This window comes from Beta vulgaris, chromosome 4 (genome assembly GCF_026745355.1).
Source record: "Beta vulgaris subsp. vulgaris cultivar EL10 chromosome 4, EL10.2, whole genome shotgun sequence".
Taxonomy (NCBI): domain Eukaryota; kingdom Viridiplantae; phylum Streptophyta; class Magnoliopsida; order Caryophyllales; family Amaranthaceae; genus Beta; species Beta vulgaris.
The window spans coordinates 61,226,516-61,367,113 of NC_079205.1; the positions used below are offsets into that span (position 1 = coordinate 61,226,516).

The 140,598-nt window shown below is 34.9% G+C and overlaps 13 protein-coding genes and 1 long non-coding RNA gene across 26 annotated transcripts; 6 read left to right on the top strand and 8 right to left on the bottom strand.

Annotated features, from left to right (window-relative positions):
* The first annotated feature begins 4,988 nt into the window (after positions 1-4,988).
* On the top strand, positions 4,989-15,446 carry LOC104890178 (chromatin assembly factor 1 subunit FAS1). 2 transcript variants are annotated; one of them, XR_002039647.3, is made up of 13 exons: positions 4,989-5,922; positions 6,588-6,687; positions 7,605-7,752; positions 7,824-7,947; positions 8,651-9,009; positions 9,117-9,437; positions 10,185-10,266; positions 10,348-10,488; positions 12,193-12,603; positions 12,689-12,826; positions 13,451-13,496; positions 14,296-14,424; positions 15,046-15,183. XR_002039647.3 is itself a non-coding variant. In XM_010675568.4 (12 exons), the coding sequence occupies exons 1-12, from the start codon at positions 5,482-5,484 to the stop codon at positions 15,204-15,206; spliced, it is 2,472 nt and encodes an 823-aa protein (XP_010673870.1). In that variant the 5' UTR covers positions 4,994-5,481; the 3' UTR covers positions 15,207-15,446. The 2 variants fall into 2 exon arrangements, 1 of the variants encoding a protein (XP_010673870.1); XM_010675568.4 differs by lacking the exon at positions 14,296-14,424 and having other exon boundaries at positions 4,994-5,922; positions 15,046-15,446.
* LOC130591309 (uncharacterized) lies at positions 13,174-13,453 on the bottom strand. Its single transcript, XR_008969179.1, has 2 exons — positions 13,379-13,453; positions 13,174-13,224 (listed from the first exon to the last, which is right to left on the bottom strand). It is a non-coding gene; the product is annotated as an uncharacterized LOC130591309 (long non-coding RNA).
* A 17,548-nt stretch (positions 15,447-32,994) lies between the features above and the next one.
* LOC104890177 (stearoyl-[acyl-carrier-protein] 9-desaturase, chloroplastic) lies at positions 32,995-37,747 on the top strand. The gene is made up of 3 exons (XM_010675567.3): positions 32,995-33,378; positions 35,848-36,352; positions 36,861-37,747. Exons 1-3 carry the CDS (start codon positions 33,245-33,247, stop codon positions 37,419-37,421), a joined length of 1,200 nt encoding a protein of 399 aa, XP_010673869.1. The 5' UTR covers positions 32,995-33,244; the 3' UTR covers positions 37,422-37,747.
* Positions 37,748-39,215: 1,468 nt separating this feature from the next.
* Positions 39,216-40,159, bottom strand: LOC104890176 (hypothetical protein). The gene has a single exon (XM_010675566.4). It carries the CDS (start codon positions 39,993-39,995, stop codon positions 39,420-39,422), a length of 576 nt encoding a protein of 191 aa, XP_010673868.1. The 5' UTR covers positions 39,996-40,159; the 3' UTR covers positions 39,216-39,419.
* Positions 40,160-41,766: 1,607 nt separating this feature from the next.
* LOC104890175 (splicing factor U2AF-associated protein 2) lies at positions 41,767-52,274 on the top strand. 3 transcript variants are annotated; one of them, XM_010675563.3, is made up of 14 exons: positions 41,774-42,086; positions 42,513-42,623; positions 44,922-45,029; positions 45,123-45,334; positions 45,939-46,133; positions 46,605-46,697; positions 46,870-46,908; positions 48,153-48,242; positions 48,348-48,450; positions 48,598-48,678; positions 50,080-50,156; positions 50,597-50,677; positions 51,197-51,288; positions 51,816-52,274. In XM_010675563.3, the coding sequence occupies exons 1-14, from the start codon at positions 42,035-42,037 to the stop codon at positions 51,937-51,939; spliced, it is 1,458 nt and encodes a 485-aa protein (XP_010673865.1). In that variant the 5' UTR covers positions 41,774-42,034; the 3' UTR covers positions 51,940-52,274. The 3 variants fall into 3 exon arrangements, with proteins under 3 accessions (XP_048499580.1, XP_048499581.1, XP_010673865.1); XM_048643623.2 differs by having other exon boundaries at positions 41,767-42,086; positions 44,922-45,334; XM_048643624.1 differs by lacking the exon at positions 51,197-51,288 and having other exon boundaries at positions 41,769-42,086.
* Positions 52,275-52,698: 424 nt separating this feature from the next.
* LOC104890174 (V-type proton ATPase subunit H) lies at positions 52,699-59,348 on the bottom strand. The gene is made up of 12 exons (XM_010675562.4): positions 59,214-59,348; positions 59,033-59,107; positions 57,345-57,470; positions 56,589-56,691; positions 56,441-56,513; positions 55,346-55,411; positions 55,146-55,263; positions 54,642-54,836; positions 54,391-54,516; positions 53,976-54,101; positions 53,644-53,823; positions 52,699-53,209 (listed from the first exon to the last, which is right to left on the bottom strand). The coding sequence occupies exons 2-12, from the start codon at positions 59,066-59,068 to the stop codon at positions 52,961-52,963; spliced, it is 1,398 nt and encodes a 465-aa protein (XP_010673864.1). The 5' UTR covers positions 59,069-59,107; positions 59,214-59,348; the 3' UTR covers positions 52,699-52,960.
* A 4,303-nt stretch (positions 59,349-63,651) lies between these two features.
* Positions 63,652-67,478, top strand: LOC104890173 (pentatricopeptide repeat-containing protein At3g02650, mitochondrial). 4 transcript variants are annotated; one of them, XR_789647.4, is made up of 3 exons: positions 63,652-65,601; positions 66,579-66,701; positions 67,053-67,478. XR_789647.4 is itself a non-coding variant. In XM_010675560.4 (2 exons), exon 1 carries the CDS (start codon positions 63,791-63,793, stop codon positions 65,564-65,566), a length of 1,776 nt encoding a protein of 591 aa, XP_010673862.1. In that variant the 5' UTR covers positions 63,652-63,790; the 3' UTR covers positions 65,567-65,601; positions 67,053-67,478. The 4 variants fall into 4 exon arrangements, 2 of the variants coding, with proteins under 2 accessions (XP_010673862.1, XP_048499583.1); XR_789648.4 differs by having other exon boundaries at positions 67,059-67,478; XM_010675560.4 differs by lacking the exon at positions 66,579-66,701.
* A 1,815-nt stretch (positions 67,479-69,293) lies between these two features.
* On the top strand, positions 69,294-76,230 carry LOC104890172 (beta-glucosidase 42). 2 transcript variants are annotated; one of them, XM_010675558.4, is made up of 14 exons: positions 69,294-69,551; positions 71,120-71,244; positions 71,460-71,526; positions 71,880-71,938; positions 72,106-72,181; positions 72,989-73,063; positions 73,136-73,223; positions 73,444-73,666; positions 73,840-73,955; positions 74,101-74,315; positions 74,389-74,423; positions 74,531-74,633; positions 74,757-74,865; positions 75,422-76,230. In XM_010675558.4, the coding sequence occupies exons 1-14, from the start codon at positions 69,338-69,340 to the stop codon at positions 75,615-75,617; spliced, it is 1,701 nt and encodes a 566-aa protein (XP_010673860.1). In that variant the 5' UTR covers positions 69,294-69,337; the 3' UTR covers positions 75,618-76,230. The 2 variants fall into 2 exon arrangements, with proteins under 2 accessions (XP_010673860.1, XP_010673861.1); XM_010675559.4 differs by having other exon boundaries at positions 71,126-71,244.
* A 56-nt stretch (positions 76,231-76,286) lies between these two features.
* On the bottom strand, positions 76,287-89,915 carry LOC104890170 (sister chromatid cohesion 1 protein 4). The gene is made up of 15 exons (XM_010675557.3): positions 89,150-89,915; positions 86,625-86,886; positions 86,331-86,428; positions 86,156-86,205; positions 84,867-84,925; positions 84,185-84,302; positions 83,075-83,951; positions 82,562-82,975; positions 82,227-82,368; positions 81,149-81,285; positions 78,363-79,522; positions 77,675-77,708; positions 77,145-77,253; positions 76,836-76,965; positions 76,287-76,707 (listed from the first exon to the last, which is right to left on the bottom strand). The coding sequence occupies exons 1-15, from the start codon at positions 89,271-89,273 to the stop codon at positions 76,609-76,611; spliced, it is 3,813 nt and encodes a 1,270-aa protein (XP_010673859.1). The 5' UTR covers positions 89,274-89,915; the 3' UTR covers positions 76,287-76,608.
* An 8,217-nt stretch (positions 89,916-98,132) lies between these two features.
* Positions 98,133-108,763, bottom strand: LOC104890169 (uncharacterized). Its single transcript, XM_010675556.4, has 15 exons — positions 108,546-108,763; positions 106,884-107,610; positions 106,494-106,806; positions 104,189-104,335; positions 104,022-104,110; positions 103,816-103,908; positions 101,807-101,933; positions 101,463-101,527; positions 101,168-101,342; positions 100,686-100,886; positions 100,540-100,587; positions 100,287-100,424; positions 100,059-100,141; positions 99,115-99,230; positions 98,133-98,472 (listed from the first exon to the last, which is right to left on the bottom strand). Exons 2-15 carry the CDS (start codon positions 107,480-107,482, stop codon positions 98,396-98,398), a joined length of 2,271 nt encoding a protein of 756 aa, XP_010673858.1. The 5' UTR covers positions 107,483-107,610; positions 108,546-108,763; the 3' UTR covers positions 98,133-98,395.
* A 1,356-nt stretch (positions 108,764-110,119) lies between these two features.
* LOC109134759 (50S ribosomal protein L16, chloroplastic) lies at positions 110,120-113,854 on the bottom strand. 5 transcript variants are annotated; one of them, XM_048643630.2, is made up of 3 exons: positions 113,539-113,830; positions 111,604-112,354; positions 110,120-110,622 (listed from the first exon to the last, which is right to left on the bottom strand). In XM_048643630.2, exon 2 carries the CDS (start codon positions 112,333-112,335, stop codon positions 111,610-111,612), a length of 726 nt encoding a protein of 241 aa, XP_048499587.1. In that variant the 5' UTR covers positions 112,336-112,354; positions 113,539-113,830; the 3' UTR covers positions 110,120-110,622; positions 111,604-111,609. The 5 variants fall into 5 exon arrangements, with proteins under 5 accessions (XP_048499587.1, XP_019104416.1, XP_019104415.1 ...); XM_019248871.3 differs by having other exon boundaries at positions 110,120-110,640; XM_019248870.3 differs by lacking the exon at positions 110,120-110,622 and adding an exon at positions 110,711-111,028.
* Positions 113,855-114,827: 973 nt separating this feature from the next.
* On the bottom strand, positions 114,828-119,471 carry LOC104890168 (COMPASS-like H3K4 histone methylase component WDR5A). Its single transcript, XM_010675554.4, has 2 exons — positions 118,675-119,471; positions 114,828-115,446 (listed from the first exon to the last, which is right to left on the bottom strand). Exons 1-2 carry the CDS (start codon positions 119,350-119,352, stop codon positions 115,102-115,104), a joined length of 1,023 nt encoding a protein of 340 aa, XP_010673856.1. The 5' UTR covers positions 119,353-119,471; the 3' UTR covers positions 114,828-115,101.
* Positions 119,472-125,465: 5,994 nt separating this feature from the next.
* Positions 125,466-134,309, top strand: LOC104890167 (acetolactate synthase small subunit 2, chloroplastic). 2 transcript variants are annotated; one of them, XM_010675553.4, is made up of 12 exons: positions 125,466-125,854; positions 127,217-127,430; positions 127,748-127,831; positions 129,404-129,472; positions 129,686-129,769; positions 129,968-130,117; positions 130,266-130,352; positions 130,612-130,716; positions 130,800-130,922; positions 131,873-132,025; positions 132,777-132,842; positions 133,861-134,309. In XM_010675553.4, the coding sequence occupies exons 1-12, from the start codon at positions 125,646-125,648 to the stop codon at positions 133,948-133,950; spliced, it is 1,434 nt and encodes a 477-aa protein (XP_010673855.1). In that variant the 5' UTR covers positions 125,466-125,645; the 3' UTR covers positions 133,951-134,309. The 2 variants fall into 2 exon arrangements, with proteins under 2 accessions (XP_010673855.1, XP_048499589.1); XM_048643632.1 differs by having other exon boundaries at positions 125,719-125,860.
* A 1,815-nt stretch (positions 134,310-136,124) lies between these two features.
* On the bottom strand, positions 136,125-139,231 carry LOC104890166 (probably inactive leucine-rich repeat receptor-like protein kinase At5g48380). Its single transcript, XM_010675552.4, has 2 exons — positions 137,833-139,231; positions 136,125-137,452 (listed from the first exon to the last, which is right to left on the bottom strand). Exons 1-2 carry the CDS (start codon positions 138,673-138,675, stop codon positions 136,448-136,450), a joined length of 1,848 nt encoding a protein of 615 aa, XP_010673854.1. The 5' UTR covers positions 138,676-139,231; the 3' UTR covers positions 136,125-136,447.
* Between the last annotated feature and the right edge of the window lie 1,367 nt (positions 139,232-140,598).

A 140,598-nucleotide genomic window follows, 5' to 3' on the forward strand; every position in this document is an offset into this window, starting at 1 on the left:
AGTGTCAGTTCGTATGTTCCTTGCAATTCGTATGTTCCTTTCAAGGAACATACGGCCATTCTCTTAACAAAAAGCCACAATTCCTTACCAATTCTTACTCGTTCCTTTACATTCGAACTAGAAATATAAATCCTTGCTTTGGTCTTCTTGTTGCAACACATCTTTAGTAATAGTTCCTTGAGCATCTTTAATTACTTAGTCTTCAAAATTGAAACTTGATTTCTTCTTCTGACTTAGTATTCTCTTGCTCTTGTCAATGATACCTTGCAAATATTCATTCACTTAATAACTTGTTAGTTCATTACTTAGTTTGTATCTTTAATCCTCTATCATCATACAAACTAGGGTTTAACATGTCTTATCAAATGTTGGTTTGGAGAACCGTTGTCTAACTTTAAATTAAAATTAGGCAGTTTCTTACAAAATCAATTGTTCATATTTTTACCTATATGCTATCTCCTCACGTCACATATTTAGAGATGCACCTTCATATTTTTTGGGAAAATAAAATTTACAGTACAGGAAAGAATCAATAGTCAAATCATCTAATACTACAAAACTCCTATATCTTCTTTACTATCGGATGTTCTTTCTTTGAGTTTGGGCTTTGATGAATTTTATTGTAGTCATGTGAAAAGAGCAGGAAACACCGTCGCTCATTTAGTAGCTAGGTGGGATGTTAATTTAATGCTGAATTGATTTGTACGCACTCTTTTCTCCAAAGTATTATAACTTTGGCGGACCTTGATTTATATCTTAATACAAACGGTTTTGCGTTTCCCCTCAAAAAAAATCTAATACTACAAAGCTATATCAAAAAGTTTTTATTTTTTAAAAAAAATAAGAAAAGTGAAGTAAAAGTAAAAAAAAAAAAAAAAAGGATTATTGTGCTTATTTCGTACACAATTTGTGTACAGGATAATGCTTGTTATTGGAAAGACATTTGAACAAACCACATTTTTGTGAAAACAAAAGGGCCAAGGCCCAAAGGTAATATTTAATCTAACATTCTAACCACAAAGGAACATGAAGATGTAACTCATTTATAATATTGCAATGTCATACCACCCAGCAATACAGCCCAACTAATGTTACATCTATATGCAACAAATATATGCTCTTATTTCTTAGAAACTTGAAACATAGAAGTATAAATTATAAATTTATCATCACCTACTACAAAAACTTGGGACAAAAGAAGTTGCAAACGCATGAAGCATAACGTCCTTGCAATTCTTAATTCTCTCCTTTCTTCATCAAGAATCTCATTCCATAGACATACACCATATGAATGTCCACAATTTGCATGCACAATGGTCGTCAATGTTGCTACGTCAACCTTAGATGAGCATTACACTTTTCTATATGCTACTTACGTAACAACCACATACGCTATGCTAGATAAACAAGCATTTGATTCCGATATGACAACATCAAAATCTTGAAAGTACATAGGTTGAAGAAGCAAAAGAGTAAAAGACAGACTTATAGTACATTCTACTTACTAAAACTAGACTATATGAAGTCAAGCTATACGTTTAACCACTTGATGGAGAATAAAGGGGTGAACGGAAAAAAAGACCTTCCTTATAGATATAGTAGTCTGGTTAAATTTGTTCTTTGTGAAATCGGAACGTGTATAAGTACATTTGGAAATTAGTTAGTCTAGATCCATGTGTATCATTTGTGTACATGTGAAAAACCTAATATTACGAGCATCCATAAATTAATTAACATACATTTTACATGGTTAAGCCTATCATGTATATCCATACTCATATAGAATGTAATGCCACCTCTACGATATGAAATATCAGGTCATATCCAACACCATCACAACCCGTCGACACACACAAACACACACACACATGCATACGACATGCGCGCGCACCAATCGAAAATGGTTCACCTAAAAACTAAGGTGCATTAGTATTGTATCTTCGGAGACAGAGATAGAGAGATGGAAAAAAAAAGGAGGGAAGAATGAACTTCCATCTTCCATGCAATTTTTTCTAACAATAAAAGGATGATAAGAACATAACTCAAGAGCGAAAATGAATTCTTTCAATATTGTTCCCTTCCGGCTTCCTTCTCCCATGTTCTAATCAAACTAAGAAAAATAGGTCTCTCTCTTTCCCTCCATTATTCTCTTGAACATTCTCGACCCTCATGCACCCAAAACGCATTCTTAGTGTTTAAGATAAATGTTATCGAGTACTCCCTCCATTTCACAATATAAGGCACGCACGATTTTCCAGGTCGAACTTTGACCGTTAATTACTCTTAATTTATGTTGATAGAAATTTTTTAAAAATAATATTATTATAGTATTTTTCAAGACGAATCCAACGGTATAATTTTTATAATTTTTATTTATCGTATTTGAGAGATATTTGTGGTCAAAGTAAATTTTCGTAAAGCGTGAATGCCTTATATTTTGAAACAAAGGGAGTAAAATGTTGTGAGATTAGTGCCCGTGTTCATTTTCAAATCATTGAATTTTCATAATTTTATGTAGTTATATATTAAATTATTAATAGTGAAAGTTAATTAAGTACTACTTCCGTTTCTTTTTAATTGTTACACTTACACTTTTCACGCATGCTGATGCACTACTTTGAGCCTTTATATCTCTAATTTTGTATTTGTAAAAATATAAAAACTACATATTAATAAAATACATACTAATACGAATCTAACAAGATCCCACATGACTATGTTTTTATTTACGTATAAATCACAAACGAGGGTCAAAGTGCAATTTGTGAATAGTGTAAAATGTCAAAGTGTAACAATTAAAAAGAAACGGAGGTAGTACTAATTTTAAAAAAAAATTAATATACGCCGTGTGAAATATTAAAATATATACATGTTTAAGGTGCTTCATATATACCATGTCATCTATCTTTTATAATTATATATTAAAAATTTACTGAAAGTTATAGTTTAATTTGTAATTTACACTTACCAGTAGTTTGTAAACTTGTGTTCATTATTGTTTTAAAAAGAAACATAAATGAATTCTCATTCTTTGCATTGACGTTACTGTCAATTTTTCTAACCTCCTTTTACAACTTCTCACTTTCTCCATCATATGTCATTCCACGTTTTTTTTTTTTATGTTTTATTGTTTATTGCATCATTAATGTTTGTGGTTTGTATTAAATAAAAGCAGATTTTTCCCAGTGTTGATTAATAACGAATGAATTTGAATTGTATTTAGGACTTTTAAGCCCTGTAAGCTCATGGGCAAGGTCGGACACGTTTATTAGGACATGTATTAATAAGTGTTAAACTCGCATAAAAGGGCATAATTTTTCATATTAGTCATGTTTGAAATATATCGCTAATTAATTTTGGGGTATTATGCGAGCATTTGAAATGAAATTGTGAATGCACAAGTGATCAACATAAGTGCAACTAATTGTTATGAATATCTAAGTGCAAATAATATTTTTAAAGGTTTTTTTAGTATAAAACTCAATGTCAAAAATTATATATAGAACTCACTTATCAATGTCCATACATGTCAATTTACATTAAAGTTAAAATTGAAATTTATACAAGCTTTAAGTTACGTAACACAATTGTAAGACTTTTAGTTGATTCAATCTATTGTTAGGTATTGCTATACATGTATATTTCACCTTGGACGAGTATCAACAAAATTTATACCTCGTTACTTTACTTTGTGTCTTTTCTATGTATACTTTTATATGTGTATAGACATTGTCACCATCTTTCATTATTGCCTAAACAACAAGCTACCATTGTCGATAAAATATAGGATATTGAATCCCTTTTCTTCTCAATATTCACACCCTAATCTATATATTTGTTTATAATAACCCCGACAACAAATACAAAACTTGCGTATGAGAGGAAAAGAAACAAAGATAAATAGACACCTTGTTGGAAGCCACAACTTTGGAGACAAACCACGTGTCAGCTGATGACCATTAACGAATTTGAAGAAAGATACCAACATATCTCATTGGCAAATCCACAAGCACTAAAGTACGTAGACACCCCAAAAAAAATTATAATTCTTTAGTAAAAACTCATTTCACCTCGTCATATGAGTTTTTCATGTCTAATTTAAGCGTCATGTATCACTTTACGCCTGAGGTGATCAACAACGGGCCGACCAAAAAATGGATGGGGGTTGGGCATGATTTTCGACCCGCGTTTGGGGCCCTGTTAGTCCAGCCACGTGCGACTTAATATGAAAAAGCAAGCTTTTTTAAAAAACGGCTCGAGAAGTGCGACTCGAATGAATGGGCTTTGGTGGGGGAATTCCGGTCCGAGGCTTTGTCCCAAAACATACCATTTTTTTTGTCCAAAACTCAGCCAAGTCCAGCCCTATGATCACCTCTACTTTATACCAAAACTATTTTAAGTTGTCTTCTCCAACAACAAACTCGTTCATATTTGCATACACAACAAAAACATTCATTTTAGGTTTCATCAATTACTCCATGGAGGACAAATTATAATACGACAAAGTGGCAAATCGCCCCCAAATATCATATCGATTGTGCAATTTACCCCTTTCTTCTTTTAGATAAAGCAAATTTTAACTTGCACAAATCATATAATTAAACCCAACACTTTATTTTACGATTAAATAATTCTGCAATTATTTTTGGTTTTTACACTTTTCCCCCTTCAATGTAAAATTCATGTTCTCTAGCTAGCTCTTACAGATGCACATGTTTAACATTTTCTCAAATAAAAAAGAAACTACAATACCGCATGTAACTGAGCAAAAAAAATTATATGTAACATTAACGACTTAACCTAGAAATACTTAAATACTGTTCAACTACATCTCCACTAAAATAATAATACTCAACTCATTTCTATAATAAATTAGTAAATATTACTACTTATTATCATTATTTCAATAACACATACCTGCAAATCCATTAAAAAAATCAAAAAATATTACATACATGAAGTTCCATAAAAAAAAAATACATACTTCTAAGTTCTACATGAAATGAAATTTATAATAAGAAAGTAATGTAAAAAAGAGAGGGAAATTTTGGAGAAAGAAGTGTAGGGGGAAGAAAATACATTGGAGCGAAATTTGAGAAATGCGCCAAATGTCTTTGGAGCAAAAGAAAAATGGCGGGAAGTTAGTGGAGGCAATTTATATTTATAATTTTTCTCTCTCAAAAAACCCCCCAAAAACCTTTTTTCTACAGAGAATGAAGACAGAGAAACACATAAAGTAGAGAGAGATTGTTGTTCGAGGGTTTCTCATTTTCATCTTAACTTTCTCTCTCCTCTAATTCACTCATTTCTAGAATTTTTCTGCTTAAATCATTTTCAATTTCACAGTTTTTACATCCAAATCTGCATTTCTTCGGTGGAAATTTCTCCATTTTTGTGCAGAATTTGTGTTTTTTTTGGTAAACCCTAGATTTGGAGCTTTTTCGGATTCCGATTTCGATTTTCTAGGGTTTCTGAGTAGAAATGGCGGATGCGATGGTAATCGATGAGGTTCCGAAGCAGCGGACATTGAAGCGGAAGAGAGAGAAAGTGAAGTTTCAAGTTTTGAGTCCCGAGGAGAGAGAATCGAGGTTGAAAACCCTAAATGAAGAGCTTGAGAGCTTGTATAGGTATTTCAATGAAGTTATGAGCATTGATGTAGGTTTAGAGTTGCATTTTGACAGTGTTTCGTCGAGTAATAGCTTGAATGCGATGATTGCGCTGTTATTGGAGGAGAAGAAGTGTTCTTACTCTAAATTGGTGGGAGATATTTACGAGAAATTGAAGGAGAGAGAAAATGAGGTTACGATTGCGAATGTTAAGAGTAGTGTGCTGAATGTTGGACAGAGAGTTGCGTATGGAGTTCCTAGTGCTGATGCTGATGTTTTAGAAGATGAGATTGGATCTTGTCTTTGGTGTTGGGAGGTGATGGTTTCTACATTTGCATCTTTATGTTTACTTGATCATTGATTATTGTGTTTAATTGTATATATGATCTGACTTTTGTTTGCTATGATGATGAAATGTATAATAAGAATTCATAGTTTATAAGATAAGGTATACTCGATCGAAGTTGTTATCGATTTGTGCTTTAGAGATTTGGATCTTGGAGTTAGGTGTATAAGTAAATTTTTGTTGACGCATGCATAATTCATTTGAAATCTGTATTTGCTGGATTTATGTGAAGGATTAGATTGGAAACAATTATTAATTTTTGGAGGAATTTTATATGTTGTACCAATGTTTCCAACTTTGTGGGCTTTTGAATGAATACTGTTTATGTATTGATACCATTGGTGCACATTAGGCTTGTGCATATAGCAACTTATTACTGATCATTAGTAGTATTAGCGCTAGTGTGCTACCCTTGAATATGTAAATCTGTTGTTTTATTTGAAAATTCATCTTGAGCTTTGAGGCAATAGTTGTGTGCCCGGCTTCTGTTATGAAAAATTGCTACAGTTTTACACAATGTCATATTTTTTCCTTTGGAAGTTTATTTGACGTGGTTGACATCCTTTGGTGTTGGACTGATTTACTTGAAGTAACTTGTTTTTTTTTTTTTTTTTTTTTACAACTTTATGATGCAGACAAGGGACATGAAATACTTGCCAAGTACTCTGCGTGGGGCATTGAAAGTTCGTCGTACTTGTCGTAAAAAGATCAATGAGAGGATCACTGCCATCTTAGGTGATAATTCTGCTTTTTTATGTGTCCTATGTTTATTGACTGTGATGTATGGATCTTTTGTTGATTAATTATGTTAAAGAAAGAGCGTTTTAGTCTTTATGCAACATCACAATTTCATTATGTGTTTCTCTAAAGAGGAGATGTATTTGTTTGCTACACATGGCTTTGCTGTCTTGTTAAATCTTAAATAGTTGCACATGCTTTTCTAGTGTGTGTAAAAACACATATAGCATTTGGGACTTTGCCTTTGCCAAATGATAATCATGTGCCTGGATCTTGCATGATTCTGCATGTTAAGATTGTTAAAGATGAAGAATGGAAAATGATTAATTAGCTGCTGCATTACTGGGTTGTTTCTAGTACTCAATTGGTTGTAAACTGTGGATTATGGTTGTACCTTGAGAAACATAAACACTAGTCATGGTGCCATATATTTTATGGGAGTGCAACAATATGATTTTTTTTTTCTTCTTATTATGTTCCTTGCTGTATACTTGTAAGTTTGATTATGTGGGAAAAGAGTAATCCCCCCTTGAAAGGCAGTTTGACCTTCTGGAATAAAGCAAAAGGCAATCATCCCTATCTGTCCATTACTGATTTTCTTTTATGCAGCATTAATCTTGTATTTCAAGCATAAATGAAGGAAGAAAAAAAAATCATAGGAGTATGTTTCTATGTCTAGAAAGAATTGGGATCGAGGTTTTAGGGTCCGTACGGGAAACTCACGCACAGGAAGTAAACCAAGGAAATTACAATAATCTGATATGGATTGGATGTTTCTCAAGCTTCTGGAGAGCTATTTCTAGTTATAGTTTTTGCTTGTATTATTATGACATGACTAATCATTGTATTTAGTCATCGTGAGTGATGAGTGCTTCTTTTGGTATTTACTTTTGTTTATTTGTTACTGATTTCAGATGTAATATCTTCTCTGCAAAAACCTGAGGATCATCCAACCTACAAAACTGATATGACAAAAGCAGCAGAAAAGCTCACTAAAGTTTTAGCAGAAGCAGATATTCAGTTGCTCATGCAGACCTTGAATCAGAAAAACGATTCTGAACTGTAAGTGAATTCATTGCTGGTTTTCTGGACACTGGAAATTTCCACTGCTAAACACTTGTATTCTGTTTCAGGGCTGAGAAAGAGTTGAAAAAGAAAGGAACAACTCTTATTAAGGAGTTTGAGAAAAATAAACGTGAAGTAGAGAAGGAGAAGAAAAAGATAGATCGTGAGCTTCAGAAAGAAAAGCTGCATAGTGTATGTGACACTTTTCACTTATTGCTTTAATAGTTGCTGTCTAAACCCCTTTCCCTTACAGAGAGAGAATATGTAGGTAAATCAACTTTTTTTGTTTTCATTTTTTGAACAGCCAAACAGCATAGCTTCTTCAGATAAATAATAGGGCAATTTAGTTATTGATTAACCTTTAATTGATCTATGATTACTTGTTCACCAAAAAAAAAAATTAGTTATTGATTCACAGATCTGAGCTGTTGCTTGAATGCTGATTTTGTTTCCTGGGAAGATGTGGACCAATGGCTCCTGAAGAATGAAAGTTTAAGATAGAGAGCTCCAGTTAAAGACGGAATGTATAATTTTTCCAGGCTTACACTTAGAGAGAAACTGCCTGCCGTGTCCATGGGCATCAAATTAAGTGTTTGTTTTTTTTGGGGGTGAAAAATTAAGTGCTTGTTTATGAGAAGTTAATATATTCAACTATCTTGTAGCCATGAGGGATGTTGAGTAGATTACTAATAATTTGTTTTAATTGCAATGCTTTTTATATCTGTTATTTTTTCCCCTTTTGTGCAAAGGCAGATTTCATTGGCTCTTTTCACTGTGCAATTTGATCTTATGTACTCTTTGTCCCTTATAGCTAACATTTTATTTTTTATTTTCTTGACTAGTTATGGCTCTCTACACTCGTAATTAATTTTTAGCATTACTTACCCTAATGCAGGAGAAGGAGAAGAAGCGCTTGCAACAAGAGGCTGAGAGAGATGAAAAGCGTCGCGAAAAAGAAGAATCTGAAATGAGGAAACAGCTTAAGAGGAAGCAAGAGGAAGCTGAGAGGGAGCAACGTCGAAAAGAGAAGGAAGAAGCTGAACTTAAGAAGCAACTCGCCATTCAAAAGCAAGCTTCAATTATGGAACGCTTCCTAAAAAAAAGCAGGACTGCTGTAACATCTCAGAGTGAAGAATCTCCAAAAGCTGCTACTTTCAAATCATTACCAAGTGGAAGTACTCTTGAACCAGTCTCTCTTCAGATGGATACCGCTCTGCAACATCAGGAAGAGATTGATGTGGACGAGATTCGCAAGTATGCTCTATATTGTTGAACTCTGGTCTTTCTCTTTTCTGGTGTATCACTATTCATGTGATTGAATTTTGTACATGTTGATTACTTACGTCCTTCATCCTTCACAGGTCTCATATGAGTTCTTGGTGCCGCTTAGGCCACTCTATTCGGTCAAACTCTAAGCAACGTTGGGGTTTACGTCATAAACCAAAGGCCGAGCTAATCAAGGAGCTAAAGCTCACTTCTAATAAGGGACCAGCTCGTGATGATGACTTGTGGATAGAAGATAGCGTTGTAGATGGATGGGGACCATCGAGTACTGATGACAAATCGTGCCATGCCAATACAAGTACTTCATCTGGTAGCAGCAACAACTTGCGAAGAAAGCAACTCCTACAGTTTGCTAAAAGCTGTAGGCCTGCATTCTATGGCATTTGGCCAAAGAAAAGGTAAGTGGTTAAACTTGATGATTGTACTTGTTTGTTTTTGTTACATACTGTGTTTCATGCTCGAATTCTAGATGCCTCTTTGCAGCATAGCATGTCTACATCCGGTCCTAGAGACAGCTTTTATGTAGTTAGTTATCTAAGACATGTACTTATCGACTCTTAAGTCTAAACTTGATATGCTCTGTGAGAAAGAGCTTGGGGGGGGGGGTTTGGAGGAGAACAGACGGTACAACCCCTGTTATGCAGCCTATTGGAAAAATATTACCATGGGATATCTTCACTAACATTATTGTTTACTGCTATCAAAATGCTGGAATAATATTTGAGCAAAGTAAATGTTTGAATTGGTGATTTGTTGGTCCTCTCTCTCTTGTTGGAACATATTTACGCACTTGTGTATAGGTTGTTTTGCTGCTGTTATAACTAAGTCCAAGTTTCAGAAAAAAATCTCCACTCTATAATCTTTGTCGGCATATCCCACCCCATGATAAATTTCCCTATACATGCGGCATAAGTATATTGTGAGTTGAGCTCTTACATTATCCTTCCAAGTCCCATGGATATTACTATAGCATTTCTGATTAGGCTGAAAGTTAACTTAAGCTAAGCATCTGAATATTTTCTAAACAATAATATTTAGATGTTCTTCGTCAATACAATATACATGTTTTGTATGCCTATCTTTCTTAAGTTTCTTTATTTTGAATTTAAGGTTCCTGTTATTGATTATTGATATTTGCATTGCAGTCGTGTCATTGGACCACGTCATCCATATAACAAGGATCCCGATTTGGATTATGATATTGATAGTGATGAAGAGTGGGAGGAGGTAAATATATGTGTTTTTGGAATGTTGTCAATTTGCAGAACCACCATCTGTAACATTGTGACATTAATTTTGATGTGGTAGGAGGATCCTGGTGAAAGCATTTCAGATTCTGAGAAGGAAGAGGAAGAAACTTTGGATGATGGTTTTTTGAAAGTCGATGATGATGATGAAGAGAGTGAGGATGACTTTTTTGTACCAGATGGCTATTTCTCAGAAAATGAGGTACGCAGCTCAGTAGCTCACCATGTTTTTTTGGTATATCTTCTCAGAAATCCCCCCCCCCAATGGTAAATTTTGTTGACCAACTTTTCTTTCCTTCTATTCACTGGTTTTGCTTACACTTAGTTGCCTCTTCTGACTTTTCTTTTTGATCCTTGGGCGTGTAGTGTAGACAACAGGTTTAAATTGCTTTCTTTGATGTTTTGCCTTTAGCCCTTTAGAAACATTGGAAAATGGGTGGAGTTGAGGGAGGAACAGGGGATTTTTCATGATAACTCCATTTTATTGGCTTGCATCTTTGTGAGATTAGAAAGTCACACCACATAATATATGAATGACTGAAGACCTTTTCCTTAGCTTTTGACTAGAATAAAATGGGGCAGAAAGTTGTATAGATGCATGGCAGAAAGATCTTCACTTATGATCGTTTTGCAACTAGTCAATTTACAAAGAGTAAGAATGCCTCTGCTCTGCTGTTATTGGAAATATGAAATTGAAAAAAGTTGGGGGATCTTTAAGCTGAAGCCTAAGAGATGTTACTAATAATCAAATAAATTGGTTTTTGACATTTGGAGAAAGTTATGTTGACAAAGTGACATCTTTATATAAGATTATCTGTTATTTGAATCATTGGCAACATTAGAAGATTAATCTATCAGTGATGGATGATTCCATGTTCACCTCGTCTTTACTATTACTTTGTAAGTAGGGTAAGTGCTACTCAATCTTTTCCAACCTGTCAAAGTTTGGCTGGTGTTAAGGGTAGGGGAAAATGGGCCAAAAGCCCACTGAACTCAAGTTTGTTAAGTCCAATGTCTTGGATGTGGGTAAGCCTGGTTATTTGGTGAGCCCAGGCTACTAAAGTTTGCTTAACAGGCTGTGCTATGGGTAGGGACAGGTCTTGGCTAGGGCCAGCGAAATGGGTTGTTAATGAGTGATATTTTGAATTCTACAGGAGGCATGTAAGACCTTGGTAGTCTCGCTCTCCTTCAAGTAGCTACAAGTGATCTTTAGTTGTGTATGGTTGTTGCTCCAACTCCATTTCAATCTATAGGTGTTTTGTTTCCTAGGGATGGATTTCAATGGATATCATCAGGAAGCAATGTTTCTTAAGTCTGATTTTAATGATAACAACACTAGTATCCAAGGTTTACAACCTGTTCGAACTTCGAACTATCAACAATATATCTCTTAAAAGTTTAAGCATAAAAGCTTGACAGAAGTATTTAATACATAAATGTCTACCTAAAGCTACAACCATAGATTTGTATTTCTAAAGAAAGTTACTTCCCTGCTTGGCTGCTCCAACTCGGAAAAGCAAACAAAACCTGATTAGCATACTAAATATAATAAATCTGACCTTACTACTTAATGAACTAAAGTATCCTAGTAGTTAGTTATTATTACTTTCGAAGCCTAAACACAGAGCTAATAAATCTAACATTAACTAGACAAATCCTAACATGTAAAATCCACACTTTAAGAGCATGGCACTATAGTGTGCTCCATTATGCTGAACAAATTTACCATTTGGACTTCCGCACACAACATTAGCCATTGTGGAATGTAGTTTGGTGTCGATCCAAGTTAAAGTACAAAAGAACTGAGTAGGAGATTTTTTTTTTGAAATGTTTATGCATTTACATTTTGCATCTTCATTTTTATGGACTTTGATCGAATCTCGCTGAGGGAATGCCACTGATGCAGGGAGTGGAAATTGATAGAAGTCAAAGTAAGGAGGATGATACCCATATTCCACTTGATTGCAAGTCAGAAGCTCTAGATGAAGAAAATTCTGCCTGGATGCGACAACAGAAGTATTTGCACAATATGACTGAGCATGCTCTGAGAAAGAATCAGCCTCTTATCATTGTAAATATGATGCATGATAAAGCTCACTTGTTATCAGCTGCAGATCTTTCTGGCAGTCTGAAGGTTGAGCAAATGTGCTTGCAAGCTCTTAGTATGCGTGTTTTTCCTGGTGGGTTGTGTATAGAGGTACCATCTGATAAAAATTTGCAAGAAGAGAATCAAGAAGCTTGCACCTCAAATAGCAAGGGCACCTCAGTAGCAACAGGGGTGGCTACAACAATACCAGATTCTGACCTTCCTAAAATCGTAAGGGACAATGTGAACACTTATACTTTGGCTGGAAGATACCAATGTCTCTTTGAGTTCTAGTAATTTGTTGTTGATTTTTCAGGTATCGGTCATTCAATCCTGCCCACAGGGTATCAACAGGGTGTTGGATTCCTTGCAGCAGAGTTTTCCTGATACTCCTAAGACTCACCTGAGAAATAAAATCCGTGAGATATCAGAATTTGTTGATAATCGTTGGAAGGTTGGTGAAATGTCTTAATTTTTTTGGTGAAATGTCTTAATTTTTTTTTTTTCAATTTCCCAATTGGCTGCCATATTCTCTTAAAGGTTTTTTTGCATATTTGGATACATCTGAAGTCTTAGACATTATTTTGGCTGCTTTAATGAAGCCAAAATCATCAATATAACGGTTAACGTCACATTATGCCAACATTGAGTATCATGAACTGATGAACTATGTTTTCTGTAGTACTTAAAGTCTATTGTAATGGTTGTGGTTTCATTGGTTTCAAGTTGGGCAAATTTACTAGTGTGACACTTTTGGCTTTTGTTGTGGCTACCATGACCAGAAACTTTTTCTGAACTTGGGCTTTACTTTACCTTTTCATTCTTCAGTTCATGATTACAATAACACTCCGCCTGTAGTGCCCGTTCTTCAAATGAATAAAATCCGATTGTATGATAAATGTGAAATTTAATTTAAAAGTCTTGTGATAATAAAGGTGTCAACACATAGTGTTACTATTTTATCTGCCTGGTTAACCTTCAAAAAGGTTGGTTGCAAAAATGCCACTGTAAGATGCCATATTCGTTAGCCTATCCTGTTTTTCATATTTGCTCAATGTCATTCGGGTACACGATGCAGGTCAAAAAAGAGATCTTGGTTAAGCTGGGAATGTCAAGTTCACCAGGTATATAAGCTTATTCTGTTATTTCAACTTGCACATTCTTGTTTTATTTGGCTAAGTTTAAAAGATTGAAGAAAATAATGGTTTACATAATTACAAGGGGGTGTCAAACTCCCTCCTCATCTCAGCTGAGCAGAACACCGAGTAAAAAGATTGTTCACATGTTCATTATACTTCCATCCTTCAATTATACTCCCTCTGGTTACAAATTCACATCTTGTTTGACTCTTTGGGTCAAACTTATAAATCTTGACTGCAAATTCTCACCAATATTATGTCAACTATTATGAATTATCTCTTACTAGATTCATCTCAATGCATGATTACAAGTATTTTTACAAATATGTTACTAGAAATATTAGGGCGCGTTTGATAGGTTCCAATAATTTTTAACATATGCTATGATGATTTCCATTAAGTTCATGAAATAATGTGAAGAGAACACGCCCTTAATGGTCAAAATAGTGAAAACTATGGAAGTCAAACAAAGTGTTTATTGGTGGATAGAGAGCGATAGACTGTCTGACTGAGAGAACAAAACCGCATTGGATGAGTTCTCGTCACACCGGATCTTCTTTCTATGCAATTGGACGATCTGGCTTTGTCAAAGCGAGGGATGGGGGAATACACAAGATCTTGATTTGTCTCAGCCGCTCTCCCCAGGGCAGAATCCGTTTGATATCCACCTGCTGCCACTAGATTAGATACGTTAGTTAGCTTTCGTTTAGTAGCTTCATGCCACTCAAGCACACTCAAGTCTTTTGAATCAAAAGATTAATCCAGTTGGAAATTTCCACAACAGGATCTTTATATCACTAACAAAACCTGAGGCTGATACCTGAGAGGTTGAGTTCATGCCTAGAAGGCCCTATCTATGCTACTAAAGCTGGTAAAGGAAATGAATGAAATCAGCTTCTTCAATTCGCATGTGGTAAGCCAAACCCTTTGTATGCTGTGTTTGAGTTTGTGTGAATATTTGAGATTATAACCCAATAGTCCAGAAACTAATGAGTTTCTGCACGGATAGCATGGCCAACAGATTTTGCATTTGAGAGAACTGCTATCTTACTCCAGCGAGTCCACCTTAATGATATTGTCATCATGGTGAAGACTTGAGGGCCTGCTGTTGGACTCCTTTTACAAAGAAAGCCTATTGGAATCCCTACTCTTTTTTTTCTGGAAGGAATTGGATCACAGCATGTACCTCTACTTTTGTAGATTTGATTCTCGAAACATAACATAAAGATTGAAAACGGGTGGAGGTGGTGAATTTTTTATGTAGTTGAGGCCTTGAGGAAGGAGGAAGGGATGGGGGGAATCGTACCCTTCTAACGAGGGTACTAGTTGACCATCAGTCCATCACCCCCCAGTAGACTGATGGTAATGATTTCCCCATTTTTTTCCTCTAACCATTACTACCTCATCCCATTCATCACCATGCAAAAAGAGGAATGCATTATTAGCACCGAGTAGACAGTTTCTGAATTTCTAACAATTTGCGCTCAAACTTGCCTATTTTAACTCTATAGTGATTTTCTACTGAATTTTACAGAGAATGGAAAGAGAACTAAAAGCATCGCCACATTTTTCTCGAAAAGGTGCTTGCCTCCTGCTGATCACGTTGTTAATCCCTGTGAGTCCTCTCCTGAGTCCATGAAGCCTGGTTCATCTAGCCAACAGCAGCCGCAGCTGGAATGCCCAGAAAACCGGTAGTCTCTTTGCCTGGAGCCTGGTGGATTTTCTTCTATGCTTCAGGTTCAATTTTTGCCTCTGAAATATTGAGGCTTTGTATCTACAATTCTATGTCGATGTAGATTAGAATGGTTCATTTTGTTGCTTATAAGAAATTTCCTTTTTTTTTTTTGAGAACTTAAGATCCTTGTATCCTTTTCCCAATCCCAGTAGCACAACTACTATGAAATTATGCAAATATCAGAAAGTAGTTGTAAACAATCTTGTACTTTATGGTTTTCGGTTTTCCACACCCCAGATCTCATATCTTAATACGTAGGCATTAATGCATTACCATCAACATAGATCTTGACACGAAGATGACGAATTTGGTAGTTTACAAACTTTACATGGCGTTAGCATTCGAATTTGGGCTGCCTTGTTCATAATATATAGAATATTTTTTTCACCAAGTATCTTGAGTCTTTTAGCAAATTCACAAAATACCTTCGTACTTTTTGAAAATAAATTTAGTATCTCTTAGTTTTATGATAATACACCCAAATGTACTTAATGATTAATGGCGGTTAATTTTGTTAGTTTTAATCCTAATAAAACTCTAATTTGACTAACCCTGAATCCTAACCACCAAGTCTTAACCCTAACCTCCACGGCCACTCAGCCCCCACCACCTCCCCCACCCCATCCCCACAGCCCCATAACCCACAACCCACCCTACCCCATCCCCACAACAACCCTCCCAGCCCCCACAGACCCACAACAGCCCCCCATCCTCAAGGATGTCTTTATCTTTCCTACCAGAAGTTTTCCAACCTATGGATTTGGATTTTGGAAACACAATGTAAAATCAACAAATTCTGATGCTTGGATCCCGCAGTTTATAATCAAGAAATCGGGTACTTGTTTTTTTTTTTTTTTTTTTTTTTTTTTTTGACATCGGGAAAACGTACATTAATTGAAAAAGAAAGTACAGGCTAAAGCTAATACAAACAAACAGAAAACAAATTCTAAAGGAGCCACATATGCTCTTACATACGCTACCAAACTCAAACTAACTATTACATATCTGATCCAATTAAAATTTGTCGTGAGCGATGATAGGTGAGGTTGGGTTGAATGTCTTGCTGAAGAAGACATGATAGGAAAGGAAACATGTTGAGAGATGAAATTCAGACGATCTTCGAAAATAGACTGCTGCGTCGCAACTAGCAGACACCAATATCTGCTAGATGGGAAATCCCAAGGTCCTTGAACGAAATTAACTTCCTGGGATTCTACATATAGAAGTAACAAAGAAATCACGTTCTTTGTTGACTTCTGACCCTCTTGCGAGGGTAACCAGAGTTTAGTCTTATAAGACTGAAACTCGAAACACGTGGAGGTCGAAACTTGCCCCAAATTAAATTGGAGGGCCTCCCACAAGATGCATTTTTGCGGTGTGATGACTCTGAAAGTCAGCACTATAACAATAACTGAGGGTGAATTATGATACAGTAATTCACCTAAACTATGGATCCAACTATGGATCCGACGATCCATCCTTGCAATCTCTAACCCGAAAGATCGAACCACAACAGATATAAAATGAGACCATCCTTTCTGCAGAACCCAAGAACCTCTTATTACCAACCTAACCATACTAACAAGTACCCAAACACAGCCATAATCAGAACGGAACGGGTAATTGGATCTAGAAAAATCTAAACTAAGACTAAAACATAAAACATAATAGAAACAAGCTAAGTAAACCACCACCCGAATCATGAAGACACGCTTACAAACAACACCGCACAACCTGCAAACTGTATGTAACCTACACTCTCTTAACAAGTGCTTCCTTGGCGAACACCAACCTAATAGCAGCTAACACAAAGGGGAACGGGGAAGGGAACTACTCTAAAACTAAACTCGAACAGAGAACAGGGGACGGGGAAGGGGCACTAAGACTACTTACGTCGAAACCAAACAGGGGAACGGGGAAGGGGAACTTAACCTAACACCTCAAGAGAACCGGGGAAGGGGAGGGGGGACCTAAACCTAATCACTGCGAACGACAAACCAGGGGAACGGGGAGGGGAAATAACTGGGCGACTTGGAATTGGGAACGGGGAGAGTGAGGTAGACGGCGACCAACCAGGGGAGGCGGCGACCGGCGACTAATGAACGAAAGCGATAACGGGAAAGCAGGAACGAGCGGCGGCGGGCCTCGACGGGAAGGCGGCAGACTAACAACGCAAACGAGAACGAGAGGGCTCGACTGCTGAGGAGCCCGAGGAGGCTCGCACGGCAGTCGAGCCCTCTAGGGTGGTAGGTGTGCGGCGGGGGTTTTTAGGGTTACTGGTAGGGAGTCGAGAAATCGGGTACTTGTTTATGCCAACTAGTTGTTGAGAAATTTTTTCGTCAAATTGTGAGAAAACATCAATTTATCATAATCATAATGAATGATTATTCGAAGATTATTGCTGAGCTTTCTAAGGAAGAAGTTCCTTTGCTGGGTACTGCCATCATATATTCTCCATGCTTTGCCTCATTGAAGCGTCTAAATCCAGCAAATCCAGATCGTTGTGATCAATGTACCAGGAGAAAGGCTTGGTAACCAACGGCTTGAGTCCAAAAAAGACTCAAATATCCAAAATAAAACACAATGGTACCATTATAACCTGACATTGGTATCAAATTGTTATCAGGACTGGTACCAAGGTATCAATATTTTCGGAGAATGGTACCATTCTAACCTAGCATTGGTACCAAGCAAATGTCAGCCACACACGCGTGAAATCTTCCAACGCATAAAATGACCAAATTACCCCCGTTTGAGTCCCCTAAGAAACTCAAACGATTGGATGCCAAGACAAGCTCAATGTACCAGATATGTATTCTCTTATGGTTTGCACATTGTTTGCTCTGGTAGAATTATATCTTGTGTTAATGATGGCTTTATATGTTTTCTTACGTGTAGGGATGACAATCCAGTTCGAATCCGACCCTAGTTCGCTCCGATTCGAAGAAAAAAATTTGAGTTGACTCCGACAAAAAAGTAATCCGACTCCGACTCCGTTTAAAAAGTCCGACTCCGAGTCGGAGTCGGATCTCATAAAATAATCCGACTCCGACTTTGAGTCAATCAATCTTTTTTTCTTATTTATGTTAATGTATAATTTATGTATAACCTGACTTCGACTTTCAGCCAATTGTATTATATAGGATTTTTCCATTGAAAAAATGATTGTTTTAAATAATGGTAATATTTGAATTATTTGTACTATATAAGATTTCCATATGATTATAAGAATAAATTATAATGATTAGATTATTATATTATAGAAGACTATTTTATTATAAAAAATGGACAGAAAAATAAGTCTGATTGGATTCGGAGTTGGATGTTCGGATTTTAAGTCGGGTGTTCGGATTTTAAGTCGGCTCGGAGTCGGATGTTCAGAATTTAAGTCGGGTCAAACTCGCATTATCGGAGTCGGACCCATATTTAAAATCCGACTTCTTGTAGGGTCGGAGTCGGATTATGCATAATCCGGTCCAAGTCCAATCCATTGTCATTCCTACTTACGTGGGATCCTTGCCTTTGTGTATGCAGCTAGTTGACGGAGTATCTTGTCCAGGCCCGTCTCAAACTATATAGAGGCCCTGTGCGATCTCGTATTTGAAGAATTCAATAATGTAAGAGCTCATCCATATTTCACATAATCATATTATGAAAAAAAAGTAGTCCAAATAAGTAGATGAACTTTTTCTTTTTACTACTTGAACTTTCTCTATTTTGAGGCCCTCACAAATAAGGGGCCCTGTTCCATGGAACATGGTGAACATGCTAAAAGCTGCCCCTGATCTTGTCTAAGTACTTCTCAAGAGGACAACAAATGCAACTAGAGAAGACTAATGCACGTAACTAGTATTCATGATATAGCATTCTAGACTTGCATGGTCCAAACAATTTTGAAGGCGCAACTTCATCCTTATGAAGACATTACTTGTTTGAACTTTTTTATACTATGCATTTTTATATGTAAAAAGTCGATAGCTTGAGAAGCTTTTCTATTTTTGAAAATGATATCTTAATGTAGAATCAAATAACCAATCAATGTCTACTGATAGTTGTCTTTTTTTTTTACAACGAGAAATCGTACATTAATTATAAGAGGAGGTACAACCTAATGCTAATACAATCCAAACTAAAACAAATAAACAAACCTAACATAGCTTTAGGAACTCGTACATTTCACCTAAAACAAAAATAAATAAAATCGATACAAAGTTGTTTAAGAAGGGGAGGGGGTGTCGCTGGTCAGTGCATATGATGGTTGCAAACCTCGGATGGCTGATGGAAGTGGTAAAAGAAGCAAATGACGATCACGATCCGGACAACGAACAACCATCAGTGAGTGTCGCGTCTCGCTGCATGAGCAATCCCAATGATCTACTATCGCTTGGGATTTTGAGCTCATGACCATGTGAGTCACGTTCCATTGTGACTCATTACTCTCTATCGAGAATATCTCAGGTTTCTCCATGAAGTATGAGAAACGCCGATGAGTTGGCGTGCTGAAAACTCTATTGGGGTGCCGCCTTCGGATTTGAAGTTGTCAAGGCAAAGATAATTAAGATCAATGCCAAGCGAAAAAGGGAGTCGAACAAGTCAAGCTCTCATACACACCTCCGATTTGCAAATACGGAAAACAAATGTCCCAACCATGAAAATCTATCATCGCCTCGTCCATGCTTACGCATCTCGTCCCTTAGCACATAGTCCCAAAAAACGACATATTCTACCGTTATAACCTTGAACCACCAATCCTGACCCAACTGATTACTATTTGTCGATGGCCACAACCAACAACTGACAACATCTTTAACAATGACAGAAAAACAATAATGCACTCCTATTATTTGGAGATTGAACACACCTTTTAAGAAACAACCAGACTTACTGATAACAACCATAACTAGTTGGATAACGCAACAACCAGGGGGAAGGGGGATGGGAAGCCCGACAATAATAGGGGAGTAGTGGAAAGGGAAGCTCGACACTAACAGGGGGGATGGGAAGGGAAATTCCGAAACAAAAACAGGGTAGAGGGAGCCCATAATAGCCACACCACTAAACAAGGACACAAAGATGGGGATAGGGACCATGGACAACGACGTGGAGGGGGATGACTAACGTGGAGATCCAAAGAAACTCAACATAACCAACGCGAGGATGGGGACGAGAATCATGGACAACGACAGGGAGAGGGACTGACCACCGCGAACCTGAGGGACTGATCGCAACGGGGAAGGGGGAGGGGAGACTAACTACAAGTGGCGGGGAACAGGGCAGTGGAAGGGAAAACAACGAAGAGGAGGGAGAAACAAAACGAAACGCCGGCGAGGGAGGGGGAGGGAATACGCGGCGATGGGGGGAAGAAAAAGAGGGGACACGACAGCACGGTAGGGGGAAGAGAAAGGGGAGGGGGAGGGAGCGGGGAAGAAGGGGACGCGACAGAAAGTTAAAGGGAGGGGGACCAGACGCAGGCTCGCCAACGATCCTACGGCCACCAGCGAGCCTGCGGGGGGCGCTGAAGGCTTCTTAGGGTTTTATAATATAAAATCACCAAAGACAATCAAAGTGTAACATCTGAATAGTAAATACTATGCAAACGGTGCAACTATTTTCTAAACGGAGAAAGTATATAGAAAAATCCTCTAGAATCTTGTTAGATTAGTCTCTATATGTAGTTCAAGAATATCAACTTCTTTATAATTTTTATTAATACTCCTTTAGAGATATTAAAGGTTGAATAGACAAACATATACATTGAAACTGTGCAAAAGTAATTAAAGCCCTGCTATTTTGGATTGAATTGAATCGAAATAAAATTGCGAGAAAAAAAAAAGTTGAACTGAACTAAAATATACTGAAGTGAGTTGAACTGAACTGAAATCGTGTCAAAAAAAATAGGACCTTCATAGGAAATAAAAAAATAAAAAAAACAAAGGAGATATTGTACTATTGTTGTGTTTGTGTCATTGTGTGTCAATTGTTCCTCAAGATCCAAAAGTTTGGTCAACCTAAATTTTGATGGAATATCTTACCAATATAGTTAGGAAAATGCAGGGATTTTGTGAAATAAAAGTGTCTTAATGATTTCAGCTACTAGTACCTGTGGTCTGTGGGTGGTAGATGGACGTAAATCTATGGATGGTATTTTTCTCAATTTTTGATAGTATCTTTCTTTAACTTAATTTCTAAACTGTGGACTCCTAGAACATTGGTAATCAGAGTGTATTTTTTTTAAAAAAATGGTACTTTGTTACTGAAAACTGTGGGTGGTTTTGTCCATTGCTTTTCAAATATGGTGTACTAGTACTACGTCTACCTGTCTACAAAGTATCAAAGTAGGCGTGATCTTTTGTCTACTCTTGGAGTTTTACTAAACAAAATAAAATTACTAAACATACAATGCTCAAACAAAATCTAAAGTTGAGCAATTTTATTTTATAGATCAGAAAAATACAGTTTTTATGCTGAAATTCTTGTGAAACAAACACGTAAACATGAATATGATATAAGCAAAATTGGCTCAAAACTACAAACTATGACGTGGGTGTATTCAGTACTATCAACTTTAATTAGTAGCCAAAACACACCTCAAACTATTGATCTCGGTGCAGCGAGTGTCATAAATGATACCGGAGCTAACTTTTTCTCCACAAATTTTCACGTGACTTAGGCTTCTAATCAATGAAAAAATAGGATGATGAAAGAATAATAGGAAATTGGGAACAAAAAATAGCACGGATTTCCTAGCTATTGGCAAGAAAAGTTAGCCTCGGCATCATTTTTGACACTCGCTGCATCCAAGCTAATAATTTGGAGTATTTTGGCTACTAGACAAAGTTGGTGTTATTGGATGCACCCGCGCCATATGTTATCGTGTTGAGGCCAATTTTACCTATGATATACGATAGGAGTAATTTTGCCCTCAAAAAAAGAAAAGAAAAAAGATAGGAGTAATTTTGCAATTTTGCAGCACCAAAAAAGAAAAAGGGTGTAAATCTAATTGTCATATTTGTATTTATTGTTTCATAATTGAAAAGTTTAAGTTAGGATTTAAATAAAGTGATTTTGATTTATGTGGAATATAAAGATCCTCATAATATGTGAAGCAAATTTTTCACTATATATCTCCCGACAAATTTTTTATCACCATATATCCTCGATGTTTTCAAAATTCGTCATATATCCCTCAATTTATTGATAATTGGAAAAAGCTAAATGCAGCCCTAATGGCTGCATATAAGAAGCTAAAAATAGAAAAAACAAGCATTAACTTATCATTTATTACATAGATTAATGCAAACTTTTGTCATAAATTTACAACTAAACTCCATTTTAAGCAATGTATTTATGTCTTATATGCAGCCCTAAGGGCTGCATATAGCATAACCCTTGATAATTCTCCATGTGCCCTTAATGATTAAGGACTATCAACTTTTTTGATCATTCACCCTTAATTTTATTAGTAAACCTTAATTATTCTCTATTTCAATCATTTACCTTAGCATAACATATTAACATTGAAACAACACCGAAAGCCAAAGAAAAAGGAAGAGTGTTATGGATGAAGAGTGATAAAAGGAGTCATTTGTGGTGTTTTTATGGTGGTCAGTTAAAGTTAATGACGGTCAATTAAGATTAACGACTTAAAGAGGGGTTAATTAGAGTTTGGTAACGGAATATGGGGTTAATAACTAAAAAAAAATTTGACGACCATTAGTCTTTAAGGACTTATTATGAATTTTGAAGAAATTGAAGAATATATGGTAAATTTTGAAAAGTACGAGAATATATGACGAATAAAAAAATTTGTCGATGGTATATGATGAAGAATTCGTATGTGTAATTATTTGAGATGGATAGAACTATCTCAATTCGTGTACTAAGGGTGCGTTCTGTTCAACTTAAAAAATTAAGTTTCAGGTCCAATAAGTTCAGATAAGTTCAGATAAGTTCAGATAAGTTGCAATAAGGTCTAATAAGTGCAATAAGTTCCAATAAGGTCTAATAAGGTCCAATAAGTTCCAATAAGGTGCAATAAGTTCCAATCAGGTGCAATAAGTTCCAATCAGGTCTAATAAGGTTCAATAAGTTCCAATCAGGTCTAATAAGGTCCAATAAGGTCCAAATAGTCAATGTTTAATAAACATTTGTATTATTGTCCACTATTTTGTTATTCATAATTTCATATCACTATTAGCGGATTATGTTATTATTAGAATTATAATTAAAGTACCACAATGATATATAGTATTATACTTGTATTAGTGTCTATTATTTATTATTTATTTGTATTATGTCTATTTTTTATTATTTATTTGTATTATGTCTATTATTTTATTATTCATATTACTATTAGCTGATTATGTTATTATTAGAATTTTTTATTAAAGTACCACAATGTATAGTATTATACTTGTATTATTGTCTATTATTTTATTATTCATATTGCTATTGAATAATATTATAATCATGGTCAAATAATTAAGGTTAACAATAATAATAATAATAATAATATAATAATTACAATATAATAATAATAATAATATAATAATAATTACATAATAATAATTAAGGTTAACAATAATTATAATCATGGTCAAATAATTAAGGTTAACAATAATAATAATAATAATAATAATAATTACATAATAATAATTAAGGTTAACAATAATAATAATGATTATTAATTTTTTGATTTTCTACTAGTGTTTTATAAAATTAAAACAACACTATTAGATATATTAGTGATGAAAGTTATGTATAGGCAAATATATAAATAGTAATTTTTTTGTTAAATTAATTATCATAAGAGATAATTAATAATCATTATTTTTAAAGGACGAATTATAATAATTATTATTCCATAAAAAATTTTGAGGGGTAGTATTTACGTTGGTGGTAATATTTATGTTATTCATGGTCAATGTGTTTGTCTAATAAGGTCAAATAAGTTTCAATCAGGTTCAATAAGGTCTAATAAGTTTCAATCAGGTCCAATAAGGTCTAATAAGTTTCAATCAGGGTCAATAAGTTCCAATAAGGTCCAATAAGGTCAATCAGGTTCAATCAGGTCCAATAAGTTCCAATCAGGTTCAATCAGGTCCAATAAGTTGAATCAGGTGCAATCAGGTCCAATCAGGTTTAATAAGTTCCAATAAGTTCAGTTCAGGTTCAATAAGTTCAGTTCAGATAAGTTCCAATAAGTTCAGGTCCAATAAGTTGAATAGAACGCACCCTAAGGGTGCGTTCTGTTCAACTTAAAAAATTAAGTTTCAGGTCCAATAAGTTCAGATAAGTTCAGATAAGTTCAGATAAGTTGCAATAAGGTCTAATAAGTGCAATAAGTTCCAATAAGGTCTAATAAGTTCCAATCAGGTGCAATAAGTTCCAATCAGGTGCAATAAGTTCCAATCAGGTCTAATAAGGTCCAATAAGTTCCAATCAGGTCTAATAAGGTCCAATAAGGTCCAAATAGTCAATGTTTGATAAACATTTGTATTATTGTCCACTATTTTGTCATTCATAATTTCATATCACTATTAGCGGATTATGTTATTATTAGAATTTTAATTAAAGTACCACAATGATTATATAGTATTATACTTGCATTAGTGTCTATTATTTTATTATTTATTTGTATTATGTCTATTATTTTATTATTTATTTGTATTGATTTATTTTTATTATTCATATTACTATTAGCTGATTATGTTATTATTAGAATTTTTTATTAAAGTACCACAATGTATAGTATTATACTTCTATTAGTGTCTATATTTTATTATTTATTTGTATTATGTCATTATTTTATTATTCATATTACTTTAGCTGATTATGTTATTATTAGAATTTTTTATTAAAGTACCACAATGATAGTATTATACTTTTGCTCATCTTAGATTAGTTTTTACTAGTATTTTATAAAATTAATTTTTTGATTTTCTACTAGTGTTTTATAAAATTAGAACAACACTATTAGATATACTCCCTCCGTCCCTTAATAGAGTGCCCATTTCTCCAATGCACATTTGCCAATGCACGTTTTGTATCGTTAATATCTTTAATTTCATATTAGTAAAAATTATAAAAGTTTGATTTTCTTAATGTACGTAATGAGACGAATCAAACAAGACCCACATGACTATGTTTTTTCTTATATATTAGAAATATTTTTTGAGGGCTTTCTTTACCTTTGAATAGTGTCCAAAAAAGAAATGGGCACTCTATTAAGGGACGGAGGGAGTATTAGTGATGAAAGTTATGTATAGGCAAATATATAAATAGTAATTTTTTTGTTAGATTAATTATCATAAGAGATAATAATTAATACTTCCTCCGTTCCATAATAAGTTAAACACTTACTATTTTAGAACGTTTTAAAATAAGTGAAACATACCTTAAATAGAAAAAAGAAAGTTATAAAATGACAAGAATACCCATCACAAACTTGTGTGGTTTGCTTTTCTCTCTCCTCCTTGTGATAATGAAAAGGGTATTTTATGACTTTTTGGCTTTTGAAAGTGATGTTTATTAAATCTTGTGCCCAATCTCTATGTTTCACTTATTATGGAACGGAGGAAGTAATAATTATTTTTTAAAGGACGAATTATAATAATTATTATTCCGTAAAAAATTTTGAGGGGTAGTATTTACGTTAGTGGTAATATTTATGTTATTCATGGTCAATGTTTTTGTCTAATAAGTTAAATAAGTTTCAATCAGGTTCAATAAGGTCTAATAAGTTTCAATCAGGTCCAATAAGGTCTAATAAGTTTCAATCAGGGTCAATAAGTTCCAATAAGGTCCAATAAGGTCAATCAGGTTCAATCAGGTCCAATGAGTTCCAATCAGGTCCAATAAGTTGAATCAGGTCCAATCAGGTTTAATAAGTTCCAATAAGTTCAGTTCAGGTTCAATAAGTTCAGTTCAGATAAGTTCCAATAAGTTCAGGTCTAATAAGTTGAATAGAACGCACCCTAAATTTGTCATCAAACCATATCCATCTTTGCATAATGTGTTTAGCCAAGAGCTTATTATTGACATAAAAGAAATAATAAAGGCATGTTTGACAATAGTTTTTGAAGTAGTTTTTAGTATTTTAACCAAGTCAAAACTCTTAAAATGTTGAAACGTAGTGTTTGTGAAATAGTGTTTGACGAGAGATTTACTTTTGTCATAAATTGGACTTAATTTTTTTTATATGCGAAAACTAATAATAAAATTACTCCATAAACTAAATTAAAATAAAATTTAGAACGGTAAGTAGCAATTTCTTAAGCATCACTTTACAACGATTAGATATCTTTTTTTAATTTATGTTTTTCTTTTTTGAAATATGAAATACTTTTTCGTTATCAATTCTCACATACCAAAAAAAAAAGAGCTTTACTGAATTCAGTAAACTAGATTGTGGATTAATTTGAGTTGCATTAATTTGATTAAATTCATCATAAAGAAGAAATAGGTAAAGTTGGATTTGGGCATTGTTAACTATATTTATTAGATGGTGAATCAAGTCAAGTTGCAGTAATTTTTTGAATTTTGACGGTAATTTTCCTTTTAATGGGGGATTGGAGGTTGTTCTTTCATGAGCAATTTTGTATGTTTGTATATTGTATTTTTTTAGTTGCATCATCTAATCTGCTTTTTCACATTTGTTGAGACGATTTTTTTGAATGTTAATATCTCTTATTGGGTTATAAATAAAAATTATAAAAACTTGATATTTGGAATCTTCGCATTGAGACGAATCTAACAAGACTCCACTTGACTATGTTTTTTTTTATATAATAATGCGAGATAATTTAACAAAATTGGTTGATGAATAATGTTACAACATCAAATATTGCAACTAAAAAAATACTGAAATTGTATTTGTTATACATCATACATCATACATGCAAGTAAGTATTACTCCCTCCGTCCCATAATATAGTGCCTATTTCATTTTTGGTGGTCAAACTTTAAAATCTTTGACCGAATATTCTCATTTGTATATATAAAAAAACATATTCATGTAGGATCTTGTTAGATTCGTCTCAATGTGTAGTTTCATAATTCAATTTTTATATTTTTTATTAATAAGGAATTGAAGATATTAAAGGTCAAAGTTACGTTTTGGAGACCGTGAAAAAAGAAACAAGCACTATATTATGGGACGGAGGGAGTACTATAGTACTACTATGTTAACCAACTGGGGTTGTCGTGAGTGGTTAAGGGCCTCTCGCTCCTTAACCAAGGTCTCGGGTTCGAGCCTTGGGTATGGAAAAAATCCCAACTGAGAGGGATGCTGCCCTTTGAGGTACCCATGCAAACTCCCGCAGGAGATTAGTCCACTCGCCAAAGGTGATGGGAAACTCCTCGCAGTAGGACCAAAAAAAATACTCCCTCCGTCCCAAAATATAGTTCCCATTTCTATTTTGGGTGTCCCAAAATATAGTTCCCATTTCCATATTTAGTTTCACATTTTTCCGTAATTTGCCTAGAAAAATCGTGTCCCATCATTTATTTGCTTCTTAAATTTTGTTTTTTCCTTTGTTTATTCAACCAAAATGTTACAATTAATGCTCTTTCACCAATTATCTTCATTCTCTCTCCTAAAATCATCTTTTCCCATACAACATTTATTTAAATAAACAAAAAATCTTTACTATCCCAATTTGCATAAATTACCGTAAAAAAAGGGAAATAGGAACTATATTTTGGGACGGAGGAAGTAGTATTACTATGTCACAAAGATTTGTAAACTTGTGCTCAAGTTTGGAAATCAATTTTTCTGCCATGTTGTGCCACTTGGGGGCCACAGATTCTCTTGGAAAAAAAATCTCCTAAAATTCATCTACAGTATGATGTAAGAACTAAGAACTAAGAACTAACTAGTTCTATTTCAGTTTGGCGACAAAAACTATGTTGCGCTTACGTTTTAAAGCAATATTCTACGACGTATTTTGTGCACTGTGACGAAATTAGGTCTTGTAATGGACTCTATTATTAGTATTCTATTAGGGTTCTCCCAACTCGACGATCTAGACTAGAGGTATTGAGGGTGTGATTTGTGAAGGAGTAAGAATGTGAGATAGGAGCATTTATAACGGTAGGATTGTGTAAAGATCAGGATCAAATCAAAATTTGGATCAAATTTGATTGGAATTTGGATCATATTAGATTGAAGATTTCGGTCCGGTCCTCGTTTCACAAAAATCTTATTTTCGAGTTTCCGATTCGGTTTAAACACGAAAAATTCCGATCCGGACAATGGACCGGAATTTCTGATTTTTTAGTAAAAAAAAAGTTTATATGTTAAAAACCTACGATTTATTACTTTTAGTAATATTGTTATTAAAATTCTTATATTTAATGTATCTAATTTATAAATATGTTTAAATCATATAAAAAAGATGATTTTGGTCCAATAGGTCCAAATCCGCACCGGTTCGGAAAAAGTCCAAAATTTTTCCAAATTCCAATCCATCAGTCCTGCCGGTTCATGTCCGGTTCGGTCCTTGACCGGTACGCACCCCTAAATAACGGTACTCGGTAAGCCATAATCACTTGTAGTTTGTTATGTAGCATCAGATTTTCCAAACTATATAATTTCAAGTTATAACTTCTCCAATAGAAAATCACAACCACTTCTACCTTTTATAGGTCCTACTTGCCAAAATGTGCCCAAATAATACTAACATGAACAATTATTGTGATATTCTATAGCTTTTTGCCCAGCTACAAGGTTATTCCAAGCTACACGTGCTTGTAGCTCTATAATGATAAGAGGAGTGATAAAACGCTTATCATGAGCGGTTATCACCGCCTACTCAGAGGGGTAAATACGTAACTCAATAATTACAAAAGGGTAAAGTGGTAATTTAACAATTAAATAAAGTCAATATAATATTAGGAAATTTAACAATTACATAAACAGGGATTGAGTTACACATAAACATGGATTTCAAACACACAAACAGGGATTGATTTAACAATAACATGGATTTCATATACACAAACATGGGTTCGTATCAATAATCAAATGTACTTTGGGGGGAGTTGAATGAGACACACAAATCAATATAACGTTTTGCTTTATGACAGAGATCACGTGTACTTTTTCACAAACATAAGTTGAGTTAACAAACACATGGATTTCAAACACACAAACTTGGGTTGGTTTAAGAATAACACGGGTTTCAAATACACAAACATAGGTCTGTTTTTTTTCCTGACAAAAATATCACATCGACCTTTTTTAATAATATATGACTGTGAGTGGGCGTGATAACCGCTCATGATGAACGTTTTATCACTATTCACAATGATAAAGCTAGTGGCTTCATCTTATATTTTGCAAGCTAAGCTAGTCTATCCCTTCAATCATTATAGATGCTCTAAGAGAATTTCCGCCCAAAGAGTCTAAGTGAAACTTAAATTTATGACGTCAAAAGGTCAATGCAACAAGCACATGTCCTAACCATTTGAGTCAAGTTTCGTAGCATATTTCACTATATACTTTAGTGTACTTGTGGGAAAATACATATTGACATTGCATGTGATGCATGCATTTCATACGTTTCATATTGGTGTGCAAGTGCCAACAAGTGATATGTGTGGAATACCTCTTGCTGTCACAGACTCACAGTCCACGAGCCCAAGTATACAAAATACTACGAGGTAGTACTTAGTCTAGTGGTAAGGAGAACATCCTTCCAACTTCAAGGTTGGGGGTTCTATCCTCATTCGAGGCATTTTAGGGATTCCCTTTACCCTTCCCCCCTAATCTCAAGTGCTTGGTCCATTAAGATCCGAACGTGGTCCGGACCACTTCTTCTCACCAAAAAAAAAAAAAGGTATACAAAATACTATCTATTTCCTTTTAAATTCATACGTTTTGAAATTTTACGATTGTCAACCCATAACCCTGATCATTAGTATATTTAATCAGAAATGAGTAAAAATTATATAAAATTTATATCTTGTAAACATATATTGATAATCTAACAAGATCCACATGATTATTTTCTTTGTATAAAAATAACCAGTACGTGATGGACTAATGGCGAAAGGCCCAAATTAGACTTCGTAAATAAAGGCAAAGTACAAATTAGAACATGTAGATTTAAAGAGAAAGAAGGGAATATTGACCTATTATTTAGAGATTTAAGGTACGTATGATCGCAGTGACGGATGCATTGATGTAAACATGTATATAGGACTTCTTAAAATTTGTTTATGCGAACTTATTTAAACCTAAGATGAGTTGAGTTATTTTCCCAATTCTAAATAAAGGGTATTTAATAACGAATTATCGAGACTGACATACACCACAAACCTCAGGCCTTAAAACTCCCATTAGTTATTCTTCTCGAATGCTCATAAATATCTAGAATGTAAAAAATGGGCCATATAAGTACCCAATTGTTGATCGTTTAAGTACTTACTAGTCTTCATATGCACGCGATGCGTGCGTTAATTTCAAAATTTGTTATTCTATAGATATTCTATTCGTACTTTATTTATGATTAAACTTAAATGTGAAAAATTCAACAGTTAGATGGATTAGATATATTAATTCGCTAATGTAAAAAAATAAAAAGGTTGAGTGATTGTTAACATTAATTTTTGTGAATGAATATTGACAGAAAAACAAAAATAGAGTTGGTTTAACTAAAAAAGAGTATCAAAGGAGAATGTTCAGACTTTCATTGCACGTTATGTATGCTATCTTTTTTTTATAAGGTAAAAATTTTGTCCATTTAATTTTTGATTGAAGTATTTGATGCATATACCATTTTAAACTTGTTTTAAATGGCAAGTTGGAATGAGAATTTTTAAATGATTTGCTTTTGTAATTTTTTTCATTCCATTAATTAGATCATTAAGGATATTTTAGTCACTTCAAAATAGGACACCACACCTCCTCCCTTGACTTATATAATAGAGATTGATAATCATGTATCTTAATCTGCAATCATACATCTAGCACATGTGCACTTATATACATACTTTATAGGTGCTTAAGTAGTTGTATACTTGTATTCACATGAGGATCAAGGTTTGTTTAATGGTCGTAAAACCCTCTTTCTACTCTTATGATAAGAGTTCGATTCTCGCCACCTGCAAGAAGAACCCCCAATTTGTCCCCCTTCTTGTAGGAGAATTTTCCTTACCTTAAAATAAAAGTAGTTGTAATCACACACCAAACTTGACAATAATAAAAAAAAGTACTTGTACTCACATAGGATCATATATAAGGTATATTTTCGTCATTTATATTTTGCTGAACTTATTGACATTTATAAAACTGCATTTTACAAGATGTTAGAACTTATCCAAACTTCGGTAAACTAAACTAAACTTACTAAAACTTAATAAACCTAAAAAAAATTTAAGATAAAAAGATTGTACGCCTTACGACCTGTTTGGTAGTCGTTAATAAATTGCGTAATGAGTGAATTTTAAATGTAATTTTATTAGGGAACCACCCTTAAAATCTCCATGGGTAGATATTTTTTCTCCATGAGCAAGCAATTGGATGAGAATGAAAATTCAAGAATAAAATTACGCAAAAATTCATTCCCATTACCACCATATATAACCAACTACCAAACAGGCCGTAAGACCTCAAAAACCATCCTAATTAGGGGTGTTCACAAAAAACCGAAACCGAAATCCCGTACCGAAAACTCAAAAAACCGGTTAAAATGGGCGGTTACCGAACCGAGAAATTTGGGATTGAACGGTTCGGTTACCGAACCGGTAAAAATAATGGTTAAACGGTACGGTTACGGTTATGATTTTTTATAAAACGGTTAACCGAAAAACCGGATAAATTTATTTATTAAAGACATTAATTATAAAGTGTAGACATGTAGTATGTGACTTCACTTGTCATTGGTAACTTGCCTAAGGCTAATAGAATTAGAGCCTAAGAGGAGTAGAGGACTAGAGGAGAGTAAGCCAAATTCAAAAATATTGGTTAGTTACTTAGTTAGCCCAAGTCCAAAATAATGAAGACTCTTAAGCAAGTAACCAGTAAGCAGACTAAGCACTAGCAGCATCCACGCCATCCAGCATCCCTGAGAAAAAATGAAGCAAAATTACTGCTGTTTTTTTTTTTTTTAACTTCTCAATTCTCACAGTGAAGTGTGTGGCAGACTGGTAGTGTGCTTAACATGTAATAGTTTAATGTCTTTGTGTTTGTTTTTTCTTAGAACTTAGAAATATGTATTTTATTATATCGTAATATTTTATGGTGTGGAATGTTTTTAACAATATTGTCTTTATAGATAATTTTGGTTTAATGGTATATTTGGTTGAAAAAAAATTAAAATCTAATATATAAATAAGTAAACTGATTTGATAAAACTTGACTAACGTTAATGGTTAACCAGAAAACCTACCGAAAAACCGGTTAACCGTTTATGCGGTTACCGTTTGAACGGTTACAGTTACGGTTCGCAAATATGGCGAACCGATACTTCCGGTTACCGTCCCGAAATTTTATTTCGGTACGGTTAACCACCCATGAACACCCCTAATCCTAATGACAAGATCTAATTAAACCAATGTTCATTACACCAACTAATCTTGTTATTTTACAAGGTAAATTAGGCAATGGTTTACACATACCACCTTGGATGTACCATATTTTTTTTAATTATACCCCAAAGTACAATTAGCACTAATCAGTGGCATATTAGTAATTTCCCTCTCATGTCGGTCAATTAATATAAAAATGTACACTCTTTCTTTCCTCTTTTATAATCCCACATATTTGCCTCTCTTTTCTCCATTTCTCCCAACCATTTTGGTACACTCTGCTCTCTTCTTTTCCTCGTTGAAATCGTCCTTCTCCCTCTTTTTCTCTCTCCACTTTTTATTCCTGTTTCAGGAATTAAACTAAGTTCTAAATTTCACACCAAAAAAATCTAGCATTACATTATCAGTACAAAAAACAGAAAAAAAGCAACAACTACTTCTATACCCACAAAAAAAAAAAGAAATAATGGCATTGAAACTTCAAAACCCATTAACATTTAACTCATCAAAATCTAATTTTTCCTTTGGAAATCCTCGATCTCGTGTCCTCAGATCTCCTCATATAGTTTCCATGGCTTCTACTATTGGCATCACTTCCAAGTTAGCTCCTTTTTTTAATTTAACAACTTTTTAAAGTAATTTTTCATCATTTTTTTGATGTTTTATGATGTGGGTTTTGCTTTGATTGAATTTCTTTTTCTGGGTTTTGAATTTTGTTGATTGTATGTTGTTTTTGATTGATTTTATGCCAGTTTTTTTGAATTGAGTATCTTTTGAATTGATTGGTTATTTTGATTTGATGAAGTTTTTGTTTTTGTTATGATTTTAGTTCAATTTGTTAAGTTGAATTTCCCAATTTTCGGTTTTTTTTTTTTGGAAAAAAAATGTCGATTGATTTTGCATGTGTTTTGAGTAATTTGTAGAGTATTTGCTGCGGTGGTAGGTGAAGTTTTATTTCGTTATTTTCTATGTTGTAGAATTATTTTATATAATTTTACCCTGTTTTAGTCTTTTTCTTAAGCATTTTTCTTCCATTTTTATCTGATTTTTCTCTCCTTACTCTGACAAGTTATACTATACATAATTTGTGCTTCATTTTCTAATATATTATTATGAATCATTCATTTATTTATAACATGCATGAATTTTAGTACTAATTTATTTTGATGCTCTATCATTGTGTGAGAAGAGTGGAAAATTGTCTCTTTTATAATTCATTGTTTTTGCATTTGCTGCTTTATTTTCTAATATATTATTATGAATCACTCATTTATTTATTACATGCATGAATTTTAGTACTAATTTATTTTGATGTTCTATCATCGTGGGAGAAGAGTGGAAAATTGTCTCTTTTTATGATTCACTAGTGAGATCAATTATTGTCATGGGATTTTGTTTGGTGTCATCCTAATATATAATTTTATTTTTATTGAAATTTAAAGAAGTTGTTTTGTTATTGTCATTGGGAATTTGTCATGTTCCAGTTGTCAAAATTCTGTGAATTTTATCATTTGTGCATGACATTTGCCGACTATTTGCTGCATTTGATGACAAATAAGTTTTGAATTTTTTAGTTATGTTTCCCTATTTTTTAATCTTGGTAGAAATGGTCCTGGTAGTTGACTACTTTTATCTTCTTAGTGCTGAGAGATAAATTATCAGAAGTTGGACTTGTGTATTCTGTGAGCTGGTCCTTTCTGTTGCTTGAAGTGATATACTTTGTCTGTTTTATATTACTCGCTATACTTTTTCAATTCACAGATTTCTAGGCAATTTTTGGATAAGAGGGAGGTAGAGAGGAAAAAGAAAAGGGATCCATGTGAGTGGAGAGAGATAGAGAGAGTTCGTTGCCCAAAAAAAGAAGTGTAGCAAGAAATAAAAAGTGTAGCGAGTATTATGAAATGGAGGAAGTAGAACTTTCCAGACTATTGAACTTTTATGTGACTGGAAAAAAAGATGAATTCTCAATGAACATAATCACTAAAATGTACCTTACATTTCCTGTGACACCTTAGGTTTCTGTTTTTGACTTAACCATGTTGACTCATGTCAATCCGAATCCGACGTGTGTATGAAGTATGAACCCTTAGCGATTTCTTATTTTAGACACAAACATGCAATTTTTTTTTGTAAAAATAGGCGAGTCGTACACTTGGACACGTACTGTGTGCGGCTGTGTTCGACACTAGTAGAGTAGTAGTGGAGTCTAGATAATGTAGCTTTCTCAGAACATATACATTGCGGATCTTCATTTGGTTTCTAATTTTTTGATAAAAGCTGCTGATATTGGTAAAGCTCTTTAATGTGTTAGGTCAATTAATGTTCCCTCAGGTGCACTGAGTGCTATCATGGTAATTGCAGTGTCCATTCATTACAATGTCCAGTATCAGTCATTTTGCTTGATTATTAGTGTTTAATATCTCACATCCTTATAACCAACTTTTTGTGATTGCAATCAGTTGGTTCAGTTTGATGGATCAGTTTTCCTGAGTTTTGGCTGCTCAATTGATGGACCAGATCTCTGTGGGTGTCTATACGCTTGTTTGATTATTTGCAGTCTTGGCTGTTGGTTATATTATGGTGACTTAGATTACAGCAATGTCGTTGTAGGCTTCTACAGGGATCTGGAATACCATCTCTCCCGTGAACAGATTTCTTCCTCGCACATAATAAACGAAAAAGATCATGTGGAGTGCATGTGAGCTGTTTTATGTGAGAGGGGAACATTTTGTTCGTAGGAGTACCTAAAATTTTGTACTAAAATTCAACCAACCCATAAATTCATAATCTCCTCTAAACCCGCCCAAATGAGAATTGAACCTCTCCCACCTAGGTGAAAGATGGAAACTAATCGGTGCTCCATCCCCTGATTCGGAGTCTTTATCTATTGATGTTGCTTGTAGATGCTGTCTTTTCATTGCTGGCAACATTTTTCTGTTATACATGTAATGCATATATAGTTGATATACTGTGAAAGTTTCTTTGCTCCATTCAATACAACCATTCTTTGTTGCTTTACACATTCTCTCATTGCTTTAGTTGCCTGACTCAATAGTCGTCTTGATATAGGGAAATTCCAAATGGTAAGAAGCCATACATGCCTCCAAAAGAAGTGCATGTGCAGAAGACTCACTCATTGTCACCCCAAAAGATTGAGATGTTCAAGTCTCTAGAAGATTGGGCTGAGGAAAATATTCTGGTACTTCTGAAGCCTGTTGAGAAGTGTTGGCAACCACAAGATTATCTGCCAGACCCTGCATCAGAAGGATTTGAAGAGCAAGTCAAGGAGCTGAGGGAAAGAAGTAAAGAACTTTCTGATGACTATTTTGTTGTTCTGGTTGGGGATATGATTACAGAAGAAGCCCTTCCAACTTATCAAACCATGCTCAACACATTGGATGGAGTTCGGGATGAGACTGGTGCGAGTCTGTCTCCTTGGGCTATCTGGACCAGGGCATGGACCGCTGAAGAGAACAGGCATGGTGATCTATTGAACAAGTATCTTTACCTTTCTGGACGAGTGGACATGAAGCAAATCGAGAAGACAATCCAATACCTGATAGGTTCCGGAATGGTGAGATTCTTACCTCATGCTTGCTCCGTTTACTGGCAGATTTGTGAAGCACATTTTGTTTTGTTTGCTCATCAAAATAAATATGTTCTTAATATTAAGTTGTTTATTGATGATTTCGACTCCTTGAGGTTTACAAATGTGACATAACTCTGTGAAACTTTAGGTTTGAAAAAGCACTTGAAGATCTTGCATTTTGTGACTTGACTTGAAGTGATGCATTCTTTTAAGGTCCATCTATGATGGGATCCCGAGTGATTATAAGTCCATCTCATATATAAGCAAAAAAATCCAATCTCGGGGTATATATTTTTTTTATGTTGTTGACATACATAGAGGCGTTTTGGGGTTTTCGAACTACTTGAGTTATCTTGGAAGAGAACCTCCTGGTATATTGGACTCTGTGTCTTTTCTTCCATCTCAGAGATCCCCTTGGTCCACATCTTTCTTTTTGCCTATTGCTATTCTACTGTTTCTGGGTTTCATCATCTTGAGTTTTTGTCGTTTGCAGGATCCGAAAACTGAGAACAACCCCTATCTTGGCTTCATCTACACTTCCTTCCAAGAGAGAGCTACCTTCATCTCTCATGGTAATACTGCAAGGCTAGCCAAAGATCATGGTGATATTAAACTGGCACAGGTGTGCGGGATTATTGCGGCAGATGAAAAACGTCATGAAACTGCCTACACAAAAATAGTTGAGAAGCTCTTTGAGCTTGACCCAGATGGCACAATCTTGTCTCTAGCCGATATGATGAGGAAGAAGATTTCTATGCCCGCACACTTGATGTATGACGGTCTGGATGACAATCTTTTTGATAACTACTCGTCTGTTGCTCAACGCCTTGGAGTCTACACCGCCCGGGATTATGCTGACATCTTGGAATTTCTAGTCCAGAGATGGGATGTGGAAAAAATGACAGGGCTTTCAGGCGAGGGACATAAAGCGCAAGATTTCGTGTGTGGGTTAGCTCCAAGGATTAGGAAACTCGAGGAGAGAGCTCAAGCTCGGGCAAAAAAAGCATCCCTCGCGCCGTTCAGCTGGATCTTTGGTAAAAGCTTGACCGTTTAAAAGTCCTTGTGGTGGTGAATCGAAGGAAGACTATATGCATCTACCCTCTCTAATGTTCTCTCTATAGCTCAGTTTATGTAATCCCTTTGTGTTTGAAGATGATGTTGGCTGAAAAGAAGTGAAGTCTTTGTAGATACTTTTGTTTGTCCTTTAAGAAAATGAGTAATCTGTAGTTTAGTATGCTTAATTTTGTCCTCTCCGTCCTCGTATGGTTATCTCTATGTTGAATCTGTTTAGATTTAAGTTCAAAAACTTGTTGGATTCATCTTTTTTGCAATTATTATATGTAGTACTAAATGCAATATATACTTTCAACTTTTTCTTAATTTTGAATTGACCATATTAGATGTTCAAACCGGGCAAACCAATCACTGAGGAATGTTTAAATCCAAAAGAAGAAAGCAATCCAATCAATGTAGAGTAATACTCTTTAAAGGGTTTTAAAGCCTGTTTGATTTGTGCATACAAGTTGCTGGAGACAGAATAAGATGTTCAAGCAGTCCTTTACTTGTTTGGTTACAAAAATATTATCGCGCAAAGTGGATTAACCAAAATGCCGCCTCCTAAAGATGGCTATTGGTGTGGGCTACTTCGTGAGCCCTAGTGTGCCGGGTTGAGATTTCACGGCCCAGGATCGGATCGTGAAAGTCACAGTTTGGGTGGGTTGGTCCATAGGCTGAAAAATCTTGGCCAACACCGCTTTGTTACCGGTTTTTCCGGTTCGAAAAGCGGTTCTGGCGGTTCGTAGGCCTAGCGGGCCGGCATGAGAATTTTTTTCAAATTATATAATCATTTATTATTGTTACATGAAACCTTTAAAATTAATTAAAATATATACAATTATTAATATTAATGAATAATTTCATTATTTTTGAATATGATTGAATTATAATATATGCAATCTGATTAAAATATATACAATTTGATTAATATGTACATAATTTGGTTAATTACTTGGGTTGGACTGGACCGGTTTCGTGAAATAGGCTGAACGGTTTTAGAAGCGGGATTTCGTGGGCTGCGCTCAAAAAAATCTGGCACACGATCCACCCACCAATTTTATGGTTCGAGTTGGTCTGGATCGGATTTTTTTGCAGGCCCAACCAACATGGCCCAAGAGGCGGGTTGGGTTGGATTGACCCGTACTGTTGGCCATCTCTACCTCCTCCCCACATGCTTCGGCTTCTGAACTCGAGTTGAGTGAGTTGTGCTTAGGCTTCATCAATAGAACAATTCGTTATGTAGCAAGACTCTTCGAAAATCTATCGAAACACAGTAGACTATGGAATAAGAAATGTTTAAGATTGCTCATTACTACTTCTCAAGCACCATAATTCTCACTGTTCATCAGTGGCATTGAAATTTCACTGAAACCTCTTGAAATTGAACTGTGTAAGTAATTGAAGTTGTTTACTTGAGAAAGTATTACTTATACTACTTGTCAACAGACAAATATTCTGTAGAAGGCTTGAAATTACACTTCATCAGCACCATTTACTTTGAAGGCACAGACAGTCATACTAATACAAGTTCTAAATAGTAGTATAGTACTATAAACTGGAATATGATCTGCCTCTAATCTATGAAGACAAAAATCAATGATAAATTCTGGAGTAAATTTTGATGTGCAAAACTCGAGCTGATCACGACGTGTTTTGGCTCGAATTCGCACGCCTTATGATGTCTTCAATAAGAGCAAATATAGTAACTCATATGTTTAACAATGCTCTGATATAGTAGTTACAGCACAGCTGTTGATGCTGATTAATGTGAAGTAGTACAGAATTCAAGAACTGATAAAAGAATATGCAAACTCAATTTGCTCATATAGATATAGTAGTAAAGAATCTTACACAATCTATAATAGTAAGACCAAAACAACATCAAAATTACAAACATTTCAATACCAACTACATAATATAAATTCAAAGAATGAAACTAAAACAACCAATATAATGTGGCATCTAACAACAATGCCCCTTTTATCTTGTCAAAATTCTAATGAAGAGAAGCAGAAGGGTAAGGTAAATACCCCAATTCTTCATCAGTTGATCCAACTTTAGCACTACTTTTCTTCATACCACCTAAAGTAACATGATTTCCTGAACCTTCAACAACAGTATAATACTTCAAGAAGAATGCAACAGTTAAAACCACCCACTCCAATACAAACATCACTACACAAAGTCCACCAGCCAATTTCAAGATCATTACACCACTACTTTCTTCCACATATGATTTAAGACTTGCTAAGAAATCATCACTCCTTGTGAAAATCAGGACCGAGATCGAACCTTGGAAGATGGCTGTAAGGACTGTAGCGGCCATATGTGCCCCATACCATCGGGTGCCACCCGTGCTAGCGGCGTGGCACCCGGCTAAGGCCCCTAGGATGGTGAGGAGGTGGAGGATGATGAAGAAGAAGCCGCAAAGCGATGGGATAAGACGGAGGGAGAGGGTAAGGAAAATGCAGCTTGAAGCTGATGCTAAGAGCATGTAATTGCTGAAAAGAAACAGTTTTTTGGTCTTGAAATGAGGTTCTGAGCTTGATGGAGAAACAATTGTTAGACCCATTTTGAGATTTTTGATGGGATTTCTTTTTTGGGTGTGTTATGAGTGGATTTAGCTCAAATTGGTAGCAAAATCTTGATGATTTTTGCACAATTTTTGGACAATTTGTTGTGTTGTTTGTTCAAGATGTCTTGAAGCTGTAAGAATGAAGTGAAGAGAGTGGTGGGATTTGGGGGGAAGAAATAGGGGTGAGAGGGTAACGGTCATATTTGAAAGTTGGGTGAGAAGATGGAAAATGTGACCGTTGGTGGGGCATAGTATGGTGTATGGAGGAATACAGCTAGGTGGTGCAACGGCTAGTTATTTGGGTGAAGGACAAAAGTGGGATCTGGATCTAAGTTTAATTTTAACAATGATGATGATTCATGTGTATTTAATTTGCTAATGATTGGATTTTCGAACACAAATCACTGTCCTCCCCACTTTTGTTTTTAATCAAATTTAAGCTTTTGTAATGCTTATCATAATGATAATGATTTATTCACTTTCCATTTATAAGAGCATTTTCAATGGTGGACTATAATATTTTGTAGCTTTGTTGGCTAGATTAGATTTTTAAGCAATGGTGAATATAAGTATTGTTGCCAACCATTAGATATATCTCAATGGTTGGCAACAATACTTATATTTCTAAACGAACATTCATGTTAATACTTGAGTCCAATGGATGGCTTTCGATCTTAGTGTTAGCAGAACTTATAATATTGTGGGGATGGGAGGGTGGATATGGGGCTTGTTGGGCCTTTGGGTGAGTGTCGCTTTGCGAAGGCAGTTTAGAGAAAATTCTTCCTACCACGAGTTCTCGAAAGAGGACCCAAAAAATATTAATCTCTTTTTATATACTATATTATCTTCATTCTCATAGTTGTTAGAGGAAATAAATTGACTCTTTTTATGACCATTTATTGTATAATTGTTTTTCATGATTATATACTTTTAAAGAATTTCAAATTTACCATGATCTTAGGTGGGGTATAAGTAATGAAAATATTCAATCTTTTCAAATGTCTACTACAGTATAAAAATATTTCAAACAAACTAACAAAAGAAAAAGATAATTTTCATGATTGCCTTTTTCTCTTCCCAAGATTTCCTTGGTTTATACTACTAAATTTAACCTAAGAGTTGTATATAAGAAGCTAAAAATGAAAATAAGTTGTATTAATTAATCATTATTACATCGGTTGATGCAAAATTTTTCCATAAATTTACAACTTATTTCCATTTTAAGTAGTGTATTCATGTCTTATATGCAACTCTAAAGGCTTCATATAACATAACCCATATTAATATAATTCTAAATTTCTTGAAAGGCATTAATATAAACTTTACAAAATTAAGAATGGTCTAGTTTTTTTTTGAAATATGAAGTATATAAATAAGGTGGGACGATAAACTTTTTTTCCTCTCCCAATCAAACAAGATTTTCTTTTCCTTTAACGTACAAAATAAAAAGGTTTAGGTGATCCTTCCTACAAGTAAACAAACAACAATAAAAGTGATTATTTCTCAAAGTCGTAGTCGAAATATACATACATAATAAAGTGATATAGAAAAATTAAGACTAATTGTCTCAAATGTCAGAGTCCAATTCCAATTATGCCCTCTTAATGTAGTTAGGCTAATGCTAATTATGCCGAATTATTGCAATGAACTTCTACTATCGGATTATAATAGATATTTGGTCATAACTCTTTAACTTAATACTACTCCTATTTTCACCAAAAAAAGAGAGTCGGATTCCATATAAAATTCATCCGACTCTGACCTCTCAGACTCAAACTTTTAATCGGAGTCGAATCAGATTATTATTTTTCTTCTTTTCTATCAAACCGGACCACAATCGGATCCGGATTGGATTACCATCCCGGGCCTTCGGAAAGGAACTTCAGCTTGTGCTCAATCCCATGTTCTTCATTCTTCCACAGTCGAGGTTTTGAGAAACAAATAGTTGCAAAATCAACGAACAAAATAAGAACACAGCAAAAGCAGCCAAACACCCAGTTCGTCACTTCGAACCCTTTTTCTCTCTCATCTTCACCATGTCGTCTGCCGACGATTCGAGCTTACACCAATCTTCAGTAGATCAACAAGGTAACTGCTTTATCTCCCCCTTCCCTATTTTCTGTAATTGAAGCTAAAATTTCAATGTTCTTTGTTTTAAACCTTTTAATTTGTCAAAAAAAAATTGATTATTGATTATTGTGGAGCTATCCCGGTGATTTTTGTTGCCATTTTGCCCCTTTTGCCCCTTTTGCTTCAATTTGGGAAATGGGTTTTGTTTTCGGATTATGTAGAACCCTAAAAGAGAATCAAATTAGGCTAAATTTGCGCTATATGAGAAGTACTGGAGATGATTAAAGTAATTTCGTTTGCATATGTTTAAATTTGATATGCACTTTTGTATGTAATTGGAAAAGACGTGGTTTTGCTTGATTGAAACTTGTGGGTTTTCTTCAAGGAAGGTCAGATTTCAGGTTTATGTGAATAGGGTTATGGATTGGATTTTCTTGTGAGCAGGGGCGGAGGGAATAATAAATCAGCATTTGCCAGAAAATGCCGAATTGGGATGGTATATTGTTGATGCAAGCCAGCAACAAATTGGCCCTTACACAATATCGGAGTTGCGAGGTGAGTTTTACCTCACAAAGTATATGTAGTTCCTTGTGCATAGGCGTTAGCTTTATGTCGTGTTTTGCTGGAGCCTAGACCTTGGGGGGCACATTCAAGTGCTAGGTGCAAAGAGGTGTTTGCACTTCTTTGCTTCATAATTGTGTACAAAATGTGATTGTTGAATAAAAGGTACTGCTTGGGGAGTTGGAATTTCTGTGTGTGATACTGTATGAGTTGAGTATCCAAATTCTTGTGATTGGAGTTAGTATGAATCTTGTGCTAGATAATGCCTAATATTGGCTATATAAGTTTGAACTGTTGGGTGGTGTTACCAGCAATAACCCAAATTAGATTAAGATAGAGAATTAACCTGATTGCAGCATAGCGCAATTTAGTTAGTTTTTCTCGGTTTCTGAAAATTCCAGCAAAGAAGGGACATTTGGTGATTATGAGTGATAAGATGGCTTTGGGAATTAAAAAAAGAAGTCTGAGCAAGAAAGATAAGGGAGCTATTTCTGTCCTCATGCACGATTTGCTTTCACAAGCACTCAACTTATAACCTCACTGTCCAGCTCTTTTTATATAATATATGAAAAATTAATGATATAATCATGACATCATATCTACCTGAAAATATTTATGAGAGACTAGAGTTCCTTCTAATTTTCAGAGTCCTTGCAAATGAAATTTCCAATAGCTAATTAGGACTACTCAGGAGGATGTTTCCAGAAAGCAACTTGTAAAGTTTCTAGTGAAGGGTTTGAAGATGTAGTTTGTAAGGCTTTGATAGGTAGATGGTATGTTGGCGAGTCCAGAGAATATCACCTAAATCTCAAATTGGCTTTGATGTGTTTCAAAGGTATATCTGTAGATTTCAGGTTCCCAAACCCTTATTAGATGATATCTAATCTTTGAGATATATTTTGAGAACTAGCTGGACCCATGAAGCTCTTTAAAAGTTTCTTCTTGTTTTGTTACTTTATGGATGCCCTCTAGCAATTTGTTGAGCTACTTGGCTTTTGCAAATTCCTTTAGTAACATAGAAAGTAAGAGTAAACCAATCTTAGCTTATACTTCCTCCGTTCCATATTACTTACAACACTTTGACCAAAAAACTCTCACATTTTTGGTCAAAGTGTTGCAAGTAATTGAGAATGGAGGAAGTAGTTTATAGCAAGGTAACCCCCTTCATGTCAATCAAATTATTCTAAACCATAAGTATCGAATTACTTGTATGATCAAGATTTTAAATACTCATAGTTAAGTCTTTACACTTTTTTTTAGAAATAAATTCCTTTAGAGGTTTTTACTGCTTCCTTTGATCATAGTTCCAATATAGAGGATCCATAGTTATTTGTGAGACTTAAATGATAAGGGAATTATAGAGACAAATGGAAAAGATGCTCCTATTATGAGGAGGAAGAAAGAGATTAGAAAAACCATTTGCCGAAATAGGTATGTGCTTTTTTTTCGAAGCATCCAAAATAGAAGATGTTGTAACAAAAAAAGGGGGTAAATAGTATTCACACAGAGTTCTTGCCTATTTGCTCCTTAACTATTGTATATTTTTATTTTATATAAATATATACAAGTAACATTACTGTCAAAATCTGAAACAATTAGATTGATTTGGCCTCTGTTAGGATGAAGTTTTGGCTCCTTGTTCTCAGGTACATCCTTTCTTGGGGAAGGGTAATATATGATATGTTCTTAAGTTAATTGTGCTGTTACCTTCCTTCAAGGATATTGGCGATTAACATGTGGAGTACAATGTGGTATATATATGGCCATATGGGATTGGGAAGATTCAATTGGTGAGAGGAAATGATTTAGGAAACAATTTTTTTTTGGCAATGGTGATGGTCTGAGGTTTCAAGGTTTAGATGAGTCCAGTGAAATGAATGTAAGAGTTGTAATATGCTGTGATCAGGTGATGCAAAATAGTCTCAAGTTTATTTTCTTGGGGGGGGGGGGGGGGGGGAGAAGCTTAGCAGTCTTGGTGAAGTGTATATGCAATTGATTTACATTCACTAGCTATTATCTATTGGGTTGTGCTTCTTTATCAGATTTCCCCTTCAGCATCCATCTCTGCCACTAATGGCATAAGTCATTTCCTGCTCTCAAATTTACTAGCTTCTACTTTGCTTCTTTTTGGTGTGTTCTTTTGCCTGGATAGGCTAGTGAGCACTTGCTTTCTGAAATTTACTAGATTCTTTTGTCTCCTTCAACTACAGTTCTACCAGTTAACAATAGCACGGTTACGTGATCTGTATCATGTTGAACCAACTACTTAGCTTGTTTGCTTCGCCTGAGCAGAGCATTTCCTAAACGGATACCTGACAGAGAGTACCTTTGTGTGGGCTCAAGGAAGACCTGACTGGCAGCCACTTTCATCAGTTCCCGAGTTAATGACTGGAGTACATTGTAATACAACTGAACTTTCAGCTTTAGATCCGGAATTTTCTTATCATTGTTATCCAGGAGAGATGAATCTGATACATAGTGATTTCTTTGCAGTTTCTGCCAGCAATGATGATGAATTTGAGAAATGGCAAAAGGAAGTGAAAGAGGCAGAGGCTGAAGCTGAGATGCTGAAATATGATTCTGGTAATGTAGATGGAGTTGATCCAGAGCGACCCTCAACTCCGCCTGAAGGAGAGGAAGAATTTACTGATGATGATGGGACTACTTACAAGTGGAATCGCGGTCTTAGGGCATGGGTGCCTCAGGTTGGTACTTTGGTATTATGATGTTTGGATTATGATATGCCTAGTTATCTAGTTTGCTACAATTTTGTTTTAAGATCACATCAACCTAGAAATGTTTGGCCTTTTCCCTTCCTGTCATTGCTATTTCAGTTTGCATTTCAGTATGCCTACATCTTTGAAGTGATGTGTGCTTTGCTTTGTAGCAACTGCCAAATATGATTAATTTTGCTGCTAAAAGCATTTTGCAAGTCACTTGGCTTAGTGATTTGTAAGTCACAATGTTCTATGGGGTTTGGAACTGATATACTAATGCAGTAGCTTAGGACAATTCGATAGGAGATTCTGACTTTGGACTTGTGCAATCAATTATGTTCTAGTGATGCAACCTATGCGTCCTTGATCATTATTAGGTTTCTATTGTGATTCTTTTTGTGGTTGTTGTGATGATATAATGCATTTGCGGTCAAGGTTGCAGCCATTAACTAAACTATTACTTCCTTTTTCTTTTTTGCTCTATCAGTCTAATATTTTGTACAGAGTACTGTATTTAGGTGCTTATGTCTAAACTATTTATGGACAACATTGAACTACGTGGAATCTTAATTAATTAAACGTTTTCCCACAGGAGAGTCAAGCAGATGAAGAAGGATATGGATTGGAGGAGATGACATTTGTCAAACAAGAGGAAGTTTTTCCAATACTAACTGTGGACGACACTCTTGAAAATAAAGAAGACAACATCGATATTGGAACAGTGGAAGAAAAGGATACAAAACAAAGTGCTAAGAGAAAAGAGCCAGAAAACAAGACTGAGAAAAAGGTTACATCTGCTTTGGTTGTTGCTATTATTCTTTCACGAAAGTAGTTTGCTAGTATCTTTGTCATTGTAGTATTGTGCATCACTTGCCATATTGGCCATTGTCAGAGTGCATCCTCCACCCTTTTTATACGGAGAGGGTAGTGGGGGAGGACGAAGAGGTAGGAAGTGGCCTGTTGGGGGTGGGGTTGGGATTGAGGGCGGTGGGGATGGCTGTACCATCTTTATACCTGCTAAATCAGATTTCAAAATCTGTTGAAGCTCACTCCTTCAATGCTCCAAACATGTATTAATAATTGAGAAATGATTTTTTTTCTTTGCTAACCTCTATTTGTAGGTATAGTGAAGACTTTGCTACCTTAGTCCTTCTGCATACATAGTGTCTCTTCTGTTGTATATCTTTGGTGCCTTCAATCTTGAATCAGTGTGCTGAATATATTCTTTTTTTTTTTTTTTGTAATTGTACCATAACAGGAAGCAAACAAACCGCCAGACAGTTGGTTTGAATTGGTAGTCAACACACATGTTTATGTGACTGGGTTGCCGGATGATGTCACAATTGAGGAAGTAAGTCCTGCTTACCTTCTAATAAGCATAGATTCGTTGTTAGCATCATATTTGCATTTCATGAATTGTCCATGATAATTTTTTTATCTTGTGTTTTGAAGCTTGGAAAGAGCTAAAGAGTGATATAATCTGTACTATGTTGTATTTTATATCATTTGGCAATCTTGTGCAGGTAGTGGAGGTTTTCTCCAAGTGTGGCATAATAAAGGAGGTATGATACAACTTCAATGTGAAAAGTCAAGTCCATATATAGGTCATTTGCGATAGAAAGATGGCTTGATTGCTGAATATAGTGTTCCTTTGTAAAAACCCATGTCTTTTATGCTACCCAACACCAGTTAAAGTGCTAAATAAATAAAAAATAACTTGCTCTAGTGCTGGTTGTTAAGGAAGTGTGCTTATGTTTTCCCTTGTTGAAGCTTTGATTCTCTTATGTACAAAACTTATTTTCTTTGATCAAGCATGTTTGTTTTATAGTACACGTTCTTTATTTCCGTAAGAATAGGTAACAACTTTCTCCAATGGACTAGATTAAAATGTCTCACTAAATTATTTGCTTCTTAGAAAGCTTTGAAATAACTGAGAATTGCCGCTTTTGGGACCAAGGCTCTAATTGGGGTAAAATTGATGAGAATTGCCTGAAAGTTAGTGAGAAAGCTTTGAAATATCTTTGATCAAGCATGTTTGTTTTATAGTACACGTGTCAATTTTGATATTGTAGGTGTATTTTTCTATATTAATAAAATTGATGAAAAAGTACACGGCAGAGCGAGGCTGTTCTTTTTTTATGTACTAGCTTTCAGGCATTTTAGCCTCTTCCATGAATCTACTATCTTATTTCTTGTGGGATTGAGAAGAACTCTATTGAGCTCTTAAGTGACTGTAGATCTCTGACAGTACTGTTTAAGGGCTTCCTTTGGTCTGTGTTATGACAATTGCTGATCTTATAAAAAAACCCATACTGTCATGATGTTATACTACTGTCAAGGCAATCTAATCCTCAGTCCTCACATGCAGCATTTGTTTAGAAGTAAACTCGGGAAAACCTTGCAAATTTTCTTGTATGACTAGCTTGCATCACTTTGTTTACTTAATGGACAGCCTATATGCTGTAACTATATTTCAGGTTTATATAATCTGTACACTTAGAGTGGTCTCAGCTTCAACTAAATTTTCATCGTGGAACTAACTGCATGTTTAACAAGTGGAGATGTTTATATGCTTCTTTCCTTCCGCGTCACTTACAAAGTAGAATACTTGGTTTGTGGCATTTGCTTCTGGTATCTTTCTCTGATATTATGTGCTTGAAATGTGGGCTGGTGGTAAGAGATAATGACATCTGGCTTTCTGATTGAGATATGAGAGATGTTGACAACTTTAATTTTGATTTTGCTATGGAATTTTCATTACTTGCTTTACATGATAACATTGTTTACGTAATTTAATACACTGCAGGATCCTGAGAGTAAAAGACCGCGTGTGAAACTATACTTTGACAAGGAGACCGGAAGAAAGAAGGGGGATGCACTCGTTACATATCTAAAGGTTTCTAAAGTTTTATCTTTGTTGATACTAAAATTAATATGCACTGATTCTATTCCAGTCTTTCATGATTTCAATTATTGCTCACATATTTTCAACATTGATTAGGAGCCATCAGTAGCCTTAGCAACGCAAATTTTAGATGGGACACCTTTTCGACTTGGAGGGAAGATACCTATGACTGTTACCCCAGCTAAGTTTGAGCAGAAAGGTATATATGAGCACAGTTATTTAGATAATGGGGTTGTTGGCTGCTTTTTCCTTGACATGTGATGTCCTTGTGGCAACACCTGCCGGGTTGCTAATTAAGATGCTCAGGGACTATATGATTTGATGTGCTTTTATACTCTTCTTTCAGGGGAGAAGTTTGTTCCCAAACAAGCAGATAAAAGGAAGAAACAGAAACTAAAGAAGGTTGAAGAGAAGATGCTTGGTTGGGGTATTTTTCTTGTTCTTTCTCGTTCTCTTTCTGATTTCACTATTGATATGGTGGCAAGCATCTTGAACTTTATGGCTGCTAATAAGATGATTAAATGATGTGTGAATGTTGTGATTCGTGGCTAAATATGCTCTTTTTTATACATGTTTTTTTAGTATTTCTTGGTTGGTTCCATAGAATTAGCCCAATGCTTTCTGGTTATAGTTTCTGTTGCAATTTTTATGACTTTTTTTTTCTCCTTCTGTCTTTTCTCGGGTTTATTATCTTGTCGCATGTGATGGCCTGAGTCAGTTAATCAGTGCTTTGCTTCAAATCGACTGTCTTTTCCTGTTGCTGTTCCTTTTGGTGATATTGCTACTGCTCTTGCTGTCCATATGTAAATCTGTCGATAAATATTGAATTTGCCAGAAAGAACATGACGACCTTTGATTTTCTTTCAGCGCTGTGCATTCAGGTTTTCTGCGTGGTTGAGAAGCCACGCCTTACAGTTGTAGCATGCTGAACTTGGGATTCTCTTGCCGTGTCGTCTATTTTGTTTCTAGATTTTTCAAACGATGCAATATGGCTGTAGTGGCACATGCTTCCCGGCATAGATTATGCAATCAAGTTGTCACCTTTCAATTTTTTTTGGTTCAGGACTTCATCATTTTGTTCCTTGGTTTAAGGATGCCATGCCACTCAGGCGTATATTTTCGCCAACTAAAGTTACAGGGCCAAAATTTTGTTGACCCCCCCTTCCCTTCTTTTCTCTTCAGTTTCCAGAATCTGTAAAATGAAATAATTGCAAGCTTGAAGAATTGAAATTACTACAATCACAAGCTAAGAAAAAAATTAGTGTGACCTTATTTCTTTAGCCATCAATGAAAAACAAGAACTGAGAAGTGCGTAAGAGGGAAGCTTTTGTTTTTCTTTCTTTTGTTTTGGGGGGCGGGGACCTCAGATCAAGCAATAGTTCCATCTCTGAATCTCATCTTGCATCCCTTCGTCTTTGCTCAACGTATCTCTATACCTTTACCTGTTTATTTTATTGTTCGATGACCCAGACACATTGACCAAGCATTGCTGGAAGGATGCAGTAGACTGGGGGTTATTTTGGTCAATGAAATGCATTATGCTTAGTGATAATTTGAAACATCATCCTTTGTGTGTAAAGGAAGTCCATATATAGGTAATACGCTTGAAGTGCGGATGAGATCCTCGACTCCCTTTGCCCCGTTCCCCAGAAAAAATGAGTTCTAGAAACCAAAAGAAAATGCTGAAAGGTGAAATCCAAAAGCATAATTAGTTTCTTTTCCACTTGGAACCTGCCACTCTGAATTCCAATGTTTGGCATCTTTTGGTAATTGCATATGGCATGTCTTCCTTTTACATAACTTCATTCTAACTCTCTTCGTGGATTAGGTGGTCGTGATGATTCAAAACTTATGATCCCGGCTACAGTTGTCCTCAGCAACATGTTTACGACAGCAGAAATGAGGGTGAGTCTGAATGAAATGACTTAATTTTGGTTCTCTCCATAGTCTTCACTCTTGCACAGGTTTTACTTGTTCGGAGCTATAGTGCCAGGTGCCAAGTACAAATTCTATAGGCATGGCTTTGTGGAAAAGACTTTAGTCAAATAGATTTCAAACATGTCTTCATTTTCTTGCTTCCTCTCCAACACCCCCCCCCCCCAAACAAAAAAAAAGGGATCAGGAAATAGCTGGCCTAACAGCCTATGTCGAAGAAAAGTCCTTGGGAGAAAGGGAGAGTGTAGTGAATGGAATGTTTGCTCTGGTGGCTATGAATATGTTTATGCTGCAAATTAGGAAATGATGTTCCCAATGCTTCTCGCATCTTCATTGGACATTTTGGACACTCTGCAAAATCATTTACGATCAGCAGCTTGAGTTTGTTAATGATGTTGTGATTTGTACAGGAGGATTCAAGTTTACGTGATGAATTAGAGGTAGATATCCAAGAGGAATGTGGAAAGCTTGGTCCAGTGGATTCCGTCAAGGTAAGTTACTTTATTGACTCATTCTGGAAAGAGGAGATGTACTTGGATGCCTTTTGAGAAGAGTAGGAGTATACTGTCAGTTAATCGAATCCTTCAACATATTTATCTTATGAATCTCATTCACATTAATAAGTTTCCCTTGAGTTTTATGGCTATACTTGATTATTTTTTAATATTGCTTTCGCATCACTATTTTATTTCTATTATACTTCTTTTGTTTCTAAAAAAGTGCAACAGTTTGACTTTCACGCTTGTCAACGCACAACTTTGACCATTAATATCTCTAATTATGCATTTGTAAAAAATATTTAAAGTTGATATTATGAGAAAATTCATTAAAACAAATCCAGTGACATTTTATATGATTATTTTTGTTTCTATAGATATTAGTAAAAAATATAGTCAAAATGAGGTGTGTGAAATGTGAATAGTGCAAAAGTCAAAAATTTTGCACTTTAAAAGAAACGGAGGAAGTATATATATATATATTTCAGTTTCTGATCTCCATTCTATGGGCAGGTCTGTGAGAGCAACCCACATGGAGTTGTGTTAGTTAGATACAAGGACAGAAAAGATGCTAAAGAGTGTATAAAGGTGATGGATGGGCGGTGGTAAGTACAAAAGTCCTTGTATTTGAATGAAATAGTATCTAGCACGATTATAGGTGCTGTGGTTTTGAAGAAAATGTTGTATCTTGCTTAATCGTAGGCATATGTACCTTTCTTGTGCCTAGCATTTGTATACCTATTTGTTTAACCCCTATTGCGTGATCCCTTTCAACATCGTATGGCATACAACGGACAATAAACGGATTATTCTAGAGAAGCCATGTGCTGAATGTTTCAATATTAAATGTCAATCAAAAAAATTCAAGACTTGAGATAATATTGCCTTTCTTTTAGCTCGAGGATAACTGGCAGTCTTTTGTGGAGTCGTCTGTAGCAGTCTTCCTTGATTGATGATAGTCTGCTCCCAGTCTCTTCGTAGTGCGTAACCCTGTAACTATTATAAGCTTTGAATTTGGTTTAACTCAAATCTGCTTGTTTTACAAGGAACTTTTGCTAGTCTTTATCTAAGGATTTGTATGTGAATTACAATAATATCTTTCATACTCCTAAAATAAATTGCTTCTGTGAAGGTTTGGTGGGAAGCAGATACATGCTGTTGAAGATGATGGTTCTGTCAATCATGCTTTGCTCCGGGACTATGACGACGAGGGAGAACGGCTAAAGAAGTTTGCTGCAGAACTTGAAGCTGAATGACCAAATTACGAATAGCTTGTCTAGAGAGGGATGATAATACTGCTTCCCGTCTCTCCTGCCAGTTATTGTAAGTAGTTTGTCATGAAAATTGAGTGTAGCTGTTGAAAAGGAAGGATATTTAGGGCTGTGGGAATGCCGCGGAGATGTACATACTGGAGTGAAATGGAAATTTTTGGTAGTTGTTGGCTATATCAAACTTTTCTTGCCATTTTTTTTGGTCACTATTATATCGAAATTTGGTAAAAAATTCGTATAGCGAAGTATCATTAGGTGTTTCTTTTGTAGACTGAGAAGTTGCTGCTTCATGAAGTATATTTTTGTGGCGTTTCAAGGGAGATCTATTGTTGGATGGGACTTTCTTTTTGAGGTTATGTGCAGGAGTACTTCGATGTATGAAGCAAATTGGCGGTTACTCTACATAAGTTGGCGTCTTTTTTTTGAGGAAAAATTGACATCTTCATCTAAGATTGAAAAGATATCATCTAAACACTTCCAAAATCACATGGGTCATCTTAAAGATAAAGCATGTTGATTTGTAAACAAACATAGGACTGTCGTATAGAAATACTCTAAACAATCCAACGTTACAGTCAGTGTCCACACTAACGCAAATAAGTACATGCCCCCAAGTGCATTTAGAGCATGGTGCACCCTTTTTTAAACTACGTTCTAAGGACATAAGAAAGTCGAGTTTTGCAAAAATGTGTAACCAGGATCATTAATCTGTATCTTATATCTAAATCAGTCATTAGGGTGATATTATATTTAAATAACAAATTTTGTATAAAAAAAGATACTTATTAAATTACATGCGCAATATCTTGCCGCAAAGAACCAAAAAAATCCATCTCTAGGTGATCACTTGTTTGTCCATGCCATATTATGAACCTCGACAAGCTCGACATGCATAGTGTTTATTACACAATTTCGAACAACAATCAATCATGGAAACATCTCATAAATATCAAATAAATTTCCATTGGGCATGCTGAAATCTGCATCATTTGTCCACAAATGCATTTCAAGCTTGCAAAAAGCTAGCATATTTTGCTCCCAAGAAGAGCCTTTGGATGCATAGTAAAGCATTTTTGGTGACCTCAGCGTTTTCGTGATTCATTAGTTTCATCACTCGCTCCTTAGCTTTGAGATCTTTAACTATGATTCTCCCGGATGGGTGATGTTGGATAAATTGTGAGAGATCAAAGCAAGCAACAGAGAGGGATCTTGGGTCATTGGAAGTGTCCAAAATGGTGAGGAGGACTCTCAAGATCTGCATTCACAAGACAATGTAACAACCAAGACATTAATCTCTCAGGTAACATCACAAGTCAATTAATAATAAACAAAGCAGCAACTGTCTGCATGACAGCCAGTAATAAATGGTGGCCATTTTAATGAATTTGTATGTAGTTTTGTGAAGAAAGTCTTGTACCAATGTGGCAACACCCATGGTAATGGAATTTTATCCTCAAACATGTATTTTCATAGATCTTAATAACCAGCGAATACCACCTCTAAAGTAGTAATAGATGGTAATGGACATGTATAAAGAAAAAAAGGTGTTTGTAGATGGACAAGCATTAGCATGGACTTTCTTCGCAAATTTACCTATATATTCATCACCAATAGAACAATTTATTGACGCGTACCAAATGGGCCCTAAATTGTAATACTGCACATTGTCAAATGAAGGGGAAAGTTCACCTCGAAATCCTTTTCCTCAAAGTTGCTGATATTTTCCCGCCAGAAGAAAGTGTCTTTGTGGACTGGAGACCAGTCAAGATGGCCAAGAAGTACTTCTTGTTTATACTTGTCAAATGAACTCATTTTTTTGACATTGTCCTTCAGCCCTTCATCTAGTTGAGACAAAGCCTCCACAAGGTCCTGGAATTCAATACCAAAGATATGACAAAATTTTATGATTGATGGAAAGGAAAAAAGTCTGCAGATGGTAAAGAGCTTAAGACTTCGCTAATTATTAGGCAAGTGTCACAAAGTAATTCCAAAAGGACAATTCAGGATTGATCATTTCCCACCTCATCACCCCAGGCCTGTGCTTTCAAGTTTTGAACAATCTGAGGCATTCCAAGGTCCACCATCTGGGCACCAAATGTTCCTTTGGGGAGCAGATTCTTGAATGTCATAATGATGACCCTAACAACCTGCCAAAAATACAAAAACACAATTCATTTGATCGATATACATAATTATAAGTGTTGCATAAATGCATCCTAACCAGTAAATATGAACAGAGCAAACAGAAGTTACAAATGGTGTCCCCTCAAAACAAAAGAAGTTACAAATGGTGAGAATCAAGACAGGCAATGCTGCTTGCCTGACCATACACAGAAAGGACCATGGGATTAAAGCCATTAGACTGGCATATACGTAGCCTATCCTCCAAAATGGACCATGGTTCACATTTGAAAATCTAGAAGTGCTATTTATTACCTTCTCCTTTGTAGAGCTTTTAACGACCTCTGTCAGCCGTGATAGGCATCTTGAAGTAGCCAAGTATTCAACAGCAGGTTCGTAGTATGACAACAGCCAGATACAGAGACAAGTTTCGTAAAGGAGCTGTTAAAAATAAAAGGAAAAACAGCTCACATAAGGACAAGTATTACCATCTGCAACAACGTTTGCAGGAGAAGGATACGATGCACAGAAAGAAAGGGTAGCTTAACAAAGCAAGCAAACTTTACCTGCATAGATTGCTGATTCGATTGTGAAGATGCTATTGGTGTAGATTGATTGGATACAGGATTAATAAATGGAATAAGTAGCTTGACGCCATCTGCTTGAACAAATGATGATCTGACCAAAGGTTCTTTCAATAAGGTAGCAAAGCAATTGACAGCAGTAGGGATACCCCGGCTTGGGTGAGAAGGATTTCTTAGCTGCATAATATTCATTACAGAAGACATATTTATTCAATAAGAAGTTTTTAAGAGTCTCCACGTCACCAGATTTCAGATATTAATAGACACAGATAGACACATAAAGCATCGTCTTAAAACAATGAACATAACTTAATGAGGCCAAACATAGACATATTAAGACCATAACAGAAGAAGAAAATTGATATTGTCTACAGATGCCACCATATTTGCCTAAGAATGCAAATACGCACCAAGATGATTTTCAGATTTCAAAATTAAAAGAAAGAGGCATGCAATGCAGAATGTAATTTGTGAAAGTGCTCGAACCTGTGCACAAAGCCAATCCACTAGTCCTTTTAACACATCGTCTATGGTCGTGAACTTGCTTTTGGAATCTGAGGCCTCGCCATTTGTAGCTCCAGCATACTGCTTTTTGGGTCTAGCACTAGAATGATCATATACAGTTACATACCAGAACGTCGGGAAAGTCATGTAGCCAACTTTTCGTAGCAGATAAATTTCAATACCTTACAATCACTGCGAGTATCTTACAACTCTTCTCTTGTATGAACCAGTTCCCTTTCCAAAGCAATCTGAAAAAATCGACAGACATAAAGTTATAGCAGAAGTTTGTGGACTAAGTATGAACTAATAATAAAATTTCCGAATTGGCAATAGTATGGACATGTTTCCCATCCCGCAATCCAGCCTAGGTGTGAATCCCATGGGAAGCATTTGGCTTGATAGTCGCTACAGCCTTACCTCTAGAGCTAGCCAGTCCATCCAGGCCAGAGACTATTAATGGATGCTACTCTTTCTATCTTTCTCATAAATCTAAAAGACAAAGAAAACATTACTCTTGGCAACTGAGATGCCTTGGGCTCCACGATGACTCAAAATTGTCACAGATGTTGAAAGGCTACAGGGAGAGCACAATACAAGCCGGACCATTTGGATGCCAATTCTAACTCAGAATTCCACCATAAACCACCAAACAAGACAACTCACTGTTTCCACTTGCCCTAGCAGCCCTAAATCTTAGTGGTATCAGAAACTCATGCACTTATGGCAGGTCCAGCATATTTCAGAATTACCTTAATAACACCACTCCTCAATCCACAACAGCAGTTCGCTACAAACTGCATCTGCCCATTGCACCTAATTGAGCTATAAGCAGGACTTCTGAGTTCTATTCCGTCCAACTTGGTCCAAGCACTTTGCATCATCTTCAACGTGCCGAACAGCCTCATCAGTCATCACCAAAATATAGCCACTTCAAGCACATATATTTCACTCATCATCATTTTGTCCCAGCATGAATCACTCAAATCTAACCACACTCCCGATTCAAACAACATATCTCTAGCCCCTCGCCATATCCTCCCCTCGCCATATCCTCCCCTCACCCCAAGCTCAGATCAATCATTACACCAGATGGTTAAATTGAGAACTCCATAATCAAATAATTAAATAGTTCAACAGTAAGATTAATAGACTCAGTTTTAATCCTCTTATAACTTTGCAATTCTGTTACCGTAAAAAGACAAGTATACAACAAAATTCCTATTTGTTTATACTGAATGGGAAAAGGAACAATCTAACAGGTTTCTTTATAGACTTGCCTTACAAAAGGTTCATAGATATCTTCATTTGCAAGCGAATTATCATGAAACAGCCTAGCCCTTTTGGGATTCGCTGCCGAAGAGAAAAAAGAAAATTAGCTTACAATAACTTGTACAAAACCAGATGGCATAAAGTCTCTGCAGTTACCAGTGAGCATTTCATCGATTAAAGAAAGAACATATTCCACTGTCTCTTCTTTAAAAATATCACGCAGGATGCTCACAAAAACTCGAACATAGGAAGGACCATCCTGTAACAGTTACAACCACCAGTTACAAAAGATGAAGGTGCCAAAGAGATTTGCATCATTAAATATGGCTAAATGATGCACAAGTGAAATGAAAACTTGAATTGTAAGAGGATTAATGGGAGCCAGTTTTAGGAAGAGAGGACATTATAAATTTATAATGGTGACAAGAAAACAAAATTCAACTTCAATAAAACTACAGAAAAAGTGCAAAGATAGAAGATAAGGATCCATAAACTGAAGCCATCAAGATATACAACAATTGTATGGTACAAGTTGTCAGCCAAGCAATAGAAGGAGGATAATAAAGGCATCAACTTAAAAGACGGGTATCGGGCTGATAAACCCATAGCCATATCAAAAAATCAAAATGTAGGGACCTTCATGTGAAACAAGATGATTTTGCAAGGTACAAAAACTGGAAGAAGCAATACGTTGAAGGTAACTACATAATGAAGTCTCCTATGCTGAACACAAGCATACAACCTTCAAAATTAGATATACAAAGTTGGAGAAATGCGTAGGTCAAAATAGAAAGAGATACTAATATATCAAAATGGTGAATTAGACAGAAAAACCTTGAGAAGAGAACACTATATAGTCAAAAGTCTTGAACAGCCTTATAAAAGTGAGAAGAGCAACAAAAAGAACATTACATCATCCAGCAAGGATGCTCTCTGGCTTTCTGGTCTTTTGTCATAACGCCGTAGAAGTTGGAGGGCTGTCCCAGTGATTAACTTAGTTGTCATGTATGTCTCCCATGGAATGTCCCTTTTGAGAACCTAAAGAAAAATAGAAGACGAATAAAGAAAAGGAAATACAAAATCACACTGATCTAAGATCAAGTATTATACTGAAACAACCCATTATACATGATGCCGTGAAGCCAAATATAAGTAACCTAAGTTCTCAAATCTCATGTTCAGCTCAAAGGACATTGACATATGTTTTCACTCTAGAGCCACGAGTAAGCATCACAAACATTAGATCAAGGCTGCCTTTTTCTTTTCTGATACGAACTCAATAAGCAATCAAAACACTGGAACACTAATATATTATGAAGAAAGAGTTCACACACCATAGCTTCATTAGTAATTGCTAAAGCATCAAAACATTGGAAGTTTTTACCATCACAAACAATTTTAGTTGAATAAATGTGAATATCAATACCAAAATAAGCAATATGCACTGTAGTGATGCTGAAGCTTCTTCAGACAAACAAAAACTTACACCATAATAACTACTCAAGACATCATTATTTTTGTTCTCAAACTTACAGCTACAGATTTTTTTTGTTCTCAAACTTGCACATAAGGCCAACCCAACAAAACTTCTAAGATGGACTCCGACGAGGGAAATTCCAATCATTAGCAAGCCTGGATACATTCTTATAATTGAGCAGAACTCAAAACCAAAATTCGACTACTGCTCCAAACTTTTTGAATTCTGAACACTGGAAACTCAAACCATAACAATATATATAAGGTTGATCCCATTAACATCTTCATGCTTGCAGCCTTTTTTCTAAAATACACGCAATTTTATTTCCCTCTATAAAACATCAACAACATATCTCTAATACGACATTATTCATAAGCTTGTCAGAATTCTCGAAACATTATTCAACTTTCAACTAACAGAAATACCTTGACTTAGGATCTGGGATACACAATAACATCTCCATTTTGATCTAATTGGTAGTATTTCTTTTAGAAAGAACCAAATTTTAGCACCATTGGGTTGTAATCACGTAATCTATTTTGTCCAGCCAACTATTATTGATCTTCGCCAATTCATCAAAAGGTAGTTTATTCACCACTACATAATCAATTTACAGGCATTGTAGTGCTCTCAACATCATGTAGCTGCAGATTATATTGTCACAACCCCGAGCAAGGACCGGGCTACATTGTCAGGCGTGTGTTCATTTAATTTGCACCCACTAATATATAATTCTAGATCCACCACTGACCCCAAAGCTTGTAATGTGGATTGAACAAAACAAAAACAACTCCATTAAACAAAGTAAAACTAGCTTGATTGCGGGTTACTTCCTAAATTCTCTAAAAAGCCAAAAAAACATATCATTAACCAATAAACCCCTAAAATTTGAGCAAAATATTTTCAGCACAAGCAGATAAATCATTTCAGATCAAGCAAACAAACAGGTAACATAAAAAAAACTAAAATTTTGATGATAACCCTAGTGTTCAATAAGCCTAAATTTTAGATCAAAGGATAATCAATCAATACTAAAAAACAGAATCAAATTTCAATAAAAACAAAGTCAACGAAACAATAATTCAAAAAAAAGAAAGAACAAGATTTAAGAAACAAAAAAAACCTGGTCAGTGGTGAGTTCGGCATGATCTATCGTCATTATTTGGCGGAAATTATGCTGAATTGAGAATTCCAAATACTAACAATGCAAATGAAAAAAGATAGATAAATGAATGAAATTAAGCAATTAATAGAAGAATTGAGAAGATTATGAATGTGAGAAGAGAGAGAGTAGATCGGTATACCAGAGGAGAGAGAAAGCAAATAGATGAGATATGGAGGATGAACGAAACCCAGTGTGTGTCCCCGTGCTTTCGTGGCGATAGTTGTATGATTGATCTGTTTTTTGTTTTCTTCTTTTTCTCCTCTCTCTTTTTTACTAGGATAATTTGCCAAAATGGACCTTAGAATTTTTTGTTTTTGCGAGAAGGGACCTTAAAAAAAAAGTTGGCATTTAAAGGCCAAACAGCAAAAAATATTGTGACAAAGGACCTTACCACTGATTTCCAACGTTGACCAATGTTTTCAGGCATTGACTTGCATCAATTGCTAAATGGCACTCCCTAACTCCATCTAAATACAAAAAAAAAGATCTAACTCTCTGTCACTTGAACTCCTTTATTTCTCCCTCTCTCTTTCTCTCTCCAAAATTTGAAAACCACCAAGATTACAGGGAATTTCAAACGTAGATTTAAGCAAACTTTCAAATAGTTTACTTTTCCATTAAGCTTAATATGGAGTAACTGTTAATTGCCCAAAAAAAAATCTGCTGTTAATTGCCCCAAAAAAAAATCTGCTGTTAATTGCCCAAAAAAAAAAAAAAATTTGTTGTTAATTGCCCCAAAAAAAATATGCTGTTAATTGCCCAAAAAAAATCTGTTGTTCACTAATGTGCAAAAGGGATGCATCATTCGTATACATCTTTATCGCTGGTCAAAGAAGAAGATGATAGCATCATAGCATAGCAGATTATGACTACTATTTGCTAGTTGCCCATAAATGGCTATATGACATCCAACCTGTACCCAGAAATCAGATCCACAACACTTTTCTGATTTGGCAGAAAATGGTTCAGGTTAATTGAGGTTGAAAATTAGGAGGGAAATTAGGAGGGAAAATTTTGACAAAGTAGGGCAAAAAAAGAGGGAAAAATTAGAATAGGAGTGCCATTTAGCAATTGATGCAAGTCAATGCCTGAAAACATTGGTCAACGTCGGAAACCGGTGATAAGGTCCTTCTTCACAATATTTTTTGCTGTTTGGCCTTTAAATGCCAACTTTTTTTTTTAAGGTCCCTTCTCGCAAAAACAAAAAATTCTAAGGTCCCTTTTGACAAATTATCCTTTTTACTATTGATTTCTGTAGGGGTGTTTCCTGTTTGGCACGTAGCTGTGTGGGGTTCGAGGATTAAAGGGTGCAATTAGGGGTGAAAGTTCGGTGTATGGTTTGGATTAGGGCCTAATCCAATCTGATCTGAATAAAATTTGGATTTCAATTTTTTAATCTGAATCAAAACCAATTAGGGTTTGAATCCGATCCAATCCGATCCAATTCGATCCGAAATTTCATACTCTAGATTGGATTCGATCCGAAAATCCGATTTTTTTTAAAAACTCTAGTTTTTTGATGAAATAAATAAGCACAACAACAGCCTAGTAGATTTTGAAAATGAGGAATTAAGTGCAGTTAGTGTTTTAGCGAAAATGTACTATGTGTATTGGGTTATGGAGTAGGTTTTTTTATAATAAAAAATCAGTTAAGCACTTAAGCCCAGACTAGATACATAATACAAGGCATAAAACTATTCGATTAAATTGGATTTTTGGATCCAATTACCCTCAATCCAATCCGATCCAAAAATCCAATTTTTTAAAAACATCTCAATCCAAATCCAATCCGAATTACTAATTCGAATTGGATTGGATTGGATTTTGAATTTAATTTGAATAATTTCCACCCTAGGTGCAATGCGGATTGAAACGTAATGGGTTAGAGTTCGTCTTGTTTTGTATCATCCGTATTTACTAGATATCGCTTAAAATTGGGATGCTGATGGGACTGGGGGTTGCACAAGTGATCTGGGGTGGGGGCGGGGGTTAGGGAGGAAGAAGAAGTAGGGGAGGGAGAAAATACAGATGATGTATGATAAATACGAACATTAAATAACGTGGAGGTTTATAATTTATGAGGATATCGACCTTTGATATGTTATCAGCTTATAATGGAAATGAATTAAAAGTACATAATATGTTTATAGTGTATGTTATACATTTACTAAGGGCGTGCTCAACAATGTGGTGGTAGCTTTTAGCTACGAGAGTAGTTGTTAGATCACTTAGATGTGATGGCAGCTGTTAGTGGTTAGTGTTTAGCTTTTAGCTGTTAGGTGTCAAAGTAGCGATATAACATGTTGATGTTCGGCAAAAACAAGTTGTCAAAGTAGTTGTTTACAAATAACTAGTCAAAAACTCAAATATAACTTTAATATAAATTTTGTAGACCACTAAACACTACTCCAAGAGCTACAAATTATAGCTTTTGACAAATAATACTATCAAAATACTACTTTTACCATTAAAAGCTACTCATACCACTACTTAACCAAACACTCTTAATTCTCTTAATTAGTGTTTTGACTAACATGCCCTAAAAGTCGACTTTATATTATAATTTACTTGTAATAACTGATTGGTAAATGACTCTTTTGATAGCCAAAAAGTTGACTTTTTAGCGAACAATAAGCTAATTTATGAGTTTTTTTTTATATTTTTTGTTGGTTATTCTTTTCATTTTGCATTGAAAAGCATCATGTAACGAAATAATATATTTTAGTATTTTACCATACACGTTTACAAGTTGCCAATTATGAACGATATGTACTTTCTATATTAAGAGGAGTTTTTAAACAAGGAACGGGGTTACGTGGTACTCTTCCTAAAGCATTTAATCCATGCAATCCACATACAATTAAAAAACTAGAAATTACATAGTATAAGGTTTGCTCCCGTGACCTCAAGGTTCTATATTAAAGTTTTGACCACTAGACCAAATGATATTTAGTGATTATTTTAAAGTATAATATTAATCAAATGAAAATTTATAAAACATTCAATCTATACAAATATATTAAAAGACATGCAAAAGAAAACACATATGCCACGTGGCACTCTCCTCAAATTTCCAATGTGTACTCATTACTTATAAAAAAATGTGTAAGTGAAAAGTATCGAATACGTGATTTGAAATGAAAAGTGAGAGTTTAACCATCAATATGCTATGACTTTGTTGTTTAATGTTTCAAATAAAATATGATGAAGTCTTGTAATAATTATAATTAACTAAAAAGACTTAACTTATAAATTAATATTGATGTCATATTCTTTAACCACAATTTCTTTTAAGGTATTGTTTTCAAACTCAAGCCTTTCAATTTTTTTTACATATCAGGTCGTGACGTGAATTTTTCAATGGACAAAAATAAAAAAAGTAGCAAAATAAATTATGAAATTTAAAAATAATCACATATTTGTTTATTGTAACTAACCCGAGGCATCACCCGGACACAAAAAAAAAAAAACTAGTTATTGTTGTCAAAAGTTAAATAATCCTAGAAATTAATAAAATCCAATCGGCTACAACTTGAAGTTCATTGTAGTTGTCATTTATTTATTTGTAAACTTGAAAGTACTCAAGTTTATTGACTTTAAGTTAGCAAAACAACGCTTTACAATATTTGAGTTACTTGAAAGATTATTTTATCGTCTTATACCATATAATTATTATTATTTTATTGATCCGATCCAACCGATGCGAGGTAGGACCTCATGACAAATTGCCTAACAACAATAAACATATTTTTTTGAATTTTTTCCTTGGATAATGCAAAAGTGGGTTTTAATTCTCGAAATATGCCCAAAAAAATAAAAATTCCCTGCGTACCGTCCACGTAGGACGGCACGTGAGAATTTTTTTTTTTCTTAATATAAACGTATTGAAGTAGCGGTTTACAAGTGCTGAGAATTTTTTTTTTCAACTTAAGTAAAACCGGTACTTGAAGTAGCGGTTTACAAAAAAAAAAAAAAATTTTTTTTTTTTTTTGTAAACCGCTACTTCAAGTACCGGTTTATTAATCAAGTTGAGTTTGATATGTGCTTGGAACATTTTGCCCAAGTAAACCGCTACTCTGAGTAGCGATTTATATTTATAAACCGCTACTTTATACACATAAACCGCTACTCAGAGTAGCGGTTTACCTGGGATAAAACAAAAAAAAAACATTTTCTCGCGTGTCGTCCTACGTGGACGGTACGCAGAGAATTTTTATCTTTTTGGGCATATTTTAGGAATTAAAACCCACTTTTATACTTCATCCGTTTAGAAATAGTTGCACTAATTCTATTTTGTGCACTATTCACATCTTACACTTAGATTGTCTTTAGTGATTTATATTTTAGGAAAAACATAGTCATGTGGGATCTTGTTAGATTCGTCTCGATGTAAAATTTTTTAATATAAACTTTTTATAATTTTTACTTATTAATAATTAAAGATATTAATGGTTGAAATCATCACAATGCGTAAAAGAAATGGTGCAACTATTTTTAAACAGAGGAAGTATTATTCAAGGAAAAAATTCATATTTTTTTTACTAAAATCAATAGAAATTTGAAAAGAATTAAAAATAGATCCCTATCCAGGGATTCTCAAAACTACAGCAACAGCCAAAGTAAGCCCTAGGTGTGACTTTCGATTACCATTACCCAGAACACCCAAGAAAAAAACCCTACTACAGAATACAGATACAGAGCTATTGAACAAGAGAGATGTGGAGATCCATTGCATCAAAATCTTCACTCACTAGAAATTTTGGACGAAAGTTGTTTTCTTTGCAAAACCCACGATCTCAGGTAATACATAAACCCCTGAATTCATCACCATTTTCTTCACATATATCATCCACGCAACATTTCCATCATCAAAATCACAGGTTTTTATCTCATTCTTCTTCTATAAGTGAATTTGAAACTGAGAATCATGATGCCACTTCTTCTGAAGAGTTAGAATTGGAAAATGGTGAGGGTTTTGATGACACCCATGTTGCTAGTTCTTCAAAAAATTATGAATTGACTCATGAATTTGATGAGAATGCTGAAAATAATGATGCCCAGATAGTTGGTTTTAGCTCAAATGATCAGGAATTAAAAGGGGTTGTTAATGAAGGAATTTCTGTGATTGATGTTGAAAAATTGGAAAATGTGTTGTCTTTGCTTCAAAGTAGTGTAGATGGGTCTTTAGAGTCTAATCTTGATAACATAGATTTGAGATTGAGTGAGGAGTTTGTGGTGAGAGTGCTTAAAACCCCACTTATTCCTGGGGATCATTTGATTTGGTTTTGCAAATGGGTTTCGAGTAGAAACGATTTTGAAGTTACTACCTTGGTTTTGAATGAGCTTGCCCGTGCTATTTGCAATGATCCTGCACTTAAAAGGAAAGATGTTTATGCTTTGTGGGATATGACAAAGGAAATAGGTGAGAAAGAGAGTGGGTTGCTTAACGCCGAAATACTGAATCAGTTGTTATCGGCATTCTCGAAATTGGGCAAGGGAAAGGCTGCATTTGAGGTATTTGGGAAGTTTGAGGAACTTGGTTGTGTTCCGAATGTAGACACTTATTATTTTACTATTGAAGCACTTTGCAAGAGGTCGTTCTATGACTGGGCTACATTAGTTTGCCAGAAAATGCTTGATGCTAAAATGCTACCCGAAAGTGAGAAGGTTGGTGAGATCATATCTTTGTACTGCAAAGGCCATAGGTCCAAAGAGGCCCATGTTGTCTATCTTGCAGCAAAGGAGAACAATAGATATCCTCCTCAGAAGGCGGTTAATTTTTTGGTAAGTTGTCTATCGAAGGTGGATGAAACTGTGAACTTAGCACAGGAGATGCTGGTTGATTTTTCTGGTGAAGTTCGTAAACATGCTATCAATCCATTCTCGTGGGTGATTCGTGGTTTGTGTAGAAAAAAAGACATTGAGGGGGCAAAGAAATTATTCAATGAGATGATAGTGGAAGGCCCACCTCCTGGAAATGGAGTCTTTAATGTTATCATCAATTCTCTCTCTAAAGCTGGAGATTTGGAAGAGGCCAAAGACATGCTGAAACTGATGGAGAGTAGGGGACTTAAGCCCGATGTTTACAGTTATAGTGTCATAATTAGTGGTTATTCAAAGGGTGGTTTGATGGAAGAAGCGTGCAAAGTCTTGTCAATGGCCAAAAAAGAACATCCCAAGCTCTGCCCTGCTACCTTTCACACGCTCATTCGAGGGTATTGCAATCTCCGAGATTTTGATAATGCTTTGAAGTTGCTGAGTGAGATGAAGGACTATGGGGTTGAAGCTAATGTAGATGAGTACAATAAGTTGATTCAATCACTTTGTTTGAAGGCCTTGGATTGGAAAAAGGCGGAGAAGCTGCTGGAAGAAATGAAGGAGAAAAATTTGCATCTTCCTGGTATTACTAGAGGTCTCATAAATGCAGTGAAAGAGTTGGAGCAAGAGGCAATTGGGTCTGAAGAAGCGCAATCCAAAACTGTAGTAGATTAGTGGCTGAAGCTGCCTCTGTTCCCTTTTTTTTTGTGGTAATCTTTCTATCTGTTTCATTCTTTTCCTTCCCACATGATTATCAAATTTTGGAGTTTTAGGCATCAATCTGAGTGTCATCAGAACTGTTGGTCACATAGAACAAAATTTTCTTTTGTTTAGCTGCTTATGCCACCTCTTTCGTGGCAGCTAGACCTGTTGAGATGGAAAGCATCAACACGAAGCTTTGCTCTTGTTTTTGAATGAGCTAGATAATTACTTCTTTATGTATGATTCCCTTGATTAATGCAGCTAAGGTTGCAGCCTTTTTCTGTTTCTCTTCTGTGAGGGTGTATGGTTGTTTGTCTTTAAGGTTTTTTTTTGTTCTAGCCTTAGTTTGACATGGACGTTAGTGGTTTCTAACTTGAACTCTGTTTCTGACAAATATCTCTTGCTTTAACATACTAACTAAACTCTTTGTCGTTCGACCTACTGGATAGTTGTCTTGCTTGCTGGTTATCAAGGCTGTCTTCCTCACGAGCACCTTAAGGTCAGAGCTGTGGCTGTTCCAAATTTCTTAAGGGATATTTTTGCGCTCTTTTCTTTTTTTTTTTTTTTTTGGGGGGGGGCGGGCGGGGCTGGCCGACATTTAGACTTAGGTCCAATCTAACTGGTCATGCGGTTGGTGATGCTAAATTGCCTAGCCCAGAGCCTGAGATGAGATAAAGCACTCTTCTGCCTTTTCACTTCCTGCTTTGTAATATTCATTTGCATGCTGGGAGCGGAACGTGGGGCTGGACTCATCTCTTAGATAATGTTTCTAGGCATATGAATTAAAGGACGGAATGGAGCTGGAGTTAGTCTAAATGCATGGCAACTGTGTACGTAATAAGGAAATGACTATATTCTCTTGCTCGTCTACTCATTATGAGCATTCTAGCCAAAATTTTATTTGTTATGTGCGTAACAATTTTACATCTTGACAATTGACATCCATATAAAGTGAATTTGACATAAGGACTGTGTTTTGTGCTAGCATGCGGAACCCATAATAAATTAGCATCACATGAGTTGCACAAACAGCTTGAGGCATTCAACTTCTACTCCTTGTACATTGTGTTAAGGATGATGGAGCCAGGAAGACGAGGGAGAGATTCAGGTGCGAGAAATTCATTCATTCAGGCTATAGCCATTAGGGAGTAATCTCCCTCTCGTTTTTTTTGTTTTTCCCATCTTTTGTCGCTGCTTTGGTCTGTTGCCTGACTTGCTTCCCTCAGTGATATCCTGCGATCTGCATGCATACTCGAGGGGTTACATGATTGCATACAGATAATCTGTAAATCATTTCAGGTTGCACCCTTGTTGACCAATGGTTGTGTTATTGTGTAATCACATTTACATGACTGCATAGAGATAAAATCCTATTATATTGTCACCCTGTGTTAGAAAAATTTGTTCAAAAATTGTACATTATCAGGTGAAAGTTTTAAGAACATTTACGTTGTGGTAGGTACAGGATGCCCCAGCCTCAACCCCAACAGGAGATTCTCATGAAATTCGACCATTACTTTGGATATTGAGAAGATGTTGGAAAATATGTAAGTTCAGTCCTCCCCGGCCCCTGCCCCTGCCCCTCCATGATTGGTAATCCTTCAGCAAGCAGTATAAGTGAAGAATGTCCAAAGTACTCTCGAGTCTCTAAACCGATCTAGCCAACTCGTTTGATATCCCCATTTGGGAGGCTTTTGCTTTAATGTTAAAGCAAGAAAGTCCGAACAGACGTCTTTCTATGCCATTCTTGATTTGCTTGCGTCAAGCTAACCTTATGAAATGGTCCTGAACTGCTGAGTGAGAAGTGCTTACGAATACGTTCATGGATCTTTTCTTCTTGTATTGACAATTTAATGGTGATTTACTGATATTGTTCGTTTATCAACATCAAATGGTCCAAGCAATCTGGGTGCTTTTCTTCAGTAGGAGAGAATTCTATTTACGTTGTCACATTACCTTGTAATTAAGCATATGATACAGTTTTTACCCCTTTGTAATAGTTGAACCATAATTCCTACATCCCATATCACTTATGTCTTGGTAGGGGTGTAATCACTAAATCAATTACAACTTACAAGCCACTACTTTTTCAAGAGATGTGACGGCCAATTTTTGGACATCTAATGTAAGAAGGCACTTGGACGTTGATTTAAAGCACGGCTTGACTCACAGAAAAAGTACAGCACGACCCCGGCATGATAGTACAGTATTGTGTGTTTGGCCGAGTCATGGGTCGTGCCTAAACCACATCTTTTAGATGGGGAAGCACGGACAACATGACAAGTTTCGGCATAAAAAGCACAACAAAATCGCGATATTTAAGACAGGCATAGCCACATAGAGGCGTGGTATGACTTAGCAGACCGTTGGTGGTGCCGTGTCTAGGCCTTAGTTTGGGTCTGGTCGGCTCAGCTTGGCACAACACAGGCATGAGCAAGCTCTGACCAAGTCTCCAATAGTGTCATCTTCTCCATATGTAGAATAGCTGACTATCATTACTATTTAATGTGTTATAGATAGCCAAGATCGCAGATCTTTATCCAAAGAAATCAAGAGAGATCTATACAACAGTGACTTGGGCACTGTGGCCAGGGAACAAGGGAAGAAGCCTTCACATGGTACAACAAAAACAATCGTGCTTCTCCATCACTCTAAAAATAAAGTATGATAATTAAGTAGACAATTTGTTGTTAAAAGTATGATAATTAAGAGGATAATTTATTGCTAAAGTATGATAATCATCCCTCAATTAGTTTTACTTGTGTAAGTTGCTTGAATGATGATAATTAAGAAGATTGTTGTTCTCTTACAACTAAAAAAGACAACACAACGAAACTCCATACAGAAAAGGAAATTTATAGTCTTATCCACATAGAAAATCACGTGGGAGCCCAATGGTTGGAGCTCCCACCTCCCAACCTCATGGCCGGGATTTCAATTCTCATTATCCCCAAGGATATTTATGTGGATATTTGCTTGTAGGTATAAATCTCCTATTTCCAGTCTCTCAAAAAAAAAGTCTTATCCACATAAGTAAAAAAAGAACTATATTAAGTAGTCAAAATATTAAGAAATCGTTTCGTATCATCCTCAAATTTTAATTTTTGGATTTAAGCATTGTAAAATCATATGATAATAGATTCTGGACCATCAAATAATGATAGAAATTATACACGACCGACGAATATTAGTCGGAACACATTGAACAATCAAAGTCAACGGTTAACACCCCGCATTATATGTAACTATCTATACAAAATGCTCTCTATGCAAAATTTAATTGAGAGCCAGAGTAAAATGAAGATGGCACACATAAAGTTATATGTCTATCTGTGCGATACAAACTTGATATTAAACACACACCTATATTGGTACCAAAACTCTGTTCAACTTGATATAATAATATTGACGCATACTTGGTATGAGCCAACAGTGTCCATACCAGGATATGTTAGTAATTTTGTCAGAAAAAGACAAAAAAATGTTGACTTAATGGCAATGTAGACAACTCTGATCATGAAGGAGAGATATCAGATCAACTCTAATGTGAATCAAATCATGAATTTAAGTAAGTAAAAACCCCAAAAAAAATAAATTAAACCCCCCCCAGAAAAAAAAAATGTATTTATCTACAACTTTGCCACGATACCGACAAACATTATCCATACCGGGTATGCGCATATCAGGGCTCATAATAATAATAATAATAGAAGCTTAGGTGGTTGGTTTATCCACAACGCAAGCATGGCGGCTGCATCTTCTACTTCATTCTTTGGTTCTCGTTCTATAATATCTCTACCCAAAACTAGCTTCTTTAATAAATCTTATATCTCTACATTTCAATGGAGTTACTTGACAGTTGCTTCCCGCCAAAATCTCATTCTGACATTGCTAAAAGCTGAAGCTTCGGCCAATGGAGAAACACACTCTATGCTTCCTCCACTCAGTAACAATAAATGTATGCCCATATTTAAGTTTTGCTCTTATTTTGCTTCTTCGTCCCATAAAAAGATCTTTTGCTCTACTTTTTTGTGTGTAAATCAGCGATTAAGGGTTTGTTCTCTCCATCTTATTTTCAGTTCAATTCAATTCAGTTTAGTTCGGCTTTGGACAATACTTTTACTCTCACATATCACTATTTATTTCAGTTCAATTCACTTCAATTCATTCAGTTCAGTTGTTTTATGCCAAAGAGAACATGCCTAAGTTTAGTTAGTACCGTCTTATAGGGTGGTATTCGAGATTTAAAATTGAATTCCGTTTATATCATTTTTGGGTTGTTAATTGTTAGTAAAGGCATAGTGGGTTGAGTATTTTGAAGATCTTTCCTGAAATAACTGCCTAGAATTGGAAGCTTTTCTACTGATTTTGGTGAAATTGTAGAAAGTTGATGAATTCTTTTGGATAGTGGGAGGAAATTCCAGTGTGCTGTTATACAATCAGGAAGGAAATAAGCTGTTTTGGTTACACTTGACTTTTACTTTCTTAATTGCTAACTATGGGTATTAAGGCAAAAGAAATATTCCTAAGTTGTGTAATCTTCAACTAAACTAAAAGAAATATTCCTAATTTTTATTTTTTACGGGTTAAAAAGAACTTATACGAATTTAGGTGAACTTATTGAAGGTTTATTTTATTAGATGCTAAAATTTATGTGAACTTATTAAACGTGAAACTTATTTTTTTAAAAGTGAATAGAATGCATCTTAAATCTTTTTAATATACCAGAGTTTACAAAGAAAAACTCGATCCCTTTTAGATTATCTCATGTAAAATCAATGGAGACCTAGTCAAACATGTTGAAACTTAGAGCCATTGATGATTGATGCTGTTTTTCAAGGCTGGTTATGAGAAATTTAATAAGATAGAAAGGTTTATTTTATTATTATGATTTTTTTTTATTTGTTTTAGTTTGAAAATAATAAATACTGGACTCAACATTGGCAGCTAAGATTTGCCTAATTTAAAACTAAGCTAAACAATTTTTACTCATAATATACTCACATGTTGTAATGTTTTATAGTATAAAATGTCACCACCTTGGTTCCTCAAATATGTTCCAATTTTAAAATCTTTAAAGAATGAATGAAGTTTTGTTATTATATCCGTTAAAGCGATAATTTAATATAGATGAGATTTGATACCGATCTTAAGTATCATTTCATAAGATTTTGCCAATTAAGCTAATTTTTTTTATACAAATCAATTAAGTTAGATGACTTTCACATACGTGTATTTTTTTTATGCAAATAATGCAATCACTGTTCAATTATTTTCTATACTTGGGAGCCTACACCAAATTTGCACCTAACCACCCACTATTCCCATCTTATTTATAGAAAGTTTTGTGAAATTTTGTTTTGGAATAGTTTATTGCTTCCTTTTTTTTTATTAAGACATAGTTTATATCAGTTATTTTATGTTACAAGATTTTCCATTGTTTCTTTCTCTATTGTCTCACCTTTGTTTTTGAAAAATCTCGCCTTTTTTTTCACTCTGAAATCTCAACTTTTAAGCTTTTTTAAGTTGCAGTAATGGCGAAGAAACCCAGTATTATCATCGAAGATAAGTCAAATTTGATTCAAAAAGAAGTGCACAGAACTGATTTTCCGCAAGATTTTGTCTTTGGCGTTGCTACTTCTGCGTATCAGGTTTTCACCCTCTTTAAATTCGCCATTTTTTTTTACTATTTCTGCCAGTAAAGTGGATGATCATTGAAAAAATGGAGAGAAATTAGAAATACCCACCCAAAAAAATGATCTGTTTAAAATCGATTTGATCATGCTTTTGAGCTTTATTTGTTGTTTGAGTTGAAATAGGGTACCAATATTGATGTCAAATTGGTGATTTTATTGCTAAATGATAGGTTGAAGGAGCGTGCAATGAGGGTAATAAGGGTCCTAGTATTTGGGATGCTTTTACACATATAAAAGGTAAGTAATTTGTGTACTTGTATATTGTTTTACAGTCTGATTGGTAAGCTGTCATAAATGATGGTACTGGTAATGCGTCCGAGTGTTTGTTCGTAATGGAATTTCCGTGTTGATATCCATGGTAATTTTATTGTCCTAGTATTTGGGATTCTTTTACACATATTGAGGGTAAGTGATTTGTGTACTTGTATATCGATTTACAGTCTGATTGGTAAGCTGTCATAAATGGTGGTAGTGGTAATGCGTTCGAGTGTTAGTTCGTAATGAAATTTCCGTGTTGATATCCATGGTGATTTTATGGTTAATGCAAGATAGTGGATTGATTCAACTGGATTTTTTTCTTGTTGGATCAGGAAATATTATTGATGGCAGCAATGGAGATGTGGCAGTTGATCAATATAATCGTTACAAGGTTGGTTGTACTTGCATCTCATTTTTATATTTATTTTTGGAAAGTTCATAGAAGAATGTGTACTTATACTGTATGAGTCTTGGGAAGTTTTGTTTGTAATAAAATGTAATTTTTTGTATTCGAGTTGGTAATATATAGGCATGATTGTTTGAATGTTTTGGCAACAGGAAGATGTACAACTTATATCTATGTTGGGGTTTGATGCATATCGGTTCTCAATATCATGGTCCCGCATATACCCTGGTAACAATTAATTTGCTAATCTATGCATTTACTCATTGTACTACCTATAATAACTTTGATTCATATATGCTATTTTAGGGTGTTTGAGAAATAGTCACATTTCCGATAATAGTAATAGTTTGTTAGTGGCTTTTCCACATATTATTAGTGAAACTGAGTAATCACGAGAAAGAAAACGATCAACTATTTTGAAGGGGCTTTAGGTTAAATCGGTAAAATGTTTCATATCTAAACAAATATATCAAAAGGCCCTATCAAAGGAACGGTGCCACGTGATACTCTTCTCAAGCTTCTAATACACATGTTTATAATCTCTATCAAAAATATTAACAATGCGTAGTTAATAAGATTTGAACACATGACCCTTGAAATAAAATGTGAGAATCTAACCACTAATCCAATACAATTTTCATGCTTAATGTTTCAAAGTAAAACATAACAAAGTCTCATAATTATATGCAATTACAAAACATGTAGACAAGCATCTTGATCTTTAACCCTTTTATTAGTAAGTAATAACATTTGTTTAGCCAAATTCCATTGAAATTCTTATTTTTATCCCCAATTCCTTAGAAGTGTTTTTTTAACAACTTAGCATGCCATAATGTCCATTTTCCAGTAGTAAACAGAATATTATGAAAAGCTGATAGAATCAATTATGAAATTTATGCATAATATATTTGATAATTGTAACTGACCCGGGGTATCGCCCGCGGTAAAAATACTAGATCATAATTATGAAGGGTCAAAGCAATGTGACCATCGATCTGATTGCACTGACATGAAAACGTGTTTCTGTGCTTCCAGATGGTCTTGGGACCAAGGTTAATGAAGAAGGGATAAATTACTACAACAGTCTTATAAATGCTCTTCTAGAGAAAGGTATTAATTCACTTGGTGTTACTTTACAGAGTTGATCATCATGAGGAACGATTTTATGTATCTCTTTGTCAGGTATACAGCCATATGTAACTTTGTACCACTGGGACCTTCCTTTACATCTCGAAGAGTCAATTGGAGGGTGGTTGAATAAGGATATTGTGTGAGTACTTCTCATGAACGTTTGTGCTAGGATTAGATAATGAGCTTCTGAGTTGAAATGTGATTCTTCAAAGTTTAATGCATATCAACTTACTAACAACAGAAGAAAGTTAACATCTATTACCTTACTTTCTTGCTATCTTCTTTAGTTTCTGCCAAGATGAATTGGTGTTGTCACGATAGAGCTGCCTAACATGGTTTCAACAACTGGCAAAATCCAGAAAATACTTTGCAATCTATGCGGAAACATGCTTTGCAAACTTTGGGGATAGGGTGAAGCATTGGATTACATTTAACGAGCCTCTTCAAACTGCCATTAACGGATATGGGATTGGGATATTTGCACCTGGAAGATGTGAAAACTCATCGGATCCATATGTGGTATCACATCACCAAATCCTGGCCCATGCTTCTGCCTCATCAGTCTATAAGGAGAAATACCAGGTTTCAACATTCCTAGATTGATTATTTTAATATTCTAGCTTCTATAGGGTTTTTTACAAATATAAAAACATGATCACTGTGTTTTATAATTTAGATTGGCTTTGCTCAGGCCCTTAATGACATGAGTGTAACCTTTTCTTTTGCTTGTTTTTATTGCCTTTTTCTCCATCCAGGAAAAGCAAGGTGGGCAGCTTGGCTTTGTGGTAGATTGTGAATGGGCCGAGCCTGCATCAGACAGTGTTGAAGACAAATATGCCGCTGAACGACGTCTTGCTTTCCAGCTAGGATGGTAAATTACTTCGTGTTTCATGCATTTATATTCTGTGATTAAGCTTAGTATCAATCTCTCACTAAAAGATCAACCTTTATCTTCTTTGTGATCATGAAGTTGACTTATCAGTTGGACTGATCATTTAAGTTCCTGTATCACGTAGGTATTTGGATCCTATATTTTTTGGAGACTATCCCCAAGTAATGCATGAAAGACTTGGAGATAAGCTTCCTAAATTTTCTCAAGAAGAGAGAGACTTGCTTCAGAACTCCATAGACTTCATTGGCTTAAATCACTACACTACTAGATATATTGCACACTCGACGGAAAATCCTGAAGAGCATGAATACTATGCAGCACAAGAGATAGAGAGAATTGGTAATGCTGAATTCCTAAGGACCCTTTTCTTATTTATTTTCTCATCTTATATATCTTCCTGTTCCATTGACAGCTGAATGGGAAGAAGGTGGAATGATTGGTGAGAAGGTATTTTTATAAGCTCTTCTCTTTAGCATGTTTCTGACTTTGTTTCCATGACTTGTCATCAACTATCGGTTTTGATTTTCTCTATACACTTGGATGACAATTGACAGGCAGCATCGCCATGGCTTTATGTAGTTCCTTGGGGATTTAAGAAAGTTATTGCTCACATAGCAGAGAAGTACAACAATCCTCCAATTTATGTTACTGAGAATGGTACAGTTCTTCAGCTATAGGCGCTTTTATTTTAGTTGTAAATAATTGAAGTTTTAGAAGGTAAAGACAAAAAGATGGATTCTAAAAGAGAGTAACTTGATGCTATTCATATCACGTTGCCAGGCATGGACGATGAAAATAACGACTTGGCTGAGCTACATGAGGTGCTTGATGACAGATTGCGAGTTACTTTCTTCAAGGGATATGTAGCCACTGTTGCAGAGGCAATCAAGTAAGCATCTCATATCTAGTCAGTAGTTTATTTTTTGTAGGCATTACTTGTTTTATTCATTTCACTTTAACTAAAAGGTTTTTGGACAAATGATGAATCAAGTTTCTAAGGATACTAAATTCAGATATGGGCTACCTCACAACTAATACAATAACAGATAAGAATTCCAGGGAATTGAACAAATTCTTTAACGCCTATAATAATGGCAATTATATACTCAAAGCCATGTCAATGCTTATTTTCATTCCCTAATCTTATTCATCTTGTGGGTACTGGTCAATTGTGATTATGTAACCATATAACTGTAAATCAGTTAAGACTTGTATAAGTTGGTCGTACTGTATCGGGAGTTGGTGTTCATTGATGAGATTAATCTGTCATGAAACAGTGCATTGCTAAATATGAAAAATAATGAGATACTCTGTGATTGTTGTGGAAATTATAAGTATTATCATCTTATCCAAACAAGAGCTGAAGTCTTGGTCAATTGGTTGTGTCATGAAACTCTTTGGTTTTCCATGTAATACGTACATTTACTGCAAAATTTTATCTACAGGGATGGCGCCAATGTGAAAGGATATTTTGCTTGGTCTTTGCTGGACAACTTTGAATGGGCACAAGGCTACACCAAGCGTTTCGGTTTAGTTTATGTAGACTACAAGAATGGGCTTTCTCGGCATCCTAAATCATCAGCGTATTGGTGGATGCGGTTCTTGAAGGGCAGAAAGGGTGAGGATGGCAAAGAAGATTGATTCTTATTGGGACCTCAATTGCATTGCCGATGGAGTATCACCACAAAAGACGTTATAGAAAGTTCACCGTTACTATATGTTAGTCTTACGATTTCTGACCGTAACCAAAGCTAGATCTCATACCCCTCCTGAATTGATCTTCTTTTAGTAGGTAATTTACCATCTACAACTGCCATATGAGAGTTAACCAGTGGAAGAATGGTACGAGTTTATCTTACACTCGGGTGTATTATGTAAGACTAATTTCTGCTCATTTGCTCATTTGCTCATTTGGAACTCTCCTTACTATATTTTGCTCAATTGGATGATTTCAAATGAACAATGAGCATAAAATAGCCTTGGGTGTACCACACCTTACATTTGAGTGTCTAAAATTTGTACACCTTCCATCTTCCACCCACATGTGGGTCGAAATCTCGGCAGGAGTTTGAGACAGTTTGGGTAGGATTATACTCCAGGTGTTATAGTGTTGTAATTGCCATTTAAACAAAATTATACTGCTACTATTGTACTTAATGATTAAGCATTAACTTCTATGAGGCTATTTGTACTTGAAAAAAACCTTCCTTTGTTTTTCGAATAAAAGCTGCAAGCCCTTACTAGGTTATATACACTCTTGTGCCTCTCATACAACGAGAAAATCAGTAGTATTCACAGAAAAGTGGACGATTAGATCCAAGAAAATCTCCGATTGCATAGTTATCAATTTTACATATATATATAATATATACATATATTATTGCAGGATTAACATTACAAGACATTCTACAATGCCTACCCATGATACACGAGCTACAGACTTACAAATTCTCAGCCCTTAGCCTCCCTTGTTAACCTACTAATCACCCAAAAAAATAGAAGGTAAAAGAAAAGAGCAAACTTAAGTAAAGAATAAATCAAGGGGAGAACCACGGTCCCAAAATCTAAGCTACGTCAACTAACTAGGACTACACGGCTATTCACCAATCTACCGTCCTGTGTTCGTATGGGATCAATAATCTGATTTCAGAAGCTTTCCTCTAGGCTTTATTTTAATGTCACAGAAAGAGATCTCCTGCTCTGCTTTTACATAATCCTTAGTTTTGAGAACCTGCGAAGCAACACAAAGATTAGATTTTTCCATCAATGATTTGATTCCATTTCTTTATTTTGTTTTAGCTAAAAGTAATCAAATCAAATATTCCAATGTATGTTCTCTTCTAATATGATGCGGCATACCAATGTCTCAAAAAACATTCTTGACGCTTCTTTTCGTGTTTTCCCAACCAATAGGCTTTCCAAGGAGATCACCTTCTTCGGCTGATCAGATTCCTTTTCAAACAAGACTTGGAGATAGTTGGCAACAGCTCTGACAAAATGAAATATAACAGAATTGATCATTCATACTGGAAGTCAAATGGCCTCAGAACTCAGGTGTTGTTTGTGAGTTGTGACAGTTCCAATTAAATTGTAAACCCTACTAGGACCAATAGAAAAACACCCATAGCCCCCCACCCCTTTGCCTGAAAGGAAAACAGCGCCACAAACCTGGTACGAGCAGACCAGCCACTGTTGTCGAGAATGCGTTTCTCATCAGGGTCAGCCATATCACTTTCGTAATCTTCAGCGACATCGTCATCATCAAAATTCAAGAAGGCTGAATGAACAAGAGCAACTTAGATTCATCATCTTTCACTATAAGATCTAAATGACAGGTTATGACAAGGATTGCAAAAAAAATGACAAAAAGCAAAAACTATGGCTGGGACATAAACTAGAGTATGCCAGGTGAAAAAGTAAAGAACTGCCCCTTTATGATTATATGCACATAACCCAAGCTAAAGAGAGCACCGCCCATGAAAGGCTAAAGGAAGTTCAGCTGTGCACAGCCTTTCCCCCTAGACAACAGAAACTACCATTGGACCTTGATCCAAAATGTGACGATCAAAATCTAATTCTAGAAAAATGATAATATACAAAAAGCACAGACAATCTGAAAGCATAGATGTAAAGATCAAGAGGAATATCAGAAAAATCAAAATGAATTAACTAAACAAAGCACAAGAGAAGAACTTAACCTGTATCGTGCTCTATGGCATCTGTGCTAACCTCCTGCATCACAAAGGCAAACAGAAAGATACACTTAGTAATTGCTCAACTTAGTCAAAGTTCTCAACAAACTTTACACAGATGCATTCTCTCAACCTATCATTTTAAACAATAAAAGACACCCTACTTTCTATCAAGATCACTCAACCACAGAACTTTTTTGTGGCTGAATGCCTGAATCCCTGTAGACCTAAACCAAGCTATTGAGCTGGTCTAGCTGAAAGCAGGTGCACAAATTAGGCATGTATACTCGAAATCTCCCTTGCCATGGTTTTTGGACTTGCAGACCAACACATTCGCAAAGAAAGACTTTGGGAAAAAAAAAGCAGCTGCAACAGAACCCATATCTTTGCCTTGAATGGACACATAGGTCTACTACTTCAACAGTTCTTTATCTCAACCCAATTCATCTTCTTAAGAGCAATACAATCAAACATTGTAACACTAAAGTGTTATTAAGAAAATGCGCAAACAATCAGTAGCAAGAAGAGAACAGCACCTTAACAACAGGCTATCATTCAGTGTACAACAATATATTCCAACAAGAAATACTGATACGATATGATTAAAACTTTCAATCAGATTCGAATCACCAAACAACCAACATGCTCTCAAATTGTCATATTAAGGATAAAGATTGATTAGAAAATCACTTACAGCATTGTTTCCAGCGTCAACAAATTCGGGAGGAATCGAAGTGGAGTCCATGGCAATCATTTGGTCAGCTTCCCTATACTGTAGACCTTCCCCCTCATTTAATGTGGTAATTCGGGGGCTTAAATCAGCTTCTACTGAATATGATATATCTAATTTTACATGCTCACTAACATTGTATGGAGTTGAGCAGCTATCATCAAGTCTTAGGTCTGAGTCAAAGATTTCATCTTTATTTGCCATCCCAAGCTCATCTGGATGACAACCATCAAGAACCTGGTCCGGTGTTGGAAAAGCCCTGTCTTCAAGAGCCACAGACTCAGAGATACTGGAATCATGAACAGGTAGAGAACAAGTATCCTGGAGATGCTCCATAACTATGCTTGGATCAACACTTTCCCTTTTCTCCGATACAGGTTCAGCATCTGATCTTTCACCTACACCAGCTTTCTCAGTGACACCAACATCTACCCCTTGATCTCGTATACCTGATCCAGAAACACCCTCCCCTGTAGAAGTATCGTCTATTGAAAAATTTGTAGCACACCTGTGATCAAGAATTTGGTCTGATATATCTGTATGCATGGACACCAAAACATCACTAGAATTTTGAAGGGAAGGTGAATTGGCTTTAATATCGTCTGTTGAGTTACAATTAACTTCAGCAACATGACCAACTGAAAAGAGTGGCTCTGCTCCTGAAGCAACAGAATGAATTGCTTCACCACCAACTGAGGTTCTTACATCATCAAACTCCACACCAACCTTTTCTCCAGAAACATCATATTGCGACACTTCTTTTATGACCTCATTATCTACAAAATCTACCTCTTTTAGCAGAGTACCACCATCTACAACCAAAGTCAATTCTTGTCCACATATAGTCTCTAACAGACTCCCATCATGCACTTGCAATCCCTCATCTGCAGCAGTAGATGGTACAAGAGTTCCCGGAGCTTCAGTTTCTTCACCGAGCACTGGTTTCGTAGTGATCTCAGCAATACAGGGTACAGGAGTTCCCATAGTTTCAAATTCCTCACCGACTGTTGGCCTTGTAGAGATGTCTGCCTCACTTGCTTCTTTGGATATATCATCACGAAAAATTCTGATCTCATTCAGATTGAATTCCTCATTATCCAATGATCTCAAGGTAGGAAACATTCCTGGAATGGAAAAGGCAAAATTAGACATTCTAACAGACCAACAAAAAGAATCCACTTGTATACCCTGCAATTTATGTTTTACACAGGTTATAAAGCCAATCAATATCAAAAGCAAACAAATCCACTAGAAGAAAATTAACTGAATGAAAACCATGTGTCTGCACAATAAACTGGCATTACTTATCATACTATATGGAGATATAACCAATTCCAATAAACCAACAAGCATTCCAAGAAGGGTTACTCATACAAAGATGTAAACTATTATACTAAAACTACAGGCACTACAAGAAGGGTAGTCATACACCTCAAATACTGACCAAAAAAAACCTCACTAAGCCCACAACACAGCATCAACATAGAAAGGGAGACCTATCAGGCTATCATCCATCAAACTAAGGGCAAGATCCTCAAGTCTTATATTAAGAATTTTAATATTAAACCCTGATCCTGACAAGTAATATTCAAGCAATGTCTTTCAATGATTAGGCTTATATTCCCATTTGCAACAACTTATGGATTTTAATTGTCTATTATCCAACAAGCCACCAGTTCATGATGTATCAATTTCATCAACTGGCGTTATGACTTATAAAAATGAGTTTCAGCAAAAAGAAAAAGTCCATCTGAGCCAATAAGTTAAGTTTCAAACAGATAGTATGGCCTACAATAACAAGCTCAACAAAAATATTTCCAACATCACTTTCCAGTTGAAAATCTTAGTACTTACAAGTGTAAAAAAAAAACACCAAGTAAAAGATAGCTGGAAAATTTACATAGATAATGGCGGAGCAAAATCAAATATCATGAATATTTGACCTAACATTATAGTCCCTCCGCTTTTTTTAATTGTTAAGCTTTCCTCTTTAGTCCCTTTTTTTATTGTTACACTTCTACTTTTTCCTTATATAGTAACCTATCACATCAAACTTTTCCACCTCATATACCCCACCACCCACCTACCCTATTTTTCTCTCCTACATTATTTTAATGCTTCTTTTACACTTACCAAAACCAAACATTCTTTTATTGTACTTCTTCCTTGTTTTTTGCACAATTTCCTTGGTTCTTCCCCAAAGTGAAGTGTAACAATTAATAAAAAAACAGAGGGAGTAATATGATATATAGAGCATTACATTCCTAGTAAGAAATTAAAAAAAGAAGTAACAACTATCATCAATTTTAAAGACATTTTTTGTAGTAACAGTGACTAAAATATTATTTATTCTGAAAAATTAATAAAACTTACAATACAAATGATAAAATTAATTCTCAATAATAAGGGTTGAGATGATGAAGAGCAAAAGGAAAATCTACTTGTAAATTATGATTCTATGGGGACAACTTAGGAAGGGATGTGTGAAATTTGTCAGTGGCAAACAATTAAATTAAGTATGATATTCTCAAGCACACAACATAAAGAATACCACTTCTTATAGTTGGGTCAAGCAAACTACCACTAAATTTGCCATGCATTAATAAACTGAACAGGAAAACAAAGACTTATCTACTGAGTACTGATGCGCCTAAACTCTTGAGGCCATCTATATTAAATACAGCAGTTTTCTCAATCAACAAGATAAAATCAATTATGTGGAACAACTAATAAATTTTCTCGTAATCTACCTGTAAATACACGTTCGCTGAAAATCTCATCATCCAAAAACTGTTTCTGAAGCACCCAAACTTCACGGTTCGTACAAGGAGCTTTCTTTCGCACACGCCGTATATCTTCAGTAGTTGTTAGCTGCTGCCTTATCGTGCTGAGCAAAGAGCAAAGAAGTGTTCAGAAACTCGACGAATAAAAGCATTACCCTAAGCAAAAAACTTAAAAAAACATACCACATCATCCCCCTGTTTGCATAAAAGTGTGTGCCTTTTTATCCATGGTCTTTGGTTCGGATCTTTGACCATAATTATCTTCACTTAATTACGGCTTTTGTCCCCCAAAACTTTACCCAAATGCTTTTATTAAAGTCAAAGCTCATCACTTCGACCGTATTTATTTACCAATATACATTAGAAATAATAAATCAAATAAAATCTTTTAAAAATTTGTTCCAATATGAAAATTCAAATTTGGGACTTGTTATATTGTTATCTATATGTAGTAGAAGATACTAATGATAATAGGTGTGTCTTGAAAACAGTGCAAAAGGCAATGCATGAGGTTTCGGACATATACATCTAATATATACATACGCACCAAGCATGAGGTTGTGGGATCAAACCCCACTAGACACTTTGGGGGTGAGGATACTAGACCTTGTTATTGGGTGAGTCATCATCGGGTCACTTTGTTGAGGGTCAAGCCATACAGGTTACAAGCCAAAAAGAGGTGGCCAATAGAAGTTTAAGGATATACGGAACAGGAGATGAGAGAGAAAGAGCACATAGTAAAATTTACCAAAATGTCTTCTCTTTTGCGATAAATTTGGCCTACAATCATAGTCTTGTACTGACCATGTCCAATAAAGGTTATGTTCATTTAAAAGCTCTTTCGACTTCACCAAACTCTTACACCCATTGGACTACCTTAGGTCTAGAGGATTCCAATTACTTTGTCACCCTACTCCTAAAGGACTTGTCACTATAGCTGGGTCAGGTAGACCCATGCGGGGTTCAATCCAATAAGGCAATTCTCCCTTACGTTCCTAAAGAATATGAATGAACACAACAAATGAGCCAAAAAGGTATCACTTACTCGCCATGGAGTACAGTCGAGTCATCCACAAGCACCTTCCGCTTGTGAGTAGCAGAACGGACAGCAGTCCGCTGGCGCTTTGCACGTACTGTATCAGGAACAGGTGGAGTAGGCTTCATTTTGATTGCTGTAGACTTACCAACTGTAAGAGTAATTTGTCAGAAATTAATTGAACCATTAGCAATCACAGTCATAGCAGCGACCAAGAAGTACAAAATGGAGGATACATAGTAAGCCAAGTAATTCAAATTTCAAACATTACTTAAGCCAGGCGCAGGATTCAGAAAATTGCTAATCACCAAAAGATAGTCAAAGCAAGGATAACAGTACAATACCTAAAATAGAGGATAGCAAGTCATTGTCGTCAGGAATAAATTCCACAGTTCCTTTGGACTGAGCTCCACCAGAAGACTCAACTGAATTAATGCTCTGTATTGTCAAAGTACTCTCAGTAAAACTTCTCTTTCTCCCAGATATGATGTTTTCATCAGTAGCATTGCCATCTTTTGCAAGGAACTCTTTACCAGGTGTAGAGTCAACAAGAAAGTTGTCTGCTAGACCAGCAGGCAGATTTGGCATAGAAAGCAACATCTCAGGGGGCGGGAAATCAGAAATTTGCAAATTGCTCTCTTTTTCCAAATGATTTCCTTCTGCAATTAGGTTTTCCACCTGCACTTCTAGGTTGATGTCAGTGGTACAAGTAACTTCACGAGCTATCTGGTCTGCCTTTGAGGTTGGTTCTACTTCATCTGTTCCACAGAATACAAAAGCCAAAAACTTTTAAGAGCTGAAACATAAACTTAGAATAAACCCTCCCTGACAAATTACCAAAACCTAAGGCTACAAACCTGAGACATTTGTAGACATCCCAGAAACATTAGTTGTGTCTCCCTGTCCAGATGTCCCTAAGATACTCAAACCACTGTCTCGATTTGGAAGGTGGGAGTCATCAAACACATTATTTGCTCCATCACAAGCATATTGGACATTGGAATTACAAGCCTGCAGCACTGGAAGGGCAAAGCCTGATGACTTCACATCGATATTGGATTCAGAGATCTCAGCTTTCTTCGAGTTTAGACAAGGCTGAAATGGATTTTGGTGTTCATATCCACTAATCTCAGCTTCCACAGTGCCAGGAACTGCGGGGCCAATTAAAGATGTATTACTCTCTTCTCCACCATCATGTAGTCGATGATACGTACCATCAAGGTCAGCTCTGTTGCAGCCAGCATCAAGATCACTACCTTGAGCCTCCATGACAATGGTATTATCAAGCACTGGAACGGCAGTCCCATTTATACCTTGTTCTTCGACATCACAGCATCCTTGAGATTGCACATCAGCAGCTATAATAATTCCATTCTTGAGAGGACTGGAGTTGAGAATGTTTTCCGCACTATCCTGACCATTTGTTTCCTCTTTGTGCTCATTGGAAGTAACAGGCTGAGCAAAACCAGATGAGATGACATCCATGGACTCAGTTCCATGTGTATGTGCTTTTTCATTGCCCAGCTCATCCTCATAATTCGATGTTCCATTAGAAATAAATTTCCCGCCACCCAAATCTGACAGTTCCACAAGACTTGAAGCATTTCCAGACACTTCTTTTGCAGCAAGTTCACATGGATTCTGGTCCTCATCCATATGATCATCACTAACCTGTATTTCCTCTTTAGCACTAGGCAAGTTTGGCTCTTCCGTTAACCCTGGAGTGGAAGGTGCCTGAATAATCAACAGCATGAGCATTTATTGAGATATTCTCCTTTCTTTGTACATAGAGATGCATATCTAAATTAAATGTAGATATTGTAACTAAAATACATGTGTGTGTGAGCATTAAGGTGAACACACAATTACGGACACCTTGTTTATCAGACTAGATAAGTCAATGGGTCTCCATTCGCCAAAAGAAGAGAAAGAAATCTTACAACAGAGTGGCAAAATAAAAACCTAACCTGGATACTGAAGAAATTAGCGTTTGAAGCCAACCCAGAATCAGAAACAGCTTCATAATGCTCATCGGCTTTGGAAGGTGAAGGTGAGAGTTCTTTTATAGCTTCCTGAGGACCAGCACTGGAATTCAAGGCAACAAATAATTAGAAAAACTCAAAAAAAGTTGCAACGGCCTGAATACATGATGGAAGTGAACCAAATGAATATCTTTTCAAGAATTTCAACCCCTTGACATGCTACACATAAACACGATATCTAGACAACACAGAGATTAATCATCAAAAAAATCAACCTAATAAAAGGATGCCAACGTAAAGACGCACTATTTATACAATAAAAGAAAACCTTTTAAAAAGCCTCTATTGTCAACATTAAAGTAGCAACTAAAAGTGGCATCCCCTCTCTCTTGGTGGCTCTGAATGGAAAGAAGATGCAAATAAAACTGAAAGTCGGTTGTAAAGAAGATTATCAAAAAAAAATAGAGCATTTCAATATACTGAAAGACAGTCTTGTACAGAAAAAAAAACTAAAATTGATATAGTAGAAATTGTCAGCACAATTTCAGTGCATACAACTAAACATGCGAGCAAGCAAGCCCAGTAAACAATTAAAAAGAATAATGGATAAAAACATACAACATTGATGTCAACCAAGCAAAAATTTAGCACTCATAAATTCTCTTACTCTGTGTCAACCAAAACCCCACTTGTTCCTGCAGCATCTCCCTTGTCCATAAACAACTCCTGCATGTGAAAAAACTCTTGTCACAGAAGATAAGAGGGCAAAACATGTTTTATCAAGCCAAGCATACGATAAGCTACAAAGAAACGCGCTTTGTTTTTATATATCTCCAAAGTGCTCAACTAACATGATAAGGATCTAATACTTCTACTGAAGCTTAGTTCTTCACTCAAGGCATACCCACCAGCTCCAGCACCCTATATTTGGAAAGATCTAACAGAAGAATCAAAGATAATGAGCCTCTTTCCAGTTCTGCTTTTGGTTCCTAGTTCCCAGTTCCTACAACTATTTAACCTGAAAAAGATTGTTCATGTCTTCAAAAGTATCACTCACCCTCTATTTTGAGATAAGTTGCATCCTGGCTGCTTGTACGTCATAATTCAATAACTAAAACCTAATTGATATATTTAAGCAGGTTTAGTCAATTAGCACTCGCCCTTAGAATGTAACTCTCAGAATACAATAACTAAAACCTAATTCATACATTGAGTAACCTCAGAAAAAGCTCTTATTGCAATAACCTAATCCCAGATTCCCAATCTAATCCCTCTTTCTCCGATACCTTTTCTCAGACCTCATAGACGTAAATAGACAAATAGTATAGTATATGACTGTAAAATATATAGTGTGTGTCTCAAATATCCGTGCACTCTCAACTTCCTGTCTCCCCCTCTTAACCCTGGAAAAAAGAAAGGGAGAGAGCACTACAAGTAACAGTATGGGTGTTGTCTCCAATGAACCACACTAAGAAAAAGGGGCATCTCTTCCTCAGTCCCTCTCGGTGAGTGGATAAAAGCACAAGTGAAATGCATCAAATATCCCATCAGAAAAGAGACAACAATATAATTAGAAGGTGGTCTCTGTCAAACCATCTAACCAAACATTTTTGGTCATAAACTCATAACACCTGACTTTTAACCTTTTTTCCTTCAACTTTTTGAGTAATTTAGCTTTGTCACAATTTAGCTTCAAAAGATTTTTGTACAGATCTCCAACTTTTTGCCAATATTTTGTAGCTTCCATTACATTTTTTTTTTTGCGTTCAACTAATTGACAATCTGATATTCTTTCCAAAGAAATTACCTAAAAGTAAATCTGTAAATGCACTGCCCAAACTAAGACATCTTTGTATTTCTATATATTTAACTGTACCGAAATTAAAGTCTCATAGAACTTCAAGATAAGAGGCTAGTGCACAATGAAAGACAATAACAACTAGATTATGTAATTACCTCGTCAAGATCCAAACCAATCTGAGATGCATCACCATCACCAAATCGCTCTGAAACACAGCTAAACATATGAATAATGACAAAATAAACATCATAACGAAAAATCATAGGACTATGGAAAAATAGCAGAATTTGAAGGAAATATTAAAATTCAATTAAAGAAGAAGCAACTAACCATCGGGACCAAATTGCAATGATGGAAAAGCCACACCGTCCATAGAATCCTGGAGAGTAATTTGCTCTCTTGTACTAATATGGTGATCAACAAAGTTGCTGCAAAATACAACCAATTGTTAAATGTGATCAAAGCATCAATTGTTTGAAGTTCCTTCAGCTCCCTCACAAAAGAACAAACTGAAGTTAGACCTACTAAAACTGATATGTCCATTAAGGAAACAAAATTCATAATAGACACTAACCCCTGACTGATATGTCCATTAAGGAAACAAAATTCATAATAGACACTAACCCCTGAAATACTTCATTGTCTGGAAGCTCAAAATCATCAAGATCAAAGGTCTCTGGCAAAGTGATCGAATGGTATGGTGCTTTAGACTGTTCAGGAGGTAAATCAACTGCTGCCGAGCGAAATGCTTGTTTGACCTTAAGCAAAGCCTCACTACAATCGTCAAAGAGGTAATTCACTTTCTTTGAATATATCCTGACAACACCAAGCAGTAAATGGCTAGACAAGCGGAGTGCGATTGGCACTTCTGGGAACAGTATAGAATCTGAAACAAAAAATGAGTAATTTGAGAAGATTCGTAAATAAATAAAAATCAATAAGAAAAAAGGGAGGGAGATAACAACCAGATTCTGTTACAATAAACTACCATAAATATTAAATATCTGCCACATCAACATTTTGTTTGTTTATTAATATTGTCCAGACACTTCTGTGAATATTACTACAATTGATGGAAATATGCCTTCAACAAAATAAATCTATAAGTTGTAGAAGCTGAAAAAGGAAGTTTTTACTGAAAGAGAAGTTTCCACAAAATTCATTTATAATACTTGATGTACGGACATCAAACATTGTTACGTACATGGCTTAGCAATCAGAAAAGAAAATGTTAAATACCCATCTGAACATTGTATCAAATAGTGATAAAGGGAATCAGCAAGGTAAAAAGTAATTTTTTTTTAATTAGATACATCGCCGTCCGTTGTCATTTGCAACACCAGGGGGGGACTGTCAAGCAGGCACACCAAAGCACAATTGTCCAAGCGTCAACCTAAACCACTAATCAAGACGAAAAGGCAGGACCAATGAGTTAAAGACTGAAATATTAGATCTTATCCGCCAAACATTACCATTTTGCAAAATCCCTCAATAAATTGAACAAAAGTTTCATCAATTTGAACAATAGAGTGACGCACCTAGCAGATGCAGACCCTAACTCCAAATATCATGTTACAAAAAAATCAAAGCCTCGCTCCTTTCCTTCATGATTTACAGTCTTCAACTTGATGCTACTGTTATCTAACCCACTACAACTAATTCTTGATCAGCAGCCACTACTGCACTATTAGTCTATTTCTACTAATAACACTACATCTATGGCAGCTACTGCCATGCTAGCCTTCTGCTCTTACCTTCGCTCCTAATCCCCTTTCTCCATGCTTCCAGTCATGACGGTATTACTCGTTTAGATTATTTATCATAATTTTTCTTATCATTTATTTTCCATTTTGTTTTTTTTTTTTGGGGGGGGGGACGTAGACACGTAGTAGACAGTATTTAATTCTCCCTCCGTCCTTAAAAGACTGCCCTTCTTTATTTAGATTGTCCTTAAAAGATTACTCCATTTCCTTTTAAGCCAACTTGGTTCTCAGCATCCCTCAATATATTCCAACTGAATTAGCACCAAGCTAATAGAATCTGTTTCATCCTTAAATACATCCAAACTGAATTAGCACATAAATTGGCGAACAAAAATTGCATCCTTAGTTCCTTACATAACCTGTACCCTCATAGATTTATAGTACAAAGGAACTTGTAGATCAACTAGATTTATAGTCTTTAGTACATAAGGCCCTATTCGTTTCAACCTATAAAAGTAATGTTCCCTAAAAATCATTTCCAGTCAATAAAAAAATCACTTTTAATCAATAAAAATTTGCTTGATTTAGTAAAAAGCAATTTTAATGAGTACAATTCGAAAAACTCATACCATAACATAAGACAAAACTTAATCAATAACAGTCAGTTTTAGAATTTTAGTCAGTGAAATTCAACTTTAACAGGTAATAATCAAGTTCAATCAACCAAAAGGTCTTAATCAATAAAAGTAGTTTTAAATATGAGGTGAAGAAAACAAGTCTAAGCTACTGAACTAAGCTGAATATTATAACCACTTCTTCACCCCTGGTTATGAAATTATTTGCTTAAAAGTTCAAACTTTTTGCTGAAATTTTACAAAACTTTCTGGCATCACTTCTTCGGTTCTTCCCTCCCGCAAATTGAAATTGAAGCAGCCCTTCCCCGTTATAAACAAATTATATCAGGCTATTATGGTGTTATATTCTATTTGAAACTTGAATATGAAGATTGCTTACTCGCCTCACATCGATGCAAGATATTCCCATATACAACTTGCTAAATTATATACATACATAACTCAATTTACAAGAGGGTGAAAAGCTTCATTCGACTCAATTTGTTGATGAGGATTTCAATTTAGTTTCTTTTCTTTTTTTCCGCGGGAAGACACTTAGGGCCTATTCTCTTCGGCATAAAATAGCTAAACTGAATTGAATTGAACTGAATTGAAATAAATAGTGATATGTGAGATCAAATGTATTGTCACAAGTTGTAGTGAATTGAACTGAAAATAAGCGGGGGGAGAACAGGCGTAATTAATACTATTAATCAATAGAAGGTAAGAAACTGCATATTTATTAAACTTCTATAAATAACCAATTACAGAAGTTATGCAAATAATCAACTATAAAATCTAAATAAATGATTAGAGAAATAAATGAACTGACCAACGGATACGCCAATATCAGTATCAGCAACTTGATTCTTCCGAAGCTTCCGCTCCAAATGAGCTGCAATCCATATAGTCCCTAAAGGCCCTTTCTTGGCCAATATAAACTGCGAATAAAACATTCTAACTCTTCTTTCTTCTTCTCAAAAAACCCTAGAACCTATAAAAGTCACTGCATACTCGAAAAACCATTAATTCTCTTGCGAATTCACCACAACCAGAAAAAAAAACCCTAGATTCCAACTAAAATCATCACTCGTGAAATTCCAATACTTTAGGTACGAAATCAACAATGAAATAGCTTAATTCGCCGAAACCCTAACTTCATGAACTGAAAAAACTTCAAATTTTCAGAAACAAAACACGCAAATTACTCGAAACCAGCAATCTCCGTAACACAACGAACTACACTAAAAAACTTTCTTCTCCACAAAAGAACATCAAAAGTGATCAATTCCATGTAATTCAACCATAACTCATCTGCTAATTTAGCAACTTCCACACATGCCCTAACTTCGACAGCTCAAAATCTTCAACTGTTAATTACTCCAAACAAAAAAAAAAGTAAATTTGAGCTTCTAAAAGAGAAATTGAACTGAAAAAACAGTGAAATTGAGTTGAAGAAAGTGAGATTTTTGAGGTGCGAAAATCGAGATCGAAAAAGGAGGGAGTTTCAACGAAGAAGAAGAGGAGAGAGAAAATAGAATAGTTTTTAGGAGAGAGAAAGTGAAGAAAAAAATACTAAATTGGAAAGTGTGATATAGAATCTAACTGAAAATAAATTGTTAGAGTTGAAGTTAATGTTTGTAAATCACCGTTGATTTTGTTTGCGTATGTTGATTAGTGGTGTGATCGACGGCTGAGAATGTAAGAAGATTGCGCGCTGGGATATTTATTCAATCCGAATTTGAAGGGACACCAATACACCATTATTTGAGTTCAAAATTTTGGTGCAAAATTTTTCAACTTGTTTTCGTTAAGCGCCATGTAGTGATACTTTGAAACTTTTAAAAAAATTGGGTGAGTTTCAAGTTATAATTTGGGAGTTTATCTTGTAGGAAAGATCGCCTACTTTTAAATTAAAATTAGACAATGGTAAATATAATATTAAAAAAAGAAATAGCCTAATAGTAACTATATTAATTTTTTTCATTGACTAATTTAATCCACTTAGTGACTAGTTCTACTTTTATATTAAAATTAGATCATCTCTTTTAAGAGTCCAATTTTGGAGAGACGGTCTCACGTTAGTATTAACGTGAGACCGCTGATGTCATGCTGACATCACGCACGTGCATCAAACTAGCAGTTAAATTTGTTAAACGCTTACACCTATTGGTTATGCTAGCCTTAAATTGATTCTAGATGAATTAGTTAAGCGTTGAAGTATATTAGTAGTCGCTGGAGTATATTAGTTAGTCGCTAGAGTATATTAGTTAATCGCTGGAGTATATTAGTTAAACACTGGAGTATATATTAGTTAAGCGCTGAAATATATTAGTTAAGCGTTGAAATATATTAGTTATATCATAAAAATCAAATTATAATGCATTTTATTGCCCATAACTTCAATATCACGCATAAATAATTATGTCTTTGTCAACAAAAAAATAATGCACTAATTCTATCATAAACCCTCCAAAACAAACTCATCAATCATCATGCTCTTCTTCAATAAGTCAGACAACAAAGAACTACAACAAACCAAACTAGGGTAAAAATCACCATATTTAACACACAAAAACACATTAGTAGCTTCAATCAAGAAACCCTTTTTCTTACAAACATTGATCACTACATCAAAGAAGAACAACCAAAATTGAGAAAGAAAATAAATATTGATAAATACCCAATTGAGAATGTGACCAGTTAAAGAAACCCAAGAGTTTAGTTAGATAAAAAAAAACTGATTATTATGAAGAACAAATTGAATAATATATGGATTTAGCTATTTAGTGATGTTTGAAGAACCCATTAAAATTTTCCAGTTGTTGTGTTTGAGAAGTGTTGAAATTCTTCAACATTTTCGCCATTGGAGAGATTCAATGTGGTCAAATTGCAGGAGATAATCTGAGTTTTGTGCGTTTTTTGTGTAAAAAACAATAATAACTAAATACCCAAATATCATAACTATTTATCAGAAAATAGTAACTAATAGCCAGAATCACAATTAGCAACCATAAAACCAATGAAGGCCGAGGCTAAGAATTGGAGGAAAAACAGACTCGTCTCATGTTAGCGTTAATAACGTGAGACGGTCTTTTATAAGACTGTGCGTTTAATAATTTTTGTTTCTTTTTAATGTACTCACTTCACTTTGGGGGAGAGTCAAGGAGGATGTACAAAAGTATGAGAGAGAAATAAAATAGTGGGTTAAAATATTAAAAAGTGAATGACATTAATGGAAAGATAGAAGAAAGTAGATAAGATATGCTACAAAAAATAGAAAAAACAATAATGTGTATATTAAAAAGAAATGGACTAAAAAACAAAGTGTGTAAATATAAAAAAACAAACAAAATAAGTAATAATTTTAAGAAACTTGTTCGAGCTCAAACTTCCTCGATCATAAAAAGTTATAAAGTAGAGATGAGTATTGTTCGAGAATAACAAAAGTTTGTAATGTAGTGAAATATAAATTCTCTAAGGGTCTGTTCTCCCCAACTTATTTTCAGTTCAGTTCAGCTTCAATCAGTTCAGTTCAGTTCAGCTCCAATCAGTTCAGCTCCATTCTTTTATAACCATTTTGTTAAATATTATTATTATGTTGGTATAATTTATTTTTACTAATTACTCTTCTTATTATTATTATTATTTATTTTTATATTATTACTATTAAGTATTATTATTATTATTGTTGTTGTTTCTATATATTATTTTGTTTATTATAGCTTTACTCATTATTATTACTACTATTATTAGGATGAACATGATTTAGGTTAAAGCACAAATAAACCCACGTTTTTTAGCCCATAAACCAATCAAATCGCTTCAAGACGGTTTATGATGTAATTTTCGCAGTCCAACCCAACCATTATTTTTATTCCTAAATATTATTATATTATTTAAATCCAATTATTAAAATAGTAATATTAATTTACTTCTTAGATATTGTTGTTATTATATATCATCATCAAGTATTAATATATTAATACAAATAATATAAACTAATTATTATTAATTATAACTATTATCATTAATTATTATTATTATTAATTTATGATTATTGATATTATTTATTTATAATTATCATTTTAAATATCACTATTATTATTATTATTATTCATTATTATTACTTATCATTATAAATATTATTTAATATTCATATTATTATTGTTTTAATATTATTTATATATTTATTACATTCAATTTAATTCAATTTAATTTAATTCAATTCAATTCAGTTCAGTTCATCTCCAATCAGTTAAGTTCAGTTCAGCTCCAATCAATTCAGTTAAGTTGTTTTATGCCGAAGAGAACAAGCCCTAAGAGAAAACTAAATTATAATAAAATGATTAATAAGCTTTGCACTCATGTCATAATTGATTATCGACCCTAAATGTTTATGTGAACATGGTGATTTTTTTATAATTTCATTTGATGTTTTTTTTTATATTTAACATGAAATTATTAGAAATTATTAGAAATTATTTTGAATTTTCATGTTAGTTTGATTTTCTTTATTGAATATAAAAAATAACGTTGAAGGTTTATGAGGTCTTTATAGTAGTGATCAAAGTAAATAGGAATCTCAAGGGAATTCAGAATACCATCACAAAAATTAGGAAATATAAAATTATTAAATGGACTGCGAGATACTAAATGGTCATACTAAGTCGTGTAAGTGAGTTTAGATTGATGGTAAACTACTCAATTGACCTCTCAAAATAGATGAATTGCTTGTAAAATCGTGAATGTTCGATATGGTTAATAAGAGTGGAGCATCCATGAACATTAAGTTGAAAGAAAAAATTCACTAACAACTTCGAATTCGTCCTCAGTAACTTGAGTATGGAGACGTAATTGTAGAGCGGGGGGATGCAAAGGGCCCAATCTTTATCCATAATGGAAGAAGTAAGACCTAGATTATTGACTCGGACAAAAACAACTTTGCCCAAGCTATACTGAATGGAAAATCCATAAAACATTGCAAAATATAGTAGCCATGTGAGAAGAATACAAATATATAGACAATAAAATTTCATTCTTTGCAAAGTTCTAAGATAGCCATTTAAGAAAGGAATATCAGGCACATAATAAAACCCTATTGCGAACAAACTAAGGAATTCGAAAAATAACATATCTTTCGTATTTAGAATTTATTTCCAGTAGCATCATTCATTTCTCTCTTCCAAACCCTAGTTTCACTCCCAAACCCTAACCTTTATTAGTGTTCTTGTAGGGGCTTCTACCGGTTGTTACACTTGTGGAAATTCCTGAATTTTGTTATATTATTTGCTTTATTGTTAGTTTTATTAGATGAGAGTTAACTTTTAATATTTTTCCCTCTTATTATGAGAGTTGTCCCTTCTCTTATAGTGAGGGTTGTCTCCATCAATACGATGGTTCTATCTATTCTCGCCATAAAAGTCTTGTTATTTTGGTTAGCTTTGAAGTTTAAAGATGTAAGAAATCTTACTTGTTGGTTGAAGATCAAGTATATCAAGATGAAGGTCAAATTTTAAGCTGCTATAACATCATGTGTAATCCCCCACAATTTTAAAGGGTTTTCATAAATATATTAAAGTATTTATGTAGTTATATTTAAATCCAAATGAGTTTGGAAAATGATTTGACTTTTAAAAAGGGTTGACTATTTTTAAAAGTCAACTAAAAATATTTTCATAGCTTAATAAAATTGAAAATGTTTTAATTAAGCATGTCTTAATAAAGCTTTAAGTATTAAAAGTATTTATTTAAAAAGAAGTTTAATGGAATCGAAACTTCTAAAAGGATAAAAAGGAAAAGAGTCCTATTGATGATTAAAGTCCTAAGTTGATCATCTTATTAGTCATCAAATCTTTTAAATCTTATCTCTTTTCCTAAACCTAAAAGGATTAGCTTTATGTAAATATCCTAAAACCCAATATTTACCCTACACACTTATTTCTCTCTCCTCTTTCCACGTGACTTTTTCTTTTCCTCTCTTCACTCGTTTTTTTCTTTCACCCGAATCTGATTGGCCAGATTTCTCATAGTTCCGTTAATTTTTAGCCAAAACTTCCTTCTTGAAAGTTGTAGATCTCGAAAAGTTATTGAAGTTAGGCTCAAGAATCACTCAATTCCGATTCTTATTCTATTAGTTATGGCCTCTGCAAGTTTCGCAATTCTGCTGCCATATTTCACTCGCGAATTCGGTATATTGCTTTTTTCTTCCTTTTTCCTTTTGATTCTTTTCCTCCTTATTGTTTTGGTTGTTTTCTTTTCTTCTTCTCTAAGATTCCATTAAGTATTAATTTTTACATTATTTTATTGTTATTAGCATTTTTATGATTTTAATTATGATTTTATATGAACTATATTTTCGGTTTTCATATGATAAAAATAATAATTTCAGATTTATTATTTTCAGTTTTTATTATGAAAGATATGGTTTTTAGGGTTTTAAATCACTAGAAACTATATATTTAAAGTATAATATGAGTTTTGATTAGAATATGATTTTTATATGCATTAAATATATTTTCAGAAGTTTATAAATTTTATAAATGCTGGAATTTCAGAAAGTTTGTATTTTAAAGGTTTTAATGATTTTTAATCACTAGAATAGTTGTACTATACTAGGGATTAAAAATAATGAAAGTTTAATACATAAAAACGATTTTAAAGACGTTTAAAAGGGTTTGGGACGTTTTTAAAGTTGCTGTAAATTTTTAGTTAAGTATTTACTTGTATTTTATTTTTTCTAGGCGGAGAATTCATAGTAGGGGACTTTTAGAGAGTAAAAGTGGCCTACCGTTTTCGTTTACACAAGGTACGTACATAGTCTACGTGCTATATGGTTTAGAAACATGCCTTAGGGATGTTTTTATTTATTAGTATCATGTATAGGACCTTGTTGTTCATGTATATAATTTACTATAATTACTTTACATGTTACTTGCCTGTGTGCTACATGTAAACTAAGAATATGTATGAGTATGACTGTTTGTATGGAAGTTTGATGCAAGCAGATAAGTTTAGTTTTTGGTGATTAATTCGTGAGTGAATTAATGTAAGTAAGTTGGAATCATGTGTTACATAGATTCTTTGAGATTATTTATTTATCTTATAAGAACCGTGGATCTTATTTGGTAATTATGAGTTATACCTATATAAAGGTACAGTTTACTGTTGGCTAGGTTCAACAGGCAAGTTAGTAAAGAATAAAAGAAGTTAAAAGAGTCTTGAATGATAAGTTGTGAATACTTGTTGATTCTAAGATTAAAAAGGAGTTTTGTGATGTTATGTGATTGTTATTGTGAGTTATGTGCTTGGTTGGTGTCAACACAAGTATAAAAATGAATGCAACGTAAAGTGAAACGAGATAGGTTATAGACTTTAGACTGGTGCACGTCTAGAGTTGGACACTAAGGGTTGGGATACATAGTCCGCCGTGATATGTATTTTCCTAGGATTGGATTGATCACCTTTCCTTTTTAGCTCAAAGGTTCCTCGATATCGCAGGTCAATTGGAATATGTGGTAGCTCCCATATCTCCTACTTCAGTATAGACAACTCGTCCATAACTATTCCATTTAAAGAAGAAATAAAAGTTTAGAGTCTAGTTCAGTAAGAGTCATCTGCAGTTTGTTATATGCTTATTATTATTTATTTGGTAGTATCATGCTTAGGGTTATTTGTGCCTGATATGTAGTACTCAGCTTTGCTGATTACGTGCGTGTTTGTGTGTGTGATCATGGCTTTGCCTATTGATCCTGTGATGATCCTTCTGGTGAGCAGAGTCAGTATTGCATTGACATTACAGGTTTGCAGATGCATTGCATTGGGAATCTGGAATGGAGAGGCTATACTTAGTATAGTTGAAGTTGTTTTCGTAGGACATCTTTACTTAGTTTGAGGTTTTTAGTTGGTGTGCTTTAGTTTCGAAACAGTTGTCATTTATTTCATAAGTTTAATAAAGTTGATTTTATTTTAGTAATTGTTTTCCGCTGCAAAATTCTGAGTAAGCCGAAACGTTTTCACACGGGCGATAATGCCTGGGTAATTCTCTAGATTCGTTATAAAAGTATTTTCTAGAAAGAGAGAATTATCGGGGTGTTACATCATGCATAAAAGATGTTGAGTCATCATATTTCGTATATGTTTATAATATCACCATATCAAAAACGCAGTTTTGAAGCGTTTATATTGGTAAATTGCATGAAGAATTACAAATTGATGCTTAGCATTATCTTTTACATTTTTTTTGAAAGAAGAATTATCTTTTACATAAGGGTTATTATTGTTGTGTAGATGCTGTTGACGATTTATATATGATAATTTTCTTATTCACTTTAATAAAATAATAATAATAATAATATATACTACCTCCATTCTTTTTCTATTGCAACAATAGAGTTTTCACGTTTGCCAATGCACAACTTTAATTATTAATATCTTTATTTACTTTTTAGTAAAAATTATACAAATTTGATATTTTAAAAGTATAGATCGAAACGAATCTAACAAGATCCCACATGACTATATTTTTCTTACGTAAAAATCACAAGAGATAGTAAAAAGTGATGAGTGAATAGTGTAAAAATCACATTATTACAAAAATAAAAGAACGCAAGAAGTATACATACACTGTCAAATAAAATCCAAAAATGCAAAGAGTTGAAAATGACATACTATTACAAACACTTTATTAATTACATTATATCTCTATTATATAAGCCAAGGGAGGAGGTATGGTGTCCTCTTTTGAAGTGACTAAAATACCCTTAATGATCTAATTGATGGAATAAAATTACAAAAGCAAATCCTTTAAAAATTCTCATTCCAACTTGCCATTTAAAACAAGTTTAAAATGGTATATGCATCAAATACTGCAATCAAAAATTAAATGGACAAAATATTTATACCTTATAAAAAAAGAAGGCATACATAACGTGCACATGAATAGTCTGAACATTCACTACCCTTGATACTCTTTAATTCAGTTAAACCAACTCACTATTTTTGTTCTTTCTGTTCAATATTCATTCACAAAAAATTAATGTTAACAATCACTCACAACCTTTTTTTATTTTTTTACATTAGCGAATTAATATATCTAAATTCATCTAACTGTTGAATTTTTTACATTTAAGTTTAATCATAAATAAAGTACGAATGAAGTATCTAATACAATAACAAATTTTGAAATTAACGCACGCATCGCGTGCATATAAAGGCTAGTATTTATATGGACCAACAACTTATGTATAAAAAGAAGTATACTTCCCAAGTTTATTTGCAACTTTTATTGTAAACCCAATTGCTAGGGTATACCGATAATGAGTCTTATGTAACACTGACTGACAACAAAAATAGGGTATACCGATAATGAGTCTTATGTAACACTGACTGACAACAAAATTACAGCAACACCACCTCACCTTGTAAGTTGTGAGTCATTTTATAAGTTAAAAGGTCAATTTTAGAGAATGAGTCGCCTTACACTTCAAAGTAAAATTGACCTGTTTAAGGACAAAGTTGCCTTCGTCTTACCATAAATTATGGTAAAACGATCTTATATGAAATTAGAGGCTACCGATAATTAGGTAAACCTGAGCACATGATTTAATGTTGTGATATTTTGTAGCTATGCCAGATAGAAATTTGCATTCACATACTACATGACATTCCGGAAACCAGCATTTTATGCCTGCCAATGTAGAGAAATCGGAAATCATATCCATGGGTAGGATATGAGTTGTGACGTCGCACTTTCACTCAATACGCTCACTAATGAATTTGTTTACATGCGATTTTCCTAAGAGTATAAACGCAAATTTGAACATATGCACATGACATTTCCTTTGTAATCTATATGCACAGTATTGGCAGATTATGATATTCAGTAATGTACTACAAGGTAAATGAATTATGACAAAAGAGGCGGTGGCCCAAGCAAAAAATTTAGGCACCATTGTTACCAACTCGAACATTCTTTCCCTGAAAAATTGCGTATTAATGCCAGTATCCAAGTCATGACCAGGTCAAGACAACGACCTCAAAATGGCCTCTAAGGAATCTAGAAGGTGGATGAACCAATTCATCTTTCAGATTCAGCTTCCTCACTGTCCTTCGGACTGGCTAGCCTAACAATGTCTTCGACGAGTATCTTTCCATCTGGTAAAAACAATTGCAGAGTATAAGCAACAGCAAAAAGATAAAACTGCTAGACCTGGTAAATAATAACTGTTAGTTTTAAGCGATCAGAAAAATCGGAACTCTAACTGTATGATAGAAGGAAAACATTTCCTCCCTCCCTACGAAAAATAGAATAAAAATAAGATGTCATGGTAGGAAAGGAAACACCATTGGCAGCGTATATAGAAAAAAATAGTATTCTCTCTATCCCTAAATGCTAAGGCACATTTGATTGAAGGTCATTTGTCATTATCCTTACATTTTTACATCTCCAATCTCCATCATATCATATGAGGGATGATACGCTCCTTAAAGTGATTGTATAGAAGGTTACTCATTGGTAAGGGATATACTGGGAAAAGTTGTTCTTGTGCAGGGATGGTCTTTTATCTAATCAGCGTGAAAGGTTTGCCACGTCTCTGATTCTCCCAATATTGTCTTTCAATGGAATGCTAAGTTAACAGCATCAGTAAGGGTAATGTTGGAAGTTCAAACTTCAAAATATAACAGACTAAGTTGAGAGAATGACCTATTAGGTATTATTAGGAAGTATTAATTATTAAGATAGATATAAGAAATGTGGGCCTATTATCTAGGAATGGAAGGGATATAACAAAGTACCTCTGTCTTTTGAGAGCTTTGTGATGAGCTCTTGGATACCATCTTTGTCCAATGTGTTCTTTAGATATGCAGCTGCGGAAGCCACTTCTTCTGGAGTCACCTTCCCATCGTAATCCCTAAACGTCAGAGATATGTCAATTGTCAGCATTGGTTATACCGGCATACCGCATTAGATCTAATAGTCGCATACTACAGGGGCTAGCTTATACAAAAGAAAGGAGAGCATAAACTGTTGCACAGCAGATTAAAACATGCAAAAGAAAACACATCCTTAATTTATCAAAACATTTACATATTCCCCCTCAGAAATAAATCAATAATGATGGTCTTCTGATCAACAGTTCAGAAACTTCAATGACAAACATACCAAGAAGAATATATCCAAAAGAACAAGGCGCGGACTTTGCTTGGCAAAAAACTAAAGCGTACCCTATCCACTTCCAAGTTCTATACTTTGGTGAGGTATACACAGAGGCATTGCAGTACTAATGCCCTGGTTTTCTTGCCTGCAGGCTGCAGGGTTAGGGGGTGTGATTCCTCGATATAGACAAGGTACAAGTCCACAGTTTAGAAATTTTATCCTTGTGGGATTGCTATTTTGTCATAATTAAGAGTCCAAACACTTGTATACAACAGGTTATCAGCACCCCAAAATTGTCACAGATCATCTCAAATATCATGTCATAGAAGTTAATTTCGCCTAGGGGTGATATATTTGCAATTTGAGCATACCATTAATAAAAGTATGGGAACCAAAAGCCCATTGTATACAAAAACTGTTTTTGTATACAAGATCTGCTGAACATTTTGATTTCAGCTATATGACAATAACATTTCAACAACGTCAGCTCAGTCTACTCAAATAAAATAATATCCTCACCAAAATCTCTACAGGCTAATAACTAAAGCTTCTAACCAAACAGATACTAATCTTAATAGCATACCTGTCTAGCAACCGCCAACGATCACCAATTTTAGCGTCCACATCATCAATTTCTTTCTCAAGTTTTTGAAGCATTGCATCCACCTGGTACATTACATAGAAAAAAAAAAAAACCAAACAATTTAACAGGTATAGAAATACAAAGAAGCATCAACCAATGAATTTATATCAGCAAAATTATGAGAAGCTGGATAAAAAAAAAGAAAAAAGATTGACCCTATATTATTACCTTATCTATAAGGGCTGAAGAAACTCCAGCATTATCCGACTCCTCCTCGTGAACCTCCTTAGCAGCTTTGTATGCCTTCTCAGCTTCAGCTTCTCCTTCTTTCCCCTCCTTGTCCACCATAGTATTGTATAACTCTATCTGGAACATAGAATCAGAAAAATAAATCTTTCGTCCTCGTGAAATGGTGAAAATATTTGTTCAAGTAACAACAATGTTATCCTGATGCCATGGTAATTTCCATGTTTCTACTAACCTCCTTATTAACAAGTCTCAGGAACTCTTCTCGTTCCCTGCTCACTGACTAAAGTAAATTAAAGAAAGAGTAGTCAAGATTAGTAACAAACATAAATACATAATGGCATCCAATTCTAGAAACATGTAGCACAATATAGATCTTACAGATGCTGAAGCTAAAACAGCCAATGCTCGACTAAGCTCACAAAGCTGATCATCTTTATCTGATAATGCAGCCTTTGCGCGTTCTTGTGCCTCCCTGGTAGTTGGATCCACCATCTCTTCCAAGGCCAAATCCTTTTCGCTAACAGTCGACTCCTTCAATTTGGCCTTTTCTTCTTCTGCTTTCTGTTTCTCCTCCTCTTCCTACAAGTCAGGAGGTTAGAACATGAGTGTAGTTAAAGCTTGAAGCTGACACTTTTTTTTTTTTTTTTTTTTGACGGATTGAAGCTGACACTTAACATGAAAAAAAAAGCAGTAGACACAGATATGAAATACTTTCCTCAAACAAATGAAATTAAGTTTAAGCCAAAGCACAACCTTACATGGTGATCAGAAGTTTAGAAAGAGGAAAGAATAGTCAGTAGTCACAATTCCTTTACAATTTAATACCTAACATGTTCAGTAGGTGGGAAAGAGATTAACACCTTGATCATTTCTTCCTGCATTTCAAGGAACTCTAACTTTCTCCTCCTTTCTGAAACTGTATCTTCAGAAGGCAAAGATGTTGCCCCGACAGTATCAACAACCTCATCTGGCAACGAGGAAAGTGCAGCCTCCACAGCTTCCTCAGGCTTGATTTTTCCAGACACATTGAAGGCTCTACCAAAAAAAGTGCAAAATAGTGAATTAAGTTGCCAAGTAGCAGCAAGCGTTATTTTGATAAGAAAAGAAATCCCAATAACAAAGGAAAAAAAAAATTATAAAACAAACATTGATTACCTGGAAAGAATTAGAAGAGATGATGGAACAGAATGATTGAGCGATAAGTCCAACCAATCGCGCAGCTGCACAGACATGACAACTTGATGAATGCACATTGACCAAAAGCAAGTACTACAGAAAGCAAAGAAGAACACACCATCGATATTCAATTGAGAAATCAAATATTAAATTGAAAAAGATGTTTAGCAATCTGTGTGACTTAATGAACACATTACATGCCACATGAGATAGGAAAAAGTAAAGCCACTGCAACCACGAACTGGTTAAAAACTCATATCGTCATCGGGACTGCATCAACCAGTTAACATTAGAAAAAAAATGGTGAAGAGTTATGGGCAAACCTGTTGACGCATTTCTTCAACAGAAAGTAAGCCAAGCAAACCTCTATCTCTACATGCTTGACGAAGCTCTACCTCTGAAAGTGACTCAATACCTTCTGCTTGAATCATCCTGTCATCCTCTTTAATCCTACCAAAAGAAGATAGTTAGGGTCTCACTACCATGATAAACAGCTCAATTGTCGCAAATTGAATATGTTCAATCACTAGCGTCGACGATGAGTTTATAATAAACGACCAAGCCATTGTACTCATGTTAGATAGTTACAGCATAGGCATCATGTGATCAATTAAATAAATACGAGTTCAATGATCATGTATTCATGTTTAATGGGACAAGTTTAACAGATCAGCGATCTAAGAGTTCACCGTATGGATTCAAGATATGACAATAAGACAATTAACACGGCCTAGGGTATAATTGCAGCAGCACTAATAAATCATCAACCAAATATCTGCGATAAAAATAATGTTGTAGATTACATATGCCAGAATTTGATTTATAGGCAACGTTTGGGACATCCCCCCCTACTTCAATTTTGAATCCTTTTTACCCCCTCCTTTCTTTCTCCTATTGAGAGAGGTGGGAGGTTGAAGCTGAAAGCCATGGGGCTTATTGATTTAGACCCAATACAGCAATGAAGGGCCTCATATAAATAAATACTTTTACTTTACTAGTAAGTTTTGGATCAATGATTTAAGCAACTCAAAGCAGAAATTGCTTATTCAATATTCATAAAGCTCCTCCCATCTCACGACAACCGTCCTAATTTCTACTTTTGAAAGTTTAAAATGCAGTATCTACTCATATACTTCCTCTGTCCATAAAAGTACCCATTTCTCTAATATATACATTAAGGTAGAAGTTTAAGGCAAGCCCTTTGCAATTTTTTTATATGAAAATATAATTGTTATTGACTTTTAAAAGTATTGCTATTAGTCCTAGTGAGTAAAAGTGCGGACCCCAATAATATTGATATAGTATATATTTCGGGGACCCCACGCAAGTGGAGAGATGGGAATTTTTATTAGGACAAGCTTTTGAGGAGATGTGGGTACTTTTATGGGATGGAGGGAGTATTACTCAATAAACACTCTGTAATAAACCGGATATTTGGACAGTAAATAAAAGATGAAGATGATTTTGAGTGACTTGACACACTCCCAAGCTAAACACTAAGATAAACTCTCAATATTTTCTTCATGCCTTTTCGTCACTAATCTCCTATATTCATAGAGCTAATTCACTTGCTTTCTATCCAAGCTAGACTATATTATTTGTATTTACCATATTACCCCTTCCATGTATCCAATTCATAACACACCCCGTACATAATTGATGCACAACTTCACTGATACATGATATATTAACATCAACTTTACCCAATATACTTAAAGACTCTTTTTCCCAAGCGCCCTCATACGTGCTTAATATATCCACTGTTTCCATGTATACCCCTCATACGTGATTTCCTGTTTCAGAATAACTAAGAAGCTTATAGAATTAAGCCATTTACCCTAGTCTATCAAAGCTCAAAGCCAAAGAACAGTGAACATCTCGTTTTTATCAACCAGGGCAGTTTTGATGAACATGAGGCATATATATTCCCAAAATCAAGTGTTAGCAGAGCTTAAGCTCCCACCTCCCCTATTCTCGTATTATGGTACAAGTCTTTGGCACCAAGCATGTAATATATTTTGCCTCTGAGATTTTAAGACATTTCATCAGTAGTATGTCGCTCCCTGAAGGAATTTTAATGGCAATACTCCACAATCTTAGTTAAACACAGAATTTCTAAAGCTACTCATATGCAGAATGTTTCATAAACGGCCATTGCCCTCATACCCTATGGTTAGAATTCAGAAATTACATACAGCAGATAAATAACGATGTTTCCAAGAGTTGCACAAACATGTTATGTTAAAACTCAACGCAATTAGCAAGAGTACTGCATTACCTAGATTATCTTGGCAAACATATATAATGATAATGAATTAGTAAAACTTCTTACTTTCGAAGCTTGTCCCGAAGCATAAATCGCAAATATGCATCTGTCCCAAATGGCATGATGCCCATATATTTGCACATATTTAACAATCGAGGCCTGTACCAAAGACATACACATCACAGAGACAAAGATATGAGAAAGCCAGACCACCTAGAATCAATAAACAAACAGACAATAGATTGTCCAGCGATAAAAGAAATTCCACCAACCTGCTAATGTTGTCAAGAGTCAACTCATCATTGAACAACTTAGCAAAACCCAAAATTTCTTCATTGGAGACATCTTCACCCCTCCTAACCTGTTACTTTAGTGTCCAATTAGTGAAACTAAAAGTAGATCTGAAGACGTATATCTAAGATATGGAAAAATGATTTACATTATTCATAAATTCATCAAGATCTTCTGCTGTCTGTTTGATCTCTCCACTACGAGAATTCTGGACTTCCTTGGCCATTTCTTTCACCGTCTCCTGAAGAAACTTGGCATACTCGATTCTTGCATTTAGCCTCCTTTTTAGATCCTCCTATATGAAAGTTACAAGAATGAAAGCTCGATTTCGTTTAAGAGTGTGAATCGAATAATCAAAGAGAAAAACAGAAGAAAGAAAAAGAATGGAAGCATCATTCTTAACAAGGCCATAACATGTGATCCCATTTTTATCATCAGTTTAGGTAACAAGACCAAATAGCTGATATACACTAGCTGACAGCCTGCCGGGTGCTACATCATAGGCACATCGAGAATGTAAATAAGTGTAACCATATACATATAAACTAACAACAATGAAATGTCAATCTTTGGGATTTTTTCGTAGTCTCTGTTCTTTGGTAACGATCTGGTCCACTCCAACAATCTCCAGTCTCCACTAGTCGGATCTGGTCCATGAGGGTTCATAACTACTCCTCTCGGCTCTTACTATAGGATGCACCTAGTCAACGCTTAGATCCTGCTTGAGCATATACTGGTTAACTCCAACAATCCCTACTAGTTGGACTGTTGCTCAACACTTCTTAAATATCAATCGAACCTCCCCAAAAAGTAAATTTAATGTGGGATGACTGATTTCTTGTGCGATCAATTTCCCTACATAACCTTATTGTGATTCCTAACTATGTATGGCTGTCCCTCTGAGGGATAAGTCATGGAATTTGTCACATCAACATCTTAAATGTTTGGAGTGCTATTGCTTTTACTAATTCCAATTGAACGGTGATAGAATTTGAGCTATTTCCAGTATTATATCATCCATGGTTATGGCATTCATCATAGATAGCAACTTCAGCTCCATATCAAGATCCCAATCAATATCGTACACAATGGGGATGGTGAGAAATGACATATACATCCTAGAAGCCAAGGATTATAATTGGAGTGATCATTGTTTTTTAAATAAAAATTTCTATAAAAAACGGAAATGGCCTATCAAGAAACTTGAAAATAAAATGAAATTCTTTCATATTAACTTATAAACTTTCTACCCATCTACCAATATAATAAATGGGTTTATCGTGTAATAACTAGCAATTTACCTTATATTTATAGCACGATCTCGGGTATAAATGAAGTCGTACAAGGCAATCACCAGTCTAAAATCTAAATAGTCTACTTTCTTTGACAGCAAAAGATTAAGTGACAAACAGTGTTGAAAAGTTCTGATACTATATGTAGTAAATTGAGCAAGAGATGTTTTGAAATTTTACTGAAAACCTTTAGACTGTACATTTGGGCCTATAAATAGGATAATCTGCAATTTTTCGATTCCAAGACCTGACAACTGCTATTACTCCATCAATTTTTATAGAGATACAAGATATAAGCATCGTATTGTATATTCTCCGATGTTTCAGTAAGTGAGTTTCATGGTACAAAGAGGATAGCATACTCGCCATTTAAAAAACTGCAACAACTATAGTAAGCACAAATATAAATGATGCTCACTAGAGCAAAGCTTCATCTATGAGCAAAACATCAAAAATTCCTGCATAGTTCTAGACTCGGTTCACTGCATTTTCTTCATTTATTTTTATTTCTATTTTTAAGATAAGATGAATATCCCTTGCAAGTATGGGGGAATTCGGGGATCCCACTTTGCAAGGGGCAAGAATCAAACCCCTCTCATAGGCTAGAAGGAGGGCCTCCAACTAACTAGGTCAACCTTGATTCTTCATTACCAAGCATTGTTCATGCTATAGTATGATCCTCGGAGGAAATTACAATTAACATGTGGCAACAATAATATAAACAGGAAATAAGGAAAGCGAATCCAGTAAAGAGCAACAAGCAACCAATAGGCTCAGTAAGCTAGCATCATAAGAGCTCCATGATAAGAGATTAAGCCCCAAAAAAACATAATATGGCAATATATCACACAAAATAAGCAAGTTTTGAGCTAATGCAGAGTACAAGTGATTTCTTGATAATTACTCTATATTTACATGACAGAAATTAAAACTATGAAAGCAACACATATCTGAGTGTCAATTTTTTATATAGTATTTTACATGACATTCTGACTTCTGATTCACTAACTAAAGATAATTATTACTGTAGTAAATATCCTACTTTCGTCACAATGCCTCAATAAAACAAAGATACAAATTATAGAATGCAGGATATACAGAGAAACCAATGAGACTGCAAATATGCACAGATATTACTTGCCAAAGTCACCATGACATTACCTGTTCCTTCATCTTGTCTTGAAAAGTTGATGGCAGCATGTTTGGAAATAATTTCAGGAATACTGGCAGCAAGAACTCCATGAACGGGACAAGAATGAAAACTGCAACTGGAACTAGCCTGAAGATGTCAGCTGTAGTGCGGGTGAGTTGTTGTCTCTCCCTCCTTGATAGACTCTTGCCACCAGCAAGCTTCAAAAGCAGCCTCGAGCTTATTCTAACATCAGCCCAGAGTAATTTTGTGCCCAACCAATAGTGCTGCATCGTAGATTTAAATTCATCCTTCCAATGCCGAAGCTTAATAACCCAGTCCCCTCTACAATTTAAGAATATAAGCCCAACATAAGTGAACATCCCGAAAAAATACTGTCTAATAGATGATTAAAGATTTACCTGCTCATTGAAGCAACAACCCTCAAGGCAGGCCCAATACCTAGAAGTTTAGCCCAGACTCTTTGCAGGACTGATTTCTCACTCTTTTGAGCTTCTTGCATTTGCTTAGCTTTGGCTTTAGCTTTAGCTGAACTGAGGCCTTCAACAGCTTGATCACAATCTTCAGGTGAAGCTTCCTTTGATTGAGCAGCAACCTTCTCTGCATTTTTGTCACTACCTCCACGGTACTCTGGTTGACCAGCTGTTGCTGTTGAAGAGTAGCTGCGCAGGGACTGAGACAGCCAAGTTGCTCCTATAGAAGATCCGTAATATAGGCGCACATCAGCTGATCTGAGAGCTGGATTTACCAAGCTATTACGTAAAAGCCCCACAGAAGAGAAAAGTTGTAACTTGTCCTTGGTTATTGAAAATGATTCTCTCTCTTTCCTCGAATCAGAATCTGCAGAAGGAAGAGCGACGGCCCAACTTGGATCCCCTGAGTGAGGAGCAGAAGAAGACTGCCCATGCTCAAAACTTGAAAAACAACGGAATGAGGCATTGGATTGAGACCATGCACTGACAAGGGCTTTCCTCCGACGCAATATTGCTCTTGTAGCCATGACCAACTATTAGCCCTTAGCGTTGTAAACTTTAAAACTAAGCTATATCTCTCTCCAGATCACAACTATGTTGACACCCATGGAATGATAAAATTCCCTTCAATCTTGCAACAATAGAGAATGCCACGCTGAAAAAAATTACAAAATTAAAGATTGTCTATTTGAGCAAGTAATGAAACCATCAGAATTCAGAATGGTGTCATTCCTAAGGAATTGAAAAAAAGATTGGAGGCACAAGATATTCTGAAACCCTAATTGCCGGATAAATATAAAAGTCGGACAAATTACATAATGTAAGGGGAAGCATACACAACTACTCTTAAACATAGAACAAAGTGCAGAAAACTAACTATCTCAAGAACTCATCCATAACTCACTAATAAGTCACTCGCTTTCACGGAATTTCAACAGTACGTTCTTCAATACCAAAATTCCAACACCATGCATTAAGAAACCAGTCATCTAAGAAACTTGAAATACCTAATTTCGGGACAAAAATAACAACTCAGTTGCGGACTCTATAATGCAAGTTATGCAACTATTAAGTACCTCCGAAGACACTTCCAAATTTACAAAACAGGTCTTACACAGAAATTTAACTGATTTCCACAACATTATCATCAATTTACTCAACAAATATATTTACGCGATGATATGCCACACAAATTACAAACACATACACAAGAACCACTGAATTACCATTTCTGAACCAAAATTTCGAGCTCGAAACCAAACTCTCTCGCAGCTAACACTAAGAGTTACACTAATATACAAACTTATCATCGCGATTAAACAGACATGACTTCCGAAATACAAAAAGAAACACGATCATCGAAGCAAACTCACACATTTTTCAGGAGAAATTGACAACAATCGAGACCTAATTCCGACATTAATTAGGCATAATATTAATCACAGCAACAAATTCAGAAACATCAATATCAATCGTTTTTTTTTTTCACAAACAAAAATGAAAAAATGTATAACATACTTTGCATTCGCATAAAAATTTACTATAAAAGTATGCTGAATATGAAAATAAATTGAGGTTGGAGATTGTAACCTGTAAAAATCGCAATCTCTAGCTCGTGGAGGTGTGAAGAAAGAAAGAATTTGATATTGTTGTTGAATGTTCCACAAATGTAACACAGTGAGTGCGGTTTTGAGGAGAGAGAAACTTGGAGAAAAAGTCAGAAAGAGGGGTTTTAGGCGCCGGTGAGTTTTTATGGAAATGACTGGTGAGAGTGTGTTATTTCGTGGTTTAGAGAATAAGAGGCGATGTAAAGAATGGTTTAGACTTTAGAGTTATTTCGTGATTCGAATATTCATTTTTCATGGGATGGGATTGTGAATTGTCAAATAGTGTTCATAAAACTTAAAACCCCGTCTCGATCAACTTGGTCTGTTGTCGATTTGTATTACTAATTAGGAGTACTAATTGAGTTGAGCAACTAAGGATGTCTTGGCCTAATGGTTAAGATTGAGGTATTGTGAACGATAGGTCACATGTTCGAAATTCCCCCTCCCCTTCTTTGTACTTTATAATGCCTTCGTGGATGATATGGATCAAAAAAATCGAGTTTCGGCTCAAGTTAGCTTTAGCTCGCTCGATTGAGCTCGAAACTCGATAATGTTCCACGCAACTCAATTGTTTTCAATTAATTTCTCTTTGAAATAAAGAAATAAATTAACACTCAATAAAAATATATTGATATAGTATAAAAGGAAAAAAAATGTAAAAGAAGCAGAAGAATAATAATCAATTGCCTACAATTAGGTGAATTAGAAACTCTAAATGAGCTGCTTTGAGCAGCTCGACTCGACTCGAAACTTAGCGAGCACGAGTCGAGCAAGCCTCTGCTCTTGATTGACTTGCTCGATTAGCACCCTTACCACCGACACATCATAGAAATGGGTAATCATTTTAACATTTTCAATTTTAATGGTTGGGTACCAGATGTGGGAAGTCAAAAGTAAAAAAAAAATAAAATGTTCGCTTTAGTGATGATTAAATACTAATAAGAGGCATCAAGCATATTTATACTAAACTAGCTATTATATTAGCAAGCTAACCAATTCCAAGTAGCAACAGACGATGTAAATAGACTTGCTGATATGCTTATCAATTTTTTTAAACTAAATGCAAGCCTCCATACCCTTATTTTCATCTTCTCTTTAAAAATTCATTATCTCTAAAAGAATTTTTTCTCCTCTTCGCCTCAGGAAACATAAAATTCAAGAAATACACGAACTTGAATCGATTTAAGTGTCACATTTTTACCCTCGTAATTTTAGCAATTGCGTGCAATTTGAGTAAACTATTATATTGTATCTCGTGTAATAATTACGAAATGAATATCAACTATTTCTTGCATATTTGAATAAAATAAATCAAAAGTAATCTTTTGGTACAATTTGTGTGAAGTCTTTGCAACGATTTCGTGAGAATTGCAAGAAATATAATACGTAAAATTCATGTGTTTTGTATGATATTTATAACCTTAGTTCATGTAATATGTATAAATAATGTAAAACGATTCATGTGGATCAAACCGTAAAGGCATAAAGGGCATCTCCATGCTTTTTAAACCATTATCTAAAATAGCACTAATTAGCTCCATAGAGAGATTGTGTAAATAAGAACAAAATAGGCCTTATAGTCCTTCATATAATCATGCTCTTATCCAAAGCATAGCATAGCAAAGCATAGCATGTCATTTGTGCAATTGTAAGTTTGTAACCCGAGGTTATTTGCCTTATGAGCTATAATAAGCCAAGCTCTACACTAAACCATGCAAGGGCAAGGTATGCAGAAGCAGAACACTTGCAGAATTCAAACAATCTTAAACACCTTAAATCTAGTTTCACATTACTTGACAGAGACTGAATTTGTACAACCAAATCACATAGATGGGAGGAGAGAGAGATGACATTCCTTCCTCAAAAAACGAATTATTACGAGAAAATTCATCTTCCGCTCTTGGGAAACTATTTTCCATCCTTTACGAACCAAACTTAGGAAACTAAGAACGCCTCCTTCTCGCAAATGTTTTCCTTCTCACCAAACATTCTTTAAATTTGGTATAAACTATATCAATGATGATTGTAAACTGAGTTCCGCCCTCTCCTTCAGTTGCATCCTAAAGTTCGCCAATCAACTATCAAACAGTAATACAGGAAATTTCAGAATATCTTCTTAAAGCAAAAAAAACAGATGTTGAAGCAACATTTTTACAGGCAAACAGCAAAATGCACTGGTATAAAAGATCTTTTTTTTTCTTCACAGGAAGTACTGGATCTTTGTAAAGAGCTTCCATGGTCAATTTGAGCTACAAATACAAATCTCAAACATGATGAAAGATAAATGTTCGTACTATTAGTTTAAGAAATGTTTTCTGCTCGACCAAATACAGATCAATAATTGACACTTAACTCAAACCACAGCTCGATGGAGTCTAGTGCTTAGCCTGCGCGCTGCAGTCAATGGGGAATGGGCATATATAGAAAGCAAGCTATCTTCCTTTACTGCTGATATTGATCTCGAATCTAACATAAGCAAAAGATAAACAATAGTGAATAAGAAGGCTCTTAAGGTTAACTATGATTTAGGGTTTTCAAAATTAGGAAAAACCCTAAATCTGGATAAAAGTGGTATCAAGATGAGCAAGTGATACTTTGTATCTCAAATTAATAAGATTTGAAACTCAACTTCACTACAATATCCGTAGCAAATAAGAGGTCCAATAAATATTCCCACAGAATCAATCAAGAAACTAAACCAGCCAATTATGAACTCTTACAACTTAGAACCCAATTAAAGGCCTAAAACACCTAAACATCTTGGCCCTCAAAAGTAAGTCCAAATAGTAAAAATCCATACTTTTAGAGTAAGATGAAAATCACATTGGTTCCTAAATAAAGCAATGTATGCACAACAAGCTAGACTAGCAGTTTAGACTCTGTGATGGTGCTCGGATCCACGCCAACCAAAAGAAATGAGCTCGCAAGTTCAACCTATTACAAAAATTTCCAGCAAGTTCCTTGATTGTGAAAAAGTGCAAATATTAAAAGAAATTGACACATGGTTTTATCCAAACAATGGGGAAGAGAGAATCCACTACTTGTTTTTATGCTGCAGATTTGACGAACTTGGTCCTGAGAGGAAATTTAGATGCTGCAACTGTGATTGCCTTGCGTGCCACGCTTTCTGGTACCCCATTTATTTCATAAATTATCCTTCCAGCTCTAACACCAGCCACCCAATGAGATATGTTTCCTTTCCCTCGACCCATACGCGTTTCTGCAGGTCTTAGTGTAATCGGTTTGTGTGGAAATATGCGCATGAAAAGTTTTCCACCACGCATGTTCCTTTTGATTGCTAGCTGACCGGCAGTAATTTGTCTCGATGTGATCCAAGCTGGTTCAAGTGCCTGAAGAGCAAACTTACCAAAAGAAAGCACATTATCTGACACTCCCTTCATTTCTCCTCTACTTCTGCGTTGTTTACTAAACCTCTTCCTGACATTTGCATATACCCCTGATGTCGAATTATAGCGTACAGATATTGACAGCCTAGGAACGCTCAAAGAGAAACCAGAGCGTGGTTTTGCAGTAACTGATCCTAATCCTGGACTGCAACCCAAATTTCTCCAAGGAAACCCCATTGCAGGAGAGATATCACTGGTTTTTCTCAAAGAAGGTGTCATAGTCCATCCTGAGATGTAAGAACCCATAGAAGTAGGAGATAGCTGGGCATTCTTAACAGGATTTGAGCTACAAGATGAAAGGCTAGCCTGCCTCAGTGTATTGATGAGGCGACTATTTCTGATGTGTGAGAGCACTCTTGTAGCCATCAGAAACTTGTAGCTCCCACTGCAGAACAAAAACGTGGAATTTTCATCAAAATCACGCAACAGAAGAAAGTAAAAACCGGTTCCGTGTTCCACCGACATAAGCACATAATCGTCAGTAGCAATATCAAAATAGACTCCAATTATTCGGTTAAAGGGTCAGGAAAGCACTAAAAAATTAGAGTAACATACTGATACTTTGAAGGAGCTAAAAGAAACAAGATCATTAGCCATTGCTCAATACTAAAAAGAGATCCAGATAAAATATCGTACGGAATCGCCTAATTAGAAAGGCAGCAATAAGCCAATAATTATAACCTCTAGAAGAATCAATAACTGTATCTTTGATGCACTGGTAATACATTCGAGTCCCCAAACAGAAGATTATCCCGGACCTACACCGACAAATCAACGGTCTTTTTGTTTTCAGAACGTAAATCACTACAGTAATACACTGATACCAGCACCACTCCCATATATACTTAGCTTGACGAAGAGAGCACTTAAAATCACTCTAAAATACAAACATCATAACCATTCCGATACAAAGTTCGAATCAGACACGACATTTGACGGTCTTCTTTGTTTTCAGAACCTAAATCACTATAGTAATACCAACACAACTCCCATATAGACTTAAGCTCAAGAATAAACCACTTAAAATCACTGCAAAGTTCAATATCATCAACTTTCCAGTACAAAGATCGAATCAGACACCGAGAAATTGACAGTCTTCGTTGTTTTCGGAACCTAAATCACTATAGTAATACCAACACAACTCGCATATAAACTTAACCTCAACACTAAACCACTTAAAATCACTGCAAAAGTTCAACATCATCAACTTTCCAGTACAAAGATCGAATCAGACACCGAAAAATTGACGGTATTCGTTGTTTTCGGAACCTAAATCACTATAGTAATACCAACACAACTCCCATATAAACTTAACCTCAACACTAAACCACTTAAAACCACTGCAAAGTTCAACATCATCGACATTTCAATACACAGTTCGAATCAGTGGCGTATTCAAGGCGGGTTCAGTGGGTTCAATTGAACCCCATTTTCTGGATTTTTTAATAATTTGAGTTCGCATACTAGTCAATAAAATCAAATAAATTCTTACTTAAAATATTGAATACTAAACTACAAACTTTAAATCATAAAACTTACAATGTATAGTGAAATTAGTCCTAAACAAACCTTAAAATTTTTGGAATCGCCAATTTCTTTCCTCGAGAAGTAACTTGAATTGATGCTGCAAATACGAAATTCGAAATCAAACTTTCTAGATAGAATACAAAACTGGAATGAGATCTGAAATCTTTAATCGGTAGAAAGAGATGGAATTCCTTGTAATCGCACAGATTGGAATTTGGAGAGTTAGGGTTACAAACTTATTCTTTTCTTTGTTTCTTCATCTTCTTTTGTTTTCCCTTTTTTTCTTCTTTCTACTTCTATTGTTTTTAATCCCTTCCCTCAAGAAAAAGAAAGAAAAATGTTTTCAAGTGAAATTTTATACTTTTTAACTCTTGGAGTGTTGATTTTCATATGAATATTTTTTTGATGGGATTTTTATATGAATATTTGTAAAACAATTTCATTGAACAAACAAACATAGATGTAATTGACCAAATTGGTAAAAAAAAAGTGACCTCTACGACAATTTGGTAAAAAAAAATTGCCCTAGCGACAAATTAGTAAATAAAATTGAGCTCTGGAGACATTTAGGCCAATTTTTTCTATAATTTTGAATTTGATCAAATCGTGCAAATAGTGTGTAGTGACAAAAGAAGTTAATTAGATAAAAACACGAAAAATCTATACAAAAGGCATGTAAATGCACGTATTGAATGTCGATTAAGCTGAAAAATTGAGGAAAATATGGCCAAAATGTCGCTAGGAGTCCATTTTATTTACCAAATTATTGTCAAAGCTCATTTTTATTTACTTAAATGTCGTCCGAGTTCATTTATTTTACCAACTTTTCGCTAGAACTCAATTTTCTTACCAATTTATCTTTAGAGCAATATTTGTTACCAAATTGTCATTGAGGGTCACTTTTTTTTTTACCAATTTGGTCAATTAGCCGTCAATTACATATGTTGGCGAGAATCACGTGGGAGCCCAACCATTGGCCTCCCACCTCCCAACCTCATGGTCGGGAGTTCGATTCTCATTAACCCCAAATTTGGGCTATTTGTGTGGATATTTGCTTGTGGGTATAAATCCCACTTTTCAGTCTCTGGAAATTTCCTTATGGGTCGGGATCCCCTTGTTACCCCCTAACTCATGAGGGCTAAGCTCACACCTCCTAAATTAATCGTGGTGCGAAACAAGCAAACAAAGATAGAGGAATAGAATGGACCCACAAAAGTACATTACCAAACTACTCTTCCTGTTGTTGTTTGGTAACAAATTGTTTGGTGTTTAGCTTCTTCCTTTACTGAAACCACAAGTCCGATAACAACTCAACCATGGAGATCATATCATGGATGACAAATTGACAACTTAAAAGCAAGAAAATCGTATCTACAAAATAATACTGCAGTATATAGCTCAGACATGATATAATTTCTACAGAGAAAAAATTGGCCAGTTGAAGTTTCAAGGTTACAAACAATTGTGGTGTCATGTTCAACTAAATCTAAGCATTAATATTCAGCTACAAATTACATACATCCGCCCTCGAGCCTGTGAAGAAGCCAGAGAAACTCAAAAAAATCTGACTGCTACGAGTTATATTAGGACAAGAAAACTTCAGATTTAGTCTTTGCCTTGTGACCATGTCTTCACTGTCTTGTCATTTCCAAGAGCAGCATCTTTGCCTTGTGTCCATATCTTCACTGTCTTATCATTTCCAAGAGCAGCAGATGCAATCATATTCTCAGTAGGGTGGCAAGCAACTGATATGACGGTGTCGGTATGACCCTCTAATTTTTGGACAATTTTTCTTGTCTGAAGTTCCCACAAGTAGACACAATGATCTTCGGAACCACTAACGATGTACTTCCCGTTTGATATAGAAAACGCTGCTGAAACGCAGTACTTTGAATTTACATGTCCTGTGTATGTCTTCAAAAACTTCCCATTCTGAAAATTCCATAGCCTCTGTAGAAGCAAAGCAAAAATTTATTAATCACACAAAAGTGGTACACAAGAGTACAGTGCTAGGATCGATCAATGTTACACAGTTAAACTTCAACTTATGTTACATCAATCCCAGATAATGATAGGTCTTACTATTTACATTTTGCAAAGAAAGTATGAAAAAGATCAGCCGAGTCACATGTGGTCTGGATAACATTGCTCAATGCATGTTAACAGTTACAGCCTACAGGTCAAGATTTAAAAAACTTCAGTACTTCACCGTTGGCAGGATAACAACGTTAGAGGCAAAGGCTTGCTCTACCTACCTCATTCCTATAGCACTTGTCAAAAGCGAATGAAGGCAGAGTATCTATGGATATCCACTAGAGATAAAAGCTTGACTCATGCAGCCAACCACACCTATTGGGGTTATGAATTTGGCATTGCTGTTGTTGGTGGTGGTCAAAGTTGAGGGACTTAGACCAAATAGGATAAATCGTGTAAAATTATCTGGGACAGAGAGAGTAACATAGGCAATTGTAAGTCTGCAACCTTTTATCTGGATTTGGATGCAAGGAATTTTGGTATCTGATAAAGTAGGATAAATACGTAGGGAAAGAAAACTTAATTATACTCCATAGTTTATAAATCTGCTATGCAGATAGCAGGTCAAATAACAGAAAGTAAATATGAACATCATTTTGCATAGGCAATTCAAACACTACATATCTCATTTTAGCTTTGATACTCTATGGCCTATGCTCGTGATTCTGATGATACAATTATTCGGCGATTCCTCTATGCAAGTTTCATTTTGCAGCCAAGAGCGGTCCAGTTTGTTGCCAAACAACAGTCCCACACACAAAAAAGAAAAGATAGTTTCCAGTCACAAGTTGCTAAAAATCTCAACAATCAAGCTAACAATTCACATTTCAGATTATATTGCAAATTTCTCCCACAGATTAATCCCCAAATTTAATATTCCCAGCTCACTTTGTCAATAAGACATGATACTGTTCCCCTTAACAGACCGCAAATATAGTACAAAAAAAACAGGCTCTACTCCATTAATAGATCAAACTTACAGCATAAACACAATTAAGATCAGTATTACCCAGACCACTATTTAAAAATGCTAAAACCAAATGAATACTAACACAGGCAAAGCATTTTCACTTATCATGAGCAGCCAAGTTGGATCTGATTATGTCCCATTAAAAGCTATAACAAAGTAGTCGCTGGAAGCAGATTATATGCCCTCAAAAGCTGAATACAAGCCCTTTCTTGATTCTCCATTAAAAGTTCCAACTGGGAACATGTAATTCCCGTTGCCTATGTAAAAACAGTAGCCACCTCAGTAATATTTCCTGATAGGGAAACTAGATCTTAGCTAAACCTACCTAATAAAGATGAAGAACTAAATAGTTGATTCACATGACTTAGCATCTAAGACTCTATTGCTTGCATCTAGCCATCTACGTAATGGAACTAGATGATTCTCCGTAATGCTTTATTTCCTTATACTTTAACTGAATTATTCCCATCCACTAATTGATTCACTAAAACAACTTAATATTAATATATAGTCAACCACTACTCGACTAGTTTTCCGCTCCATAATGTTCCCAAAGAAGCCACCAATTACCCAATTACAAAAAAAAACTTCAACCCATCCTCATCAAACAATAAACTACCAAGCAAATAAACATACACAAAATGGGGAGGAAAAACAGCCCACAAAGATCATACTCCCTCCATCTAGAAGTAATGGTCACATACTATCTCAGGGATCAGGATGTCCCGAAAAAAGGTTGTCTACTTTCTTAACATGAAGTAACAATTTATAATTGGATCTCTATATATGTTTTATTTGGATTGAATGATGAGGAGAGAGTGGGCATGAAAAACACTACCATAGAGGGCTATTTTTATTGAAATTAACTCAAATCCTTAATTCATAAGGTATCAGGATAACTTGACATTGTGAGAAGTAACTACAGACCGATGAAATACATCTTATGAAAATTTTCTCTGAGTACGACGCGCTTTCTTGTCATCAACTACACATCACCATTAAGATATAACCACTACATATGAACTAAACTCAGCCTTCTCGGCATGGAAGCATAAACCAATACATCCCTAAACAATAGTTAACAATTCGAATTTAAAGCGCACAACTTTACCATATGAAGAAAAGCAAACCATAAAAACAAATTTCTGGAATATACAAATCCGATATGAAGCAACTAAATTTTGAGTAGTATAAACAGCATAGATTTTAAACCATCTTAGCAAACAACACAATTCATCAATTGCAGAAAAAACACACCTTCTTCAAAAATCATAATCATAAATTCACACATAATGGTGCAAAACAGGCTAAAAACCACCAAACCCGAAAAACAAAATGCCATCAACATATAAAATTCAAACTGTAACAACTAAAACAGAGCCGACGATAAACTCCATACGAATATCATCCATACTACCAAATATATCCAATCACGCAAAATTACCTAATGAAACCGAAAGGCTTCTTATCAACAATCAAGGTGTTGATGCAATGCCAAAATAACATTTCCTGGTGCGTTCCATTCAACTTATTTTTGCTTATCTAAACTTATTAGACCTTATTTTAAGGTATCTCTAACTTATTTGAACTTATTAGACCTTATTTTGGGAGAATATCATACCTTAATTTCGCTGAACTGAACTTATTTTTTCTGATGAGGATTGAAAATAAGGTGAACATAACATTCCTCACACCCATTTATCAACTCAACTATTACAGCATACACACAGTCACACACAATCATATATTTGCATAACAATCAATCTCTCAAATAACCACATCACATTGCAAATAAAACCAACCCACACATAAACCAAAATTTAACCAACATACAAAATTCAAACATAAACAAACAACAAAAAACTACCATACACACACCAATTAAGTAATTCAACTATTATCACAGCATACACACACTCGAATATGATTTACAAAGGATGTCTTGGCCTATTGGTTAAGATTGAGGTGTTGTGAATTGGTCACAGGTCCGAATCCCCCTCCACTTCTTTGTACTACCTTCGTGGCTCATATGGATAAGAAAAAAACACTCAATATGATTCGAATCTATCTCTCAAGTAACCACATTACATTGCAAACAAAACCAACAAAGCCATAAACCAAAAAAAAAAATGAAAGCAAGATAGAAAATTGAAACAAGCACCATACATCCATACCAGAGTATTATCCAAGGTTCCCACAAGAATAAACTTTCCATTGGGCGAAAACTTAACAAACGACACAGGAGGATTCTCATCATCAATCAAAGTCTTCATACAATGTCCAGTATTAGTATCCCACACTCTACACAACCCATCATAAGAACTCGATACGATCATCGAACCTTCTCGATTAATATCAACAGCAGTAACAGGATCAGAATGAGCTGGTAAAACTTTCAAACATTTCCCACTCTTTACATCCCAAACCCTAACAGTCTCATCAAATGACCCAGAAACAAGCATATTCGATTGAGGGTTAAAATTTACACAAAACACATAATTCGTATGACCTAAAAGGGTTTTCATATTCTGACCAGTGTTCACATCCCACAATTTCACAGACTTATCATCTGATGCGGTGGCAAGTATACGTGAGTCGGAGGAAAATGCGATATCGGAGATGCCTTGATCGTGGCCGTTCAAGTGTTGGGTGACAGACAAAGGAGAGTCGTCGGATGAAGAGGAGGAGAGAGAGAAAATTGCGGCGGTTTTATCGGCGGAGGAGGTGGCGAGATATTGGCCGTCGGAGGAGAATTTTAGGGAGGAGATTGCGCGTTTGTGGGGAGTTAGGGTTTGTTTGAGTGTGTATGGAGTGAAAGATTGAGATGGGTCTGTTGTTGTTTTTGAAGACATTGTTGTGTGAATTGTGAAAGAGGAGAGAGAGTGGAGAAATTGGAGAGTGTGGAATGTGGATGGATTGGGGTTTTGAGGGTGGAGGAGGGTTTTAGGAGGGAAACATTAGGGTAGTTGATGAGGACTGATGTTTAAGGTTAATACTCCTTTCGTCTCATAATATACGACTTATTTCCCATTTTGTATGAGAATTAAGGTAAAGGTATGTTCTTTTCCAACTTATTTTCAGTTTAATTCAATTTAATTTTGAATAATATTTTTACACTCACATTTTACTATTCATTTCGATTTAGTTCATTTATGTTGTTTTATGTTGAAAAGAACAAGCCTAATGGCCTATTTTCTTCGGCATAAAACAGCTGGACTGAACTGAAGTGAACTGATCTGAACTGAACTTAACTGAATTGAACTGAATTGAACTGAACTGATCTTAACTGAATTGATCTGAATTGAAATGAATAGTGATATGTGAGAGTAAAAGTATTGTCAAGAGCTGAACCGAACTGAACCGAACTGATCTGAACTGAACTAATCTGAACTGAACTGAACTGAACTGAAAATAAGCTGGGGAGATCAGGCCCTAAGTGTAACCTAAATGATAAATAACTAATATTATGGGGGAAAAAGGTCGATTTTAAGAGAGGGAAGGATGAATAATGGGTGAAAGAACATTAAATATATGACTTTTTCAATACTTAGGTTCAATAAACAAAGAAAAAAAATCTTAACATGTGAATAATTGTGTAGCTCACTTTGTTGCTAGACTAGTCCCGGTTGAAGGTCTATAACAAGTGTTTGTGGATGATATTCCGCAAGATGTGTTAGCCTTGGCGGACATTGATATTTCTTAATAATATTTGTGCCTGTGTTCCCCTCAAAATATATATATATATATATATATATATATATATATATATATATATATATATATATATATATATATATATATATTCAGGTAGTAAATAAATGATGGTTGCATGGTCTTTTAAGCAAATCAAGGGGAATTGTGGTATTGAAAAATGGAAACAAGAACAATATTTTGGGACACTCAAAATGGAATGCAAGCACTGTATTATGGGACGCAGGGAGTAGTATCTGATTTATGCGTGATTTTGTCATAAATTTCTAAGCTAATAAAGTTGTTTATGGTTAATTTGTAGATTGCATTTGCATATGTCAAAATCTATAAATTATACTCCCTTCATCCCATAATATATAATGTATTATTGCTTTTTGGATAGTTCCCAAAACATACCTTTGACTTTCGATATCTTTATTTTTGTATTAATAAAAATATATAGTAAAAATTTGAAATTATAAAAATATATATTCAGGCGAATCTAACAAGGTCTGACACAAGTATGTTTTTTCTTATATATTTATAAGAATATTTGGTCAAAATTTGTAAAGTTAGATTTTGAAAAAAAAAACATGACTTATATTATGGGATGAATGAAGTAGTTATAATAATTGTTTCAAATATAATCCTTTTTAAATTTTATTCATTGATTTTGTTTATTCACTTAGTCAACTTCTAAAAATATAACAACAATTTATGAGAAAGTTGTTTAATCAAATGAATCTCTTTTGACTTTTTTTCTCTCTCGAAAATATTTTAAATGAAAAGAACAAATAGGAAAGAAGAAAATACTTCCTTTTCAATTTTAATGATTCTTTTATAAAGATATACATACATACATACATACATACATACATATATATATATATATATATATATATATATATATATATATATTATATATATATATAAATAAATTTCAATGTTATCTCCACTACATAAGGAGAGGGGGAGCAATGGTGTCCTCTTTTGAAATGTTTATTTTACCCTCCTTTCATTTCTAAATTACAAAAGAAATGTCAATACTAAACTGGGGTTCTAACAAAGCCACCGGAAATTAAATTTCAACATCACTCAAAAATCACTTATATCAGGAAACTTTACAAATCACTCATAAAATTGAGAAAATCACAAAAAATCACAAAAATCACTCAAATGATCGGGAAACTTTACGAAAACAAAATATTTAACTTACAGACTAAAACTAATATACTATGACGTCAATACATACAAAAACATTCACAAAAATCACTTACAAATCATTGCTCTCAAAAATCATCATCTCTATTATATAAGGAAGGAGGAGCTAGTTTTTTATGTTTATGTTTCCAAGAAATCTCAGTCTCTCTCTAATGGAGAGTTTTTATACCCATATATTGGGTTATGTCTACCCATATTGTGTTTAATCTCTCTCCATGTGAGAGTTTAGAGAAAATGTTTTTTGGTTTTTGTGTGATTCAAGATGTTGATTTGTTGATCGAAATTTGTGCGGAGTTGCAACAGGTGTCAAGACTTCGTTTACATTCACTTGAATTGAATCCGGTTCTACTTCAAAACTACAAAAGATCGATAGACACCCTTGCAAAAGTCTGCATCAGACAGCGATGTGAAAGACAATGGTTTTCAGAAGTGTTAGATCTACTCAACGATCGTAGTTTTATTATATTAGAATTGTATTTATTTCATTTTGATATGTATTTGTTTAGTTTTGACTTATATTGTAGATGTCGTATGACTTTGAATCAATGAATTAATGTTAATTTCAAAAAAAAAAAAGGAAGGGAGAGCTATGGTGTCCCCGAATGAATAGACTATTATACCCCTTTTCCTTTCTAAATTACAAATTCACTTACAAATCAAAGGGATATTCAAATAAAAATACTGGAAATAAAATTATAATAATCACTCACATGTCAACTAAAATCATAGAATTGCATAATTTACATTATACAAATCACTCAAATGAGTAAACTTTACAAAAACCAAAAAATTAACTTACAACCAATACACTACGACGTCAATACATACTCACAAAAATTTGACTTGAAATCCAAGCGTCCACTTTCTTCGCAATATATAAAGTAGTGTACTTATTTCAAAAATCAACTAAAAAATTATAATATTAGAAATCATAGATAAATTCAATAAAATTTCTATTTTGTTCATAAAATTTAACTTTGAAAAGAAAAAAAAAGGCTGATGAGAGACTTAAGTGACAGAGACTAAACCAATTAAATTTTGCAACTAAAAACAATTATACTTTATATGTCTAATGTTCAAATTCATACTTTTACATACGTCGAAAAAAATCGAGTTTTTGTCTTGAAAAAAATTCAAACACGCATCGCGTGCAAAAAATGCTAGTATCAACTTATTGAAGGATATTGAATTTAGATTTCAAACTAATAATTGGGTTAATATGCACTTAGTAGTTATAGATTTTTTTTTGTAATCATCGTTAACCTTTCACTTTTTTAATCACAAAATTTGCTAGTATTATCACAAATAATACAATTGATTTGAATTTTTCTTTGCGATGGTCGTGAGTCGTGACTTGTATGTTGTTCAAAAATTAACTTATTAATTGTTTTTTTTCCCTAAATGCAACAATACTTATGTGATTCTCAAAATGTCTCCGAAATAAGCAAGTTATACTCAATTAGTAAAAAATAGATCAAGTTAGTCCAATCTATAATTTGTACCAAACACCTATATTATATGATTTAATCAATCCCTCGTAATCTAAATTGGGTTAAAATCCTCTAATTTATGCAAAATTATATATTTAATAAATAAGTCTTAAAACTAATAAAAAAATTCCATCAACATATTTTGTTGATTGAGATCCAACAAAACAGATCACAAACCTTTTTGAAAACACCAAAAGCTGTGTGAATAGTGAAAACTTTAAAGAAAAAGGTGAGAGTAGAATAAATTTTCTAAACAATATTGGCAATGAAACACAAAGAAAATTCTTTTCACTTTTTTCATCTACTTCAAATTAATTTCCCCCACATATATCTTGAGGGGGCTCTTTATATTACTTAAAATTTCCTTTTTCGAAAGGGTATTTTCATTGTGAATAGGTGCACATAAAAAGCCAAACAAAGGTGTGAGGACCCAAGAGTACTATTAACATAAACTATGCAAATTTCACATATATTTTTTTTTTCCAACATCGACTTCAAAAGAAATAGTTATACTAAGATTAAATATCTAATTAGTACTTTACTTCCTTTAGAAATAAAAACTACATGGTTACCTTTTCTCCCATGTTGCATGAGAATTTCATAGAAGTCGTGTATTGTTTCTGAAACCAAATGTGTCCATATTTTGTATTCATTTTGAACTTTCGTGCAACATGCGAGATGCGACTTGTCCTTCTAAAATAATCTAAAAGTAGGATTAGGTCATCCATAGTCTGAGAGTGGAGTTTTGTAAAAAGATTTGTCCCAAGACTCGCAATAAACTACTTGTATTAAAAACTCAAAGACATTGTAAAATAAACGGATAAACTTTTTTTAGCAAGTTGAAGTGTTATATTTACAATCCATCGAGGATTGTAAATGCCATCTAACTTAGGTCTTGTTTGGTTGACAAAACAAATCATGGGAAGTGCAAATTCCTAGGAAGTAGAAGTATATGGAGTTGTTTAATTGGCAAACAGACCCGGTTCTAAGGGTAGGCAGGGAGTGCCACCGACTGGGGCCCACGATCGTGTGGGGCCCAAAAAGAATTAATTATGATCCGTCTCCTTATTGCTGCGCATATTATTCCATATTTCTGTTGTCAAACTTCATAACTACTTCAATAATTACTGCTTCAATCCACAAATCATCCATTAATTTCACTACTTCCAAAGTTCCAATGATGTTCAATGAAAACTGTTTGACTTCTCCAATTCAGTTTTTGATTACCAATATTCTAAATTTTCTATTTCCAAATTTCAAGTTTTAAACATCATGAAAATTATCCATCCGTTTCAAAATATAAGGCACGTACGATGTTCGAGGTCGTACTTTGACCACTAATTACTCTCAATTTATATTGATAGAATATTTTTAAAAAATAATGTTATTATAGTATTTTTTGAAGACGGATCCAACAATATAATTTTTTTTTAATTTTTGATTACCATATTATGAGAGATACTCTTGATCAAAATAAATTTTCGTAAAGCGTAAATACCTTATATCAAATTGTGCAATATTTGTGCAATTTTTAATAATATTATGTGCTTATTTTTTATCGGTGTCATTAACAAAATATAAATTATAGTTTTAGGTACGAAGGCTTTAATTATATGACCTATAAAATATTAGGACCGACTCATATAGGGGCCTTTATTTTTAGGTCTGCCTAGGGCCCATAAATTATCAGGAACGACCCTGTTGGCAAAACCATGAGAATTTGCACTTCCTAGGAAGTTCTACTTCCTCCAAAATGGAGGAAATTACTTACCTAGGTCCCCCTAGGTAAGTAGAGCTTCCCATAGGAAGTTCTACTTTCCATTACCAACCAAACACAATTTTACACTTCCTAGGAATTTCAAATACATGGAAAAAATAACTTCCTAGGAAGTATGACTTCCCATATACAACCAAACAAGGCCTTAGTTGATAAAGTCTTGTGGGATAATACTCGAAACTTGAGATTTAATCCCGTCTACATCACTATGCTTAGTCGGCTAATCGCTCAAAAAATCTATTGCAATGACATGACGCTAAACTTTAGGCAGTTTAATCACATGTTAATAAAGCTAATCTGAAATGCAATGACATGACCCTAGGGCCTAGCACACACTCCACATGTTCCACCAAAACGGTATTCACTATTCACCAAATCACCAGATAAAATTCTACTCCCTCCGTCCCATAATATAAGTCCTGATTCTGTTTTTACGCGGGAATTAAGGTTAAATGGAATCTTGTTTTATTTGAATAAAAAAAATTATTTTTATTGAGAAACACTTGCATTGTTTTTTTTGTTTTTAACAAAAGATAAAAACTGTCATTTAATGTTGCATGGTTTAATGTGTAGTGGAGTTCAATGAGGTAAAAGATTCCATTTTGTCATTAATAATGGTGCATTGGAAGCTAAAATTATGATGATATTTGGGAATTAAACTATTTTCATGAGGGTATTTTGGGAATAATTATTGATTGAAAATAGAATTAAGACTTATATTTTGGGACACCTTATAAGGAAACAAGACTTATATTATGGGACGGAGGGAGTATTAGATTCCCAGCAAAATGCTGAAGAACAAATTAAAGGCAAAAGTATCATAAATTGGAGCACGTTAAAAAAAAATTTGTGGTTTTTAAGCTTGGCTTTATAGTTATAGTTACAACGGTTCCCCACTTCTCTTTATTTTCCACTCTCACTGATAACTCACTGTTATCTTGTCCAATTTCATTCTCTCTCCTCTCTCATGGCGGCGGTGTCCTTCAACAACAATGGCGGAAAGATTGGAACTTTGTGTTCTAAACCCGAATTTGTTTGTGGGTTTCTCAGAAAATTGGATTTTGGTGCTCAAACAACAGTAATGGCAAAACCCATGTCCAAAATTTCAAAGTTGAAGGCAATGGAGGTTTCTTCAAATACTTCAGTAAATGCTGTGCCTGTTTCAGCTCATCCCAAGTAATTGTAATCCCTGAAAATTTCATATTTTTCATAAAGTTTGAATTTATTATGTGGTTATTGGTAGAAAATTGAAGAAAAAGAAGAAATCTTGTCAATTTATTGGTGTTTGTTTAGATATATTTGTCTGCATAAGGTTGTGATTGTTCTTGTTATTTCTTGAGGTTTTGCTTGGTTGAAATTGTTATAACTTGAGGCTAATAGTTTATTTTATTTTATTTGGAAGTATGGCATATTTTCATTGTAAGTGTTTGAGGTTTAATCTCTAGTATTTGGTGGAAATAAATGAATTTTTGCTTGTTTTTGTGAAGAAAGTAGGTACTAGTTTTGGGTTTTGTAAGAGTTGTTGCTAAAGAAGGGCAATTTGTTGGTTGGATGCTTTTTTGACACTTTCCTTTAAGAAGCCCATATCTAATATAGCAATATATCTTGCTCATTGTACAATGGCCTGATTGAAACTCTCGAATACCCGGATCCTCTAGAGTTTTATGAAAACTCTACAAAGTAGAGTTGAATCCTGACCGTATATTATAAAATCAAGGGCTTGTGATTAGTAAGAAAGGAAAAGATATGGGCAGGATATTCGGGGGAAAATAGGGGGATTTTTGGGAAAGAAAATACAAGCCTTTGATTTTTTAATCAACGACTGATATTCAACGAACTCTACCGTGTAGAGTTATTTTGAAACTCTAGAGGATCTCAACACGCTATATTATTGGCGCGGGGCTTCTTTTCGAGCTCATTGATTTATGTTTGGAAATAGAAATGATCTTTTCTCAGTGTGTGGAGAATTTGCTTCTTTAGTATAGGATTGATGTCAATGTTGTCTAAGTTGCTTAATGTTTATGTTTGGTTGCCTTTTGTCTCTAAAATATATCAATCTATTGTCCTTTATTTGGCTGTTCTATTGCATGTAATTTAGATGATTCCTAATTATCTATGCCTATCAGTTTCTTGAAGCCAAGTGCCATATTGAGCTTGTAGTCTTTGGTTCCTTTATCCTTTGGAGAATGTTATATAAGGAAAGTAGATTATTTGCTTGATGGATGTTATTGAACTTTAATTCTTCTTGTTCAAGATATGAGTTATGATGAAGTACTAATTGTCATTTTCAGACTCTTTTTAACATCTCCATCTTCGTGTCACCTTTGTGCTTGGTTTAAGGGTTAGGAGGAGGGGGTGTTAAGAGGGTAACTTCGGAAATTGGCTATAATTCTTGAATTTTTTTTATAAAAGAATTCCCTGTGTATCTTGCTGTATTATGTCATTTGTTTCTCTAATATTTGATCTATTCTAAAGTGGACATTGAGATGGATGTAAAATCTGACCGTCTTTTGTGTATCTTTCTTTTTCTATATCCAGGGTGATGCGCCACACAATTTCAGTGTTTGTTGGAGATGAAAGTGGGATCATCAATAGGATTGCAGGTGTTATATCTAGAAGAGGTTACAACATAGAGTCTTTGGCTGTTGGTTTAAACAAAGATAAGGCTCTTTTCACTATAGTAGTATGTGGGACTGATAAGGTGTTGCGCCAAGTAATGGAGCAACTTAACAAGCTCGTGAGTGTCTTGAAGGTAGTCAACTAAATTTTGTTGTTACTAGTTGTTAATATATGATATAGGTCTGCTTGGTTGATTATATATGCTGGAAATTTTAGAATATATGAGGAGAGGCCAGGGTTTGGTTGACTCACTGTCTCGATTGTGCTAAATTAGATTTAATTATAATAAAGCCTTACAATTTTACCCAACGACTGTGTTTTACTGTTTTAGTTTCTTTTGCTAACTATTCTGTCCACTTTGACCCCATTTTTTCTGTCATCTTTGAGAAATTATGATCTCAACTGCAGATTAATTACCATCTTCTATCTTAAGTATCGTCTTTCTTGTAGGTTGAAGATCTGTCGAGAGAGCCACAAGTGGAACGTGAATTGATGCTTGTGAAGCTCAATGCTGATGCAAATACCCATACCGAGGTAGTTATGCAAGTTCAATTATAATTATCAAGAGAGAGGTTGATGTTTAAGAAATATGCTATACTTCTTAAATCGTAACATCGTGGGTGTCAGAAAATTCAAATGGTTCAAATAGATTAGAAAAGTACTTTGCTATACCATATAAATCTCCCTATAGTATATTAAGGGGGCATTTGGTTCATATAGTGGGTGGGTTTTGAATCAGGAATGAAACCAAGGTGAATTAGGTTTGGAACTTGATACCTAATACCATGTGTTTGGTTTTAGTTGAGAATGAATTTTTTTCTTCTATTTGATACCTTGGGGTATGGGTATGAGCCATACCCACCTACCCCTTGATTTCTAAACCCCATACCTTATAGGTTTGAGGTATTGGTTTTAAATCTTTTAATTTTATAAATAAACACTAGGTATGGGTTTTGTTCATTTAAACCCATACCTCATACCAGAATCATATGAACCAAACGCCTCCTAATGAGATCTTATTTTCAAATAGTTTAGAAACGTCACAACCTTGAAGTCATGATAGTAAGTGCTTCTTTGATTCTTCACAAATAATTGGGGAAGCTAGAATTCATGGGAAGTACTTGGTTCAAGTGTTAACCTTGAAGTCATGATAGTAAGTGCTTCTTTGGTTCACCACTTGGGGAAGTGAAAATTCATGGGAAATATTAATTTCAAGTGTTCTTTGGCTGATATTAAAAATAAATAATGGAGGAACCAGGAATCACTGGGAAATGGAATTTTGCACAAAACATGAGTAATAGAATACGAAACCCCCCGGTCAATCAAAATTCAAGGGAATTCCAAAATACTTTATGCCAAACCGGTTCGTGGTATGAAGAGTTGGAATAATAAAGTTAAAGGAGTCAAGAGGGAGTAAAGATAACATGGATGAAAGGGGTAAGAAAAGGAATTGAAACAACTGGGTCTTTAGGACCATATTGCTTTAGATATAGGTGATTGGGTGAGTGGAGGAGAAGGATCCCCTTGAGTGAATCATGGGGATGAATTTAGGATCGAGGCTATACAATTGTTGCCATAGGTGGTGGCATCTTATATAAGATTTATGACACCCTTGCTTTTGAGAAACTCATGAGATTTATAATATTTTAAGTGGCAATTATGGATGATATATCATCTCACGACTATGTGGCGGTGGCGCTTAATAATTTACTGTCCATCTGCACAACATATCGTAGTACTTTTTCTGGTTGATGTGTGCTCGCCGTTATATGAGTAGTTGCATGGGGTGTAGAGAGAGAGAGATGGGTGGAGTAAGAGGGAAAACACCGGTAGGTGAGGGAGAGAAGGAGAAGAGAAAGGGAAGTTTAGGTAAGTAGCTTAGGCTCTGATATTATGCTAGATTTAGTGAAGTCCCTAAATTGGGATGGAAGTGTATTTACAATTATAGGCAAGTACTAGATAAATTGTAGAGATACAAGAATCCTAGATATCCACAACTTGTGGAAATATTTACATAAATAAAATATTGACATATTATACTATCAAGGTGTATTTGCGAACAATTTGATACTGAATAACTCAAAAATTCAATTTATTGGTTTTCAGATAAAGTGGTTAGTGGAAATCTTCAGGGCAAAGATTGTGGATGTCTCAGACAGCTTGGTCACTGTTGAGGTCAGTGTTTGTGTTTGCGATCTTTGTATACCTTTTGTTAGTTTGCTGTTAATATGTCTTAAATGGTTGCACTCTAATTAGAAGCTTACCTTCCTAGAATTATCTTGGTGCATAAGCTCAAAAAGTTATATATTTGCAACCTGCTGCAGACATGACCACCGACTTCTGTTTGCTATAGATTCTGCTCCAAAAGTTTTATCTACTGCTGTGCAGGTGACTGGGGATCCTGGAAAGATGGCTGCTGTCCTGAGAAACTTTAGCAAGTTTGGAATTAAAGAAGTTGCAAGGACAGGAAAGGTTAGTCTTTTAGACATTTTCACTAACTTTAGTGAAAGAGTCAGATAGATATAAAGTGCACGTCATATTTTTGAGAGAAAGAAAGAACATCTGAAATAAAAGTAGCTAGCCTAATGTTGACCTTTCAACTACGACTTTCACTATTGCTTGTTCCTGGCGGGATGAATTAGATTTTTTATTGCTTTGTTGATGAGATAGATCGCTCTAAGGCGGGAAAGGATGGGTGAGACAGCTCCTTTTTGGAGATTCTCTGCTGCTTCTTATCCAGATCTAGAAGAGAAGGCTGTTAATACTCTTGTCGAGTCTACAAAAAGAAGTATCAATGGTGACCCTGGCTCATCATCAACTGTAAGTTAATTCTGTCTGCTGAGCATTCATCTCATACCCTTCTTATAAGTGCATTTTTCTAGTTATGAACAGTATAATATCTGCAACTTGACTCTGACATTTTTCATTTGCACTTATATCTGTTTATCTGTTTTTTTAATCTCTTTAGGGTGATGTTTATCCCGTGGAACCCTATGATAATCCCATGGTAAATCAAGTACTCGATGCTCACTGGGGTGTTCTTCATGATGGTGATGTAAGTACTCTTTTATCATTATCTGAATTTTATTCTTGTAGTTGCATACTTGTAACTGATGTTATGCTCAGATCAATTTGCTACTCTCCGAGTCATTGCATCCGTGACACGTCAAGCTTGTCCAAGTGACCCCTTTTTAGAAAGTTTAGCCTAAGTGCTTTGGCTTTTATAGAATTCATCTTTTATTTTATTATTGTACTTTAATTCTAGCATGAATCTATTCTGCTAGTGTCCTAATTTGCTTCTTTCTTTGTGTCAGTCAAGTGGACTCCGATCACACACTCTGTCCATGCTTGTGAATAATGTTTCCGGGGTTCTAAATACTGTTACAGGAGTAATTTCTCGTAGGGGTTATAACATTCAGGTCTGTATAGACTCTAACTACAGTAACGAATTATGTACTCGCTTTTATGTTCTGGCTCTTATGTGTATTTTTTTTCTCCTCAGAGTCTTGCTGTTGGCCCGGCTGAAAAGGAGGGTCTTTCTCGTATCACAACTGTGGTTCCTGGAAATGACGAGTCAATTGGAAAGTTGGTACAGCAACTTAGCAAGTTAGTGGACCTTCATGAGGTGAGTATCTATGTATGTATAGAGTAGGCATTTTTGTCCAAGTAAGCTAGTTTTCATGTATACATATACTTCTTCTGCAAATGATTGCAACACTTGTTTTTCTACGTCCTCCGATACACACCTTTGATCATTAATTGTCTTTAATTGTGTATTAGTATAAAAAAAACTTAATATTGATAGAAATTATGTAGAGATTCTCTAGGTATGGTTATATATATATATTTTACATATTCTCTATCAGAATCTCACAGATATTATTGAATATATACACCAAAACAAATTCAACAAGATCCCATGTGATGATATTTTTTCTTATATATTAGTGAGATATATGGTCAAAGTTTGTGAATTTGAACTTGGAAAATGAAGTGTTGCGATTATTTGAGAATGGAGTAAGTATGTCCTTGGAAAATCAAGTGTTGCGATTATTTGAGAATGGAGGAAGTATGTCCTTGCTGTTAATCTTTCGATAATTCTGTGTCATGTAATACTAGTCTCATTTAGCGCTGTGCAGCAGGCCAGCAGTACAACATATAAGCAATTTTAGATTTCCTTTTGTGTGATTAGCTATTAGAGAGATCCTTTTTTTTTTTTTTCTTTCAAAGCTCTATACGGCGAGAACCTCCTCCTTGTAGTATGTTGATGTTCAGTTGTATCACCAATTCTCTGGTATCATATTTGCAATAGATACTAAGATATATTGATTTTCCATACTCTATTGTGGAGTTACTTTTGGGTGCAAGAGGTGAGCCTAGTCTTCGTACATCTTGTGTCATGCTTGAAGTTTTAAGAATTCCTGTAGTCCGGTTGTTGTGCATGTGTCACACGTGAACAATTCTTGCTTTAATTTAAATTGATATAATTATTTCCATAATTAAGAGTACTACATTAGTGCATTCTTGAAGCATGTAATATTTGACAACCTGACTATGGGAAGGTCGTTGCTGCAGATTCAGGATCTTACTCACCTGCCATTTGCGGAACGAGAGCTTATGTTGATCAAAGTAGCTGCAAATACGTCTGCCAGGAGAGATGTTCTTGATATTGCCAATATTTTTCGTGCAAAAGCTGTAGATGTTTCCGATCATACCATAACCTTGCAGGTACATGTGATTAAGCAAACCCTATTTTTTCCTCTTTAACATATTGTTTGGTAAGGAGAGAAAGGAATGGAAGAGAAAGGGAGGGGAACAAGTTCCCTTATTTGGACAAGGGATTGGGGGAAGGAAGTTCCCTTTTCAATAATCATCATCCTTCCCAAATTGGAGAGATTTGAAGCGAAAATGAAGTTCCATCTTCCCCCTCACTTTCCCCCTTCTTTTCCCTCCTATATTGCTATTCAACAATGTGTTGCTACTCTCAACATTTCGGGCCTCTTGACTTGAACACTTTGCAAGGCTTCATTAGATCTTATCTAGACTTATGTGCCTTTTCTTGAACTTATCTTAGTTGTAAATGAACTTCATTAGCCCTTATATAGACTTATGAGTTCTATGAACTTAATTTTTACTGAACTCTTTGGTGAAAAGAAGAAAGCCTATGCTATACTCCCTTCATCCTACAATATATTTTGCGTATTTTGTAATCTGTGGCTCCTAGTATGCTACTATGCTCTCTATCCTACAATATTTGCCTATTTAAATATCCTGTAACTCACATTATGAGTCGTAGAAAACAAAGTACGGAAATACTACGGGATGGACGGAGTAGCTAGTTGTGAAAAATGCCTATAACCAACTGTTAGTGACTCTTTTTTAAGAAAATCTAAAATAAGCAAGCAAAATTTCACTGTTAACAGTAATGGTAGGGACTTGGGAGCTTAAAATCATCCTAAAATCTGACTTGTGTTTCCAGCTTAGTGGCGATCTAGACAAAATGGTTGCGCTACAGAGATTATTGGAACCTTATGGCATATGTGAGGTCAGTATATTTTTGTTCTTCTAAAATTGATCATGTTCACTTTCTGTTTGCTGTATATATTATTTCCTTTTTGATATAAAATTAATATCTTGGTCACATCTGCTGATCGTTAATTTCTTAGTAAGTGTATAGGGGATAATCCTGACAGTTGAATCTTAATTTTTTGCTGATATTAAGGCAGATAAAAAAATTAGCTTCCTTGAACAGAAATCGGAGTATTCAGGACTATCAAGTTTGCTACTTGTTAGATTCAAATTATAGTCCTCAAGGAAATGGAAATAGAAATTTGGCAGATCTCTATTTGTATATATGTTATATGCAACTTTTTGGTTTGGGTGGTGGGTGGCTCCATACTTACAGGGTGTATATAGTATATCATATTTATCTACAGACATACTACTAAACTGCTCCTTAGCTGGTAAAATCTTTGGTATCGGTATACAAGATTTGAGTTGAAACCTGTTTGCATTAGTTTGGCTTTTTACCGAATTGTTCTTTGCGAAACAAAGGGAGAGGGGTAGTATTGTAACTTGGTTATGAATGCGCTCTACCATCCTTCCTCTCTCCTGTTCCATAGAGAACTTCATTTTACTACTTCATTCAGGTCCCAATCTTGATTTGGATTCGGGCAACCTTTTTCATTGCACCATTATAGCTGGCTCTAAACCAAAAGAAGGGACCTAATTTTGGGTCTTTCCCCTCCACCTCTCCCTTGGTGGTATTCTAATAGATGGACAGGCAACATGTGAACTCCACGGTTAGCTAATGAAGTGAGATCGATCCATTTGGGCCTGTGCTTTTGGCATCGTATTTCTGCTCCGTTGGGGCGTCTTTTTTCCCCCTGTTTTTTCTCTCTGGCTCAAAATACACTTTTAAGACTGCAAGTCTTTGGCTCCATTAAATTACGGTGCAGCTCGGCCTATAATAAACTGTCTGATATGGTTAATAGTAACAAACTAATATGAGATAATTGGCTTACAATCAGTCTTACATTGCTTATTTACGATCTACCCTGAAGGTAGCGCGGACTGGAAGAGTTGCACTGACTAGAGAGTCTCGAGTAGATTCCGCATTATTGCGAGGATATGCTCTTCCCTTGTCTGAGTAACAAACTCACCGGCTAGGTCTTTCCGACAATATCCACCTGAGGTCGAAATTCATGTTGCTCTTCTGCATTTCATGAAGATCGAATGCAAGTGACTCGGCGTGAAGGCAAATTCCAATCTTCGCTTTGAAGATGCTTTTGCTATCAGTAGGAATAGGTTTTGTATTCATCTGTTTTACACACCTTGTATTTCTGTAATAACAAATTACTGGAAGAAAAAGATCATGGAAGTTTTATGTTTTAGGTAGCCCATCTAGCCAAGTAGTTACCTAATAAGTTCTCTCTAATAATTGGTTGTGCAATAACTGAAAGATCACTACTTCCAGGTTTTGATATTTTATCTTGTTACCTTATTATATGCACACCTTTTGCATCAAGGTTAGAGGTACGACCCAACTTATTATATGAAATCTATACGAATTAGTTTAGTTGGTGAAGTCTTGAGAAAATCACGTCAAAAATCTGTTGTCAAATCTTGTTTTTTTTTTTACATGGAAGAAAATTATCATTAATAATAAGCCAAATGACATATACAATAATAATTAAGATATGAAAATTACAAATTTACAAAATTGCAACAATTTTCATAATGGAACCAATTAATTTTAAGTAAATTCGAGTCCAACTCCAACTCTATCATTTCAAGCTTGACGCGAGCAGAGTACTACAAATGTCTTTGCATCTTTTCAAGTAGAGAATTTCACAATTTGATTATGTGATGTAATGATTCCCAATGATGAATTGCTGAAGAAACTTAAACCTTCATGGATCAAAACCATCTTTTAAATTATTGTCGCTATCAAAATAAGGAAACTTATACAAAGATGAGAAACAACCACACCAATAAGGGGAACGAAAACTCTCACATATGGAGAGAGCTAAACAAAAGAAAGCAATAAAGAAGATAATAGCACTGAAATATAAGGAAAAGGGTCGAAAATAGTTCGAAATTAGACTATGCAAAAAATTGTTGGGCCTCTGAAAGAGTGGCCTTGTCCGAAGGCAGTCCAGACTCTAAAGGAATTTTATCTTACTACGGGTTCCCGAAATGGGCCAAAAAAAGTAAAATTAATTGAGTATCGAAGAAGTATATTTCTAGTATTTGAATATTGTTTTTCCAGTTTTAAGAGCTAAATTAGGATATTGCCCAATACTCCATGTTTGACCTGGTCACTTGGCCCTAGTGAAGACTAGACTAGATTGCTAATTGGACGTGTTTGGCGCAATTCATAGACTGAATTTGGCATCTTTCTTTTTTCTCAACTATATTCTTTTTGGTATGGAAATTGGAATGTATAATATTAAAAAAGTTATATTATCTATTCGTATTTTGTATGACTAAAAGCATTAAGTTAAGAAGTTTATTATCCTCTAAAAAAAGGTTTATTATCACTATAATTCTATAAAGGTATGTTCTTTTAGACTCAATTGAACTGAACTTAATATGTCTGAACGAAACTGAGCAGAATTGAATTGTACTAAATTGAATTAAAATTGTAAGAATTCTTGTTATACGTTCGTTCCAACCATCAATCCTCTTTTTTAGATTCATCGATATTGAATTAATCGAACGAACTTCTAAGACTTGTTCCACTTTTGGAAGACCTTGCGTTATGTCACCAGACCGCGATTTTTTATATATAGATGTAACTAATGTATCCCCTTCATAAATGATTTTCCCATAATAGCCAGAGGAAACTAACTGAACTGAAATGAATTTTTCAGAATTGAAGTGAATTTTCCTAAACTGAGCTGAATTTTCATTAATTCAATTACTTACTTTCACAGGTGTATTATATTTTTTTGAACTGTTAACGTCTCTGAAGTTATGTCGGTCTAATTTTGATATGTTGGTAGCAAAAAAAGAATAAGGACCCGTCAAAAAAAAAAAAAAATAAGGAAGTGGACCTTCCATCTTTTACCTACATGTTATGGACTTATGGCTTCGATTGTCATCAACTTATCTTACCAATTTTTTTTCAAAAAATATTGGTAGAAAACAAAGACAATATTTTACCAAAGATTTTCTCCCGTATTAAGATACGTAAAGTAGTACTTTACTTGGTGTTGATTATTTTATTTCTCCTTTTTCTCGACTGCCAAAGAGTTCTGTAGAAAAAAAACTACTTATTTTTTCTTGCAATGAAAAATAACTACTTTCTCTGTAACAAAAAGAATGCAACAATTGAATATTTTAAACTATTACAAGCCAGTTTCGCTCAAGATTCTTGTAAGAAATATTTCTAGTAGAATAATCCTACAACCTGACTCCATTAATCTGAAAATGGTTGACGAGATTAACATATATTAACAACACAGACTATTTTTACATCTTACAATTTCACAAGGATATAGTCATATAGATAAATGGCATTACATATAGTAATACATAAATCTTTTATATCAATTTCGACTATAAGGCTAAACCACATATAACACCTGCTATAGAAGATCTATAAGTCTATATCTCATTAAAAACTTCACCTCTTTTGCAAATCTTTCATTCACGAGCAACTATGAGATCAGCAGGAAAACCAGCATCTGAGTTTTCTGTTAAAACCATAATTTCATTTTCGGCCGCCGTGAAATGATAATTTTCACCAATGGCTCTTAACAATTGGTACACTTCAAACATTGTTGGCCTCTCTTTAGGCATAGGTGAAACACAATTACAAGCAACCTTGAGGAACTGAGTAAGTTCATTATCAACTCCCTGATCAAGTAGAGACTTGTCAATGGCAGAACGAAGATCATTCTTATCTGACAGTAGACAAATCCACTCTACCAAACTACCCTTGAAGGTCTCCGGGGCGTTTGACACACGGGTTGGTCTTTCACCCGTGATCAGCTCCAAAAGAACGGTTCCAAAACTATAGATATCTCCCTTGGGAGTTGCGACGAGTGTTCTTGCATATTCTGGGGCTACATAACCGAGGTCACCAAATTCACCGTTGACAAAAGTACTCAAGTGGGTGTCAATTGGGTTCATGAGCCTCGCAAGACCGAAGTCGGATAGCTTGGGCTCAAAATCCTCATCTAACAAAATGCATTTGGAGCTTATGTTTCTATGAAGGATTCTAGGATTGCAATTATGATGCATCCAAGCTAATCCCTTAGCTGCTCCAATTGCAATTTTAAGCCTAAGAGGCCACTCTAAGGTCCCAGCCTCAGGGTCTGACGGATGAATCCTATCATAGAGGTTTCCATTTGCCATATATTTGTAGACCAGGAACCTTTCTTTCTTCGCCATGCAGTAACCCAAGAGAGGGACCAAGTTTTGGTGCTTTACACTGCCCAAAGTGTTCATCTCGGATAAGAATTCTTTCTCTGTTCGCTGCGAATCTTGCAATCTCTTGACAGTAAAGAGTGCACCGTCAGGCATTGTTGCTTTGTACATTGCTCCCATTCTTCCGGAACCAATAAGGTTGTTATTACTGAAGCTATTGGTGGCTTTCATGAGGTCATCCAAACTCATTTTTGAAACTGACTTCTCAAACATTGAAACCTGAACATGATGAAAAATGTTCCTTGGTTTAGCACAAGAAAAAAAACGATAGGCACTGTAACAAAATACATAGATCAAAGTACTACCAGTTGGTCTCCTGTTTGACACACTCAGGCCACTAAGAGTTATGTATTTTGCGTAGCTTTAAAGTACTTCTGTTAGTATGGCTTTTGACTTCTAAGGTTTTTTGCATAAATTCTCAGAGACTTTATTACTCTTTATTTTCTATAATTTTACAAATTTTTGTTTAACTAATAGTGGTCTGATACAAGAATTATCAAATGTCTAACTAACAGTGGTTTGATACCAGAATTTCCGAATGTTACAACTAATAGTAGTCTAATACAAGAACATGAAAGTAATAGAGTAATAATATATACCTTAACACCTTTGGTTCCCTTCATAATCTTTGCCCATCTGTTACCTTCAGGATCATCCTGCTTTTTTCTGATAGTTTTCATCTTTGAAATGTAAAATATTGCAATGGCCGTCAATATAAATATAAGAGTTAAACCTCCAGCTGCTCCACCGGCAACATAAGCAAGATGGGACTTGCTTTTAGCAGCGCAAGCAGCCAAAGGAGCCCCACAAAGTCCCAGATTATTGGCATAGCTTTCCCTTCGTATTTGAATATTTCGAAACTGTGGCACTTGTCCTGACAGATTGTTGTTGGCGACACTAAAGCTCTTAATCCGAGCAAGGTTGCCAATTTCTAGAGGAATTTGACCAGAAAAACGGTTTTGATCAAAGTTAACACCGTTCAAGTAACTACAATTCGCAAGAGTCTCCGGTATCACACCCGAGAAATCGTTGTTAGATAGATCGAGTTCAGTCACAAACGGAATGAAACGCGACATATTCGAAGGCAATGAACCATTCAACTTATTATTAGAAAGATCCAATCCAGTTAAACTTGTACAATCCTCAATTCCAACAGGAAATTGGCCCTCTAAACCCATATCTGCTAGCTTAATATTCAGCACTCTATTCTCATCTGGGTGCCAGCACTCAATGCCAATGAATTTACAAATTGCACCCTCAGTTCCATTATTAAAATTCCAAGTTACATTCAAATAACCATTAGGATCTTTAAGTGACCTATAAATCTTCCTCAAACATGAAACATCAGTTACAGTCCCATAAATTCCATAACTACTCAGAAATATCAGCAAAAACCTCAATCCAAACACTACAGAAGCAATAGTCTTTCTGTTGTGAGCCATTTACACTTCAAATATACTCCAAAACTCCAAAACCCAGATACAGAATTATGAGCAAAAAAACAAAAATATGAACTTATGTGAGCAAAAATTATATGGACTATATAATTTACTGCCCCATAATTAACATCAATTGTGTCACATACCCATATGTTTTGAGACTGAATTACACCAATTTAGCCAATAATTTCCCAGAATTGAAAGCAATCAAAAGGGTAATTAAACCTTTGAACTATAACAAACTCCCAAAATCTAAACTTTTAGATAAAAACTTGAAATTCCCAGAAAAACTAATAAACCCAATTCAATATATGCTAGAAAAAATTGAAAAAAGCAAGAATTGAGACATACCCAGAACTTAAAGATTCCAACTTTGGAGCTCAAAGAATAGTAGGATACCTAGAAGTTGAAGAACACAGTTTGGAAGGGATTTAATCAGAGCACTTGAATAAAACAACCAACAAGTAAGTAAGTCAAGATAGAAGACTAGAACATGTCATAGAAAAGAAAGAAAAAAGAAGACGACTAGAGGTGTCACTTTCCAAGGATACCAAAAAGGAGGAAAATTCATAGGAAATTTAAGACTCTCTTTGACATTTCAAAGGTTTACTGAAATTTATGATACAAAAAGGATAATTGTAAAAACACATTATTTTTAGAAATAACTTTTTATAATTTCTTTTTGAAAGTGATATGAGGTTACTTGGGATTGAGGAGAGCATGACGTTGGATAGAAGTGGGTGGAGGGGTAGTATCTATGTGGAGGAAGGGGTCTGATTAGTGTATTTATTTGCTTTTCTCAATTGTGTTGGTATTAAAACCTTTTGTTGAAAACCTTTTCTAAACACTTTTTGGTGTAAACCTTGTTTTTTTTTAAAAAAAAAAAACTTTTATCATTCTTGACGATGACATCTCCTCTGGTCACGATTCCAGTTGCCGATTCATGTTAGCCGACCCCAATCACCTTGGGAATAAGGCTTAGTTGTTGTTGTTGTTGTTGTTGTTGTTGTAGACATTAAATTTTTTCCGAGATAAAATCTTACTCTATTTTCAGGAGTTGACCCACTAGTTTCCGTCCTTGATATGGTGATTTTTTTTGTTATATACCCCTTTTCAGTTGATGCCACATCTACCTTTGATTTTTTTTCCTTTTCCACCATTTCTTCTCCATTTTCTCTTCAAAAGAGTGTGAAAATCCGACGCATGTGTAGAATACATTGGTTTTGAGTGGGTCAACATTGAAAATCGATGGGTCAATGCAAGAAAAAAAGGGTAAGATTGTTTCTCGTAAAAAACATAAAAATTTAAGATATTAAACTGTTACAAAAATTATACTTCTATAAGGTTATTTCTCGTAAAAAGTAGAATATTAAAAATATGTTATGACAAATTTCTTACCAGAATAGAGGGCAAATAAAAATTTTACAGGGTGAGATTATCTAGCTAAATAGTAACGATTAACTATTAATGATTATATTCGTCTTACACGTTAAATTTTGGGGTTGTCGTAACTAATAAGTTATTTATTTTGAGGAAAAAAGGTTGAGAAAAATGAATATATAGCTAGAAAAGAAAAATACCTTCAATAATTTCATGATTTTCTACTTTGGGTTATAAAAACCAAAACGAGTCATATACGGTAGGAAATATAAGATGGGCCCACCATAACGTGTTTGTTGACTGCGTTTACTTGGCTTAGTCTAAGTTACCCTACTCAGTTACACTGGTCCAAATTATCTCCTATACTCCAATTTCCTCTGTTTTACTACAACTTTGTGCAATTCACACTTTCCCATTCTTAGTACTTTATTATTCTTCTCTCTCTAACAACCTGACCCTCAACATACGAATATGATTCTATTATAACCTAACCAATTATGAGATAGATGATTTCGGGAAGTTAATCGGGTAACAGATCTATTATAA

Excerpts from the sequence above, each read along its gene's own strand:
- LOC104890178 (XM_010675568.4), top strand. The coding sequence starts at position 5,482 with ATGGCGGATGCGATGGTAATCGATGAGGTTCCGAAGCAGCGGACATTG. Across the intron at positions 9,010-9,116 it reads GATGTGGACGAGATTCGCAA|GTCTCATATGAGTTCTTGGT; the intron begins GTATGCTCTATA and ends CATCCTTCACAG. Across the intron at positions 12,827-13,450 it reads TTGTTGATAATCGTTGGAAG|GTCAAAAAAGAGATCTTGGT; the intron begins GTTGGTGAAATG and ends TACACGATGCAG.
- LOC104890177 (XM_010675567.3), top strand. The coding sequence starts at position 33,245 with ATGGCATTGAAACTTCAAAACCCATTAACATTTAACTCATCAAAATCT. Across the intron at positions 33,379-35,847 it reads ACTATTGGCATCACTTCCAA|GGAAATTCCAAATGGTAAGA; the intron begins GTTAGCTCCTTT and ends GTCTTGATATAG. Across the intron at positions 36,353-36,860 it reads ACCTGATAGGTTCCGGAATG|GATCCGAAAACTGAGAACAA; the intron begins GTGAGATTCTTA and ends TGTCGTTTGCAG.
- LOC104890176 (XM_010675566.4), bottom strand. The coding sequence starts at position 39,995 with ATGGGTCTAACAATTGTTTCTCCATCAAGCTCAGAACCTCATTTCAAG.
- LOC104890175 (XM_048643623.2), top strand. The coding sequence starts at position 42,035 with ATGTCGTCTGCCGACGATTCGAGCTTACACCAATCTTCAGTAGATCAA. Across the intron at positions 48,243-48,347 it reads CACTCGTTACATATCTAAAG|GAGCCATCAGTAGCCTTAGC; the intron begins GTTTCTAAAGTT and ends AACATTGATTAG. Across the intron at positions 48,451-48,597 it reads AGCTAAGTTTGAGCAGAAAG|GGGAGAAGTTTGTTCCCAAA; the intron begins GTATATATGAGC and ends CTCTTCTTTCAG.
- LOC104890174 (XM_010675562.4), bottom strand. The coding sequence starts at position 59,068 with ATGACGATAGATCATGCCGAACTCACCACTGACCAG. Across the intron at positions 56,514-56,588 it reads AATCGATGAAATGCTCACTG|CGAATCCCAAAAGGGCTAGG; the intron begins GTAACTGCAGAG and ends TCTCTTCGGCAG. Across the intron at positions 53,824-53,975 it reads CACAGGCCTGGGGTGATGAG|GACCTTGTGGAGGCTTTGTC; the intron begins GTGGGAAATGAT and ends ATTGAATTCCAG.
- LOC104890173 (XM_010675560.4), top strand. The coding sequence starts at position 63,791 with ATGTGGAGATCCATTGCATCAAAATCTTCACTCACTAGAAATTTTGGA.
- LOC104890172 (XM_010675558.4), top strand. The coding sequence starts at position 69,338 with ATGGCGGCTGCATCTTCTACTTCATTCTTTGGTTCTCGTTCTATAATA. Across the intron at positions 69,552-71,119 it reads TCCACTCAGTAACAATAAAT|TTGCAGTAATGGCGAAGAAA; the intron begins GTATGCCCATAT and ends AGCTTTTTTAAG. Across the intron at positions 74,866-75,421 it reads ACTGTTGCAGAGGCAATCAA|GGATGGCGCCAATGTGAAAG; the intron begins GTAAGCATCTCA and ends TTTTATCTACAG.
- LOC104890170 (XM_010675557.3), bottom strand. The coding sequence starts at position 89,273 with ATGTTTTATTCGCAGTTTATATTGGCCAAGAAAGGGCCTTTAGGGACT. Across the intron at positions 86,887-89,149 it reads TGATATTGGCGTATCCGTTG|ATTCTATACTGTTCCCAGAA; the intron begins GTCAGTTCATTT and ends TTTTTGTTTCAG. Across the intron at positions 79,523-81,148 it reads CAGCGAACGTGTATTTACAG|GAATGTTTCCTACCTTGAGA; the intron begins GTAGATTACGAG and ends TTTCCATTCCAG.
- LOC104890169 (XM_010675556.4), bottom strand. The coding sequence starts at position 107,482 with ATGGCTACAAGAGCAATATTGCGTCGGAGGAAAGCCCTTGTCAGTGCA. Across the intron at positions 100,588-100,685 it reads CTGTTTTAGCTTCAGCATCT|TCAGTGAGCAGGGAACGAGA; the intron begins GTAAGATCTATA and ends AATTTACTTTAG. Across the intron at positions 99,231-100,058 it reads CGTTGGCGGTTGCTAGACAG|GGATTACGATGGGAAGGTGA; the intron begins GTATGCTATTAA and ends TCTGACGTTTAG.
- LOC109134759 (XM_048643630.2), bottom strand. The coding sequence starts at position 112,335 with ATGGCTACAAGAGTGCTCTCACACATCAGAAATAGTCGCCTCATCAAT.
- LOC104890168 (XM_010675554.4), bottom strand. The coding sequence starts at position 119,352 with ATGTCTTCAAAAACAACAACAGACCCATCTCAATCTTTCACTCCATAC. Across the intron at positions 115,447-118,674 it reads GAACCTTGGATAATACTCTG|AGGCTATGGAATTTTCAGAA; the intron begins GTATGGATGTAT and ends TTGCTTCTACAG.
- LOC104890167 (XM_010675553.4), top strand. The coding sequence starts at position 125,646 with ATGGCGGCGGTGTCCTTCAACAACAATGGCGGAAAGATTGGAACTTTG. Across the intron at positions 127,431-127,747 it reads AGCTCGTGAGTGTCTTGAAG|GTTGAAGATCTGTCGAGAGA; the intron begins GTAGTCAACTAA and ends TCTTTCTTGTAG. Across the intron at positions 132,843-133,860 it reads AACCTTATGGCATATGTGAG|GTAGCGCGGACTGGAAGAGT; the intron begins GTCAGTATATTT and ends TCTACCCTGAAG.
- LOC104890166 (XM_010675552.4), bottom strand. The coding sequence starts at position 138,675 with ATGGCTCACAACAGAAAGACTATTGCTTCTGTAGTGTTTGGATTGAGG. Across the intron at positions 137,453-137,832 it reads AGGGAACCAAAGGTGTTAAG|GTTTCAATGTTTGAGAAGTC; the intron begins GTATATATTATT and ends CATCATGTTCAG.